Source organism: Triticum aestivum, chromosome 2D (assembly GCF_018294505.1).
Source record: "Triticum aestivum cultivar Chinese Spring chromosome 2D, IWGSC CS RefSeq v2.1, whole genome shotgun sequence".
Lineage (NCBI taxonomy): Eukaryota > Viridiplantae > Streptophyta > Magnoliopsida > Poales > Poaceae > Triticum > Triticum aestivum.
The window spans coordinates 572269780-572413958 of NC_057799.1; the positions used below are offsets into that span (position 1 = coordinate 572269780).

The 144179-nt window shown below is 43.8% G+C and overlaps 1 protein-coding gene, 1 long non-coding RNA gene and 1 pseudogene across 4 annotated transcripts; 1 reads left to right on the forward strand and 2 right to left on the reverse strand.

Moving 5' to 3' along the window:
• Positions 1–20779: 20779 nt before the first annotated feature.
• Positions 20780–22138, forward strand: LOC123054593 (uncharacterized). The gene is made up of 2 exons (XM_044478393.1): positions 20780–21056; positions 21449–22138. Exon 2 carries the CDS (start codon positions 21469–21471, stop codon positions 21865–21867), a length of 399 nt encoding a protein of 132 aa, XP_044334328.1. The 5' UTR covers positions 20780–21056; positions 21449–21468; the 3' UTR covers positions 21868–22138.
• Positions 22139–22516: 378 nt separating this feature from the next.
• LOC123055944 (very-long-chain aldehyde decarbonylase GL1-6-like) lies at positions 22517–86780 on the reverse strand (annotated as a pseudogene).
• Positions 86781–107135: 20355 nt separating this feature from the next.
• On the reverse strand, positions 107136–111074 carry LOC123054594 (uncharacterized). 3 transcript variants are annotated; one of them, XR_006426260.1, is made up of 4 exons: positions 110440–111074; positions 109695–110313; positions 109274–109585; positions 107136–108519 (listed from the first exon to the last, which is right to left on the reverse strand). It is a non-coding gene; the product is annotated as an uncharacterized lncRNA (long non-coding RNA). The 3 variants fall into 3 exon arrangements; XR_006426261.1 differs by having other exon boundaries at positions 107136–107422; positions 107765–108519; positions 109695–111074; XR_006426259.1 differs by having other exon boundaries at positions 109695–111074.
• Between the last annotated feature and the right edge of the window lie 33105 nt (positions 111075–144179).

A 144179-nucleotide genomic window follows, 5' to 3' on the forward strand; every position in this document is an offset into this window, starting at 1 on the left:
GAGCGATGAAGCTTTCTGTGGTCAACTCGACTTGTCTCACACAAAACATTTTTTTCCATTCCCGGCTCTTTAGAAGGCATGGTTGGCTTGTTATACTCATTAATCTTCTTATGAACGTCAAGACTTATGACTTAAATTCGCAGTTATTGTATAGCATAATGTCGAAGTGAGCATGATGAATAATGTTTAGGATATCGCTTATCGTTAGCGTTTTGATTGGCTGGGGATTAGAGATTAATTGGGAATCGGTCGATTGATTTTATTAGTCCACTATTAATCGGTCAGGTTTGGCTTGCATTTACCAGGTTTGAGACACTAATATTTAAAAAATGGAAACAACCATCAATGTGTTCTAAGCCTTTAAATAATGAGTCGATGACAAATAAACTAGGACAACACTGTTGGGGAACGCAGTAATTTCAAAAAAATTCCTACGTACACGCAAGATCCATCTAGGTGATTTATAGCAACGAGCGGGAGAGTGTGTCCACGTACCCTCGTAGACCGAAAGCGGAAGCATTTTATCAACGCAGTTGATGTAGTCGTACGTCTACATGATCCGACCAATCCTAGCACCGAACGTACGGCACCTCCGTGTTCAGCACACGTTCAGCTCGATGACGTCCCTCGTACTCTTGATCCAGTTGAGGCCGAGGGAGAGTTCCGTCAGCACGACGGCGTGGCGACGGTGATGATGAAGTTACCGGCGCAGGGCTTCGCCTAAGCGCTACGACGATATGACTGAGGTGTGTAACTGTGGAGGGGGGCACCGCACACGGCTAAGAGATTGTCTGTTGTCCTTTGGGGTGTCCCCTGCCCACGTATATAAAGGAGGGAGGGAGGAGGAGGCCGGCCCTAGAGGGGGCGCGCCAAGTGTGGGGAGTCCTACTAGGATTCCCAAGTCCTAGTAGGATTCCCCTTTTTCCTTTCCGGAGTAGGAGAGAAGAAAGAGGGAAAGAGAGAGGGAGTATGAAACGGCAAGGGGGGCGCCGCCCCCTTTCCCCTAGTCCAATTCGGACCCATGGGGAGGCGCGTGCCTCCTTCCCTTTGTCCTGCCTCCTCTATTCCCGTATGGCCCAATAAGGCCCAATACTTCTCTCGGCGAATTCCCGTAACTCTCCGGTACTGCGAATAATACCCGAATCACTCGGAACCTTTCCGATGTCCGAATATAGCCTTTCAATATATCGATCTTTACCTCTCGACCATTTCGAGACTCCTCGTCATGTCCCCGATCTCATCCGGGTCTCCGAACAAACTTCGGTCATCAAATCACATAACTCATAATACAAACTGTCATCGAACGTTAAGCATGCGGACCCTACGGGTTCGAGAACTATGTAGACATGACCGAGACACATCTCCGGTCAATAACCAACAGCGGAACCTGGATGCTCATATTGGCTCCTACATATTCTACGAAGATCTTTATCTGTCAAACCGCATAACAACATACGTTGTTCCCTTTGTCATCGGTATGTTACTTGCCCGAGATTCGATCGTCGGTATCCTCATACCTAGTTCAATCTCGTTACCGGCAAGTCTCTTTACTCGTTCCATAATGCATCATCCCGCAACTAACTCATTAGTCACAATGCTTGCAAGGCTTATAGTGATGTGCATTACCGAGAGGGCCCAGAGATACCTCTCCGATACACGGAGTGACAAATCCTAATCTCGATCTATGCCAACTCAACAAACGAGACACCTGTAGAGCATCTTTATAATCACCCAGTTACATTGTGACGTTTGATAGCACACAAAGTGTTCCTCCGGTATACGGGAGTTGCATAATCTCATAGTCCGAGGAACATGTATAAGTCATGAAGAAAGCAGTAGCAATGAAACCGTAACAATCATAATGCTAAGCTAACGAATGGGTCTTATCCATCACATCATTCTCCTAATGATGTGATCCCGTTCATCAAATGACAACACATGTCTATGGTTAGGAAACATAGCCATCTTTGATAAACGAGCTAGTCAAGTAGAGGCATACTAGGGACACTTTGTTTTGTCTATGTATTCACACATGTACTAAGTTTCAGGTTAATACAATTCTAGCATGAATAATAAACATTTATCATGAAATAAGGAAATAAATAATAACTTTATTATTGCCTCTAGGGCATATTTCCTTTCATTCTCCCACTTGCACTAGAGTCAATAATCTAGCTCACATCGCCATGTGATTTAACACCAATAGTTCACATCACCATGTGATTAACAACCATAGTTCACATCGCCATGTGACCAACACTCAAAGGGTTTACTAGAGCCAGTAATCTTAGTTCACATCGCCATGTGATTAACACCCAAAGAGTACTAAGGTGTGATCATGTTTTGCTTGTGAGAGAAGTTTAGTCAACGGGTCTGCCATATTCAGATCCGTATGTATTTTGCAAATTTCTATGTCAACAATGCTCTGCACGGAGCTACTCTAGCTAATTGCTCCCACTTTCAATATGTATCCATATTGAGACTTAGAGTCATCTGGATCAGTGTCAAAACTTGCATCGATGTAACCCTTTACGACGAACCTTTTGTCACCTCCATAATCAAGAAACATATCCTTATTTCACTAAGGATAATTTTGACCGTTGTCCAGTGATATACTCCTAGATCACTATTGTACTCCCTTGCCAAACTCAGTGTAGGGTATACAATAGATCTGGTACACAGCATGGCATACTTTATAGAACCTATGGCTGAGGCATAGGGAATGACTTTCATTCTCTTTCTATCTTCTGCCGTGGTCGGGCATCGAGTCTTACTCAATTTCACACCTTGCAATACAGGCAAGAACTCTTTCTTTGACTGTTCCATTTTGAACTACTTCAAAATTTTGTCAAGGTATGTACTCATTGAAAAAACTTATCAAGCGTTTTGATCTATCTCTATAGATCTTGATGCTCAATATGTAAGCAGCTCCATCGAGGTCTTTCTTTGAAAAACTCCTTTCAAACACTCCTTTATGCTTTCCAGAAAATTCTACATCATTTCCGATCAACAATATGTCATTCACATATACTTATCAGAAAGGTTGTAGTGCTCCCACTCACTTTCTTGTAAATACAGGCTTCATCGCAAGTCTGTATAAAACTATATGCTTTGATCAACTCATCAAAGCGTATATTCCAACTCTGAGATGCTTTGCACCACTCCATGGATGGATCACTGGAGCTTGCACATTTTGTTAGCACCTTTAGGATCGACAAAACCTTCTGGTTGCATCATATACAACTCTTCTTTAAGAATCCATTAAGGAATGTAGTTTTGACATCCATTTGCCAAATTTCATAAAATGTGGCAATTTGCTAACATGATTTGGACCGACTTTAAGCATCGATACGAGTGAGAAAATCTCATCGTAGTCAACACCTTGAACTTTGTCAAAAACCTTTTTCGACAAGTCTAGCTTTGTAGATAGTAGCACTACTATCAGCGTCCGTCTTCCTCTTGAAGATCCATTTATTTTCTATGGCTTGCCGATCATCGGGCAAGTCAACCAAAGTCCACACTTTGTTCTCATACATGGATCCCATCTCAGATTTCATGGCCTCAAGCCATTTCACGGAATCTGGGCACATCATCGCTTCCTCATAGTTCGTAGGTTCGTCATGGTTAAGTAACATGAACTCCAGAATAGGATTACCGTACCACTCTGGTGCAAAACGTACTCTGGTTGACCTACGAGGTTCGGTAGTAATTTGATCCGAAGCTTCATGATCATCATCATTAACTTCCTCGCTAATTGGTGTAAGCATCACTTGAACTGATTTCAGTGAAGAAATACTTTCCAATTCAGGAGAAGGTACAATAACCTCATCAAGTTCTACCTTCCTCCCACTCACTTCTTTCGAGAGAAACTCCTTCTCCAGAAAGGATCCATTCTTAGCAACAAAGATCTTGCCTTCGGATCTGTGATAGAAGGTGTACCCAATAGTCTCTTTTGGGTATCCTATGAAGACACATTTCTCCGATTTGGGTTCGAGCTTATCAGGTTGAAGCTTTTTCACATAAGCATCGCAGCCACAAACTTTAAGAAACGATAACTTGGGTTTCTTGCCAAACCACAGTTCATAAGGTGCCATCTCAACGGATTTAGATGGTGTCCTATTTAACGTGAATGCGGCTGTCTCTAATGGATAACCCTAAAACGATAGTGCTAAATCGGTAAGAGACATCATAGATTGCACTATATCCAATAAAGTACGGTTATGACGTTCGGACACACCATTATGTTGTGGTGTTCCAGGTGGCATGAGTTTGTGAAACTATTCCACATTGTTTTAATTGAAGGCCAAACTCGTAACTCAAATATTTGCCTCTACGATCAGATCGTAGGAACTTTATTTTCTTGTTACGATGATTCTCTACTTCACTCTAAAAATCTTTGAACTTTTCAAGTGTTTCAGACTTGTGTTTCATCAAGTAGATATACACATATCTGCTCAAACCATCTGTGAAGGTCGGAAAATAACGATACCCGCCGCGAGCCTCAACACTCATTGGATCGCATACATCGGTATGTATTATTTCCAATAAGTCAGTTGCTCGCTCCATTGTTCCAGAGAACGGAGTTTTAGTCATGTTGCCCATGAGGCATGGTTCACAAGCATCAAGTGATTCATAATCAAGTGATTCCAAAAACCCATCAGCATGGAGTTTCTTCATGCGCTTTACACCAATATGACCTAAACGCAGTGCCACAAATATGTTGCACTATCATTATCAACTTTGCATCTTTTGGCATCAATATTATGAATATGTGTATCATTACGATCGAGATTCAATAAACCATTTATATTAAGTGTATGACCATAGAAGGTTTTATTCATGTAAACAGAACAACAATTATTCTTTGACTTAAATGAATAACCGTATTGCAATAAACATGATCCAATCATATTCATGCTCAACGCAAACACCAAATAACATTTATTTTAGGTTCAACACTAATCTCGAAGGTAAAAGGAGTGTGCGATGGTGATCTTATCAACCTTGGAGTCATTTCCAACACACATCGTCACCTCGCCCTTAACTAGTCTCTGTTTATTTTGCAACTCCCGTTTCGAGTTACTACTCTTAGCAACTGAACTAGTATCAAATACCGAGGGGTTGCTATAAACACTAGTAAAGTACACATCAATAACATGTATATCAAATATACCTTTGTTCATTTTGCCATCCTTCTTATCCGCCAAGTATCTAGGGGCAGTTCCACTTCCAGTGACCATTTCCTTTGCAGTAGAAACACTCAGTTTCAGGCTTGAGTCTAGCTTTGGGTTTCTTCACGGGAGTGACAACTTGTTTGTCATTCTTCTTGAAGTTCCCTTTCTATTCCTTTGCCCTTTTTCTTGAAACTAGTGGTCTTGTAAACCATCAACACTTGATGCTCTTTCTTGATTTCTACCTTTGCCAATTTCAACGTTGCCAAGAGCTCGGGAATTACTTTCGTCATCCCTTGCATATTATAGTTCATCACGAAGTTCTAGTAACTTGGTGATAGTGACTAAAGAACTTTGTCAATTACTATCTTATCTGGAAGACTAACTCCCACTTGATTCAAGCAATTGTAGTACCCAGACAATCTGAGCCCATGCTCACTAGTTGAGCCATTCTCTTCCATTTTGTAGGCAAAGTACTGTCATAGGTCTCATACCTCTCGACACGGGCATGAGTATGAAATACCAATTTCAACTCTTGGAACATCTTATATGCTCCATGGCGTTCAAAACATTTTTTAAGTCCCGGTTCTAAGCCGTAAAGCATGGTGCACTAAACTATCAAGTAGTCATCATACCGAGCTTTGTCAAACGTTCATAACGTCTGTATCTGCTCCTGCAATAGGTCTGTCATCTAGCGGTGCATCAAGGACATAATTCTTCTGTGCAGCAATGAGGATAATCCTCAGATCACAGACCAACCGCATCATTTCTACTATCATCTTTCAACTTAGTTTTCTCTAGGAACATATCATAAATAAAATGGGGAAGCTATTTGCGAGCTATTGATCTACAACATAGATATGCAAATACTATCAGGACTAAGTTCATGATAAATTTAAGTTCAGTTAATCATATTACTTAAGAAATCCCACTTAGATAGACATCCCTCGAGTCATCTAAAAGATCACGTGATCCATATCCACTAAACCATGTCCGATCATCACGTGAGATGGAGTAGTTTTTAATGGTGAACATCACTATGTTGATCATATCTACTATATGATTCACGTTCGACCTTTCGGTGCATATGCTAGGCTCGTCAAGTTTAACCCAAGTATTCTGCATGTGCAAAACTGGCTTGCACCCGTTGTATGTGAACGTAGAGCTTATCACACCCGATCATCACGTCGTGTCTCAGCACGAAGAACTGTCGCAACGGTGCATACTCAGGGAGAACACTTATACCTTGAAATTTTAGTAAGGGATCATCTTATAAAGCTACCGCCGAACCAAGCAAAATAAGATGTATAAAAGATAAACATCACATGCAATCAAAATATGTGACATGATATGGCCATCATCATCTTGTGCCTTCGATCTCTGATAACCCACAAGTATAGGGGATCGCAACAGTTTTTGAGGGTAGAGTATTCAACCCAAATTTATTGATTTGACACAAGGGGAGCCAAAGAATATTCTCAAGTATTAGCAGTTGAGTTGTCAATTCAACCACACCTGGATAACTTTAATATCTGCAGCAAAGTATTTAGTAGCAAAGTAATATGGAAGTAACGGTAACGGTAGCAAAAGTAATATTTTTGGGTTTTGTAGTGATTGTAACAGTAGCAACGGAAAAGTAAATAAGCGAAGAACAATATGTGAAAAGCTCGTAGGCATTGGATCGGTGATGGAGAATTATGCCGGATGCGGTTCATCATATAACAATCATAACATAGGGTGACACAGAACTAGCTCCAATTCATCAATGTAATGTAGGCATGTATTCCGAATATAGTCATACGTGCTTATGGAAAAGAACTTGCATGACATCTTTTGTCCTACCCTCCCGTGGCAGCGGGGTCCTAGCAGAAACTAAGGGATATTAAGGCCTCCTTTTAATAGAGTACCGGACCAAAGCATTAACACTTAGTGAATACATGAACTCCTCAAACTACGGTCATCACCGGGAGTGGTCCCGATTATTGTCACTTCGGGGTTGCCGGATCATAACACATAGTAGGTGACTATAGACTTGCAAGATAGGATCAAGAACTCATATATATTCATGAAAACATAATAGGTTCAGATCTGAAATCATGGCACTCGGGCCCTAGTGACAAGCATTAAGCATAGCAAAGTCATAACAACATCAATCTCAGAACATAGTGGATACTAGGGATCAAACCCTAACAAAACTAACTCGATTACATGATAAATCTCATCCAACCCATCACCGTCCAGCAAGCCTACGATGGAATTACTCACGCACGGCGGTGAGCATCATGAAATTGGTGATGGAGGATGGTTGATGATGACGACGGCGACAGATTCCCCTCTCCGGAGCCCCGAACGGACTCAACATCAGCCCTCCCGAGAGGTTTCAGGGCTTGGCGGCGGCTCCGTATCGTAAAACGCGATGAAGCCTTCTCCTTGATTTTTTCTCCCCGAACACGAATATATGGAGTTGGAGTTGAGGTCGGTGGAGCAACAGGGGGCCCACGAGGCAGGGGGCGCGCCCCCACCCTCGTGGACAAGTGGAGGCCCCCCTGACGTGGATTCTTCTTCCAGTATTTTTAATATTTTCCAAAAATAAGTTCCGTGGAGTTTCAGGTCATTCCGAGAACTTTTGTTTCTGCACATAAATAACACCATGGCAATTCTGCTGAAAACAACGTCAGTCCAGGTTAGTTCCATTCAAATCATGCAAGTTAGAGTCCAAAACAAGGGCAAAAGTGTTTGGAAAAGTAGATACGACGGAGACGTATCAATCTCCATCTCCAAAGTACCGTCATGATTTCTATCGTCACCGGCATGACACCATGATCTCTATCATCTTGATCTCTATCAACATGTCGTCATATGGTCGTCTCGCCAACTATTGCTTTTGCAACTATTGCTATCGCATAGGGATAAAGTAAAGCAATTACATGGCACTTGCATCTTATGCAATAAAGAGACAACCATAAGGCTCCTACTAGTTGCCGATAATTTCAAAAACATGATCATCTCATACAACAATTTATATCTCATCACGTCTTGACCATATCATATCACAACATGCCCTGCAAAAACAAGTTAGACGTCCTCTACTTTGTTGTTGCAAGTTTTACGTGGCTGCTACGGGCTTAGCAAGAACCGTTCTTACCTACGCATCAAAACCACAACGATTTTTCATCAAGTGTGCTGTTTTAACCTTCAACAAGGACTGGGCGTAGTCACACTCGATTCAACTAAAGTTGGAGAAACAAATACCCACTAGCCACCTGTGTGGGATGCACGGCGGTAGATCCAGTCTCATGAACGCGGTCATGTAATGTCGGTCTGAGCCGCTTCATCCAACAATATCGTCGAATCAAATTATTACATGCTGGTAAGCAGTATGACTATTATCGCCCACAACTCTTTGTGTTCTACTCGTGCATACTAACAGTATTATCATAGAATAAACCATGGAACAATACCGCCCATACTAACAGTATTATCATACTAAAGTATGGTTCAGACTTTACCGTTTGGCAATAATACTGCCCATACTAACAGTATTATCATAGAATAAACCATGGAACAAAATCATAATATCAGAACACTAAGATTTCCACAGTTTCCGCGACCAACTAAGCAACGACTAGTAAATATGGCAAAGTAGCATAAAACAGGAAAATGTATGCTAGTGATTCTTGCATCGGAAACCTTCCTAGTTTCCCCCACAGTAGTAGTATCAATAAACCCGTCCACATCTTTATGATGTGGTTCCTCTAAACTACCCTCGAAAGGTATTTTGCAAACCCTGCAAAATTCATCTAGTGACATCTTCTTAACCACATCATATAAATGAAACTCTTCTGAAGGAGGTGATTCCTTAGGATAATAGTAGAAGTTTTGCACAAAAGTATTGGTGAGTTAGAGATACTGTTCGCGTTGGTCGCGGAGGAAGTCGGTGAGGCCTGCATTCTCAGCCAATTCATAAAAATCATCATAAATCCCGGCTGCTCTCAAGAAATCATTGGAAGGCCATTCACACGGCCGAACCTCCATGGTGCGAGGCAGATTATATTTGGGCCTCTCTGCTTCTTCACTTTGCTTTTCCTTTGAGCTTCGTCTTGATGAGCCCCTAAAAAATCTCTTCATTATTTTCTGAAAATTTCTGAAATTTTTAGTAACTTCAAATAAAAGTGAATCAAGCTCAACAAAATTGATAGCAACTACTCCTACAAGTGCCTAGAGACTATATCATGCATGAGAACTACTTGGAACCATATAAATTTGACATGCAAGCTCAAGAACATGGTCACCTAAGGAGCACAAATTTGCAATGAATAAAGCACTAGAACAAAAACTAGTTGGACCAATGGAGGAGTCACATACCAAGGAACAATCTCCCAAAGCAGTTTTATGAGAGGTGCTTTGAGCAAGGAGATCAAAAATCGCAGCAAAATGAGCTAGAACTCGTGCTTGAGCTGGATGGTGATTTTTTTGGGAGGAAGAAGAAGTGTGTGGGTGCAAGAATAAGTGGATGGGAGCCACCGTGGGCCCACGAGGCAGGGGGGCGCGCCCTGTAGGGGTGGGCACGCCCTGGACCCTCGTGGCCAGGTGCTTGCTACCCCTGCTGTGTTCTCAGTGCCAGATATTCTCAAATATTCGAGGAAAAAACATATTTTAATTTCAGGGCATTTGGAGAACTTTTATTTTCAGGGTATTTTTATATTGCACGAACAATTCAGAAAACGGACAGAAAAATACTATTTTTACTTTATTTCAACTAAATAACAAAAAGTAGAGAGAGGGTACAGAAGGTTGTGCTTTCTAGTTTCATCCATCTCATGCTCATCAAAAGGAATCCACTAACAAGGTTGATCAGGTCGTTAATAAACTCATTCCAATAACATGGAACCGGAGAAATTTCGAATAACACTATGTTACCTCAACGGGGATATGCACATCCCCTATAATCTTTGTTGGAAAAGGCAGTGCCTAGGAGGCGCTTAGGCACGCCTAGGCGCTAGGCGATGGCCAAACGCCTCGCCTAGGGCATAAATGGAAGTCTAGGCAGGGTAAGCAACAAATTGTTTACCCAAGCGAGAAATCATGCCATATTGCACTAAAATGCCAAACATGACACATTCAAATGGTAGTAGCTGGTAGTTAACTTATTTATGTACCCTAAATTAACATCAATTCACATATAATAAGCCCAATAACCCTGATAGTAGAAGCTATATTACCGCCTAGGCCGCGTCTAGGACGCTTAAGCACCGCCTAGGCACTAGGCAAAGGCCAGCCGCCTCGCTTACGCCTACCACTTTTTCCAACCTTGCCTATAATAGGAATATCATATTTCTTCTTGGCAGTAGGAAGAGGAAATTCAAAACCTCCAAAAATGATTGATGGAATTTTTCCAATATAGTTGATACTGTGAACTTGAGGTTGTTTCCTCGGAAAGTGTACCGTATGCTCATTACCATTAACGTGAAAAGTGACATTGCCTTTGTTGCAATCATTAACAGCCCCTGCAGTACTCAAAAAGGGTCTTCCAAGAATAATAGACATACTATCGTCCTCGGGAATATCAAGAATAACAAAGTCCGTTAAAATAGTAACGTTTGCAACCACAACAGGCACATCTTCACAAATACCGACAGGTATAGCAGTTGATTTATCAGCCATTTGCAAAGATATTTCAGTAGGTGTCAACTTATTCAAATCAAGTCTACGATATAAAGAGAGAGGAATAACACTAACACCGGCTCCAATATCACATAAAGCAGTTTTAACATAATTTCTTTTAATGGAGCATGGTATAGTTGGTACTCCTGGATCTCCTAGTTTCTTTGGTATTCCACCCTAAAAGTATAATTAGCAAGCATGGTGGAAATTTCAGCTTCTGGTATCTTTCTTTTATTAGAAACAATTTCTTTCATGTACTTAGCATAAGGATTCATTTTGAGCATATTAGTTAATCGCATACGCAAAAAGATAGGTCTAATCATTTCAGCAAAGCGCTCAAAATCCTCATCATCCTTTTTCTTGGATGGTTTGGGAGGAAAAGGCATGGGTTTCTGAACCCATGGCTCCCTTTCTTTACCGTGCTTCCTAGCAACAAAGTCTCTCTTATCATAACGTTGATTCTTTGATTGTGGGTTATCAAGATCAATAGCAGGTTCAATTTCTACATCATTGTCATTACTAGGTTGAGCATCAACATGAACATCATCATTAACATTATCACTAGGTTCATGTTCATTACTAGATTGTGTTTCAGCATCAGAGATAGAAATATCGTTTGGATTCTGAGGTGTGTCTACAATAGGTTCACTAGAAGCATGCAAAGTCCTATCATTTTTCTTTTTCTTCTTCTTAGAAGGACTAGGTGCATCAATATTATTTCTCTGAGAATCTTGCTCAATTCTCTTAGGGTGGCCTTCAGGATACAAAGGTTCCTGAGTCATTCTACCAGTTCTAGTAGCCACTCTAACAGCAAAATCATTATTCTTACTATTTAATTCACTGAGCAAATCATTTTGAGCCTTAAGTACTTGTTCTACTTAAGTGGTAACCATAGAAGCATGTTTACTAATGAGTTTAAGTTCACCTTTAACTCTAGACATATAATCACCCTAGTGTTCAATCATATAAGCATTTTGTTTTAATTGTCTACCAAAATAAGCATTAAAATCTTCTTGTCTAGCCATAAAGTTATCAAACTCATCCAAACATTGGCTAGCAAACTTAGTAGGAGGGATTTCAGCTTTATCATATCTATAGAGAGAATTTACCTTTACTACCTTTTTCTTTCACAGATTTCTTTGCCTCTTGCATATCTTCAGGACTGAGAAATAGAACACCCCTCTTCTTCGGAGTTGGTTTAGGAACAGGCTCAGGAATTGGCTCAGGAAGTGTCCAGTTATTTTCATTTGTCAACATATTATTCAATAGAATTTCAGCTTCATCCGGTGTTCTTTCCCTGAAAACAGAACCAGCACAACTATCCAGGTAATCTCTGGAAGCATCGGTTAGTCCATTATAAAAGATATCAAGTATTTCTTTTTTCTTAAGAGGATGATCAGGCAAAGCATTAAGTAATTGGAGAAGCCTCCCCCAAGCTTGTGGGAGACTCTCTTCTTCAGTTTGAACAAAGTTGTATATATCCCTTAAAGCAGCTTGTTTCTTATGAGCAGGGAAATATTTAGCAGAGAGGTAATAAATCATATCCTGGGGACTATGCACACAACCAGGATCAAGAGAATTAAACCATATCTTAGCATCACCCTTTAATGAGAACGAAAATATTTTAAGGATATATAAGTAGCGGGTTCTCTCATCATTAGTGAACAGGGTGGCTATATCATTTAATTTAGTAAGATGTGCCACAACAGTTTCAAATTCATAGCCATAAAAAGGATCAGATTCAACCAAAGTAATTATATCAGGATCAACAGAGAATTCATAATCCTTATCAGTAACACAGATAGGTGAAGTAGCAAAAGCAGGGTCAGGTTTCATTCTAGCATTAAGAGATTGCTGCTTCCATTTAGCTAATAACTTCTTAAGATCATATCTATCATTGCAAGCTAAAATAGCTCTAGCAGCTTCTTCATCCATAACATAACCCTCAGGAACAACAGGTAATTCATATTTATTAGGGGGAGAGCCTTCATCATCACTTTCATCAATATTATCAGTTTCAATAATTTCATTCTCTCTAGCCCTAGCAAGTTGTTCATCAAGAAATTCACCAAGTGGCACAATAGTATCAAGCATAGAAGTAGTTTCATCATAAGTATTATGCATAGCAGAAGAGACATCATCAATAACATGCGACATATCAGAATTAATAGCAGTAGCAGGTTTAGGTGTCGCAAGCTTACTCAAACAGAAGGAGAATCAAGTGCAGAGCTAGATGGCAGTTCCTTACCTCCCCTCGTAGTTGAGGGATAAATTTTAGTTTTCTCGTCTTTCAAGTTCTTCATAATGACCAGCAGATATAAATCCCAACTGACTCAAAGAATAGAGCTATGCTCCCCGGCAACGGCGCCAGAAAATGGTCTTGATAACCCACAAGTATAGGGGATCGCAACAGTTTTCGAGGGTAGAGTGTTCAACCCAAATTTATTGATTCGACACAAGGGGAGCCAAAGAATATTCTCAAGTATTAGCAGTTGAGTTGTCAATTCAACCACACCTGGATAACTTTAATATCTGCAGCAAAGTATTTAGTAGCAAAGTAATATGGAAGTAACGGTAACGGTAGCAAAAGTAATATTTTTGGGTTTTGTAGTGATTGTAACAGTAGCAACGGAAAAGTAAATAAGCGAAGAACAATATGTGAAAAGCTCGTAGGCATTGGATCGGTGATGGAGAATTATGCCGGATGCGGTTCATCATGTAACAATCATAACATAGGGTGACACAGAACTAGCTCCAATTCATCAATGTAATGTAGGCATGTATTCTGAATATAGTCATACGTACTTATGGAAAAGAACTTGCATGACATCTTTTGTCCTACCCTCCCGTGGCAGCGGGGTCCTAGCAGAAACTAAGGGATATTAAGGCCTCCTTTTAATAGAGTACCGGACCAAAGCATTAACACTTAGTGAATACATGAACTCCTCAAACTACGGTCATCACCGGGAGTGGTCCCGATTATTGTCACTTCGGGGTTGCCGGATCATAACACATAGTAGGTGACTATAGACTTGCAAGATAGGATCAAGAACTCATATATATTCATGAAAACATAATAGGTTCAGATCTGAAATCATGGCACTCGGGCCCTAGTGACAAGCATTAAGCATAGCAAAGTCATAGCAACATCAATCTCAGAACATAGTGGATACTAGGGATCAAACCCTAACAAAACTAACTCGATTACATGATAAATCTCATCCAACCCATCACCGTCCAGCAAGCCTACGATGGAATTACTCACGCACGGCGGTGAGCATCATGAAATTGGTGATGGAGGATGGTTGATGATGACGACGGCGACGGATTCCCCTCTCCGGAGCCCCGAACGGACTCAAGATCAGCCCTCCCGAGAGGTTTTAGGGCTTGGCAGCGGCTCCGTATCGTAAAACGCGATGAATCCTTCTCCTTGATTTTTTTCTCCCCGAACACGAATATATGGAGTTGAGGTCGGTGGAGCAACAGGGGGCCCACGAGGCAGGGGGCGCGCTCAGGGGCAGGCGCGCCCCCACCCTTGTGGACAGCTGGAGGCCCCCCTGACGTGGATTCTTCTTCTAGTATTTTTAATATTTTCCAAAAATAAGTTCCGTGGAGTTTCAGGTCATTCCGAGAACTTTTGTTTCTGCACATAAATAACACCATGGCAATTCTGCTGAAAACATCGTTAGTCCGGGTTAGTTCCATTCAAATCATGCAAGTTAGAGTCCAAAACAAGGGCAAAAGTGTTTGGAAAAGTAGATACGACGGAGATGTATCAATCTCCATCTCCAAAGTACCGTCATGATTTCTATCGTCACCGGCATGACACCATGATCTCTATCATCTTGATCTCTATCAACATGTCGTCATATGGTCGTCTCGCCAACTACTGCTTTTGCAACTATTGCTATCGCATAGGGATAAAGTAAAGCAATTACATGGCACTTGCATCTTATGCAATAAAGAGACAACCATAAGGCTCCTACTAGTTGCCGATAATTTCAAAAACATGATCATCTCATACAACAATTTATATCTCATCACGTCTTGACCATATCATATCACAACATGCCCTGCAAAAACAAGTTAGACGTCCTCTACTTTGTTGTTGCAAGTTTTACGTGGCTGCTACGGGCTTAGCAAGAACCGTTCTTACCTACGCATCAAAACCACAACGATTTTTCATCAAGTGTGCTGTTTTAACCTTCAACAAGGACTGGGCGTAGTCACACTCGATTCAACTAAAGTTGGAGAAACAAATACCCACTAGCCACCTGTGTGGGATGCACGGCGGTAGATCCAGTCTCATGAACGCGGTCATGTAATGTCGGTCTGAGCCGCTTCATCCAACAATATCGTCGAATCAAATTATTACATGCTGGTAAGCAGTATGACTATTATCGCCCACAACTCTTTGTGTTCTACTCGTGCATATAACATCTACGCATAAACCTGGCTCTGATGCCACTGTTGGGGAACGCGGTAATTTCAAAAAAAAATCCTACGCACATGCAAGATCCATCTAGGTGATGTATAGCAACGAGCGGGAGAGTGTGTCCACGTACCCTCGTAGACCGAAAGCGGAAGCGTTTTATCAACGCAGTTGATGTATTCGTACGTCTACATGATCTGACCAATCCTAGCATCGAACGTACGGCACCTCCATGTTCAGCACACGTTCAGCTCGATGACGTCCCTCGTACTCTGGATCCAGTTGAGGCCGAGGGAGAGTTCCGTCAGCACGACGGCGTGGCGACGGTGATGATGAAGTTACCGGCGCAGGGCTTCGCCTAAGCACTACCGAGCTAGTTCAATCTCATTACCGGCAAGTCCCTTTACTCGTTCCGTAATGCATCGTCCCGTAACTAACTCATTAGTCACAATGCTTGCAAGGCTTATAGTGATGTGCATTACCGAGAGGGCCCAGAGATACCTCTCCGATACACGGAGTGACAAATCCTAATCTCGATCTATGCCAACTCAACAAACACCATCGGAGACATCTGTAGAGCATCTTTATAATCACCCAGTTACATTGTGACATTTTATAGCACACAAGGTGTTCCTCCGGTATTCAGGAGTTGCATAATCTCATAGTCTGAGGAGCATGTATAAGTCATGAAGAAAGCAGTAGCAATGAAACTGTAACGATCATAATGCTAAGCTAACGAATGGGTCTTGTCCATCACATCATTCTCCTAATAATGTGATCCCGTTCATCAAATGACAACACATGTCTATGGTTAGGAAACATAACCATCTTTGATAAACGAGCTAGTCAAGTAGAGGCATACTAGGGACACTTTGATTTGTCTATGTATTCACACATGTACTAAGTTTCCGGTTAATACAATTCTAGCATGAATAATAAATATTAATCATGAAATAAGAAAATAAATAATAACTTTGTTATTGCCTCTAGGGCATATTTCCTTTCAAACACTACAACGCATGCCCTATTAAAACGGGGATGGAGTGTGATGTGCTCGAGGCTATTGAAGGGGAGGCCCAAAGGATGGATATCAAAGATAAGGTATAATCTTAGAAGCCACCCACCAATAAGCGATAAATCAGACGATAAATTGTCGAATCGACGATATTTTAAACATTGGCCCGATGATAAAGCATGTACTTCGTTTGTCCAATAATATAGTGTCAATTGGTTTTTGCAATAGTGATGCGTCATCAACTACATATAACCATGTTTATAGAGAAAATTATCTATATCAACACCATTGTATGATAATGTCTTTCATGGTGAATCCAATGATATTGAGGATGAGTTCGGATCAAAGCAGCCATAGTTGGGAATAAACTCAAATACACCATCTTCCTTAGATCTAGCGCCCCTTGAACTTATTTGGAGAGTTGTCATCGGATCCACCATCGTCGGCTGCTATCCTCCATGGACAATAAGCCTAGGAGGTGGAAGGCGGCCACTGGTTGCTACTCACTAGGGTCGGCATGGGGCTAAGATAAGGCATAAATCCAAATGCCACAAGGACAACAACTAACCTAAACCAAAGCCTACAACTACTATATGCAAGGGATCTTCGAGCACCTCCTCCATCTCATCTTAGGGCAGCGATGATCCGGGTTCAAGAAGGCCCATAAGCTTTCCATTAATTCTCAAAGGTGGCAGCAAGGGATGAGGCGAGAGAAAGCTTTCACATCTTTTAATTAGAGCAACTCTAGCAGAGTCGCCATATTAGGCCGATCGGCATAATAACCACCGATATGATGATTTTGGCCGCAAAGACCACTCTAGGAGAGTCGCCATACACACCTAGCCCTGCATAATATATGGAGTGCCCTCTAAATCGAGCCCACGAGCCCACCGTATTTGGAGGCTGGGGGCATTGATATGGAGCGTGCTCCATCCGCAACCGCTCGCACATAAGGAAAGTTTCAGCCCGACCTCTGCCTCCAACACGCAGCCCGGTCAATGGTGGCGTCGTTTGTACGGTGTCGCTCCTGCCCTTGCCAATGCCACAATCGATTTTCCACCGGGAACAACGTCAATTAATGTTCGCCGTCGCGTTTCGCACTCGTTTCCCACCCGCACGAGGCAAATCTGCCCGCATTTCTCGTTGTAGCGGGCCCATTCACAGGTATATAAACCCCCATCGTCCCCATGGCGCACTAAACCGTCCGCCACCCTCCCTCTCTCTTCCCCTTCCCCATCGCCACCACAATCAACCCCCATCAACCATGACAATGCGGTCGCCCCCTCTCCGTGGACCTTTCCTGATGAGACCTATGAGATTGTGCCGACAAAAAGTTCTGGGAGAGGGCATGACACTACTCCGAGTGGGTCAAGGACATGTCCTACCGAGACAGAATTTAGAACTTGCTATCCTCTTGCCTAATAGGCAAAGACGCGCGCAGCGGTTGGCCCTGCCTACCCCCCTCCACCCTTACCTACTTCGATCGTATCTCGATGGCAGCATGCATAGGATTCAAAGTCGCGCTCACGCCGGCCTTAGAAATGTGGTTGTATCCCGCATCCTAGACACACATGTGTTCGCCGACCGCGTGGAAGTCGCGACGCCCGTAGCCTTCCCCGCCCACGGGGTCACTTTGAAGAGGAGGTAGAGTCGATAGTTCTATTGATAGAGAATCGTAGTTTTAATGTTGTACAAATCCTAGTTGTAATCTGGAAATCAATTGTGTACATATTGAAATCCTTGTTCAAAAACTTTCATTGTTAATGTGGGGGAGGAAAATGTCTTTGAGCCAACGGGTCTCACATGAGAAAAACATTTATTGAGCACAATTTTATGACGATTCTGTCTTTGAGCCATTCATAAACGGGTCTCACATGAGAATTTTTTTTATGAAGCAAGCTTGTATGACAATTATTATTTGCACTTTGGTACTTTGGTTGGCAGCCTCTGTATCCATATGAAATACATGCTTTATATACGTTACATGAAGGCTGCCAGTGCTAGAGTTGCCTTTACCTGATCCAATTGGTTGAAGAGCTACTTTGCTCCTGCGGTACATGGTCGAGCCGAGCCTCCGAGCTGCTGCAGTAGACCCCATGCATAGTGAGTGGAGAAGTGACAACTGGAAAAGGAACAGAGAGCAGCAGTACTGCTACCAAGTAACGTAGATCAGTTTTGCTAAGTCTCAGTCAACTGAGACTTTGCTATGTCTCAATCGATACTATCTTCATTTAATTTTGCATGGAGATTCGTACAAAAAAATTATTTTCAGTTTTTTTCTTCTTCTTACATACTAGTACCATATCACTTGACTGGGACTTGGTTAAGTCTCAGTCGACTGAGACCTAACCACACCCAACCTAGATCTCAGCGGTACGTAAAAGGCAGGACATGAAGCACAAACGGTACAGGCTGGTCGATCTACAGCGTGTGTACATTCTCGGCAGCGCACATCGCGCACACTGACATACAACTCCATGCACAACACTCTCACGGACGGCCGGGCCGGGCCGGGACCAACCCACTCAGCGTCGCGCTTGCGCCTTTGCCTCGCTCACGTAGTACATGCCTTTTCTCTACTCAATCAAAAAGAAAGAAAAGCAAAAGAAGGTCACGTAGTACGTCCGGATCCCCGTACAGACAGGTGTTGTCTCATCGCCAAAAGAGCACATAGAAACTGGTCGGCAGTCCCGTCACGGGTAGATAGCCGGGCGGCCGTGAGTGGAGAAGAAGAAAACTTCATGGTTGGTTGGTTCACTTGTGGACGGAATAGAATAGACCGCGCGGATACTCTGACGGAACGGCCGACAATTTCAACGGCGCGTTTACATCACGAGACGCCGATGGATCGAGGTCGCTTCTTCTGAATCCACTGTGAAGAGTGTCAGCTCGGTCGATTCGCAGTGAATTTGGCCGCGTTGTCTTGCTAGACCTGTCCGACATTGTCCTACTCCAAGGGGCGATCTGAACATGGTGCTCTACAGGGTGAGTTTTCCCCTCACTGTTGAGCACCGCATCGCACTGGCTGAAAGATCTGACACTACCTCCACGCGCAAGAGGTAGCATGAACACTGAACGCCCGTCACGGACGGACCAGGCCGAGGCCGGGGACCTGCAACCCGTTTCTTGCGCTTGTACACCACCAACCCGATCGCGTCCAGATTCCCGTACAGACAGGTGTTGCCTCACCGCAGAAAGAGCGCCCATGCGCGGCCAAAGCCGAAGGTTTACACAGCGCACTTGCTCGGGACTGGTGTCAGGGGTAGATTAGATTGCGGGTTGATCCACAACGAAACTTGGTGGTCCGTTGGTCCTCCTCACTTGTGATGAGACAGAATAAGAACACAAGCGCCAAGGTTGCTCCCCCTGCATCTATCTACCACCCAATGCTAGTTTCTGAGTGTCGATCTTCAGTCCAAGAGCGTTTCAGAAGCCTGCACTGCAAATTTCCTCCATGTTTTTTTACAGACAGTGGAGCTGTTTCCTGAGATCATCGACACTGTCATGTACTCATGTGTACATGAACGACCTGATCCGTTCACTCAAATAATGAGATGGACACTAGTGCACTGTTTCACTTACCACGGCCGCTGTAGGTGTGCCCAATCGTGCGGGTTCACGCATCACGCATCAGGCATCATATGATGAGGCCCCTTTTGCTGGTGATGATGACCTTTATGGTTTTATTGGGTTAGGTGGGAGTAGTGTACAAGGGTTGCCAACTAACCGCTCTGCCCCAGCATGCCCATGCAGGGCGTGCCCGGCCAATGAACTCGGCGCCATATGTCCTGCCAGGTCGCTCGCTGGATCGATCGACTACGAATACTGTACGTGCTACCTCTAGCTAGCTACCACTCCACTGGACGCTGGACTGGACCAGGCCTACTTACTACAGTATTCATTCATCAGATTCCCCGCCTCGCCGTGCCGATCCAACGCTAATTACCACTCGCCTGATCGATCGAGAGTCACCGGCCAATGGCGATCAACCGTCCATGTGCGCTAGCACGTCGCAGTACATCTCTCAGGACTCGAGGACGGCCCTGCTCGTACTCGCCCAACAACCAGCAGGCGAACGGCTGATGAGTTGCGTGACTTGACCTCGAGGAGTAGTATGATGAAGCGGACGACGCATGAGCTAATTATGGTCACCGGGCACTGCGCTCGCTGCACGAGGGCCGATCGCTTGCCCGTGAAGCGCGGCTCGTGAACCGGGGGATAGAATAGACAGCCCCCTACGCGACCGAGGAAAAGTACAACGGAGTACAGTAACCGTAGCAAAGAATCTGGGCACGGGATGGATGGATTAGCGGTGGTACTGTACGAGACTGGCGCTCTGCTCTCCTAATAGTGGGTGGAAGCAAGCCGACAGAGAGGTTAGTGAACCAAGTAAAGGCTTCCTCACATGCCTACCTAATGGTGGGGGAGGCCGGCCACCTCTTTGTTTTCCCGCGGGCACGGGGCAGTGGTCAAAAATCATAATGGCTTCACACTCACTCCACCACCCAAATAACGACGAGCCCTACATCACATCTACGTGCATCATGCGATGCATGGTAGTGAGTGAGTGAGTGATCGGTTGATTAGATAGGGTTCTCACTCACTCACTCACGTCACGAGCCTCTCGCTCTCCACAGGCTCCCATACTCGTGCTAACCAAACCAAGGAGCTCTTATATATACCGGGAATCTTCAAGAGCTCTCACAAGCCACAAGTGCTATTTTTCTCTGCTTTCTCCGTCGCACACACACTATCCTTTCGTGAAGCTCCGGAGGTACGTTCGTGCTGTGCAAAGCTAGCGAGGAAATCTCCTCGCGTTGAGCTTTTCCTTTGTGGAATTCTGCACTTTGTTTGTTTAGCATGGTCTGCTGCTGCTGCAGAAAGAACATGGTCGTCTAGCTGCTCCTGCTTGTAGTTGATTGACACTGAGATCTGTCGGTGCATGCGACTTTTTCTTCTTCTTCTTTGGTTGCTTTTAGCTCTTTTTGTCCGGCCATTTGGTGAATCACCGAGCCACATCCACATGATCGTTCTGCATTTCTCCAAATATATATGTACCAGCACCGTGCAGTTCAATCAGTCTAGAGAGCAGTTCAAGATCGTAGCAACAGTTTGCTATTTAGGCTGTTTCTAGTAGCCACTAACTGTTGATTCTCGCAACGGCAGCTCGATTGGCGACCGAAGCAATGGCGTCCATCCGGCGAGATCTGCTCGTGGCGCTCTGCGTGGCGGCGCTCCTGGCCGTCGGGTCGGAGTCCCACGGGCTGGAGGACTTCGGCAGCGAGGGGAAGACGGAGGCGACGCCCGAGATGGCCTCCTTCTTCGGCGCCAAGCCCGAGGCCGCCGTGCTCCCGGAGGCGCTGGACAACAACAAGGCCGCCAAGCCGGAGGCCGCCTCGGCGATGCCCACCACCACCACCAGCACCAACCCACGCTCGTCCCCGCCGCGCAGATCCGTGGCCGTCGCGGCCGGCGTGGCCTGCGGCGTCGCGGCCCTGGCGGTGGTCGGCGTGGCGGTCGCCGTCGCCTTCGTGGTGCGCGCCAGGCGCGGCGAGAGGCGCGAGGCCGAGGTCCATCTCGGCTAAGCCAGCCCCAAGCCGGCTTGATTTGAGTAGGACGTGTTCGTCAATTCATTAGCGTCGTGGTTTGCGTTTAGTTAATCGTCTGCTTAGTTTGATGAATGATTTCTTCCGTTCTTCCGCTGTTCGTGGGTGTGTGTGATGGGGATTTGGAGAGCTACGTACGGAGCGGCACGCTGTAACATAAATAACGCTTCATTGGCATGCATGTTACTGTGATGTTTAGACCTTGAATGGAGTATTTCACTAGGAATTCATCACCACTTTGTTGTTCTTATGACTTGTGGTTTGGTTTATGAGTACCTACTCCGCTAATGATTAATGGCTAATTGTTGGAGAAACGTAAGCCAACTGACGGATGCTACGTTCCAAGCGATTATGTTGCAGTGAGAAACATTTGCAAGCTTGTGGTGTCGGCAGTGGGAACGTGACAAATGTGGGACGGCGTTTTCCGGCCCTGGAACATGGCAGGCAGCGCAGAGCCGCCATTAGCAGTACTGTTTCGCCGCCCGTGGGAGTGTGAAGACGACGAAAACGGAGATGGAGCTCGCAGTCGCAGACCTGTCTGTCACCTGGGCTGTGCCGTGCAGTCTCTGTGGTCACCTGAGGCGCGGTCCTCGAGAAGTAAACGCAGTGGGAACGAGCGAGCAGGCACTCACTGAAAGCCTGAACCAGACCCGACCGACCAAAGTGCATGTGGTACTGCTTGTGAATTCTCGCTGCCCTCCGGGTCCGGGCCCGGGCTGCGGCGTGGACGGACGCACGCCACGGGCGTGTAGAGCAGCGTTGCCAAACGAGATCTAGGAGGAAGCATGCGGGGGAAGGGCTGGACCGGCGGCTCCATGGTCCAGTCGACGCCGTGCCCGTCGGCCGTCGCACAGCTCACGGCCTCGGCTGGAATCGCAACCGTCGGAGCATGCTGGCGTTGCCTTCCAGAACCAGACCCAAGTGGAAGGTTTCCGTGATGTGGTGAATATTTGTGGGGTGAGAGATTTTTAGGCTATGTGGGCAAATTTTGAACACGTGAGAATAAGGTTGCTGACTTGCTGGAGGAAGATAGGGCAACTCCAACACCACTACCCATTTCGTTCGGATGTGTTTGTTTGGGTCCTCATGGGTAAAAACCATGGTCCAACGTATAGACGCATCTCGCAAAACTATTCATTTGATGTCTGTGTGGACACAAATCCACCATAAATATAGGTTGGTTTTGCGTCCACACGCACAGTAGACGGATGCGCCACACTTCCGGTCGGTGTCCGCCCTGGCCCCACATGTCAATGATCCAACCACCACGAGCCATCTCTTTTAAACACAAGCATGCTCGGGGCATCCCTTCCCTATCCACTCTTCTTCCTTTCTATGCCCCTGACGGCCGACAACCAAACTTAGTCGACGCCCACCGCTCACTACTGGCGCAAAAATGTCATGGAAGTGGGCCCCCATGAAGTCCAAGAAGCACTACCACGAGGCCTGTTTCTCCTCGGAGCGGCCCCACGCGGCCCACCTTCACAGTGACGCCGCCGGCACGCAACCGTGTTTACGTGCCCGTCGACCGGTGCGCGTACTACTGGCAGCATGCCATCCCCGTGCCCTGGCCTGACATGCACATACCGAACGACTGCCATTTGAACCTGGAAAGGGTTCCAGTGACGGCCATTCCGGCTCCGGTCATACGCGGTTGGAGGAGATCTGATGCCATCGTGCTTAGCTGTTCAACGACCTCCGCTACGACCTAGGCTAACGCGGAGGACCCCCCCCCCCCACTCGGACACCTAGTTTGTGGACGATACGACAAGCGCCGCTGGTCGTACTTTCGCCGCCCGTGCGCATGCTCGAGTGGCTAAGTTTAGTTATTGATGGATTTCAACGACTCAGACTGCTTTGTAAAGGAATGATATATCATGGAGGGAGTGGTGTTGCGTCATTAGACTGTTCATGAAGTGCAATCAAAGAAAAAGTCTCGTGTTTTGCTAAAGATATAATTTGAGAAGGCATATGACAAAGTGAAATGGCCTTTTAAATATCAGATGATGCAAGCTAAAGGTTTGGGTTATGTTTGGTGTGATTGGATCATGAAACTGGTGAGGAGGGGAAGGGTTGCTAACTTGGCATCACGGTGAATGATTATGTGGGCCCCTACTTCCCCTCTTTTAAAGGAGTAAGGCTAGGAGACCCTTTATCCCTACTTCTTTTTAATGTCATAGTTGATGGGTTAGCCTTGAAGAAGAAGAAGGCTCAATAGAATGGTCTGATCATTGAATTAGTACATAATCTTGTTGATGGAGGACTAGTTCTACTACAATACGCAAAGTATACTATCTTCCTTTTTAGGATAATTTGGAAAATGCTAGGAAACTTAAATTTGTCATGTGTATCTTTGAACAAGTTGATGGATCAACTTTCATAACAGTGAAGATTTCTGTTTGGAGATGTTGTCTGAAGGGAAGTTGATACTGTGAGATCTTTTACTTGTAAGGTTGAATAACTTCGTGTGAAATATCTTGGGATTCCTATTGATGCAAAAAGACTCAACAATGCTGAATCGGAGCCAGTGGATGAGAAAATCTGCAAAAAAATGTCTGACAAGAAAGGAAATCTTCTATCAATTGGTGACAGAGTGACCTTGGTTGGTTCCTGCTTAAGCAGCATACTTTTGTTCATGCTTTCCTTCTTGGAAACTCCTAAAGGTGTACTAAAAAGCATGGATTCCAGTAGAGCTAGAATGGTGTGCCAGGAGTCTAGTGATATTAGAAAGTACCATATGATGAATTGGCCTACAGTTTGCATACCTAAGAGCTATGGTGGCTTAGGGGTTCTTGATCTGGAGATCATAAATCAATGTCTGCTGATGAAATGCTCTGGAAATTGCAAAACACTAATGCATTGTGGCAAGATATGCTCACTAAAAAGTATTTGTTCTGACAACCCTTACTTGTTTGAAAACTAGAGATGGTGCTTCACATTTCTAGCAAACTTTGATAGATGTGAATCATGTATTTCAAGCTTTGGCTAAGAAGGTTGTTGGAAATGGTGCCAAGACAATCTTTGGAAAGATAAATGGCTAGGACATAAATTTCTGGCTGAAAGCTTCCCTAGATTATATAGTATATCTTTCAACAAGTTGGTTATTGTTCAATATGTGATGAGGAATGGATCGTATGTGCTTGATTTTAGAAGAACTCTCCCTGGGGAGACTGTTATTCAATGGGAGGATATGAGAAGATTGGTTTCTGGAAAGAATTGAGTGAGTGTCAGGATAGAGTGGACCATCCTTTGAATGACAAGAATAAGTTTGGTGTGAGAGATTCATATCTTTGGTTGGCAGCTGAGTGGTTGGTTGGATATAGAGCTATTTGGAAACTCAAAACCCCCAACAAAATTAAGGTTTTCTATGACTGATGCTTAAAAATAGCATTCCAACCAAAGATCACATGTTAACAAGAGGATAGACAGAGAATGTGGAATGCCACTTTTGTGGTGCTAAAGAAAGCATTGACCATTTGTTCTTTGATTGCGCTTTTGTCCAAATTGATCTGGCAAGTAGTCACATGTGCTTTTGGCATGCCAACAGTTCCTGTTAGTCTTAGTGACCTAATGGTAAATTGGATTAAATCCTTCCCAAGAGGTTATAGAAAGATTATCTTGTGTGCATGATGTTGGGAAACGTTGCATGGAAAACAAAAAATTCTACGCACACGCATTGATCTATCCATGGAGATGCATAGCAACGAGGGGGAGAGTGTGACGTACCCTCGTAGACCGTAAGTGGAAGCGTTTGACAACGCGGTTGATGTAGTCGAACTTCTTCTAGCTCCGACCGATCAAGTACCGAACGCACGGCACCTCCGAGTTCTGCACACGTTCAGCAAGACGTCGAGGTAGTAGATGAGTTCCGTCAGCACGACGGCGTGGTGATGGTGAAGTGATCCTCGCAGGGCTTCGCCTAAGCACCACAAAGATATGACCGAGTGTGTAAACTATGGAGGGGGGCGCCGCACATGGCTAGGCAATTGTCTGGTGTGTGCTAGAGGTACCCCCCACACATATATAGGTGGGAGGGAGAGGGGAGAGGCCAGGAGGCGCCCCAAGTAGGACCAAATCCTACTTGGGTTCCTCCTAGGCCGGCGCCCCCTTCCTTATTTACCGGAGGGGGAAGGACAGATGAGGGGGGAGAAAGGGAAGGGGGAGGCCGAATCCCCCCTTTCCTTTCTCTTCCCCTATTTCCTTCTCCCCTTGGTTCGGCCCATATGGGGGGAGCACCAGCCCCTGGTGGCTGGTGCGTTTCCCCTCTTGGCCCATAAGGCCCATATCTTTTGTCGGGGGTGCCCGGAACCCCTTCCGCTGACCTGATATGTACCCGGTACCCTCCGGAACACTTCCGGTGTCCGAATACTATCGTCCTATATATCAATCTTTACCTCTCGACCATTTCGAGACTCCTCGTCATGTCCGTGATCTCATCCGGGACTCCGAACAACATTCGGTCACCAAATTACATAACTCAGATAATACAATATCGTCATCGAACGTTAAGCGTGCGGACCCTACGGGTTCGAGAACTATGTAGACATGACCGAGACACCTCTCCGGTCAATAACCAATAGCGTAACCTGGATGCTCATGTTGGCTCCTACATATTCTATGAAGATCTTTATCGGTCGAACCGTTATGACAACATACGTTATTCCCTTTGTCCATCGGTATGTTACTTGCCCGAGATTCGATCGTCGGTATCTTCATACCTAGTTCAATCTCGTTACCGGCAAGTATCTTTACTAGTTCCGTAATACATCACCTCGTGGCCAACTCCTTAGTCGTTTGCTTGCAAGCTTATGATGTGTATTACCGAGAGGGCCCAGAGATACCTCTCCAATACTTGGAGTGACAAATCCTAATCTCGATCTATGCCAACTCAACAAACACCTTCGGAGATACCTGTAGAGCATCTTTATAATCACGCAGTTACGTTGTGACGTTTGATAGCACATAAGGCATTCCTCTAGTATCTGGGAGTTGCATAATCCCATAGTCGAAGGAATATGTATTTGACATGAAGAAAGCAATAGCAATAAAACTGAACGATCATAATGCTAAGCTAACGGATGGGCCTTGTCCATCACATCATTCTCCTAATGATCTGATCCCGTTATCAAATGACAACTCATATCCATGGTCAGGAAACCTTAACCATCTCTGATCAACGAGCTAGTCAAGCAGATGCTCACTAGGGACATAGTGTTTGTCTATGTATTCACACATGTATTTAGGTTTCCGATGAATACAATTCAAGCATGAATAATAAACATTTGTCATGAATAAGGAAATATAAAAGCACAACTTTATTATTGCCTCTAGGGCATATTTCCTTCAGTCTCCCACTTGCACTAGAGTCAATAATCTAGATTACATTGTAATGATTCTAACACCCATGGAGTCTTGGTGCTGATCATGTTTTGCTAGTGGAAGAGGCTTAGTCAATTGGTCTGCTACATTCAGATCCGTATGTATTTTGCAAATCTCAATGTCTCCCTCCTTGACTTGATCACGGATGGAGTTGAAGCGTCTCTTGATGTGTTTGGTTCTTTTGTGAAATCTGGATTCCTTTGCTAAGGCAATTGCTCCAGTATTGTCACAAAAGATTTTCATTGGACCCGCTACACTAGGTATTACACCTAGATCGGATATGAACTCCTTCATCCAGACTCCTTCATTTGCTGCTTCCGAAGCAGCTATGTACTCCGCTTCACACGTAGATCCCGCCACGACGCTCTGCTTGGAACTGCACCAATTGACAGCTCCACCATTCAATATAAATACGTATCCGGTTTGTGACTTAGAGTCATCCGGATCAGTGTCAAAACTAGCATCGACGTAACCATTTACGACGAGCTCTTTGTCACCTCCATAAACGAGAAACATATCCTTAGTCCTTTTCAGGTACTTCAGGATGTTCTTGACCGCTGTCCAGTGATCCACTCCTGGATTACTTTGGTACCTCCTGCCAAACTTATAGCAAGGGTACACATCATAGCATACATGATAGAACCTATGGCTGAGTGATACGTCCATTTTGCATCATGCTTTTATATCGATATTTATTGCATTATGGGCTGTTATTACACATTATGTCACAATACTTATGCCTATTCTCTCTTATTTTACAAGGTTTACATAAAGAGGGAGAATGCCGGCAGCTGGAATTCTGGGCTGGAAAAGGAGCAAATATTAGAGACCTATTCTACACAACTCCAAAAGTCCTGAAACTCCACGGAAGTTATTTTTGGAAATAATAAAAAATATTGAGCGAAGAAAATACCAGAGGGGGCCCACACCCTGGCCACGAGGGTGGGGGCACGCCCCCTGCCTCGTGGGCCCCCTGGTGGCCCTCCGGTGCCCATCTTCTGCTATATGAAGTCTTTCGTCCGAGGAAAAATCATAAGCAAGCTTTCGGGACCAGACTCCGCCGCCACGAGGCGGAACCTTGGCGGAACCAATCTAGGGCTCTGGCGGAGCTGTTCTGCCGGGGACACTTCCCTCCGGGAGGGGGAAATCATCGCCATCGTCATCACCAACGCTCCTCTCATCGGGAGGGGGCCAATCTCCATCAACATCTTCACCATCACCATCTCCTCTAAAACCCTAGTTCATCTCTTGTATCCAATCTTTGTCTCCAAGTCTGGGATTGGTACCTGTAGGTTGCTAGTAGTGTTGATTACTCCTTGTAGTTGATGCTAGTTGGTTTATTTGGTGGAAGATCATATGTTCGGATCCTATATGCATACTAATACTCCTCTGATTATGAACATGAATATGCTTTGTGAGTAGTTACGTTTGTTCCTGAGGACATGGGAGAAGTCTTGCTATTAGTAGCCATGTGAATTTGGTATTCGTTCGATATTTTGATGAGATGTATGTTGTCTCTCCTCTAGTGGTGTTATGTGAACGTCGACTACATGACACTCCACCGTTGTTTGGGCCTAGAGGAAGGCATTGGGAAGTAATAAGTAGATGATGGGTTGCTAGAGTGACAGAAGCTTAAACCCTAGTTTATGTGTTGCTTCGTAAGGGGCTGATTTGGATCCATATGTTTCATGCTATGGTTAGGTTTACCTTCATACTTCTTTTGTAGTTGCGGATGCTTGCAATAGGAGTTAATCATAAGTGGGATGTTTGTCCAAGTAAGGACAGAACCCAAGCACCGGTCCACCCACATATCAAATTATCAAAGTACCGAACGCGAATCATATGAACGTGATGAAAACTAGCTTGACGATAATTCCCATGTGTCCTCGGGAGCGTTTTCCTTCATATAGGAGTTTGTCCAGGCTTGTCCTTTGCTACAAAAAGGATTGGGCCATCTTGCTGCACTTTATTTACACTTGTTACTTGTTACTCGTTACCAATTACCTTATCACAAAACTATCTGTTACCGATAATTTCAGTGCTTGCAGAGAATACCTTGCTGAAACCGCTTATCATTTCCTTCTGCTCCTCGTTGGGTTCGACACTCCTACTTATCGAAAGGACTACGATAGATCCCCTATACTTGTGGGTCATCACTGAGGCATAGGGAATGACTTCCATTTTCTCTCTATCTTCTGCAGTGGCCAGTCATTGAGTCTGACTCAACTTCACACCTTGTAACACAGGCAAGAACCCTTTCTTTGACTGATCCATTTTGAACTTCTTCAAAACTTTATCAAGGTATGTGCTTTGTGAAAGTCCTATTAAGCGTCTTGATCTATCTCTATAGATCTTGATGCCCAATATATAAGCAGCTTCACCGAGGTCTTTCATTGAAAACTCTTATTCAAGTATCCTTTTATGCTATCGAGAAATTCTACATCATTTCAATCAACAATATGTCATCCACATATAATATTAGAAATGCTACAGAGCTGCCACTCACTTTCTTGTAAATACAGGCTTCTCCGAAAGTCTGTATAAAACCATATGCTTTGGTCACCTCATCAAAGCGTATATTCCAACTCCGAGATGCTTGCACCAGTCCATAGATGGATCGCTGGAGCTTGCATACTTTGTCAGCACCTTTAGGATCGACAAAACTTTCTGGTTGCATCATATACAACTCTTCTTTAAGAAATCCATTAAGGAATGCAGTTTTGATGTCCATTTGCCAGATTTCATAATCATAAAATGCGACAATTGCTAACATGATTTTTGAGGGGTTAAAAAAAGAGGTACGATCTATCCCTAAATAGTACTTAAATTATCCACGAATCTCAGTGACCAAGAAAAGAATTCCTAATTAGTCTTAAGCATCGCTACGGGTAAGAAAGTCTCATCGTAGTCAACTAATTGAACTTGTCGAAAACCTTTCGCGACAAGTCGAGCTTTGTAGACAGTAACATTACCATCAGTGTCAGTCTTCTTCTTGAAGATCCATTTATTCTCTATGGCTCGCCGATCATCGGGCAAGTCCACCAAAGTCCAGACTTTGTTCTCATACATGGATCCTATCTCAGATTTCATGGCCTCAAGCCATTTATCGGAATCTGGGCTCATCATAGCTTCTTCATAGTTTGTAGGTTCGCCATGGTCTAGTAACATGACTTTCAGAACAGGATTACTGTACCAATCTGGTGCGGATCGTGCTCTGGTTGACCTACGAGGTTCAGTAGTAACTTGATTTGAAGTTACATGATCATCATCATTGGCTTCCTCTCTATTAATTGGTGTAGGCATCACAGGAACGGTTTTCGGTGATGAGCTACTTTCCAATTCGACAGAAGGTACAATTATCTCATCAAGTTCTACTTTCCCCCCACTCACTTCTTTCGATAGAAACTCCTTCTCTAGAAAGGTTCCATTCTTGGCAACAAAGATCTTGCCTTCGGATCTGTGGTAGAAGGTGTACCCAATTGTTTCCTTAGGGTATCCTATGAAGACACACTTCTCCGATTTGGGTTCGAGCTTATCAGGCTGAAGCCTTTTGACATAAGTGTCGCAACCCCAAATTTTAAGAAACGACAGCTTAGGTTTCTTGCCAAACCACAGTTCATACGGTGTTGTCCCAACGGGTTTAGATGGTGCCCTATTTAATGTGAATGCAGCTGTCTCTAATGCATAGCCCCAAAACGACAGTGGTAAATCGGTAAGAGACATCATAGATCGCACCATATCTAATAAAGTACAGTTACGACGTTCGGACACACCATTACGTTGTGGTGTTCCAGGTGGTGTGAGTTGTGAAACTATTCCACATTGTTTTAAATTAAGGCCAAACTCGTAACTCAGATATTCGCCTCCACGATCAGATCGTTGAAACTTTATTTTCTTGTTATGATGATTCTCCACTTCACTCTGAAATTCTTTGAACTTTTCAAATGTTTCAGACTTGTGTTTCATTAAGTAGATATACCAATATCTGCTCAAATCATCTGTGAAGGTCAGAAAATAACGATACCTGCCGCGTGCCTCAACAGTCATCGGACCGCATACATCGATATATATATTATTTCCAATAAGTCATTGGCTCACTCCATTGTTCCGGAGAACGGAGTTTTAGTCATCTTGCCCATGAGGCATGGTTAGTAAGTATCAAATGATTCATAATCAAGTGATTCCAAAATTCCATCTGCATGGAGTTTCTTCATGCGCTTTACACCAATATGACCTAAACGGCAGTGCCACAAATATGTTGCACTATCATTATCAACTTGGCATCTTTTGGCATCAATATTATGAATACTAGATGATACGGCGCACGTTGTTGCGGGGATATTTTGCAACATGTTTCAATGTGATTTGTCGTATGAAACATGAATATTTGAAGTAATAATATAAAAGGCTAAAACTGAAAATACATATAATTTATTATGTTCAATTATTATATTGTTATAAAATGTTTATTAAATACAAATAACATAGAAGAATGAAAATTCTTATGTACTATGTTTGCATGTTGAGATGAGTCTTTTTTTCATGCACGTTTAATGATGAAGTGGCGTGCTTGCATGTTGAGAGACATATGATAGTGGGGGTGGGCGTTTTCTCATCCATGTTGTGGGATGATGTGGCATGCTTGCATGTTTAGAGAAATAGTTAGTGGGGGCTAGCTACTTAGATATAGAAGATGCGTATCACCACAATCTAGATTCAATAGAAATAGACCACTCTTCAAGGGTGCATGACCATAAAAGATATTACTCATATAAAAGAACAACCATTATTCTCTGATTTAAATGAATAACCGTCTCACACTAAACAAGATCCAGATATAATGTTCATGCTCAATGTTGACACCAAATAACAATTATTCAGATCTGAAACTAATCTCGAAGGTAGATGTAGAGGTAGCGTGCCAACGGCGATCACATCGACCTTGGAACCATTTCCGACGCACATCGTCACCTCGTCCTTAGCCAATCTTCGTTTAATCCGTAGCTCCTGTTTCAAGTTACAAATATGAGCAACCGAACCTGATAGAGGCGAAGGTGTCCCGATGTTTTGATGAGATGGTGGCTCTGTGGGAGTCGACCCTGACGATCCGACTACAAACGTGCGAGACGTCGCGCCTTAGTAACCGCTAAACCAACTTCCGAGGGTTATTGACTACGCCGGAGCACGATCAACCTGACCACTAGGGTCTATTTCCTGCAAGCAAACGAAGAACAAGAAAGAAACTAAGATTGCAATCAGGATATTGCGAATATAAGAGGAAAGCTTTATTGATCAAGGTGGGGTTTTGTGACTTCTTGGTCTGGTTGTTGAACACAAACGAAGTACGCGAAGTTGCAGCTATGGCGAACTTTTAATCTAAACAAAACCCAAAGTCTAAATGATGCCCTAAGGGCTGTATATATGGGGAAGAGGGGGGATTTCGTGGCCCTTGGAGGAGGGGTCCGAAACCTACCCTAACTCTTGTTTCCACACACATACGGACTCTAAAAACAGCCTATACTTGACTATTTCGAAATTACATGGGCCTGGCCCAAAAATAAGGTGACGCAGCACCTATAATAGCCTCTGGACGAAATTTATGAAGTGGCAACTTGTATATTTCGTCCAAGGCTTCATGCACTCATTATGGTGGCTTCAAAGTCTTGAAATCATCACTTGTAACTCTGTTCTTGTTCCCCTTGCGCATGCCATCAGCTCCATGCTTAATCTTGCTCCGATGTTCATCCCTCTTGTCCAAGCTAGGCCCTTCAATTGTAAGCAAGACAAATGTATCCAATTTAGGCAACATCATATTCTCATGAACATTAGAATCATTACCAAGAAACGAAAGTACCTGATAATTTAATTGGCGTGCGCGAGCTCTAGTAATTGGTCCAGTATGTATAGCAGCAGGGGTTGTGGGTGTAACAATGGTATTGATGTCCTCATCATCCTCCCCTTCTTGAAATGAAGTCATCCTCGACGGAAGCTCATCTTCCTCACCCAAATAAGGCTTCAAATCTGCAATGTTAAAAGTGGGACTAACCCCAAAATCTCCAGGCAGCTCAAGTTTATATGCATTATCATTTATTTTCTCTAACACCTTAGAAGGACCATCAACACGTGGCATTAGCTTTGATTTGGCAAATCAGGAAATCTATCCTTACGCAAATGTAACCAAACAAGATCTCCAGGTGCAAACACAACATGTTTTCTACCCTTATCTCCAGCAAGTTTATATTTAGCATTCATACGCTCAATGTTTTCCTTAGTTAACTCATGCATTTTTAAAATCAATTCAGCACATTGTTTAGCATCAAAATTAACCTTCTCCATAGATGGAAGAGGCAACAAATCAATAGGTGCACGAGGTAGGAAACCATACACAATTTCAAAAGGGCACATCTTAGTAGGAGAATGCAAGGAACGATTATAAGCAAATTCAATATGAGGCAAGCATTATTCCCACATTTTCTTATTATTCTTCAAAACAGCCCTAAGCATAGTAGACAATGTTCTATTTACTACTTTAGTTTGTCCATCAGTTTGGGGGTGACAAGTAGTACTAAAAAGCAGTTTAGTCCCCAACTTAACCCATAAACATCTCCAAAAGTGGCTAAGAAATTTAGTATCACGATCTGAAACAATGGTATTTGGCACACCATGCAAGCGAATAATTTCACGAAAGAACAAATCAGCAACATTAACAACATCATCGCTTTTATGACATGGTATAAAGTGTGCCATTTTCGAGAACCTATCCACGACAACAAATATGCTATCCCTCCCCTTCTTTGTTCGAGGTAAACCTAAAACAAAGTCCATAGATATATCCTCCCAAGGAACACTAGGTACAGGCAAAGGCATATATAAACCCTGAGGATTGAGTAGTGACTTAGCTTTTTGACATGTAGGGCAGCGAGCAACAAAACGCTCAACATCCCGTCTCATCTTTGGCCAAAAGAAATGTGTAGCAAGTATATCCCCTGTCTTCTTCACGCCAAAGTGTCCCATTAGTCCTCTTCCATGCGCCTCCTGCAACAACAAAAGACGAACGGAGCTAGCTGGAATGCATAGCTTGTTAGCACGAAACACAAATCCATCGTTAACGATGAACTTGTTCCATGTTCTACCTTCTTTACAATTCTGCAATACATCTTTAAATTCAGCATCATGCACATATTGATCTTTGATGGTCTCCAAACCAAATAATTTAAAGTCAAGTTGTGAAAGCATAGTATAGCGACGAGACAATGCATCATCAATAACATTTTCTTTACCCTTCTTGTGTTTAGTGACATAAGGGAAAGTCTCGATGAATTCAACCCATTTAGCATGTCTACGGTTCAGTTTTGCTTGACTTTTAATGTGTTTCAAAGATTCATGATCAGAATGTATAACAAATTCTTTGGGCCATAAATAATGTTGCCATGTTTCTAAGGTCCGAACAAGAGCATATAATTCTTTATCATAAGTAGAATAGTTCAGACTAGGCCCACTCAATTTTTCAGAAAAGTATGAAACAGGTTTGCCATCTTGTAATAACACACATCCTAATCCAATTCCACTAGCATCACATTCAAGCTCAAAAGTCTTATTAAAATTAGGAAGTTGGAGTAAAGGAGCATGTGTCAACTTATCTTTCAATACCGTGAAGGTTTCTTCCTGTGCGGTACCCCCAAAAAAGGCAGATCCTTCTTTGTAAGCTCATTGAGAGGTGCAACAATGGTGCTAAAATCTCTCACAAAACGCCTATAGAAACCAGCGAGTCCAAGAAAACTCCTCACTTGTGTGACCGTTTTGGGCTGCGGCCAACTCTCAATAGCTTCAATCTTGGCTTTATCAACTTCAATTCCCTGTGGAGTAACAACATAGCCAAGAAAAGATACTCGATCGGTGCAAAAGGTGCACTTCCCAAGGTTACCAGACAAACGTGCATCACGTAGAGCAATAAAAACAGCACGTAAATGTTCCAAATGTTCTTCCAAAGATTTGCTATTAATCAGTATATCATCAAAATAGACTACCACAAATCGCCCAATGAAAGCACGTAAAACTTCGTTCATTAGTCTCATGAAAGTACCAGGTGCATTAGTTAACCCAAAAGGCATGACTAACCACTCATATAAACCAAACTTAGTTTTAAATGCTATTTTCCATTCATCTCCCAATTTCATACGAATTTGATGGTATCCACTACGCAAATCAACTTTGGAGAATATTGTAGAGCCACTCAATTCATCAAGCATATCATCTAGCCTAGGAATAGGATGACGATAACGAATAGTAATATTATTAATGCCTCTACAATCAACACACATACGCGACGTACCATCCTTTTTAGGCACTAGTATAATAGGAACAACACAAGGACTAAGAGATTCGCGTATATAACCTTTGTCGAGCAGCTCCTGTACTTGACGCATAATCTCCTTCGCCTCCTCTGGATTGGTACGATATGGTGCACGGTTGGGTAGCGATGCACCGGGAATTAAGTCAATCTGATGCTCAATCCCTCGAATAGGTGGTAATCCCGGTGGCACGTCTTGTGGAAAGACGTCAGCTAACTCCTGCAAAATGTTAGTAACAGCAGGAGGCAAAGAGGAAGGCACGTCCTCGAATGAAAATAATGCCTCTTTGCACACAAAACCATAGCAAACAGATTTGCTAAAGTCTAGCTCATCAATATCAGATTTGCTGGCAAGTAAACATGCACTTTTCAATTTAATTTCAGAAGCAACATTAGATGGTTTATTATCAGGCTTCATTTGTTGCTCAAATTCTTTTGCCACAATCTGGTTTTCACTCTTTTTTTTCTCCTATTTTGCTTTATTAGCTCTATTAATATCATCTTTCAAAATGGAATCAGGAGACATAGGAAGCAAAGTAATATGTTTATCCTTATGAACAAGAGTATACTGATTGTTTCTACCATGGTGTACAGAATTTTTATCAAATTGCCATGGCCTACCAAGTAATAAGGAACATGCTTGCATGGGTACCACATCACAATCAACATAATCAGCATATGTAGAGATACAAAAATGCACACGAACAGTACGTGTTACCTTAATCTTGCCACTGTTATTGAACCATTGGATATTGTAAGGATGTGGATGTGGTTTTGTGGTGAGAGATAGATTCTCCACCATGTCCATGCTAGCCAAGTTGTTGCAGCTCCCTCCATCCATGATGACGCGAACAGAATGTTCCTTCACAACTCCCTTTGTATGGAACAAATTATGCCTCTGATTTTGCTCAGCTTGTGTGACCTGCACACTCAAAACACGTTGAGCAACTAAACATTCATACCTGTCAACGTCTTCAGGAGCCATGTATTGCGTCTCATGATCAGAATCATCTCCACCGTGTTCTTCACGTGTAATAAGAGCCAAAATCTCCTCATCATAGTCACTAGCGGACTCATACCCACCATCCTCAGTAGCAATCATCACACGCTGAGATTTGCATTCTCTCGCATAATGACCTCTTCCCTTACAACGATGACAAATAATATCACGTGTGTGTGCCGTTGATGTCATGGAAGAAGAAGAGCTCTGTGTAGGCCCAGCAGGTGTGCTCTTGGCAGATAGTGGTGGTTGTGCCTGCTTTCTTGTATCACGGCTGGAGGTGGCACCTGATGGAAGTGCTGGTGCAGTGGAAGTAGAGGATTCACGTGGTGTCCATGATGAAGGTCGACCTGCAGAAAAGTTAGTTCACGCCAATGCCTGTCGATCCTGCACTTCACGTTCAGCTTTACAAGCAAGATGGAATAAACGAGTGATATTGTTATACTCCTTATACTCTAGAATGGTCTGAATCTCTCTATTTAATCCACCATAAAACGTGCAAGCTAGCTTCATTCTCCTCAACAATACCACATCTAATCATGCCAGTTTGTAATTCCTGATAATATTCTTCTACATAAATTTTTCCTTGTCTTAAACGCTGCAATTTTTGAAGTAATTCACGTTGATAATATGGTGGAACCCAACGAGTACGCATAGCAGTTTTCAAAGTAGCCCAAGTAGCTGGAATAGGATATAATCTACAATGTTCAGACCACCAAACATATGCAAAGCTAGTGAAAGCACAAACATCAGCAGGAACACGTCTCTACTCAGGATATTGTAAACACGTAAATCGTTGTTCAGTTTCTAACTCCCAAGTAAGATATATATCAGGAACATATCTACCCTCAAATAGTGGAATATTCAATTTTAGTTTAGGAAGATGGTCATGATCTCGTACCTCAGGTGGTGGTGCAGCCTTACTGTTGCGATGATATGCATGAGGACGACCTGGTGGTGGTGGTGCTGGTGGTCGCACGTAGTTCTGATTTTGATCAACCTCATCCTCGTAATGGTCCTCCACCTCTGGAGTAGCAGTAGGAGCTACAGAAGCATCAACAGTAGGTACACCGGCACCAGAAGTTTGACCAGGCTCAAGGGGAACGCGCTGTGCTCGTCCCACTTGATTTGGAAGGCTATGTTGTTGTTGTTGTTGTGGCTGTAGAGGTGCGACAGGTGCAGCAGTCGGTGGTTGTGGAAGACGAGCGGGCAATTTATTAAACTTGTTATCGAGCTTTGTTTCGAACGCCTTCTCAATGCCATCTATCTTCTCCATGGCCTCTTCAAATCTGTTTAGCACATCGTCCACCTGTCCACTCATCATTTGCTGAAACTTATCATGTAACTCTTTGTTCGTCATGTTCTCCCAGTCAGTCTCATCGGCTTGAGATCATGCCATGGTTAGCAGTAATAGAAACACACAAGAATATGATCTACAGACTACTAGGAAGTGGTGGTGGTGGTTGTGTGGTGGACAGTCACAAACCGTCAAGCGAATCTCAAATTCTTACCAGTTCTTACCAAGCAGCAAGTGGTGATCGGCAACCGTTGTAGTCAAAACTCTCAAAGCTTGGATAGAGCGATTACCAGGGAGAGTCAAACGCATGACGTAGATGTATGTGGAGCTGGGAAGGCTTAATAGCAAAAAGGGTCAGCAACAATCAATTCAGAGATGCAAAGTTAATAAATGCTCAACGACGGTACTGTGCTGGTCCTAGGCTAGACCGTGCTAGAGACGCGAGCCTAGAACACTATCAAAATCACGGCGCTGCACGTAATCAAGGGAAAAACACACTCTGGAATTTTTTTTCGCTCTGTTTTTTTTGGCGCTCTTCTTTTTTGCGCTCCTGTTTTTTTTGCGAAAAATCACTATAATGGCGAGTGTCTCAAAACTCTTCCCAGGTCAAAATGACAGGATGGGCACAAAATTGTTTTGACTAATTTTTCGGAAATCAGGGCAGCGACGACGAAAAAGTGCGAGAAAAAATCATTATGATGGCACGTGGCTCAAAAGACTCAGAAAAGCCTAAAACTAGGATAGGGAAAAAATATTTTCTGTCGCCGAAGTTTTGGCCTAAAATCTGCCCGGGGGTCTCCAGACTCTTTTTTTTGAAACCTACTCAGGCAAGGAAACACGAATCGGAAATTAGATGGATCTCGAAAACAAACCTAATATGAAAGGAACTCGGATTGGTGGTGGATATATGGTGGTAGGATATGGCAGCGGTGGTGGTATATGGTGGTATATGGATACGGATTGGTCGTGGTATATGGATACGGATTCAGAGCGGTGGCGGATAAGTGGTGGTGGTAGATGGCAGGGGCGATGATGATGGTGCAATGGCGGCGTGACAACTTATGACCAGAAGTCGAAACTCTAAAAGACTAGACGCTAAGACCAGCAACTTGACACGACGATGCAACCACAAATTCAACAAAGCAAAATACTGAAAAGACTATGCAAAGGCTCAGACTGGTTCGGATAGGATGAACTAACCCTAATTTTTTTTGGCTTTTTCGTGGACTATAGGTATGAAGAACAGACTCGATCTAAACTACGAAAAACTGTAAAATCTCATCAAGCAACCTGGAAATCTGATACCACTTGATAGAGGCGAAGGTGTCCCAATGTTTCGATGAGATGGTGGCTCTCGTTTTCTGTGGGAGTCGACCTTGACGATCCGACTACGAACGTGCCAGGGTTATTGACTACGCCGGAGCACGGTCAACCTGACCACGAGGGTCTATTTCCTGCAAGCAAATGAAGAACAAGCAAGAAACTAAGATTGCAATCAGGATATTGCGAATATAAGAGGAAAGCTTTATTGATCAAGGTGGGGTTCTGTTACGTCTTGGTCTGGTCGTTGAACACAAACGAAGTACGCGAAGCTGCAGCTATGGTGAACTTTTAATCTAAACAAAACCCAAAGTCTAAACGATGCCCTATGGGCTGTATATATGGAGGAAGAGGGGGGAATTTCGTGGCCCATGGAGGAGGGGTCCGAAACCAACTCTAACTCTTGTTTCCCCACACATACGGACTCTAAAAACAGCCTACACTTGACTATTTCAAAATTACATGGGCCTGGCCCAAAAATAAGGTGACACAGCACCTATAATAGCCTCTAGACGAAATTTATGAAGTGGCAACTTGTATATTTCGTCCAAGGCTTCATGCACTCATTATGGTGGCTTCGAAATCCTGAAATCATCACTCGTAACTCCGTTCTTGTTCCCCTTGCGCTTGCCATCATCTCCATGCTTAATCTTGCTCCAATGTTCATCCCTCTTGTCCAAGCTAGGCCCTTCATTTGTAAGCAAAACAAATGTATTCAATTTAGGCAACATCATATTCTCATGAACATTAGAATCATTACCAAGAAACGGAAGTACCTGATAATTTAATTGGCGTGCGCGAGCTCTAGTAATTGGTCCAGTATGTATAACAGCAGGGGCTGTGGGTGTAACAATGGTATTGATGTCCTCATCAGAACCAGTATCAAATACCCAGGCGCTACTACGAGCATTAGTAAGGTACACATCAATAACATGTATATCAAATGTACCTTTGTTCACTTTGCCATCCTTCTTATCCACCAAATACTTGGGGCAGTTGCGCTTCCAGTGACCAATCCATTTGCAGTAGAAGCACTCAGTTTCAGGCTTGGGTCCAGCTTTGGGCTTCCTCCCGGGAGTGGCAACTTGCTTGCCATTCTTCTTGAAGTTCCCCTTCTTTCCCTTGCCATTTTTCTTGAAACTAGTGGTTTTTTAACCATCAACACTTGATGCTCCTTCTAGATTTCTACCTCCGCAGCTTTGAGCATTGCGAAAAGCTCGGGTATTGTCTTCTCCATCCCTTGCATATTATAGTTCATCACGAAGCCTTTGTAGCTTGGTGGCAGTGACAGAAGAACTCTGTCAATAACACTATCATCTGGAAGATTAACTCCCAGCTGAGTCAAGTGATTATTATACCCAGACATTTTGAGTATGTGTTCACTGACAGAACTGTTCTCCTCCATCTTGCAACTATAGAACTTGCTGGAGACTTCATATCTCTCAACTCGGGCATTTGCTTGAAATATTAACTTCAATTCCTGGAACATCTCATATGCTCCATGACATTCAAAACATCTATGAAGTCCTGATTCTAAGCCGTAAAGCATGGCACAATGAACTATCGAGTAGTCATCAATACGCGACTGCCAAGCGTTCACAACGTCCGCCGTTGCTGGAGGGGGTGGCACACCTAGCGGTGCATTAAGGACATAATTCTTCTGTGCAGCAATGAGGATAATCCTCAAGTTACGGACCCAGTCCGTGTAGTTGCTACCATCATCTTTCAACTTAGCTTTCTCTAGGAACGCATTAAAATTCAAGGGAACGGTAGCACGGGCCATTGATGTACAACATAGATATGCAAATACTATCAGGACTAAGTTCATGATAAATTAAGTTCAATTAATCAAATTACTTAAGAACTCCCACTTAGATAGACATCCCTCAAGTCATCTAAATGATATGTGATCCAAATCAACTCATCCATGTCCGATCATCACGTGAGATGGAGTAGTGAACATCTCTATGTTGATCATATCTACTATATGATTCACGTTCGACCTTTCAGTCTCCAGTGTTTCGGGGCCATGTCTTTACATGCTAGGCTCGTCAAGTTTAACTCAAGTATTCCGCATGTGCAAAACTATCTTGCACCCGTTGTATGTGAATCTAGAGTCTATCACACCTGATCATCACGTGATGTCTCAACACGACGAACTGTAGCAACGGTGCATACTTAGGGAGAACACTTTTGCCTTGAAATTTAGTTAAGGGATCATCTTATAATGCTGCCGCCGTACTAAGCAAAATAAGATGCATAAAAGATAAACATCACATGCAATCAAAATATGTGACATGATATGGCCATCACCATCTTGTGCTTTTGATCTCCATCTCCAAAGCATCGTCATGATCTCCATCGTCATCGGCTCGACACCTTGATCTCCATCGGTGACGTCCCTCGCCTTCTTGATCCAGCAAGACGTCGAGGTAGTAGATGAGTTCCGTCAGCATGATGGCGTGGTGACAGTGATTGTGAAGTGATCGTCGCAGGGCTTTGCCTAAGCACCACAAAGATATGACACAGGGTGTAAACTGTGGAGGGGGCGCCACACACGGCTAGGCAATTGTCTGGTGTGCGCTAGATGCGCCCCCACATATATATAGGTGGGAGGGAGAGAGGAGAGGCCAGGAGGCGCCCCAAGTAGGACCGAATCCTAATTGGGTTCCTCCTAGGTCAGCGACTGATGACCCTCAAGTATAGGGGATCAATTGTAGCTCTTTTCGATAAGTAAGAGTGTCGAACCCAACGAGGAGCGAAAGGAAATGACAAGTGGTTTTGAGCAAGGTAATGTCTGCAAGTGCTGAAATTGTAAGTAGAAGAGTAGTTTGATAGCAAGATAATTTGTAACGAGCAAGTAACGATAGTAGTAACAAAAGTGCAGCAAGGTAGCCCAATCCTTTTGAGGCAAAGGACAGGCCAAAACGGTCTCTTATGATAAGCAAAGTGTTCTTGAGGGTACACGGGAATTTCAACTAGTCAGTTTCACCATGTTGGTTCGATTTGTGTTCGCTACTTTGATAATTTGATATGTGGGTGGACCGGTACTTAGGTGTTGTTCTTACTTGAACAAACATCCTACTTATGATTAACCCTCCTGCAAGCATCCGCAACTACGAGAAAAGTATTAAGAATAAATTCTAACCATAGCATTAAACTTTTGGATCCAATCGGTCCCTTACGGAATAGCGCATAAACTAGGGTTTAAGCTTCTGTCACTCTCGCAACCCATCATCTAATTGCTACTCCACAATGCATTCCCTTAGGCCCAAATATGGTGAAGTGTCATGTAGTCGACGTTCACATGACACCACTAAGGGAATCACAACATACATACTATCAAAATATCGAACACATATCAAGTTCACATGATTACTTGCAACATGATTTCTCCCGTGACCTCAAGAACAAAAGTAACTACTCACAAATGATAATCATGCTCAAGATCAGAGGGGTATTAAATAGCATACTGGATCTGAACATATAATCTTTCGCTAAATAAACCATATAGTAATCAACACTACTAGTCACCCACAAGCACCATCTCATCTCAAACCCTAGTTCATCTCTTGTGTTCAATCTTGTTACCGGAACTATAGCAATCTATAGTTCCGGTAACAAGATTGAACACAAGAGATGAACGAGGGTTTGAGATGAGATGGTGTTGTTGAAGATGTTGATGAAGATAAGCCTCCCCAAGATGGGAGAGTTGTTGGTGATGATGATGACGATGATTTCCCCGGCGGAATCGCTCTGCCAGAGGGCAAAAGTGCTCCTGCCCAAGTTCCGTCTCGAGACGGCGGCGCTCTGTCCCGAAAGTCCTCTCCTTATTTTTTCTAGGTCAAAATGACCTATATACCAGAAGATGGGCACCGGAGCTGGGCCTGGGTGAGCACAACCCACCAGGGCGCGCCTGGGCTCCCTGGTGGGTTGTGCCCACCTGGTGGGCCCTCCCTGGTAGTTATTTGCTCCAATATTCATCATATATTTGATAAAAAATCTCTATGAAGTTTCAGTTGGTTTGGAGTTGTGCAGAATAGGTGGCCTGACGTAGCTTTTCCAGGTCCAGATTTCCAGCTGCCGGAATTCTCCCTCTTTGTGTATAGCTTGCATATTATGAGAGAAAAGGCATTAGAATTACTCCAAAAAGCATTATTATGGATAAAAACATCATAAATAACAGTAGGAAAACATGATGCAAAATGGACGTATTAGCTCCCCCTTCCTTATTTACCGGAGGGGGAAGGAAAGAGGAGGGGGGAGAAAGAGAAGGGGGAGGTCGAATCCCCCCTTTCCTTTCTCTTCCCCTCTTTCCTTCTCCCCTTGGTTCGGCCCATATGGGGGGCGCACCAGCCCCTGGTGGCTGGTGCGTTTCCCCTCTTGGCCCATAAGGCCCATATCTTTTGTCGGGGGTGCCCGGAACCCCTTCCGATGACCTGATATGTACCCGGTACCCTCCAGAACACTTCCGGTGTCCGAATACTATCGTCCTATATATCAATCTTTACCTCTCGACCATTTTGAGACTCCTCGTCATGTCTGTGATCTCATCCGGGACTCCGAACAACATTCGGTCACCAAATCACATAACTCATATAATACAATATCGTCATCGAACGTTAAGCGTGCGGACCCTACGGGTTCAAGAACTATATAGACATGACTGAGACACCTCTCCGGTCAATAACCAATAGCGTAACCTGGATGCTCATGTTGGCTCCTACATATTCTATGAAGATCTTTATCGGTCGAACCGTTATGACAACATACGTTATTCCCTTTGTCCATCGGTATGTTACTTGCCCGAGATTCTCGTCGGTATCTTCATACCTAGTTCAATCTCGTTACCGGCAAGTCTCTTTACTAGTTCCGTAATACATCACCTCGTGACCAACTCCTTAGTCGTTTGCTTGCAAGCTTATGATGTGTATTACCGAGAGGTTCCAAAGATACCTCTCCGATACTCGGAGTGACAAATCCTAATCTCGGTCTATGCCAACTCAACAAACACCTTCGGAGATACCTGTAGAGCATCTTTATAATCACCCAGTTACGTTGTGACGTTTGATAGCACACAAGGCATTCCTCCGGTATCCGGGAGTGGCATAATCTCACAGTCGAAAGAATATGTATTTGACATGAAGAAAGCAATAGCAATAAAACTGAACGATCATAGTGCTAAGCTAACGGATGGGCCTGGTCCATCATATCATTCTCCTAATGATGTGATCCCGTTATCAAATGACAACTCATGTCCATGGTTAGGAAATCTTAACCATCTATGATCAACGAGCTAGTCAAGTAGAGGCTCACTAGGGACATAGTGTTTGTCTATGTATTCACAGGTGTATTTAGGTTTCCAATCAATACAATTCTAGCATTAATAATAAACATTTATCATGAATAAGGAAATATAAAATAACAACTTTTTTATTGCCTCTAGGGCATATTTCCTTCACATGAGTCACTACTTGTTGGACAAATCGGAGAGCTAGGAATAGAGCTTGTTTTGATAAAATATTTCCTAATGATCCTGCCTCATTGGTTTATCGGCTATGCTATTATCTTAACTAGATGATGCCCCCGCACGTTGTTGTGGTGACTTTGTCTAAAAAATTGCATAAATAGTTGGTAAAAAATAACTAAATCCAATGAAAAATATACAAGCTTGAAAATCAATAAAAATGGTCTAGAAATAGTTTTTTTAACTATAGCTAAAATGTCATTTCGAACAAACATGTGAAGGATGAGTGGATGACTAACATGTACGTATTATGTGGTACCCCGCAAAAAAATGACGTGGTAGTGTTACATGTATTGACTAATGCCAAAAATAGTTGTAACTTATTAGTTAAGTGCATGGCTTGCTTATGTGGCAGCTTAAATGCATGCTTAGTGGGAGAGAAGATTTAAATTCATGGCTTAATGGGGACGTTGAGATGGACACTTTGCATGTTAAAAAAATGTTGATGAACTATTTAAGAATATAGGATACCTGGAGTATCTTGCAGAAAAACAAAAACAGAGGAAGAATTGACCAAGTAGTGGCACTCAAACAAGCAGTTAAAGAATTATATGCTAGAACTGGATGAAACACTGAGAAGAAGAATTGGTGTATGTTTATCTTAGTAGAAATGAAAAGTTTGCAGCATGCGGCTGCTTGGTTTGTATTTTGTGCTTTGGCTCTTGTGTTTTGAGCCAGTCCGTTCTGGAAACAATGTGTTGTGCCCTCCTGCTCTTTGGGGCATAATTTTGCTGCTGAGTAGTTATTGAGCCTGTGTAAGCTCAATAGGTGGATGCGGTTAATTTGAGCTCGAGCTCATGTGAGCTAGAGTAAAAAGTAAAATAGAAAAAAATGATTTCTTCTGGAGCAAACATTCATTGAATATCATTTTTTGAGCATCAATTTTGTTTTTTCACCACATCTTCATTATTCCAGGAATGTCATTTTGATGAAATTTTGCAAGCTAGCAAAACATTGTCAATGTTTGCTATAAAATGAAGTTCAGAATCTTTTTATTTTGTTTTCATGTTTTCTTTGAGCTCGAGCTGAAAAGGGCACTTTCGTCAATAGGTTAGCTTTTCTGCATGCTCCTTTTCTTTTTATGTTGTTGAGCCTTAAACTTTTTGTAAAACTTGGTGATGGTTTCTCTAATGCAAATCAAGTAGGAGGCTCGTTCTTTCAAAAAAGAAAAAAGAACGAACGCTGTTTTTTAATGGTACTATATATATAAAAGAGATAGAGATATGGGAATTCATATATTACATAAAAGTTCTACACTCAGAAAAAGAGGACTATACGCACTATACACCACGTATACAGCATCATGTAACGACTATATATACAACATATATGGACGTGAAAAAGGCAGGAATCGATATTGGCTCAATATTAATCAATTCAAAGTGTTGGTTGCCGACGTTTTGCCTAATGCGTGGAACTGTATGTAGTACTACACTGGTAGAAAAAAGCCCTTTAGTCCCGGTTCGCAACAGCCTTTAGTCCCGGCTGTGCAACCGGGACTAAATATGCGCGACTAAAGACCCCTCCCTTTAGTCGCGCCACTTACGAACCGCGACTAAAGGCTTTAGTCCCGGTTCTCGTGGCTGACCGGGACTAAAGGCCCGTCCACGTGGCCGCCAGGGGTCCGTCATGGCGGAGGACCTTTAGTCCCGGTTCTTGTGGCTAACCGGGACTAAAGGCCTCGTCCGCAGGTTTAGGGTTTTAGCCCCCCTAAACCTGGTTTCTTTTTAATTTGTAGTGTTTTATTTCTTTTATATTTTATTTTGTGTTTTCTTTTAATTTTGATGAAGTTTCAATACCCATATTCTACGATACTATATATATACATGCATATGAAATTTCAAACAAGAAGAATTCAAGAGGAATATATAATATATATTCAATCTCGGGTGACCATATACAACTTCGAACAAGTTTCCATACACAATTAGGATGGAGGACCATATACAACTTCGAACAAGTTTCAATCTCGGGTATGCATATAAATGTCTGCATCCTCGGTATAGTGTTGTCCTTTAGGATTGATGACATCCCTCAAGAAAAATCCTGCTAATTCATCTTGAATTGGTCGAAAGCGAGCTTCTGGACTAAGCCTCCTCCGCAAGTTATCCGTCGCGTTCCGCACGCTATCCGATGCCTTCCGCTCAGAGGTTAGTCTCCGGATGTTCTCACAAACATAGTATCCACATAGATTGGTCCCCGGTGGCTGCTTATCCACATTAACTAACCTTCTGAAATCTAGCTCATGTTTGAATTCACCGACAATTTCTTCTGAGAACCGTCTCCAAACCCTACAGGGCAAAGAAAATTAAATGAACAAGGGAGTTATTAGTTACTTGATATTAGGAAATGAACGAAAGAGACCGATCGATATAGAGCTCAAATGATTGAAAATAATTACTTTTGCAGCATTTTTCTCATGTCGGCCCAACGCTTTGGATCCGAATCCATAGAGTCCATGATTAGAACTCTGGAGGTGTGAAGTTCAATATTTAGCAGAATCCAGTGGAACCTGCGGACACGTTACATGCACAGTCATGCATAACTCATCGATTAGAAATACCATGCATGGAGTAAACAAAAGAGAATGGGCACAAGAGAGAAACACTCACCCAAAATGGTAAGGAAATAGAATATGACTTTTGAGTTGATGCTTTCTAAGAAACTTGTACAAGTCTTTCTCCACGTCTTCGGGGTGATATTGTAACACATGTCCATTAATGATATGTGGGTCAATGAACCCAACATCATGGATGTTTCTTATTTTGCATTCCCAAATCTTTAATCTGCATAATAGCGCACGCAACAATATAGTTAGGACAATATATATATATATAGTGCAGGCAATGAAGAACGATATGAGGTAGAAATAAATCACTTACAGAACGTAGCAACTCAGCATAGATTTGTCGAGGTCGCGCAGATTGAACAGCTGGAACAATTCACTCATATGAACTTGTACAGAGTACCGTTTGGTGTGATGCTCCTCTGTAACATCCGCATAAATATATTCTTTTTCGGCCCATGTTATGAATTGCTTGTACCAACGTAGCAGATTTCGCATTTGTGGCGGTAGACTCTTCTCCCGCGCAGGCTCGACGAGAGGCCCATTCCGCACATATTGTATTGCTATCTCACATACTGGCGCATCCTCAAGGCCTAAGAAGGCACGAAGAGTCAAACCCATCTCGGACGCTTGTTTCATGGCACTCGCTACAGTCAATCCAAGTGCTGCCGCAGCTGCTATGATCTCGGGGTCCTCTTCCGGACCGGCTTTCACTATGAGCGGGGGGATCGATTGTTTCTTCTGCATCCTGAGCTGGTCAACTTGTTTCCCGCTTTTTTTACTTTTTTCTTTCTCCTCCTTCAATATATTTGCTTGCCTACGAAGTTCATGTCCATAGTCGTCAGGCATATTCAGCTCGGCTTGGGACGGTGTCGTCAAAAAATCCTTAGCCCACTTCTTTTGCTTCTCAGTGAATACTTGCTTGGGCTCAGGCTCTTTTATCGCCTTCATATCCGCCTTCCATTTCTCATAATCAGCAGACGCGGCCAATTTGGTTTCAGCTTCACTAAGTTCCCCAGGCCTTGGGAGGAGAGGCTTCAGTGATGGCTCCGGTACCCTTGTGGTCTTAGGTACATAAGGGTCCGGGTTAATAGTCCAGGAGCGGGTTTCCTTGCTGTCCGCCTGCTTCTGCTTCTTCGCCGGAGGTGGATTGGGGGGCGTCGTACCCGCCGGAGGAGGATTGGGGGGCGTCGTACCCGCCGGAGGTTGTGGATCGGGGGACGGCGTCGAATGGCGTGAAGGAGGTGTAGGTGAACCACCACCACCGCCACCACCGCCACCACCGCCACCACCACCACCACCATCGGAGGGGGGTGGACTTGCTAGCCTTGGCGCCTCGCCTGGAAACACTATGTACTTCTTTTTCCATAGAATGAACTGGCGCTTGACATCTCCAAGTCTGCTCTCCCCTTCGGGTGTAGGTTTGTCAATCTCCAGGTCCTCAAACCCTTGGACTATGTCTTCCACCGTGACACGAGCATAGCCATATGCAATGGGGTTGTTGTGGTGGAGTGCTCCAGGTGTACAGGGTAAAGCACTGCCGCTAGCTACCTTCGTGGAAACGTTCCCCAAGGGATAATGCAGATCACATTCTTTCATCTCCTTTACATCATCCACGGGGTAGTGAGGCTCCGGTGCACGAATCTCGATCATCGGTGCACTAGCACCAGGCGGGGCATCCGTGGAAGCCACGCTGCTTCTCCGCTGCTGGCTTCCGCGATCCGCTTCATGATCTTCATGCGGCCCTGCAGCCGATTTTTCTTTTACTAGTTCATGCACGGTCTGCTTCAACTCATGGAGTTCCGATGCAAACTTCGTCATAAGATCTGCATCCCGGTCCGTCTTTCTCTTACGGCTTCTGTAACAGTACGGGTCATTGTCCTGGGAAAACCCTACTTTCCACGGAACTTTGCCTTTGCCTCGTACACGTCCTCCGTGTTCATCATTCCCGAGGGCTATTGTCAGTGCGTCTTTCTCTCTGTTGAACTTGATCAAGCCCTCTTGAGCTTGGGTCATTGCGTCAATAAGGGCTTGGGTGGGAGCAAACTGTCTCTGCCGGTGAACACACACCCATGTCTCCGGGTCTAGCGATCCCCCATGCCCGTACCACCAGCTTTTGGCCCTTGGGTCCCATCCCTCTGTACCTAGAGGGATTCCTCGCACCCTCAGGTCCTCCTCCATCTTCTGCCACCTAGGCTCCGAAAGGCGGTATCCTCCTGGCCCCATAATATGATGGAACTTTTTCTTACTCGCATTATCCTTATTTTTTTTTTGATATTTCCTTGAAATGCTCCGATTGCTTTTGCCTCACAAATTCTGGCCAATCATCTTTCAGTTTCTCATGTTGTCCATTGAAATCCGGAGTCTTGCCCTTGTTGACATAGTCACGGGTTAAATTTTTCTTGAAGTTCCGGAATGCTTCGCCCATCTTCTGAAGAGCGAACTCTTTAACTAGCCTCCTCCTCTGACGTCCACCCGGAACCTCGTTACCGAATTCATCGACTTTGTTGTATTCCGGAGGTAGAATGAAATGTTCCATAAGCTTTCTCGAGCAATCCTTTTTCGTTCTCTTGTCGACAAAACTGAAACCAATACGTGCCTTCTTTGGCTCCTTCCATTCCTGGACGGTGATCGGGACGTTGTCTCTAACAACGACTCCGCATTGGTTGATAAACTTTGAGGTGTGCTGTAGGGGCTTGCCGGTTTAACTGACAAACTCAATGGCATATGTTTCTCCTGTTTTCATCGCCTTGGATTTGCCACGCTTTGTCGTACTCGATCCGGAGGGCTAAAAAAAGAAAGAGAGTCGCCCGCGTTAATACATATGTATTCACATTTCAGTAAGTTTGTATCACGAGAGGCTCAATGTATATATATACCTCGCCGGAGGTGGTTGCTACTTGCAATTCGAGATCGTCGTTTGTTGACGGTTGACCTCCGTCGACAATGTCCGTTCCTTCACCTTCTTGATCATCGACAATCTCTGTTCCACCTTCAAGGTTCAGAAAAGAAGAGACTACATCCTCTTCTTGCTCATATTCTGAGCCCGGCACATAAGGAATCTCGTTGTTGATGATGCCCATTAGATAACGTTCACCCTCCGGATCCCTAAGCGGCTCGGCTCTATTGTCCGCCATATTTCACTCCTGCATGTAGTAAAAATTCTTTAAGTATAAAGGAATTAAAAAATAAGATTAAGGGGACATACAGGAGGAGGAATTAAAAAATAAGATTAAGGGGACATACAGGAGGAGGAATTAAAAAATAAGATTCTTTAAGTAAAAATTCTTTTTTTCTTCTTCTTCCTTTCTTCTTCCTCTTTCTTCTTTCTTTCTTCTTCTTCCTTTTTATTTTTTCTTTCTTTCTTCTTCTTCCTTTCTTCTTTCTTTCTTCTTCTTCCTTTTTCTTTCTTCTTTCTTTTGGTTTTCATTTGGTTTTCATTTGGTTTTCATTTTTTTCTTCTTCCTTTTTCTTCTTCTTTTTTTCTTCTTCTTCTTTCTTCTTCTTTCTTTTTTCTTCTTCCTTTCTTTTTTCTTTCTTCCTTTTTTCTTTCTTTTCTTTTGTTTTTCTTCTTTCTTTTTTCTTCTTCCTTTGTTTTTCTTCTTCCTTTTTTTTTTCTTCCTCCTTTGTTTTTTTCTTCTTTCTTTTTTTCTTTCTTCCTTTTTTTTTCTTCTTTCTTTTTTTCTTCTTCCTTTGTTTTTCTTCTTCCTTTGTTTTTCTTCTTCCTTTGTTTTTCTTCTTCCTTTGTTTTTCTTCTTCCTTTTTTATCTCCTCCTTGTTTTTTCTTCTTTCTTTTTTTCTTCTTCCTTTTTTTTCTTCTTTCTTTTTTCTTCTTCCTTTTTTTTCTTTCTTTCTTTTTTTTCTTCGTCCTTTGTTTTTCTTCTTTTTTTTTCTTCCTTTTTTTCCTTTTTTCCTTTTTTCTTCTGTTTTTTTCTTCTGTTTGTTTTTCTTGTGTTTTCTTTGTTTTTTTTTCTTTCTTTTTTTCTTTTTCTTTTTTCTTGTGTTTTCCTTTATTTTTGTTTTTTTCTTCTGTTTGTTTTTTGTTTTTCCCCTTTTTCTTCTTTCTTTTTTTCTTTCTTCTTTTGTTTTTTTCTTCCGTTTTCCTTTTTTTCTTCTTTCTTCTTCTTCCTTCTTCCTTTTTCTTTTCTTCTTCTTCTTCCTTTTTCTTCTTCCTTCTTCTTCTTCTGCCGGCGCGCGGAGGACGGCAGGCAGGGCCAGCGGGCGGCGGGCGGCAGGGCGTCGGGCGGCGGGCGGCAGGGCGTCGGGCGGCGGGGCTGCGGGCGGCGGGCAAGGGCAGGGCACGGGCGGCGGCGGCGCTCACTGGGGACAGGGGCGGCGGCGCGCAGGGCTTCGGCGTCGGCGTCGGCGTCGATCGGCTTCGGGGCAGGGCTTCGGCGTCGAGAGAGAGGAGAATGGGAAGTGGCGAAACTGCTAAGTGCAGTATTTATAGACACACCTTTAGTCGCGGTTGGGGAGGCGGACCGCGACTAAAGGTACCCTTTAGTCGCGGTTGGCCACACCAACCGCGACTAAAGGTCACCTTTAATCGCGGTCCGCCTCCCCAACCGGGACTAAAGGGTCTTGGCGCCGCTTTCGTTCCCGCGCAGAAAGACCCTTTAGTCGCGGTTGGGGACAACAACCGCGACTAAAGGGTACCCTTTAGTCGCGGTCCGCCTCCCCAACCGGGACTAAAGGCGTTGTGCTGGAACTGGCGCGGTGCGGTGGGATGTTTAGTCCCACCTCGCTAGCCGAGAGGCTTCGACAGTGGTTTATAAGCGCGGCTGCGCTCACCACTTCGAGCTCCTCTCAAATGCAGGCTTACGGGCCTATTCTGTCACTATGTGCTTGTGGGCCTACTGGGCCTTCTGCGGGCCTGAATCCTGGCCCATTGATGGGTTTCTAGTCGTATTCAGGCCGTGCTGGCCCAGTAGGAGGCATATTTTTTATTTTGTTTGTACTTATATATTTTATTAAAGTTTATATATCAAAAAAATCAGAAAATAAAACTAATTCATTTTAAATTCTTGTTTTTCTTCTGTTTTTTCTTCCTTTTTTCTTCTGTTTTTTTCTTCTGTTTGTTTCTTCCTTTTTCTTGTTTTTCTTCTTTTTTTTCTTCCTTTTTTCCTTTTTCCTTTTTTCTTCTGTTTTTTTCTTCTGTTTTTTTCTTATTTTTTTCTTCTGTTTGTTTTTTTCTTCTGTTTTTCCTTTTTTCTTCTGTTTTTTTCTTCTGTTTTTTTCTTCCTTTTTCCTTCTTTCTTCTTCTTCCTTTTTCCTTTTAAAATTAGAAAAATAAAACTAATTCATTTTAAAATCTTAAAAATACAATTATATATCAAAAAAATCAGAAAAATAAAACTAATTCATTTTAAAATCCCTTGAAGGTTTGACAAAAGGTTTGATACATCATTCAGTTCATCGACCAAATACAAAGTTTGGTACAATAAATTATTACACATCAATTCTTCCCTTGTGTCCCTGCTTGCTTACGATTGTGCCGTATCCATGGAGCATCCTCATCATTTAACTTAATGCTTGGGTCAGTGTTCACTTTGAAGGGCGGAATTTCACCAAACATATTATAATCTTCTGACATGTCTGTCTTGTCCTCCACTCCCACGATGTTTCTTTTCCCTGAAAGAACAATGTGGCGCTTTGGATCATCGCATGATGTACTGAACGTTTTCTTATCTTTCCGTTTCCTCGGTTTGCTACTCATGTCCTTCAAATAAAAAACCTGAGCGACATCTTTGGCAAGGACGAATGGTTCGTCAAGGTAACCAAGATTGTTGAAATCCACCATTGTCATTCCGTATTGCTCGTCCACCTTTACCCCACCTCCTGTTAGCTTGAACCATTTGCACCGGAACAAAGGGACCTTAAAGGAGGGTCCATAGTCAAGTTCCCATATCTCCTCTATGTAACCATAATATGTGACCTTTCGCCCATTCTCGGTTGCTGCATCAAAGCGGACACCACTGTTTTGGTTGGTGCTCTTTTTATCTTGGGCGATGGTGTAAAATGTATTCCCATTTATCTCGTACCCTTGGAAAATCGTTATAGTCGAAGATGGTTTCTTGGCCAACATGTACAGCTGATCTCCAACATCATTGTCATTCATTAAATGATTTCGCAACCAACTGCCGAAAGTCTCCATGTGGGCCTTTCTAATCCAGGATTCAGGCTTCCCCGGGTTGTCCGAGTGTAAAATATTCTTGTGTTGCTCGAAGTACGGAGCCACAAAGCTGGGATTTTGCAGAACTGTGTGGTGTGCTTCAGTCATAGAATGACCGTCCATACATATCGTGGATTTCCTTCCGATCTTGCCTTTTCCACTTAGTCTCCCCTCGTGCCGCGATTGAGGAATACCAATCGGCTTAAGGTCAGGAACATAGTCAATACAGAACTCAATTACCTCCTCATTTCCATAGCCCTTGACGATGCTTCCTTCTGGCCTAGCACGGTTACGAACATATTTCTTTAATACTCCCATGAACCTCTCAAAGGGGAACATATTGTGTAGAAATACAGGACCGAGAATGGAAATCTCTTCGACTAGGTGGAGCAGGAGGTGCGTCATAATATCGAAGAAGGATGGTGGGAACACGAACTCGAAACTGACAAGGCATTGGACCACATCGTTCTGTAACCGTGGTAGATCTTCTGGATTGATTACCTTCTGAGAGATTGCATTGAGGAATGCACATAGCTTCACAATGGCTACTCGAACATTTTCCGGTAGGAGCCCCCTCAAAGGAATCGGAAGCAATTGCGTCATAATCACGTGGCAGTCGTGAGACTTCAGGTTTTGGAACTTTTTCTCCGCCATGTTTATTATTCCCTTTATATTCGACGAGAAGCCAGACGGAACCTTCATACTGCTCAGGCATTCAAAAAAAATGACCTTCTCTTCTTTGGTAAGAGCGTAGCTGGCACGACCTTGAAACCATTCCGGATGCCGGTCATCTGGGTCTTTCAAAAGTTGCTGGTCCTGCCGTGCTTCCTTTGTATCATTTGTCTTCCCATACACGCCCAAGAAGCTTAGCAGGTTCACGCAAATATTCTTCGTAACATGCATCACGTCGATTGCAGAGCGGACATCTAGGACTTTCCAATATTCTAGCTCCCAAAATATAGATTTCTTCTTCCACATGGGTGCGTGCCCGTCAACTCCCCGCGGAACTGATTGTCCGCCAGGACCCTTTCCAAAGATGACTTTCAAATCCTTGACCATATCAAATATCTCAGCACCAGTACGTTCCGTAGGCTTCGGCCGGTGATCTGCCTTGCCGTTGAAATGCTTGCCTTTCTTTCTTACGTTATGATTTCGGGGAAGAAATCGACGATGACCCAGGTACACGTTCTTCTTACAATTAACCAAACGTACACTTTCAGTCTCATGTAAGCAGTGCGTGCATGCATTGTATCCCTTATTTGTCTGTCCCGAAAGGTTACTGAGAGCAGGCCAATCGTTGATGGTTACAAAAAGCAACGCTCGTAGGTCAAATTCCTCTCCTTTGTGCTCATCCCAGACACGTACACCAGGTATGGCCCACAACTGTAAAAGTTCATCAACTAATGGCCTTAGGTACACATCGATGTCGTTCCCGGGTTGCTTTGGACCTTGGATGAGCACTGGCATCATAATGAACTTCCGCTTCATGCACAACCAAGGAGGAAGGTTGTAGATGCATAGAGTCACGGGCCAGGTGCTATGGCTGGAGCTCTGCTCGCCAAAAGGATTCATGCCATCAGTACTTAGACCAAATCTTATGTTCCTTGCGTCAGCTGCAAAATCTTTGAACACTCTGTCGATCTTTCTCCATTGCGTTCCATCAGCGGGGTGTCTCAACTCCCCGTCGGACTTACGGTCCTCTTTGTGCCATCGCAACGACTTGGCATGCTTTTTGTTCATGAACAGACGTTTCAACCGTGGTATTATAGGAGCATACCACATCACCTTGGCGGGAACCCTCTTCCTGGGTTTCTCGCCCTCAACATCGTCACCAGGGTCATCGCCTCTGATCTTATAACGCAATGCAGTGCATACAGGGCATTCATTCAAATTCTCGTATTCACCGCGGTAGAGGATACAGTCGTTAATGCATGCATGTATCTTTAGAACCTCTAAACCTAGAGGGCAGACAACCTTCTTTGCTTCGTACGTACTGGCGGGCAACTCGTTATTCTTCGGAAACATATTCTTCAACATTTTCAGCAAATTTTCAAATGATGAGTCACCTACACCTTCCTGTGCCTTCCATTTTAGCAAATCCAGTGTGCAGCCTAGCTTTTTCAGACTATTATCGCATCCTGGATACAACGACTTTTTGTGATCCTCTAACATGCGATCCAAATTCTCCCTATCTTTGTCAGTTTCGCAGCGTCTCCGTGCATCAGCAATGGTCCGACCAAGATCATCAGCAGGCTCATCATGTGCCTCTTCTTCACCTTCACCTAACCCTTCCCCACCTTCAGCATCATCCTCCATGAAAGTATCACCGAAATGATCATGATAGTTGTCATCGATATCATCCCCTTCTTCATCTTCTTCCATTCTAACCCCTCTTTCTCCATGCTTGGTCCAACAATTATAGCTTCGCATGAAACCGCGCCGAAGCAGGTGCATGTGAACCTCTCTTGAGGAGGAGTAACCCTTCTGATTCTTACAGACAGCACATGGACAGATAATAAAACCTCGCTGCTTGTTCGCATTTGCCACTACGAGGAAATCTTTCAAACCCGTAATGAACTCGCCGGAGAGTCGGGGACCGTACATCCATTGCCGATTCATCTGCATTATTATTATATAAAGTATATAATTAACCATCATGCATTTGTTAAACTAACTAGCTAGAAATAATACAAATTAAACAATGAACTACACACATGCATATTTTATCAATGACACATGAAAGGTTCAAGTTGCTAACCGCAATCGCGGAGGAAAAATAAATGAGAAAGCTCAAGTGTGGCTCGGACACTTCATATCATGTTTGTTTCAGGCTCTCGGGAATTTCATCGAACACCTTGTGTGCATAGGAGGAACCAAAAGCAAACCCACCACCCCCTTCTGAAAATTGTGAAGTGAGCTGAGTGAAGTGAAGTGAGCTGAGTCCTATATATAGGGATGGGCCTTTAGTCCCGGTTGGCCTGGCCAACCGCGACTAAAGGCCTTCGGGGACCTTTAGTCCCGGTTGGCCAGGCCAACCGGGACTAAAGCCCCTCCCGTCCGCCAGCTGGATGGGCCTTTAGCCCCGGTTGGCCTGGCCAACCGCGACTGAAGGCCTTCGGGGACCTTTAGTCCCGGTTGGCCAGGCCAACCGGGACTAAAGCCTCTCCCGTCCGCCAGCTGTCGACCGAGCGCGCTGGGCCCAGATAGTTGGTCGCGGGTCTCCTCCCGAACCGCGACTAAAGGCCCCTTTTGTCGCGGTTCGATTGTTTTGGGGACTAATGGGGGCGTATGGAAGCCTCTTTTTCTACTAGTGCTACTACCATATCAGATTCAGAGAGGCGCCGATGGATCTGTGCACTTGATTTACTTGGCATCTACGAGTTGCCTGCAGCTTCGCGTCGGCGGCAGCAGCTTGCGTCCTGCGTAGTGGACGTCGTAGGGCCGGAAGCCGTGCGCCAGGGCGGCGCGCCGCGCGTTGTCTACGTCGGTGACCGCGTCGCCGCGCTCGTGCCCGCCCCGCTTCTCCAGCGCATGCACGATCCCCGCCGCCCGCCACGCGTTCATCACCCTCCTCGGCAGCCAGTTCTGCACGGCAAAACATGGATCGTTTTGACCGTCGACGCGTACAGCTGCTACAGCAGAGTTCCTGGATTGCCATTGCGTTAGTTATTAGAGCATCTCCAGCAGTTGGCCCCTCGGAGGCTCGAAAAATCGCCGTCTAATGGCAACCCGGCGAATCAGCTTGGAGCCGATCTTGTTCCCAGCCGCCGGCCCAGGGTCGTCCCAGAAGGTTTTTTAAATTTTTTTAAAAAGACATTGGGCTAAATTTCGGTAAACAGACATAAACTTCGGTGACTTAAAGAGTTTTTTACATAGCAAACTTAAAAAATAAAGGCCTAGTCTACAGGAAGAACGCGTTGAGCACGGTGAAGTCGCCGCCATCGCCGTTGTCCTCGTCGTCGTCCTTCTCCTCCTTGACGCGGCCGCCCGTGCTGGACCCCTGCCCGGGGTCGCCCTGCCGGACCGGTGGCGGTGCATCGTCGTCGCTGTCGTCGTCGAGAACGACGACGCCTCCCTCGTCGCGGCCACGGCGACGAGCGGCAGACTGCTCTAGGGCGCGGCACTGGCGCTCTAGCTCCGTCCGCTCCCAGTCTTCGCGCGCCCACTACAAGGCCGCCTCGTCGGAGAGCCCCGGCTCCGTCTTCACCACGGCGAGTCCTGGCTCCGTCTTAACGGCGGCGAGCCCGGGCTCCGTCTTCACGGCGGCGAGCCCCGGCTCCGTCTTCGGCCTGACGAAGCGGGAAGGAGCCGAGGAGGAGGTGCGCCCGCCATCGTTGATGACGATGCCGGCGTTGCGTGTGCGCCGGGCGAGCGGCGTCTCGGCGGGCTCGGCCTTTACGCGGAGCAGCGCCGGCGACCCGGAGGAGGAGGAGCGGGAGGAGGAGGAAGAAGAGGACGCCGTCCTCCTCGGCATCCACTGGCCGCCGCTCCGGGGCGGGGCGGCTGGTTACGTCAAGGGCGGGTCGTTGCCGCCCTCGAGGTACTCGAGAACGGCGTGAAGCGAGCGGCCGGGGGCGCCCCACCACAGGCGGCGCCCCTCACTGTTCTTGGAGCCCCGCACCACCGGTGCCGCATTGGTGGAGGCGAGCCGCCGCGCCTGCCGGTGCTTGAAGTACGCCGCCCACGCCTCGTGGCTGTCAGCGGCGTACTGCGGGAGGGCCCGCTGCTCGTCCGTCAGCGACGCCCGCGCGCGGTCGACCTTGGCGGCGAAGTAGTCGGGGCGCACGTCGACGTCGGGCACCGGGGGAATGGGGACGCCACCGTCGCTAAGCCTCACCCCCCCTCCCCCGGCCCTACGCGCATGTCGGTAGGCACCGTGATGTTGTCCTCGAAGAGCAGGTATGCTTCCCAGTCGTGCAGCGAGCGGCGGCCGAAGCCGTTGGCCGCCGCCCCATCGCCGGGGAATCGCTTGCCCATCGTCACGGCGGGGAAGAGGGAGCAGGCTTGGGGAGAGAGGGGAGGAACGTCGGCGGCCGCTGCGCACGGGGAGAGAGGCAGAGCTCGGCGGCGGCTGTGGGCGAGTGTGGCCAGAGGCGAGGGGGAGGCGTCGCTTTTATAGCCGGGCGCCGTGTGTACGTGTGGCAGGAGGGGGGCGTCGCCGCGCCGCCCGGAAAAAATCAGTGGAAGGCTGACCGGCGGCAGCCTTGGCATTGATTCCACGCAGGAAACCGAGGCGTTGTGAAGACGAGGCGAGTGTCGCTGACTCGGTGGACATGCAGTTCGCGCACGCCAAAATCACTCGCCCCGGCGTCCCCGGGCGCCCCCAGCACGCCGGGTTCGGCTTGTGTCCACCGGCGTCAATTTCGGCTCAAACCAACGAAAAATGGGTTTCTGGGGGCGCTACTGGGCCAATTTCTAGGCGCCGGGTGCGAAAAAAACGTTGGGGGAGACTGTTGGGGGCGCGGCTGGAGATGCTTTTATAGTTACCCCGCAGGCGTGGAGGTTCTCGTAGGATTCCGGCACCATGAGCGCCGGCGTGCTGTGGTAGACGCAGTCGGCGCGGGCGTCGCCGCTGGGAGGGAACTGGGAGTATGGCACGAAGTGGGCGCCCGGCTCGGCCCTCTCCTGCTCCTGGCCCGTTAGCGCGTCGCCGACGAGCCACACCTGCAACACGTACATGAGCACGTCTGAACGTGTGAGTTCCTGCGGCTATGCGGCTGTCAAACCAAATCTGGAGTGTGCAGTAGTGTACCTTGCTACTGTAGCTGCAGGACAGAGCTAGGTGACTCCGCGTCTGCGGGCGCAGCAGCAGCTGCTGCTTCATAGCCTCGTGCAGGCCTTCGTCCACCACACGAACCTGCAGTTTGATACTATGATTCACACGTACTAGATTTTGAATGAAGGAAGGAGACCGAAGGGCCTCGCCAGAGAGAAGGAAGGGGCTCGCCGTCATCACCCCATTATCTATCTTAGGATTCAAAGTGAGGGCGCCAGCAAGATCGGCAATGGGGGCGGTTCAGGGGAGGGCGGGACGGCCAGGTGGTCGCGGGAGCGCCGCCGGCCATGGGGACGAGGGCCAGCGGTTAGGCCGGTGGTAGCTAGTGGCTCGGGGTCAGATTTGAGGTTGAAGAGAAACAGTGCATGCTCAGAGGTTGAAGATGAAGTTGTGGACGTTGGACGTTGGATCTTGATTCAACGGTTGAAATAGAAAGTTGAAAATCGACTGGCCCTTTAAATTTTGGACCTTAATAAATGCCACACGTGTGGCACGAGCACATGGCAACTCCGAACATTTTTTAAGATAAGTTTAGTGACCCGAAGATGACAACATTAATTGTCAAGCATGACAACTATCTTTTGGATTGCAAGCTTCAGTTTTTTTAGGTTTCTTTTTTGTATGGAAACTTTAGTTGTCAAAAACGCTAGGGCGGGTTTGCTTCGTGCCACATGTATGACACTTATCATTTGGATAAATTTTTCAGTCGACTGTCTTGTAGCCACTCCCTCGATCTTTAGTTGAAGATGTTTACAATATTTTGAGTGTATATCATCATTTGCAAGTACTGGTATGGTGGTATGCAGTGCATTGAAGAAGGTTCATGTGCTTGCCTGGTTGAGGAGGCCGAGCGTCAGCACTACGGCGCCACTTGCCTGTCGATCAGCCGCCTGACCGCGTAGCCATCCTTCTTCGACGTGTACTGCATAAATAAATTCTCGGACATCAAATTCATTCAGCTATATGATTAGAGAACACGAATGGCCATTGTCAGTATATTTTTGTGTGTGAATGAAAGTATACTACCTGGGAGGTGTATCCTGGTATGACCAGTGGCGGAGTCAGGAATTAAAGATCAGAGGGGTCAAATGACTCAATCTTTTGATAAGAGGGGCCAAACAATACTAATGCATGTATTTTTGTCTAAATTTTACACTATTCATGTACAAACTAGCAGCAAATCAGGGGTCATAGGGGGGCCAGGGCCCCTGCTGGTCCCCCTGTCTCCGCCACTGGGTATGACCCATGTCTTCGATGTTGAGCTCGTCCATCCTGTTGGACTCGGACCTGAATGCTCCCCTCCCGAGCAGCGAAGCCAGCGCCGCGAGCGGCCGCGCCACCAACGCCGACGCCGACAACTTGAGGAAGAGCGGCACGGAGGCAACGGAGGCGAAGGTGGAGGGAATCCGGCGTGGTGAGGTGGGTGAGGTGGACGACGTCGGGGGTCTCCTCCCTGCCGTGCACCGTGCGCTGGTACAGCTCGTCGCTCGACCTGTCCATTGTCCCGTACACGTAGTCGTAGACGAATTAGCTACTTTTCAGTTAGCTGATTTTTTCATTTTGGGTCAGTCGAATTTCTGGCCGTTGTTTTGTGCTTTGAGATTCGTAATTCAGTATTTTCCTGTTGCTGCGTTTGGTGCTGTTGAAAATCGATTGAAGCTGTTTCTGGGTCAGTCGATTTGCCTGACTGGGCTCGTTTTTGCGTTGCGGGCGCCCGTTATGCGTGGTGCGCGCCCGTTAAGAGGCATTGGAGCCCAGGCCTTGGAGCCCAGCGCGCAGCCCGCTTGAGGAATCCCGAGCGTCGACGGCTTCTGTTCTTATCCCCTCGCCTCTCTGTTTGTGTCAGTCAGTCCCCCCCCCCCCCCCCCGCCCCCCGAGCGCTCCGCTTCAGTCTCTGCTCTGTCTTTCCCCCTTCCTCACTAGAGCTAGGGTCCGTGGTGTTCTTGCTCGATCTGCTCCATATGTGGATTGTTCTTTATCTGATTTACGTTTTCTTGCTTCATTTACTCCTTCCCTCATCTGTATCTGATTGCGTGGGTGTTTTTTTGTTGTTCTGTATTTGTATTTTGCAGGTGAGGGCTTCGTTGCTTACGGGATTGTGGTGTTGCATCTAGTCTTTTCGAGGTATTTGTGCTTCTTGGTTCTTATTTTGTGTTGTTTTCCCGTCTTACTTAGGGTTTCTTTTGCTCATACTTCTGATTCAAATCCTGTGTGTTTATCTGTCTTTTAGTGGTCAGATCTTGGGTTTTTAGGTTTCTTTTGGCTGTTTTAGTAGTAGTACATAGGGTTGTTCTCTCTTTAATTACATGTGTTTATTAGGTTTTGTTCCAATCTCGGGTTTGGTTTAGGGTTTTCTTCTTTTTATTTCGATATTAGTGTTTTAAGTTATGAATGGGAGGAGCAGAGCATGGAATCTGAGTAGGTTTTAAGGTTTTTGATGTACAGTATGTGAGTAGATCTATATTATGATATCTTGTGTGTCTTGTATGTCTCGAAAGATGCAATCTTTTTTGTTTCTATATTTGTTAATACGATGCAGATTATAGGTCAAATACATAGAGATTTAATCTATAAGTTTTGTTTTTTGAGGGCTTGTGATTTGAAAGAATGTCCACTTTTCTGTACAAGTTTACATGCCTAGTAACAACTCAATATGAGCATGCATGTCGACTAGATATAGTACGGGTTGAGTGATGTTGTATAGTTTGCTGTTGTGCAACTTACTTAGTATCTATTGGAGATTCTTTGTGTCCTATCTGTAGTTTTTGTAGGTTTTTGATGTGCGAGTTCCTTTAGAATCCCTTGTAGTTATGCATGAACTAAGTGCTTTTAGTTGTTTTTTTCTTAAAAGTTGAGCTTTTATGAACTTATCAAGTATTCCCTACTTTATGTGAGTAGTACTTTTCTGATTGTCAGTTTGATCAGTTTTTATAGTGTTCTAATTGTTTCTTGTGTCAAAGCATATCTAGATCTTTGAACCATGCAATTATGCAAGTTTTAGCATCTCTAATGTATCTGATGTGCACGGTTAGATGTCTTAAGATGCTAATATAGTTTCTATAAGTTTGTTTTTGAGGGATTCTGATTTGGAAGCATGTCCACTTTTCTGTAGATCTTTACAGGCCGAGTAACATCTCAATATGAGTATGCATGCTGACTAGATTTGTACGGGAGGGAGTGATGTTGTATAGTTGTCTGTGTCAAGTATGCAGTTGTTGTAGGTTTTTGATGTGCTAGTTCCTCAGAATCAACTGAACTTATGCATGACTAATTGCTTGTAGTTGAATTTTTTTCCTGATAGTTGAGCTTTTATGAACTAATCAAGATCTCCCCACTTTATGTGAGTATATATAATTGTCAGTTTTTGTTCATTTTTTTATTTTTTTATTGATTGTTTGTGATTTGAAAGCATATCTAGATCTCTGAACATGCAATTTGTGCAAGTTTCCTGATTGTTTCCTGATCATATTTCTAGTTGCTCTAGAATGATAACTGCAAGTTTAACTTTCTAGGTAGGTGCTGTGGTTATCTGGTAGATAATTCTGACATTCAGTGGGTGTTCTGCTTTACCTCTAGTTTATATGGTAGATTGTTCTGACTTGCAGTGGGTGTTCTGCTTTACTTCTAGTTTAAATTGTGTGATGTAAATGTAGCTCTGTGAAGATGCAAATTTAGTTATAAATCATGGTTTTTCTTTAATTTGTTTGAAAAGGTGATGTTCTGCCTTACTTCTAGTTTAGGCGGGGTGTTGTGTGTCGTAGCACATTTACATTCTTCTCAATTACTGATTTTATATGAATCTTGCTGTTGCATACTGAGTGCAAGTTTTAGTATCATGAATGCGCACGTTTTTATAAATTTCAGTATTTGAAATTTAGGAATTAGCTTTTTAGATGCTAGGGTTATACTCTTTGATATCACTAATTTTTATATGAATCTTTTTTCCTTTTTGGGAAATGTGTGCAACTTTAGTACTATGAGTATAAATCTTTTTATATTATAATTTTTTGCTGTTCTATAATGCATGCAAGTTTTTAGTATGATGAATGTGCAACTTTTTTTTTAATTTAGTATTTCAATTCTAGGAATTAGCTTTTTAGATTCTAGATTAATGCTTGTAACTCTAAGATTGATTTGAATGTTTTGCTGTTGTGAAATGTAGAAATGTATATCTACATGCTCATACTATTGTATTTTCTAGTTGCTGTAGAGCGATAACTGCAAGTTTAAGTTTCTAGGTAGGTGTTGTGGTTATCTGGTAGGTAATTTTGACATTCAGTGGGTGTTCTGCTTCACTTCTAGTTTATATGGTAGATTGTTCTGATTTACAGTGGATGTTCTGCTTTTACTTCTAGTTTAAATTGTGTGATGTAAATGTAGCTCTGTGAAGATGCAAATTTAGTTGTAATCATGATTTTCTTAATTTCTTTGGAAAGGTGATGTTCTGCCTTACTTCTAGTTTAAGTTTTTTGTTCATGTCAGTGTGTCTAGTTTAGGTGGGTGTTGTGTGTTGTAGCTCATTTAGAATCTTCTCAATTATTGATTTTATATGATTTTTTTGCTGTTGCATAATGAGTGCAAGTTTTAATATCATGAATACGCAACTTTTTAAATTTTAGTATTTGAATTTTAGGAATTAGCCTTTTAGATGCTAGGGTTATACTCTTGATATCACTAAGATTTGATACGAGTCTTTTTTGGTTTTTATGAAATGTGTGGAACTTTAGTATTATGAGTATAAAACTTTTTTATAATTTATATGTGTGAATTGTGTTACATATTTTGTAGTTCATAAAAGTTGAAATATTAATGTATATGATCAATACATGTATTTTTTTTGCTGTTCTATAATGCATGCAAGTTTTAGTATGATGAATGTGCAACTTTTTTTAATTTCAGTATTTCAATTCTACAAATTAGCTTTTTAGATTCTAGGGTTACGCTTGATAGCTCTGAGATTGATTTGAATCTTTTGCTGTTGGGAAATGTAGAATATTCTTTTATGACTTGTAATTATTTTTTCATCTAAATTGAGAATATTATCTTTTTTAAAGTTATTAATGTAGAATAACCCTTTCTCTTTTTTTATAGTATGGTTTGGCCAGTTTGTCGTTGTCCTGGTGCCCCATGCTTTCCATATGTGCCAGCCGATGAAGTACCAGAAGTTTTCGATGTCATCCTTGATGAGTATTGCTTTAGGAGGATGGTGAGTTGTATTCATCGTACCTTTAACATTTTTTTTTATTCTTGTTGATAAGCTTTGTATGATCTTGCAATTTCTCTAATTTTTTTAGTACATAACTGAAATTAGTGCGTACTTCATGCAATTCATGCACGTTGATTTTGATGTTCACGCAAAGTGTGTGCAATACTAGTTCGAATCCTAATTTTTGTTTTTCATAGAATGAGTTCTTCTTTTGTGTAGTTAAAGTTGTGTTTTTAGTTTCTTATTGTATGTAGTTTAAATGTGTTATAGTTAAACCATCATATCTTGATCACTGTAATTTAAATTTAGAAAACAACAATGTTGAGATCAATAGTTGACGTTGTCAAATGTGCGCATTATTTAAGTGCAATGAATGTGGGTTTTTTTATCTCTTTGTGCTTTGCTCTACTTATAGTTTGTCAATACAGTTTGATTTTTCTCTATGTAGCTAGTTGCAGTAATTGATGCAGTTTGATGTTTCATGCTTTTCTTTTTTTCAGTACATTCCATGCAATGTGAGGGGTTTCTTGGCAAATTATATCGAGGAGCACATGAATGTCGCAACAACTTTCAAGCACAAGAGGACTGAGCCTGCTATTCTCACTTACGAGAGTAGGTCTTATGCTTCAGATTTTAAGCATCGAAGCAACTACTCGAAGTTTTGTGGGGATGCTTGGTTTGAGTTCAGCAATGACTATGCCCTTCGTGCTGGCGACCGTGTTGTTTTTATTCTAGACAACTCATGCTTCGACCTTAAAGTAGAGACTTTCCGTGATGGTGAAACGATTCTTCCCTTACCTTCTGTTGGTAAGTTTCTGACTTTTTGTATGTGTTATTTTTATTATTGTTTCTTTTTTATCTTTTTTAACACCACTGTTCTAATAGTTGTCTACTCATTTTGTATTATATGTGTTTGTTTTTGTAGCTTTTGAAAACCTGAGTAATTCAAGGTACGAGCTTGTTTGCTCAGCTCTGATGCCCCGTGACTTGGAGTTCGACTATCACACCAATCGCTTGTTTGTACGGTCACTTTTCCGCACTTCAAGCTTTGTGCGCTGCGTCCCGTTCGTTCATGTTATGACTGCCACTAATACTGTGAAGTTCCTCATGGTAAGTCCTGAAGAAGGTTTCTGTACATTACTGCTTCATTTTTTATGTTTGTCCTTAATGATTTGTTCATGCCAGTTTAGTCTTGATGAAGGTTCTTATGGGTTATCAATTTTTGATCCATACCTTTTCATTTTCATTTTGATCCATACCCAAAGGTTGTTGTCTGTAGCTTGAGGAGGTTTGTGGATATGCCAGTTACTGCTAGAATCTCTCTGGAAGCTTACATGGGTGATACACATGTTATCATGCCATCATCTTTCAATCTCTGCAAACAAGACGGGAGGATCGTGATCGAGAAGACCAGTTTCAGCGAGTTCATCTCAGCCACTTCGTATGAGAAAGACAATGTTGTGCTCATCACGTTCAATGAGTCAACTTATGATCGTTCAGTTTCAATTTTCTTCCAGCGGCTCCTGTAGATGAAAGCAATCACATAAGTTTAATTTGGGAAGAAGTTGCTGTAGTGGGTTCTTTAGTTTGAATCCTATAACTTTTGCGGCAATTTATGTGCTGGATTGTCTCTACCCCTCTTTTTAGATGTATGAACTTAAGACTTTTGAGCTATCAGTAGTTTAGTTGAAGATTGAAGAAAAACTTGGGTTGTTAATGGTGGACTGAAGTTGAGTATGGTTGTTGCTTATGATGTCTAAACTTGGGTTGTTAATGGTGCACTGAAGTTGGTATGGTTATTCAACGTTTATCAGACTTCTCTGAATGTGTTGTATGCTTTTTAATGCTTGTGTGTGTTTTTTGCTGTAATCTTTTCCTGTTTCAGATATTATGTAGTTGATTTGTTAGTTTGATTTTTCACTTTTCCCCCTGGGTGATCAAAATTTTTTTTGATTGATCTTTCTATTATATAGATCATATCAAATGTTGGTTCTAAGTCACCCGATATTTTTGTTTGATTTTTTTTCTTTTTTATATTTGAAATGAATTTTTCCCCGGTGCAACTCCTTTAAATATGGTTGATATTTTTTGTTACAGATAACGTAGTTTTTATTTTTCTCTTGGTGTCATATTGATTTATATTCATCAGTACCACTAATTTCTTTTTTGTACATTTTTTGTTGCCTTATTTATTATTATTTTTAAATTTTAAATATGTGTTGACTATTTTTTTTCCTCTGAAAATGGTTTTTAAAAGTGTTTTAAATGGACTTGCATAATTTGTGTTGAACATTATATCCTCTCAGACGTTTTTTAATCTGTTTTGAAATGGTTTTGCATAATGAAACTTATTGCTCCATAATTTCTTAATTTTCATCTTTTTTAACTTTATTTTATTATGTAAATGTTTTTGTGAAGCATCTATTGTTTTTCTATATTTTTTCGAAAATCATCAGTGTGTGACATTTGTGCATTTTTTATGTGAAAATCATTAGCCAAACAGTCCCGTTGCATCAGTTTTGAAACTAGGTCGTTCATTTCAGTGCTTTGAGGTTCATGCATTTTTTTCTTTTAAGTTTTGTTGTTCTTTTTCCGAGCGTGAGTGATGAGCTGGGCCTTCCGTCACTGATGAGTTGCGCGATGGGATGACTTGCTTGACTGGTGACGTCATCGCTATTTCAAAATCAGAAGCCCATTCCCCTCCTGCAGGGGTGCTCCTCTCCACGGGCGCGTTCTCCTCTCCTCTGCTTCCTCTCCAGCGACTCGACTACCGCTGCTGCGCCACTCCTCCGGCAAATTGGTGCTCTGCTCGCACCATCTAAGAGCGCGCCTCCTTCTGCATCTACCCCAGGTTCGTTCTCCCCGTCTGCCTTTTCCCCTCTCGTGCAATTTGCGGATCCCGTCGCCAACCCTAGGACCCCATGATTGATTTCGTGATCTGCTAGATTCAGATGTTCTGTGTGGTTCTCGCAGGTGCTATTGAATCGCGCTACTGTTTTCATGCGCAATTGTGTGTGAATTTCAATTTTGTTTGAATTCGTGGCCTGACTGCAGCCCGCTATGAAATCTCATGCGTGGAAATCCATAGTTTCCTCCGGTAGTTTTCGAAATTTTTGTTGGTGTGGATTGCCCCTGTGCTTTTGATGAAATTCAGAGGTGATGCTGTTTCTATTAGGCAGGAACAATGTTTTTGTCGCTGTAGTGTCGTTTTTTTCATGTGTCTTGTCAGATTGTTTAGCTCCTCTGATTTTTGGTTTGCACAGGGGTGCTAACATCATAGTCATGCATATGTGATGTGAGATGCATTGATATGAATGGTAATTGTGCTTCTGTTTAGGTCTAATGCCTGCTATTTTGTAGCTGCAATTACTCATTAATGTGACCTCAAATATCATAGGTAAAGTGAAGTTCACGTGGGTGTTTTTTTTTCAGATGCAACCTCTGTGTGTTTGTCATCATGAGTTTCATTTTTTGTCTGCTGATCATTTTGGTCCTCTAAATTACTGTATTCATAATATAACTACCTGTTTTTTCCTTGTATGCTTGTTGTTTGAGATCATTTAGTTGTTACAATATTTTATAAGCCAATGGTTTATTTTTTGTGTAGGCAGAAAATGGCTAGTGACACTAATGATTTGGAAGACAGTGAAGGGATGTACCGCGACGATGATCTAGATGAAACCTTTGCTTCGCAAAGCCAGTTTGAAGAAGGACAAACTCAGTTTCTTGATGTATGATCTCATTTTTCTAAATGTTTATGTTTTTGACTAGATCATTTAGTTTATGTTTTCAAAGTGGCATAACCAAATAACTATTCTATTGGTTTCCAGGTAGGTGGTGGAGACCCACAGTTTGATGTCAAAAAATTTCTGAACAACTTGCGGAATTTGGTAATTTCCTTCTTATCAATTTGAGTTTCTTTTTTTATGTGTATATAGATTTTGGCAACTTTGAATATGCAGAAATTTCATATTTCTGAGATAAACTCAGTATTTTTTAGTACTTTTTGATTTTTCTTTTGTGTTTCCATAACTTACTAGTACTTTTTGCTTTTGTGATTTGTAATAGTTTTACTCATCAAATTACAATGCCAATTCTTGTAAAGGTCCCTACGTAAGTATTTCCCATAGCAATTGATTCCTCCATTTTTATATGAATATATATACTGATTTATTCATATTTACTGTCATTCTTTACCTCTTCATTATGCCATTTTTAGTACTTTATGTATGAGTATTTCGATCCGGATTCTAAACTTTAGGTTTGTGAACTGAAGATTGACATGAGCATGTTTGCAGTTGAATTTTTCATTCTCACAGTTTAAGTTTGTGAACTGCCAGTTTTAGTATCTCTTTTTGCCATTGCATATTAAGTGCAACTTTACTATCATGAATGCGCAATTTTTACATTTTTCAGTATTTGAATTTTAGGAATTAGCTTTTTAAACTTTTTAGGGTTACACTTTTGTTCAATATATGTAAGTTTGATATGAATGTTTTTTCCCCTTTATGAATTGTGTGCAACTTTAGTATTATTAGTATAAACCATTTTTATAGTTTTCTGTGTGTGAATTGAGTTAGATAGTTTGCAATTCATTACTTATAGTTTAACTTATTTTTGTCATGTGATTTTGTGTATTCACAACTTTTTTTTTCTTGTTATTTGTTTCTCATGTGCAATTGTTTTATTTGTGTGATGTAAATTTAGGTTCATGGAGATCGAATTTGTATAGTGTAGGTGGTGTTTGCCTTTATGCAAATAATCTAAATTTATTGATCTATATTCCTTATAAATGTTAATATTTGGTGTTTGCATAATAGGTGCAAGTTTTAGTTACATGAATGCAAAATTTTGATAATTTCAGTATTTGAATTTTAGTAATTAACTGTTTAGATATCTACAAGCTTGATCAAGAGACCTGACACTAAATGTATTTTGAAAGTGTTGCAAATGTTTGTGAATTTTTTTCATTAGAGTCGAATTAAGTTCATCAGTGTCCCAATTATGCCGTTTTAATGTATGATTTTTAGTTTCATATTCATGCTATGTTTTTAGTTGTTGTTTTTGAGTTTTTTTTCTTTTTTTATTGGTCAGCGTGCCCCGCTTCCTCCAAAGAAGGCAACGAGCAGGTGTAATCATGGATATTTCAGTGATCTGCTCAAGAAAATTCCACCATCAAGATTAGATGTCATTAAAACTTATGGTTGCTCTTTTATTCTTGATTTTGAGTGCAATTCTGTACCAAGAGGTTTTGCCCAATGGATAGCAGGGAAAGTAAATCCACCTACTGGTGACATAGTTCTTGACAACAAAGTGATTCCAATGAGCCCTGGATCATTTCATCTACTCCTTGGTCTTCCATTAGGTGGCACCTCAGTTTTATTTGACAGTGAGGTGACTAAAGCAGCTTTCCTCGATATTATTGGTGAACCTACATTGCCTTCTATCAAGTGGTTTGGGATGAGAATGCTCAAGCATGACATTTCTGATATTGATTTTCTGAGATGTTTTCTCCTAGTTGCCTTTGCAACTGTTTTGTGCCCCAACTCAAATATCTACCCCAGCACAAAATATCTAGGGATTCTTATTGATCCAACTCAAGTTACAAACTATGATTTATCAAAGTTTGTTTTGATTGGCTTATATCATACATAAGGAAATATCAAAAAGAGCCAAAGAAATCTGCAAAAGAGGATGGTTTAACAACTCTTGGTGGCTGCATTTATGGGCTTTGTGTAAGTTATTTTTTATGTTGTTGTTCCTTTTTATTAGGAGGTGTTTTTCGTGTTTTGAGAGTTTGAAGTTTTATTTCTTAATGTCCTGCTTCTTTCTATGTAGTGCTACTACTTAGATTTTCTGGATTTTGGGTTACACCGAGTGCCTCCTGGAATTCCAAGAGTAAAGGCATGGAAAAATTCGCTAGTGAAAGAGTTTGCAAACCTGGATTGCAAAGGACCAATGGAATATGGCTTACGTCCTGTAAGTTTTCCATTTCTTTTTATTTAATTTTTTATCTGTTATTAAGTTTGTTTCTAATGTTTTTTCTGAGGAGCACTGATTTTTTAAATTATGTATTTGTTAACGGGTGAAGTTGATATCTCAAACAGTCTATTCCATGGGATGCATTGGTTGTTGTCATTTCCATCAAGATTCTACACATGAATCTGTGAAGTTTAGATCTGCACTTGACAAAATTGTTGGTGGTTTACTACCTTCCTCGGTACATATCCTTGCTCTTCTCACAAATTTTCAAGTTTTTTATCATTTCTTTTTTGCTTTTCTCTTGTTTTATGCAAGTGAATTCAATGTTTTCATAGTGTTTTGTTCATTTTATGATCAGGTGAAAGACCAGTTATCTTTGCTAGCTAGGCGTTTTCGTCAAACTGCTGATGAAAAGTCCATTGAAGGAGCTCAAAATATGCTGCTAGATTCGTTGAATTGCATTGTATTAGCTAGTGCTTCAGATGACGAGCCAAATCAGTCTGACATGAATTCAAGAAGAAATATAAGCAGTAGCATGGCAGGCAGTGATAAATCTGTGCTCAGAAGCCACGGTAATGTTCTACGTAGCGAGTACTTGAATTTTTAAGCTTTTCAGATTCATTTAATGAAAATGTATTTTTTTACTCTATTTTTTCCTAATTTGATACTTCTTTTTTTTGTATTCAGGATGCAATGATCGTTCTTCCAATTCTAATGTATCTCCTCTTGTTCAACGTTCTCCAAATGTTTCCAATGCAAATGTGGATATCCATGATACTGCAGGTGTGGTTTTGTTTTCTGTAGAATTTCACCATCTTCATTTCGACCAATTTTTGCTTGAATCAGAAATATTTACTTACTGGTTTTTCCTTCTCTTTTTTTTATTTGTAATTAGGTTCAGGTTCAGGTAGCAAAAGGAAAGCTATTTCTCTAGTCAATGGACAAGATACTTTCTGTGTCAATCCATGACCTCATAAGATGCAATGGCCTGATCGTGTAGATAAAATTCTAATTGTGAGTTATTTATTGAATTTTAGTTAGAGATATAAATTGAATTTGAGGACTACAAGCTTAGTTATCTGAGTAGGCCAATGTAGATATTATGTGGAATACTCAAATTCTGCAGTTAGGGAGGTGTTTTGCACTTGCTTGTAGTTTAACAACTAGCAGTACAACTAGTGCAGGTATATATTTGTACATTTTAACTTTGTCGTGCAAGTTTTGCTTCTAGTGGTTGTACTTTAGCTTTTTGCCTTTAAATTATGAAAAACACCAAGTTTTTATGAATTTTTGATGTAATAAAATGTGTGCAAGTTTAGTTTGATGGTTGTGCAATTTTAGTATTTTCAGCATTCAGGTTTAGTTTTAAATTCTCTTTATCAAACTTTACTAGGTTGATTTGGTATCTTTGAGCTTTCATGCTTGTTTGCTGTTGTTCAAGTAAACATTGTGTGTTAATTTTTGACACATTTTGCTTCCTGCATGCATCTTCCCCTAGTGTCACACTTAAAGTAAAAACTAAATTAAGAAAAACAGCAAGTTTATATGAGTTTTGATGTAACAAAATGTGTGCAAGTTTTAGTTTGATGTATGTGCAATTTTAGTATTTTCAGCATTCAGGTTTAGTTATGAATTCTCTTTATTGAACTTTAATAGGTTGATTTTATGCAAGCTGATTTTGACAAGTTATTTTACTGCATCTAGGAGGAAGGAAGGAAGCTTGATTTTGGTCAAGTTGAGAAGCAACTCGAGTCTGTTTCTGAACTTATGAAAAAGCTTATTCCACCAAAGTCCACCCCGATCAGCGAATCTTTTGACAAGGGAAAAAGCATGAGCTTCAAGTATCTTGTGAATACAGATCCTCCAGTTTGAACTAATTCAAAAGCAACTTCTACATAGACCACTCTGAACAAGGTCATGACTGTGAAGAAGAAATCTTTTTTCCCTGACAAGCTGAGGTTGAAATCTCCAATGAATGGTATTTGCTTTTGGGGCTGTGTTTCTGTTTTTTGAATTTTTATGAAGATATATTTCTGCAATGATTTGTAATGTGATGAATTTTTTTGGCAGGTGAATGCTTTCACAACTCATCTCAAAAAACATTTAACGATCAAATCATGGCATCTAATCAAGGACATTTTGAACTGGGTCATGAAGTATCTTTGTCTTTTATATTCTGTTTTTCTTGATTTTTCGTTCATCTATGCACTGCCGCACACATCGCTCCTGCACACAGACTTTCATGATGCAAGTCTTTTTTTCATATCTCCTTTGTGTAATGTTTCCAATTTGATATATTATTTAATATTTGTTGTATTCAATGTAATCTTTTTTCTTTTTCATGTGTTGAAACAGGGTTCCCAATATCAAACTCCTATTCACATACAAATAATCCCTTTTACTCCCGCGTCCAGTCCTGTGACAAATAGTTCATTCACTTAGGTATTTCTGCGATTCGTGTACTCACCTTTTAGCAAATTAAATTTTTGCACATCACTTTGTTTATTTTCTTTAGTTATTTTGATTTATTTGTTTTTAATTAATATCTTTTTTGTAGAAGTCTGATGGCACACCAAGGCAGTGGGCCCGTCAGAATTTTGCAATTTGCACTGAGTTTTTAGGTGAAACTTCTCGGCCTGTTGTTCCTGTCACTAAGGTTTGTTATTTTTAATCTCACTTCTTTTTTATTTTTAGCAACCCTTTGTATGTTTGTTCAATTTTATGTACATACTATCTGTAGTGATTTCTTGTTATTGTTTCCTCTCTTTTTCTTTTACGTCAGATTGACTTAGATTCTGGGGGACAGTCTAGCCCTGCGAAGTCTCCTGAGGTTGAGATCTTATATGAAGTTATGAAAGATGACAGATTGAACAACTTCATACCTTCTTCTGATATGATTTATAATGAGAAAATCAATAGTCAGTCTGCTAGTAAATCTGGAAGACAGGTCAGTAGATATGGACCAAAGAGGATTCTTAACCCTAGCAAATACAATGCTTCTCCTTATGTCAATCAAAAATCATTGAGATACCCTGTTACCACGAGAATGATTCAATTACATGATGCTATTGTTACTCTCTCGCTTGATGAAAATTACAAATAGTAAGTGCTCCTTCATTAATGCACGTTCTTTTTCATTGTGTCTTTAGTATACTTTCAAGTTAATGTTTTTCATGTAGTTTCAATCTATTCTTGTCTTTTTTGTTTTGTAGCAAAACGTGCATTGACTATGGCAAAGTTACAGTGACATACTTTTCTTTTGGGACTTCTTTTGCAACAAAGGGACTTGTTGACACGTATACTATTAATGCTTGGTGCCGCAAGTTGTCACCAGATACCAAGCAGAAGGACTCGAAAGTTCACCATTTTTTCACCTTATTTCTGTGAGTTCAACTACATTTTTTCCATCTCTTTATTTTAACATTCATTTTCTATTTTTTTTAGCTTGTGAAAATTTTCTAAGTCTTTTGTCTACAACAGGAACATCTACTTTTGATGGACTCATATGAAACTCAGGAATTGTATGATCAGAAGTCCAGCATGGTTCAGAGATGCTTCCAGCTAGCAAACGGTGCTAGACTAATCCATTCATGTGATGAGATAAATACAGTAAAAATGTGTGCATTTTTAATTCTAACTCTTTTTTTATTTTTGGGATAGTTTTTTAGGGAACCAAACATTTTTTAAATAGTTTTGATGATTCTTTTGCTGTTCATAAACTGTGCAACTTTTTTAGTCACATGAGAATGAAAGTGTTTTATCTTCTGTGTATTTTATTTTTTACCAAAATTGTGCAAGTAGTCCCTTTTTGTTACAGTCATTCATCTTTAATTTTGTATTTTTTCCTAGAGTAGTGACCATCTGCTAAATGACTAACTGAATGCTGAATTTTCTACTATTTTCAGCATGTTAGGTTAGTTGGTTTGCACATTCTTCTATAGTGCATTTTTTTATCCATCTTTGATGAGTGTTATGTATTTTTGGCTTTTTTGTAGGTTCACTTTCCAACGCAAGCATTGGTTCAAATTTGTTGTCTTGTTCAAACATGAAATGTTTGTAATTCTAGACTCAGCATTTGATGGAGACAGTGATTTTCACCAGCATGTGTTGAATATTCTGGTAAATTTAGCTGTATTCCCTATGTTTTTTTGTTCATATAACTTGATGTTGTTGTCATTTTTTTACCCACACTCAATTTTTGTGTTAGTTGTATGACTTGTCTCTGCTCTCTGTGTACTTCCTCCAGATACCAAATTTCAAAAGAGTTTGGGACATGTATGCGAGCTCAAGAAATCTCAACTGGAGAAATTGGACCACACACTTTATTGATGTTCCTAAACAAAGCAATGAGTAAGTTGTTTTTTCTTTTGTTCTTTTGCATATGAATTCTGGTCATGGCGCTTAACTTTTTTCACATGCTGCTCATAGCAAATTTATGCATTTGTTGTCTAATTTTCTTTTGTTCCAATTGGTTTTTATTTTTTGTAGGCTTGACTGTGGCATATATACGGCACTCTTTCTGAAGCATTGGAAGCCTAGGGTGCTGATGCATGATGTTATGAAGGACGAAGATATTGCGAACATCCGAATCAGAATGGCGAATGAAATGATGTTCACTGACCACAATATCCTGAATGACCATAAGAAGTTGGTTCTTGAGTTCTAGAACCTTTGTGTGTAAGTTTTTTCTTATCTTTTTTATAATGATTATGTTGTTCAATCCTAGTTTAGTTATTCTGCATTTCTATTGATTTTTTGATTGTTCATTGGATTTTTTTCTCAATCATTCAGGTTTGTAATGCAGAAGAAGCTTTAATGAAGGTTGCAGGTGTGGTGGAGTTTGCTTAGAGTCAGGCGTTCCTACAGCAAACAAAATGGTGTTGCAAGATCCATAGGCATTTTGCTACTTTGTAGTTGCAATCATGTAATAAATATGATGAAGTTGAATATGATTTTTCTTAGGACTTATTCGAAATGTAATCTGTAATGTACAAGTTGATTTTTGTGGTGTGCTTTCTAAAGCACAGGATGTTGTTTCATATGTGTGCATGTCATTTGTCCAGATGTTTTTTTTCTAAGATGCTTGGATGTAAAATTCATTTTTGAAGATTTCTTATTGATTTTCTTTTTTCTTAGCGTAATAAATTCTTGTTGTTCAACCCTATTCTTTTTTCGTCTTTCAATGGTTACGTTGTTTGATTATCATATTGAACAAACAACAGTAACTGTCTTGGGATCCTACATACAGTTTTCTTTTTTTATATAATTTTTTTGCTTTTATCACTAGTTATTCTTTTTTAGAAAATTTGTAAGTACAAACAAGCGTTTTTTTATTTTAGTATGAGTTCTATCTTTCTTTGCGTCAAGGAATTGTTATGTTTGTTTGCCTCTTTTTGATTGCCATGTGTGTTTAATGCTAGTTGACACGTTGACACCTCATATCTCCGTCACAACTCACCACTCCAGTGTGAAAGTGCACTGTGTGTACTAGGATGCAACTTAACAACGCAACACCGTGCTAGTTTGTTCTAGATTTTCTTTCCTTGTCAGACAAATCATTTTTGTGTTCTTTTTTTTCTGAAATGCCATGTGTGTTGCATGCAACCTACTCATCTAGCAACCCACTTAACCCACTTCTTCCATGTTCACCAAGGAACCGACTAGCAACTGCACCCACTACCCCACTCCCCCATTACCACTATTCCTCTACGGCCTTCTTGTCCTCAGTCTGTACTCTCATATTGCCATCCCCTATATAAACGCCATCTTATATGCTCTTGTGCTTTGTGTCGCTGCGAAATTGCTTTCCCTTCCTCTCAGGATCCGTTATTTTGAAGGTAGGGCTTTTTGTATATGCTGTGTTCCGTCAGTTCGTGTACTTCATCTTTCTTTTTTGCTTTATTCTCATCTATCTTTTTCATTTTCTTTAGAATCATTGCTGCAAGGCCTTGAAGTCGGTTGAAGTTGCAGGAGAAAAAGGTATGCTTGCAGTACTGTTTGCACATACATGTTTTTACAGAAGTTTTTAGTTTGATAGGAATGCATGTTTTCTTTGATGTTGAAAGCTTCAATACTTATCTCTTTTGGTGTTAGGTTGCAATTAATTTTTTATCAATTGTTACCTTCTACCTCTTTCGGTTCATTTTTCAATTTCATTGTTCAAAGATAGCACCACAATTATGCATCTCTTTGATTTTTTTTTTTGCAATTTATCTGATAGTGCAATTTTAGGGTTTCATTTATCTTCAAACAAGATAACATACTTGTAAGAAATAGTGCAACTTGAGATTTTTTTTAGTGGGAATTAGTGTGCAAGTTTGACTTGTAGTGCGTCCAGTTAAACTTTTTATTGAATTTCTGTTTATCCGAGTTGTTAAATTCTCCTCATATAATTTTTCATTCATTTTAGATGGGTCGAGAGGATGCTTCCAAGAAGGGTAGGAATGTTGCTGATGCCAGTAAGGAAAAGGTCATATTATATCTTGCTCCTCAACAGCAACTGCATTTTTAGTTTTGTCAAGATGCAAAATTCCTTTGCTTGTATATCTGTTTTAATTCTATGCAATCGGGGTGGTTTTCTCTTCTATCTTGTATTCTAATAACATTTTTTGCACTACAAACAAGTTAAGATGCTCCATGTTTTTGAAACTTTAGTTCAAATTAAAGTTGCAAGTTATATTTTCTCACTTGGTGTTAGGTTTACAAGGAAAGAATCTCTTGTATTATATTTTTGCTCATCATCAGCAACTGCAATTTCAGTTTTGTGAAGATGCAAATATAGTTAACGTATGCCTGTTTTAATTTTCTGCATTCAGCCGGGTTTTCTATTCTATCTTGTAGTATAATAAGTTTTTTGCACTATTGAAAAAGTCAAGATAACCTAGTAATAAGGTGCATTGCAACTTTCTTTTTTTCTGAAGATAAAATTAACAATGAAAATCTTTGTTGTAGTGTATGCATTTTTAGTTGTCATTAAAATTTTGCTTTTTTATGAGTTGTTGATTTGTCCTCTTACATATTTTGGTTCCATTCATTAGGTGGCTCATGAACATATCTCCAAGAAGGGTGTCAGTGCCTCTAAGAATGTTGCTGGTGGATCCAAGAAAGAGGTACATAATCATAATATTTTTCTTGCTCCAAAAAATGTTTTAACTCATTTTCAATGTTTTTTAGTGAGGTTGATATTGTTTTATGTCTAATGTTTCGCTTCTTTTATTGATTTTTGCTCCTCAATAAGTAGTGCAACTACATTTTCTATCTACCCATAAATTCAGTAATAACGTTGCTATTTGAACAACAAATGCATTTTTAGATACTTGAATGTGCAAATTTAGATCGCAAGCGGGTTTTCGCAAATTAAATGAATTTCTTCTGGGTGAGTTCTGAGTTATATTGTACCTACCAAAATTTGTACTATGTGTCGCTCCTATACAACTACTGCAATTTTTTAGTGTTCTGTCAATGAAATTTTAGCCTCTCTATGACTTTTATATACTTTTTAGTTTTCTGAATTTGGGTATACAAGTTTTACGTTTTGGCAACTTCTTAGGATTTCCAAGACTGCATCTGTGTTTTCATGCTTTGTAGGATAGGTCTTTTTATGTTTGCTGTACAAACTACATCTGCAAAAGCCAAACATCTATCTGAAAATTGGTTTGCAAATTTAGTTTCCAGAAAATGCAAAATGTAGTATGGTTGTTTTTGTGTTGCTACTGAACTGCATGTGCAAGCTAAGTTTTATGAGTATGCATATTTTAGATCCTATGCGAAAAATTTAATTTGTCTCTGTTCTAGGGGTGGTGTTTTGCATTTACTTGTAGTTTAACTGCTTTCTTTTTAGGTCCCGGTGCCAGGTGGATCACGTGTTTCCAAGCGCAAATTTGAAGCTAAGGATTCTTCTGCTTCAATAAAGATGGTTGTCTCAAAGGTATTTTTCTACAAGTACACTTATTCGTCTTGATGATAATCCAACTTTTAATGTCCACTCTGTTTGTACGATGCTTTTCTCATAGCAGCCTGTAATCATGAAACTTGCTGGTCCTGCTTCATTTTTAAATTTCAGTACTATATTTTTCTACAGTAAAGTGTTGTCTTTTTTGTTGCCTGACTTTTGTGTTTCATATCAATCTGTGATTTAATTCAGTAGTTGTTCATTTTTCCATTGCAATGCAATGTTTATTTCACGTCCCTTATATTTTGAATGCAATTTCAAATTTAAAGGATCTCACTCGCAATACAATGAAGATTTCTGCTGTCACAAGGGCTCAGCTCAATATTCCGTTTGGAGACACTGACAGAGTAGTGTACTGCGTAGTAACCAGCAACACTCACTCTGCTGGTTTCTGCGTTGGTCATGCTCTTTTTGATATGGTGGGTCATAGGAATTTCACTGTTGCTGACCACTACGTGAAAGACACAGTGCTAGTTGCTTTCAAGGATCCTTTTGATGTGCTGCTTGCAGCTGGTAATGACATTCGGTGTGGTCCTGAAGCTCTGATGAGTGTTCGTCGAGTTTCTAGGATTGAGCAGTGCGTTCCTGATTGGGATGGCTACTTTCAGAGGAACATCATCATTGCACCTGAAGCAGGTCAATATGAAGATGTTGATGAAGTAGAAGATGAATTTGATCTTTCCAAGCCTGATTATGGTTGCTCTGGTGCTGGTTTTTCTGGTGGATCAGGAGGGGATGGTGCTGCTGGAGGTGGTGCTGGTGCAAGTGTCGCTGCTGCTTGAATGCACATTTAGTTTTAGTGGATGCATGCATTAGTGTTAGTTCTAGTGGAAGTTTGCATGCACGCTTCTCCAAATTTAGTTGACTCTAGTTTTTAGGTTGCTTTTGTCTTCCATATATGTGACTTGTTTTCAGTTAGTCAACTTTAGCATCTAGGTCTGGAAAGGTGCTATCATCGTTTTTCGGAGTTTGCTTTGTGATGTCCGTACTATATTGTCAATATTATTAAATACTAGTTTATGTTATTGTTGTTCATCGGTATCAACTTTTTGTTTTGTGCATTTCTGAATTCATAAATCTATGTTTGTAGGTTTTTATGCTCTTTTCTTTTTTGCACTTCTGAATTCATATCATCTTTCTTGTTTTCTACATTCTGTTTTCATATGTCATCTCATATCCATTTATAATTATTCCTTTTGTATTCCAGAATTTAGTAAGCTATAATTCAGTAAACAAATAAAAATAGTATAAATCACTTGGCAGTACTTAAATTACAGAACCATCATTTCTTACAAGAATGATGCAAATTTTTGGGCACAATAACAGTTGCTTCTGTTGTTTGTGTTCTTTTCCCTATTCTTTCCCTTTTTGCTTTGCAATCATGCTTCTTCACGCTATGAGCTTCCCTTTCCTTCTTTTCCTTTCCTCATCGCATGAATATGTAGTTGCCCTTGCATTTATTCAATGAACAAAAAAAGAGTATACAATCAGTAATAATGAAAAGACATTTCTTTTTTCGGAAGAAGTTTCTGAAATGATGTTTGTTTCATTTTCTTCTAACCTTTTTCATCTATTTTTGTTTTGCTGTCTTCTCTCTACTTTGCTTTGCATTCTTTCTGCTGGCTGAAGATTCAAAACTTCAGAATTAAAATGAACACTAAATTGGTCATATAAATTGCAATAACTAATTGAATCAATGTTCATTTTTTACCTGGTTTTTTAGGTTTTTCTGGCGATTCTTGTGCTATTTCCTTGCACCCTGTAATGTTGTGTCCTTGTTTGTTGCACCCCGAACAAGTCACTTTAGACCTTGATATGATTTCTTCTACTATAGTTTTCTGCCTCGCTGTTTTCTTCATTCTCCCTTTTGGTTTGGTGTATATTGGATCATTTAGAGTGTTCTCACACCTGTTGTCTGAACTCAAGACCCCCCCTGTGACACCACTCAAATCTGAAGGTGAACATTTTGATTGCTCCAAATCTGGCATGCAAGATATGTCTAAAATTAACTTCTCCAAATCCCATATCTGCTCATTTAACACTTTCCTCCTTGCAGGATTTTTTGATGCCTCGGAAGCTAGCTGAACTAGTCTTCTTGAAAATGAGAAGAATGCCATTTGCTCATCCAAATCTTCAAGGTTTGCATCTTCTTCATTAGCTTGAAATGCTCTTTTTTCCTTAGGTCTCCATCTATCAATGAAGTACTTTTCTGGTAACTCATCAATGTTCAATGCTTGTATGACTTTGAGTGCATGACAACACAGAATACCGTCCTTCTCAAATTTCCCACATACACATGAAATAGTTTCAGAATGTGTGTCAACAACCACTATGAATGTTCTTGGGTTATAGTCAAACAGTTCTTGAGTCGGTGACTTGTACACCTCATACTTTTGGTTCTTTTCTATATCCATCATATGAAACTTTGTTGAATTCATCAACTCTTGCTGAAATTTGTAGAATATGCCCCTGTTGTATAGTTTCGATGCTTGCTTTTCCAATGCCCTGTCACTCCACATTGTTGGAGAAGTTCTCCTTGTTATTGAATCATTTTCTTTTCTTTTTTTCTTCAATGCTCTGTGATATCCTGTCAAACTCTGTCATGAAAGCAATCACACTATGACTTGACCCTACATTTGCTTTGAATACAGCATTTGTACCTTCACTTCTTGCTGTTGACTGGATGAACGGGAAAAAGTCATTCTTGAAGTACGCAGGTACAAATCTCTTTCTGTTTTTCCACATAATCCCAAAGTACTTGATATGTTGAACATTGTGTTGCTGTATCATCTGGGGCCAGAGGTGCTCGAACTCCTCAACTGTTTGTGAGTTTAGGATTATGTCGTGAAACTGAGCATTGAAATGCTCATTCCTTGCAAATGTTCTCCTAGCTTTGTTCTGCGCTTTTGTTAGAATGTGAAACAAACAGTTCCTGTGCGTGCAACTAGGAAAACACTTAGGAACTGCCTTTTTCATAGCTGCATCTTGATCTGTTATCACAGATTTTGGAGCTTTTCCTCCCATGCACTTCAGAAAAGTTTTGTACAACCACTCAAAAGTTTCTTTCTTCTCATCTTGTATAAAACCACATGCAAAGAGGCAGTTGTCTCCGTGTCCATTTACACCCACAAATGGAGCAAACTTCAGGTTATACTTATTTGTTTTGTAAGTTGTGTCAAAACTTAGGAGATCACCATATTGTTGATAGTTCCTTATACCAGTGCCGTCTGCCCAAAATATATGCATGACGTTCTTAGCTGGATCTGTTTTGAATGAGTAGAAGAATAGAGGATCTTCTGACTTTTTCTGTTCAAAAAATGAGACCACTTGCATCATGTCATTCATTCCGTTATCTCTTCTCATTTTCGTGCCCATGTTGCTAATCTTCTTTGCTGTATATGGCAGTGAAGAAAGACCTCTTCCTCGAAAGAACGCCATTATCGCCATAACCTTCCTGTTGGTATGTTCACTCGTTTGCATGTTCTGATCAAGTCCTTCTCTTGATCAATGATATATTTATGTGACCTGTGGAACCTGACTTCCCCTGGTGGATGCAGGTCATGATTGTGTTCAATGATAAGCCTTGTGACCACCCACTGTGTTGTATCGAATTTCCAGGTAACAACCATCTGAGCTTGACAACCTGTTTTGATTGTGTAGTTTCTTCTGTATGTTGTTTCTCTAGCTCTGTTGGTGCATTTTTATCACTCTTATACTTTCTCCTTTTTGCTCATGCAGCTGTTGGTTTTGTCCTTATCCTAGGTTTACCAGATCTGTTACACTTCATAGTGAACCTCGTCATTTTGTTGTTGTGTGCATCTTTCTTCTGGCAGTGATAGTTTGCAGCTTTCTGAATTGAAAACCCAGCAATAGCTGAATATTCATTATAGAATCGGTGTGCATGAGCATCACTTTCAAATGTCATTCCAAGGGCTGGCATGTGCCTTTTTTCATCTTCTTGGCTCAATTTTATTGCCTGTTCTATGCTGTCATTCTCAAGGACATATTCTATGTCTTCCTGAGATAATTTGTCTTCAACTATGTTCTGCTCCTTATTACTTCCTGCCATTTTTTCCATGCCTGATGCACTAGTACTTCCATTCTGACCATGTTCATTTGACTATGCATAACCACCACTGCCATCCAGATCATAATTTTCTATTTCTTGTTCATCATTTTCTTGCTGTTCTTTTTCAAACTCTGAATCATCGCTTCCACTAGAGCCATCTGTATCAGTGGTTTCTGCATAATCAGGGCCTTGCAAAGGTGGTTCAGAGCTCGCTGTTCTTACTTGTTGATCAGTTGTCATCATTTGTCCCTCAAGCACCGAATAGTCATGATTCCAACTTTGTTCCAACTGCTGCAGTTCTGAATGCTGCTGTTCATCAAGCAATTAATCAGGCGATAATGTATTTTGATCCAGGTATTGTTCCTCTGCATCAGTTTCATTTTGATCACTATTGCACTCTGCGTAATCTTCATTTGCATAACTTCCATTCTCATCGTTGTTGCAGTCAAATTCATGCTCACCATCAGATTCAGACTCACTGCGATTTACTTCACCTTGATTGTAACCTTCATCATCATCTTCATGCTCACCATCAGATTCAGTTTCACTGACATTTGCTTCTTCATTATTGTTACCTTCATCGTCATCTTCATGCTCTTTGTCTAAAGGTAACCAATCATTAAGTTGTTGCCCATTGTTGCTTGCACTTGGTCCTGCTGCTTGATGCTAAAACTTAAGTTTTTTTTTTGTGTCAGATGCTTGACTACTGTATGTAAGTTAATTTTAAGAATTTTTAAATTTTTGATTGCAGTAATACAACATACCTCAGAACTTATGCCAGCAGTCAAGAATGATGTGAAACTTGTTATAGGTATTGCCATGTTGTCAGTTTGTAGATGACTCAATACTGTCATTTGTTGCATTAGCTCCGTGTAAGACTGTCCTGCTCCTGGTGGTTCTAGCATGATATTGCTTGTATACATTTTTTGTTTTTCTAGAATGAACAAATCTGATTCTTGCAAGAAACAAAAGAATCTTGTCAAATGGTACTGATGTTTTTTGTATGAAAGTTGCTTTTCTTGTAGTTTTGTCAAAAGAATCTAAATGTATCTGTAAACTTTTGAATGAAATGCTTTTGGATTTATATGCTTCGTGGTACTGTCAAAGCGCACCTGTTGAAATAAATCTTTCGTTCTGGGAATGTGGTGTAGTTCATGTTGTTGAGCAAAGTTTCGACCCAAAACTGTATCCTGTCAGAAACTAACCACATGTTAGTTCGTTCTCTTATAAAACAGAGAATTATATCATCACAAACTAACCTCAGAAATCTCATTGAATGATTGTATATTTTCCCGCATTTGTATGTTGCCCTGTTTCAAATTTTTGAGCACCTGCATTTTTGGTATCCAATTTGTTTAACAACATTCTTGAATAAAAGTGTGATAAATACTCTTGCTGTTCAGAATGATGTGCAATTTTAGATTCCTGAAAATGCAAGTTAACTCAAAGTTTGAGAACTGACGAAATTATCTGCATTTTGTAATTTCAAAGCATGAGTAACTTTGAAGTGTGATGATGCTTTTTGAAATGCAACTGCAAATTCAGTTCTGTCACTATGCAAATATAAATCATGTATGAAATTTTTGTTCACCTGCAATTTTTGTATGCAAATTGTTTGACAAACATTCATTAATAGCAGTGTTATAAATTTTTTGTGCCTTTTACCTTGTTGTCATGACTTCTATCTGCAATCTCCATGTATTCTTGCTGTTCAGAATGATTTGCAATTTTAGATTCCTGAAAATGCAAGTGAACTCAATGTTTGAGAACTGACGAAATTATCTGCATTTTGTAATTTCAAAGCATGAGTAACTTTGAAGTGTGATGATGCTTTTTGAAATGCAACTGCAAATTAAGTTCTGTCACTATGCAAATATAAATCATATATGAAATTTTTGTTCTCCTGCAATTTTTGTATGCAAATTGTTTGACAAAAATTCATTAATAGCAGTGTTATAAATTTTTTGTGCCTTTTACCTTGTTGTCATGACTTCTATCTGCAATCTCCATGTATTCTTGCTGCTGAGAATAATGTGCAATTTTAGGTACCTGAAATTGCAAATTTACTTTCAGTACTGCTGTAAATCATCTCCCCTTTTTTAGCTTCATGATGCATCTGATTTTTGTTTTTGTTACACGTGATCATCTCTGACTTCTTATGATCTCTGTATTTGTTTGCAGGTCATTGCAGAAAAATTCAACACAATAAATCAATTACTGCATACGAAATGGAGGTGGTCACATACCTTTGCCTGACCAGAAGCACTTTTATCACCAGGTTTTTTTCTGCTTCGTTTTGTTCTTCCTGCTGACAGATCTGAGATCTGTCTTTCAATTTGAGGATCATCCATTTTTGCTTCAGATCTGACAAAGAAACCCTGGGGATTGGGGGAGAAGTATGTTTAGAGGAAGAATTGTCTGGACAACTTCAACAAAAGTAACAGAAGACAACACAAGATCTGAGGTATGGTTCCCCTCCCATGGCGGCTGTGTGGGAGTCGAGGAAGAAAGGTGAGTCGCAAGGAGGAAGACCTAGCGAGGCGTCACTTATTTAGCTTACCGGGTTCAGGCCCGTTTTCTTTTTCTGGGCTAAGAACAGAGGACAGAAACAGAAAGGATCTTTAGCTTACCGGGTTCAGACCGTTTTCTTTTTCAAGGCTAAACACAAAAGACGGAAACAGAAAGGCCTCAGCCTGTTGTTTTCGGTTGGGCTAAACTCAAACAGCAACAGAAACTAAAATCGACTGACCAGAAAGTTGGGTCAGTCAATTTTCTTCTGCGTTGCAGCATTGCTCAGAGTTGTACCAATCGACTGACCTCTTTCTTCTGTCAGTCGATTGATCTATAGCCACTCCCAGTCGTAGAAGGGCACGAACAACGAGTAGTTTGTCCTGAACTGCGTGTGGTGCAGCGAGTGGAACCTGGCATGACCACACACTCAAAAATCCATTGGCCGAATCCTCCAACGAAAACCGCAACATGCATCGGGATCCGTTCACTTATGATGGGGTGTGACTTACGATGCAACAGTACAACTCTGAAGAAAGATTGGTGGCAGGTGGCTGCCGCAGCCTCATACCCGGCAGGCGTCATGGTTGAGGAGTGCGCTGGACTGGTAGGTGCCCCATACCCGGCAGGCGTCCTGGTTGGGACCTTAGGTCTTAGATGTTTAGGTTTGGCTGCAATGTCTGTTTGGTATTAGGCCCAGGCTATCAGCGCCCCTTCATCAACTAGATAGGAGTAGCGATAGTTGTTGCTTAGACGGTTACTTTAGTCTTACTGTTGTATCACTTTGTAAGGTCTTGTGAGAATAATTAATAAAGTGGCCGCATGCATCGTCCAGATGCAGAGGCCGGGGGTCCTCCTCCTTTTCTAAAAAAAAAACTTACGATGGGTTTACACGAGGAACTTGAGAGGGGGAAATAGGTGGAAGAGGCGCTCGGGCACGAGCTCGAAGTTGCAGTGTCCCAGGCAGTTCATGAAGTCGATGTAGAGGAGGTAGGCGTTCTCCATGGCGAGTAGAGATAGTGACGGAGGTGACGGGCTCGCTGACGACGGAGGCGTGGTGGTGGGAGTGGTACCGGGAGTAGAGATAGTGGTGGTGCAGCGCGGGGTGGAAGTGGAACCAGTAGTAGAGGAACTTAACGGGGCCGAGGTGGAGGAGCACGCTGAGGACGAGGCCTCCGGAGTTCCACCACGGGAGGCCCTGCCTCATCGGCAGCACCGAGTTGAGCACGTAGAACAGCAGCGCCGTCAGGATGATCTGGTCGTCCCTGCATGCATGCATGCAAGAGCCATACGTCCCTACGTCTACGTGAGGAAATTGACTGCAGCAAGTTTGTTCCTATAATATAAATCAATAAAAGATGAAAAGATGTCTGACCAGTTCCTCTCCCTGTCGACCTGATCGAAGTCGATGCTCTTGCCGACGATCCTATGCTTGCTGCTGGCGGTCTGGTGGCGGGAGACGGAGATCCAGAGCTGGGTGTGGAGCAGCCGGAGGAGCATCGTCGGCACCGCACGAAGAGGCTGAGCAGGTCCCCTTCCTCGCCTCTCGCCTTGGCCGCCACGAACCTGTACGCACTGTACGCCGCCCACGGAGCAACCAGCCCATACTTGACGCATGCATGTGTAGCCACCAAAAAGGCAAAAACAGAGCTGATTAAGTTCTTGCATACGGTACATAATTGCATATGGCTGATGATAGTCAGGTTAGTGCACATATATGCATGCATACCTTGTAGTTTCCGAGGCCGTGCCATGGCCACCGGGTGAGAGGGCCTGGCTTGGAGGCCATCTCGTTCGTTCGATACCCTGTTAGCTAGACTTCGCACATGCAGCCAGTTACAAAGTTGCAATGGCACATCTTTGGATTTATACTAGTGGAGTACCACGAGTCCACGAGCCGCTAGGAAGATGGACAAAATATGCGAAAAGAGGATTTTATGTTGAAAAAGAAGGATCCGAGGAGGAAAGTTTGAAAACACAAGCTGCACGTATCTCAAGGAAGGCTACATCAGTTGCATTGAAGTGTACTCGGTCAAAACAACTTCTTGATGATTTCAAGAAAGCTATAGATAAGTTAGACTTGGAAGCAGATAACACTCTTAGCAAGAAGGAGGAAAAATCCAGCGAGGTTCCGCTAGTTTCGGCTGAGTGTGCTACAAACACAATAAATGGTACAATATCATCCAGAGTTCCTCAGGTGGTGAAAGGCGCAAAGCGTAAACGGGCAACCATGTCCCTCGAAAAAAAGAAAGGGAAGAAAAATAAAAGTGCTAAAAAGAAAGGTACCGATCCTACCCATTCTAGCAAGCCTTTTTCCATTCTATACTTCTATAGTTAATCCTTTTAGTTTTCTTTCAATTCATATGTCTGACTCTAGGAGAAGATCGAAAAAATGTAGTACAAAATAGGGATGGCGGCATTGATCCGAAGGAAATGATGGTAGGCCATTTGACTCAGAGTCAGTATCCCCTTTTCATATTTGACTTGCATGTTTTATGAACAATTTCATATTGTATGATACAGGATGTGAATGCTGGTAGTATTGACATTACTAATACCATGCCAAAATTTTCAAATGATGTCTATGGGCGATCTTCGATCATGGCTGCACCGTTGATCCAAGGCGGATACGCTAATGCCACAATGCTAACCTTTGCAAATGATGTGTATGGGCAACCTTCAACCATGTCTGCTCCTTCTATCCAAGGCGGATTTACAAGTCTTTTACTTGGGGTTGAGCAGGATGCCACATTGTCCTTGCTGCTAGAAAGTTACCTTTTGATGATTAGTATTACGGGCACCCTATAAGGAGTACAATTTTTTTTTATGCCATTTGGTGTATCTATGAATTATAATTGATGCACTGTAGTAGACTGAATTCTGTCTTCATTTAGAATGTTTTGGTATAATTTTGTACTACACTGAGTACGGTTTTTCATCATTTCTGAATTTCTGCGAGATTGCATTGATTATGTGACAGAATGTGTTAAGTGTTAAATGTTCGAGGCCGAGCACGTGCGAAAGTTTCAGATTTTCAGACCTCTGATTTAAATCTTCGAGGCCGAGCACCTCATTCATATATATCATAGATGAAAAAAGATACAGTGTACAACTGTACATTATAGTTGGAAATTGTTAGGGAGAGCAATCAGCTATATACTAGTACACGATTTACACGAAGTCTACTCCAGATTTGTAATATCTCATGTTGGAGTTGTGTCAAATATTCTATACAAGGTAGGTTACAGTTGGACTATGAGTTGTATTGTGTTTACATAGGATGTGGAGTCGTGTCCTGGTAGGACACTTATATCCTAGGCCTCTCATATATAGCGGGGGTAGACACACGATGTAACCTATGCCAACATAATAGCACAGGCGTGCAAGGGGGAGCCGGCGGCGTTTGCCGGCGCCCGGGTGGCCGGAGGAGCGCCCGTAGTCAGGCCCCGGGATGTAGCCATATCGGTGAATCTCGTTAAAAAATCTCGGTGTCGTGCCTCGTGTGATTGCTTGATTCTCGAATGATCGACGGTATGTCTCGGATTTATTCTAACATCTCAAAATCCTACTTTTAAGTCTACTCATCAGGAATTATTGATGTTGTTTCCATGGCGTCAGTTGTCTTGTTCCAGCGGTGTACTTCAGGGTCTTCGTCCAGTAGAATGATGGCGAAGCATGACTGCTGCATGAGTAGGTGACCTCCTGTTTGCTCTTTGTTCCCTTTTCTATCATCTTACTCCCTCTGTAAACTAATATAAGAGCGTTTAGATCACTATTTTAATATTCTAAACGCTCTTATATTAGTTTGCGGAGTGAGTAGCTAGTTGGACGGGGGGAATCCTTGCCAATTTGAAAACTTCTCTTTCACGACTGCAAAGACATGCACAAATCGCATTGAATTATTAGCATGTGAGTTTGGTCAGATAGTTGTCAGACGTATAGCAAAATAATGTACAGTTCGTCCTCCTGTAAGATAAACACCCTTCAGTCTGAAACTACACTTTCTTTACTCTGAAACTAGTGATGCAATTGATTTTGTAGCTCGACTGAGCGAATCAAACGATCCGATCAAGTACGAGCTTGCTAGGTTGCACTTCGTTCGTCCCAGTTCAATCAAAATATGTGATTAACATGTGGTCGTGTACAATAAGCAAATCAAACCTCTTACCTGAAGGAGCTAATTGCATGCTAACAGCCTAAAGGAAACACAAACTTTCAGACTTGCAAGGGAGGGGGTCACCAGTTCTGAACTGGGCGAGATGGAGGTGCGCGTGGGGGAGTGAGAGGCCGGCGCCGGAGACGGGATCACCTTAGATTGGGCACACCGTGCCCTCCGTCATGGCGGACTAGGGGGAGGTGGAGGCGATTGCGGCAGGTTTGGGGGATTCGGCCAAGGAAGCAGTTGCGAAGTAGACGAGGAGACCAGCGCCGTACGACGGGGGATTCGCCGCCACCGTCGGCGGCGGCGGCGGCGGACGAAAGACGCGGAGGCTTGGAACGGGGCGACTGCGAGACAAAAGGGCCGACTATGTGGGCCTCCGTCTCAGCCGGCCTTGCCTCGTGAGGGAGCCGGGATCGCACGTGTTTGGAGCCGAGCGAGCGCTCCCAAGCCGACGGAAGGAGCGAACGGATCGGAACGAACGGCGGCGGTCGGATGTAAGTTGGGGACACGTGGACGAATCTGGGCAGGGGTACTCACAGGATGAGCTTTGCAGCCGGCGTCCACGAATTTTTCTTCCATCGGTACGAATCGGCGCATTTCCCTGGCTCCAGTCCCCGACAAACATGTTGTAGTACGTGCCTATCAGGTAGTACAACGTTGTGTGCCACCCGTTCCAGCCATTTCCTGTACGGGCCATTCATTACGCGTTGCGTTCATAATCAATGGTTACCGGTGCAAAAACGACACGCCCTCCGCTCCTCTACACCAGAATAAACGCGCGCCTTAACGCGCCGTTTTGTCATTTGTGGTGTGATTTAAAGGACGCGCCTAGCAAGCAGCCCTGCGCTCTTCGCCGGCCGGCCGTATTAGAAAAAGGATTGCGATATTTGGCACATGTGTGCCACATAGCTAAAATTACCATACACCTCCTTTCTCCCTAATTACATGCATAATTGCATTAGTATGAATCACTTTTCACGTGCATTTCTTCCTCTAATTACATGCATGTGTTAGAAGACAAAAAGTTGATGTCATCATAGATTCTTTTTATTTCGGAAATTCAAAATGTTTTGTAGTTCAAACCGTCGGTCCGATGCAAAAATCGTTTTCACATAAAAATTCTTCATGACGAAATCTTTGAAACTAGATCCCATGTTGGTATGTTTCGACGACTTTTTTTCCGGATCAAAAGTTACCACGTCTTGGCTATATAACTTACCACATCTGTGGTATGCAACTTATCGTGCTATTTCCACATAAGTTAGCAGGACATAAACATGGTTCTCCCACCTTCTCCACATGCGCATGTATGCACTAGAGGACAAAAAAGGTGATGTCGTCATAGATTCCGAAAATTCAAAATGTTTTGTGGCTCAAACCGTCGGTCCGATGCAAAAACCGTTTTCACATAAAAGATTCGTCATGACGAAATCTTCGAAACTAGATCCCATATTGGTATATTCCGATGACTTTTTTCCGGGTCAAAACTTACTACATCTCAGCTACATAAGTTATCACGCCTGTGGTATGCAAGTTATCGTGCTATTTCAACATAAGTTATCGGGGTTATATTTTTCAGCAACTTTCCCCCCTGATCAAAAGTTACCATGGTGTTTGGACTTAAGTTATCAGATATGTGATTCATACATTACCGTGCTATTCTCACATAAGTTACCGGGGGATGTTTTTCAACAACTTTTCCTCTTTGCTCAAAAGTTATCACTGTTTGTACATAAGTTGTCTATGGGGTATGTAGTTTGTATATTACCGTCACATAAGTTATCGGGGGTATATTTTCCAACAATTTTTTTCTCTCATTGGTAAAAGTTAACGTGCTGCTTGTATGTAAGTTATCGAGTATGTGGTTCATATATTACCGAGCTATTTTCACATGAGTTATCGAAGGCGAGGGAGGGAGAAGATGTTTTTAGCAACTTTTTTACCTCGTTGGCCAAAGTTATCATTTGTATGTAAGTTATCGAGTGTGTGGTTCGTTTATTACCGTGCTATGTTCACATAAGTGACTGGGGGTATGTTTTCAACAACTTTTTCCCCTCCTTGGCCAAAGTTACCTTGGTGATTGTACGTAAGTTATCGGGTCTATGGTGCTTAAAAATATCATGCTATTTACACAAAAGTTACCGGGGTATGTTGCACCAACCTTTTTTTCATAGGTTGACAAGTTACCATGGTGTTTTGGACATAAATTATCAGGTATGTGGTGTGTATATTACCATGCTATGTACACATCAGTTACCGATGGTGTGTTTTAGAATTTTTTTTGCTCGTGTCTAAATTACCAGTGTTTTCACCTAAGTTATCAGGTCTGCGATGCGTATATTATCGTACTATTTACGCAGAAGTTATCAAGGATACCTTTTCAACAATTTTTTTAACATGGTCAAAGTTACCGTGGTGTTTGTATCCAAGTTATCAGGTCTCCGGTGTGTATGTTACCACGCTATTTACATAGAAATCAATGGGGGTTCTTTTCAATAATTTTCTTCCCCGTTGTCAAAGTTACCATGGTGTTTTCACTTAAATTATCAGGTCTGTGGTGCATGTTGGAAATATGCCCAAGAGGCAATAATAAAATGGTTATTATTATATTTCCTTGTTCATGATAATTGTCTATTGTTCATGCTATAATTGTGTTATCCGGAAATTGTAATACATGTGTGAATACATAGACCACAACATGTCCCTAGTGAGCCTCTAGTTGACTAGCTCATTGATCAACAGATAGTCATGGTTTCCTGACTATGGACATTGGATGTCATTGATAACGGGATCACATCATTAGGAGAATGATGTGATGGACAAGACCCAATCCTAAGCATAGCACAAGATCGTGTAGTTCGTTTGCTAGAGCTTTTCCAAATGTCAAGTATCATTTCCTTAGACCATGAGATTGTGCAACTCCCGGATACCATAGGAGTGCTTTGGGTGTGCCAAACGTCACAACGTAACTGGGTGGCTATAAAGGTGCACTACGGGTATCTCCGAAAGTGTCTGTTGGGTTGGCACGAATCGAGACTGGGATTTGTCACTCCGTATGACGAAGAGGTATCTCTGGGCCCACTCGGTAATGCATCATCATAATGAGCTCAATGTGACCAAGTGTTTGGTCACGGGATCATGCATTACGGTACGAGTAAAGTGACTTGCCGGTAACGAGATTGAACAAGGTATTGGGATACCGACGATCGAATCTCGGGCAAGTAACGTACCGATTGACAAAGGGAATTGAATACGTGATTGATTGAATCCTCGACATCGTGGTTCATCCGATGAGATCATCGTGGAACATGTGGGAGCCAACATGGGTATCCAGATCCCGCTGTTGGTTATTGACCGGAGAGTCGTCTCGGTCATGTCTGCATGTCTCCCGAACCCGTAGGGTCTACACACTTAAAGTTCGGTGACGCTAGAGTTGTAGAGATATTAGTATGCGGTTAACCAAAAGTTGTTCGGAGTCCCGGATGAGATCCCGGACGTCACGAGGAGTTCCGGAATGGTCCGAAGGTAAAGATTTATATACGGGAAGTCCTATTTTGGCCACCGAAAAATGTTCGGGATTTTTCGGTATTGTACCGGGAAGGTTCTAGAAGGTTCCGAAGTGGGGCCCACCTGCATGGGGGGACCCACATGAACGTGGGTAGTGGGGGAAAGGCCCCACACCCCTGGTCAAGGCGCACCAAGATCCCACCTTAGAAGGAATAAGATCATATCCCGAAGGGATAAGATCAAGATCCCTAAAAAAGGGGGATAACAATCGGTGGGGAAGGGAAATGATGGGATTTCTTTCCCCCACCTTTGCCAACGCCCCAATGGACTTGGAGGGCAAGAAACCAGCCCCCTCCACCCCTATATATAGTGGGGAGGCGCATGGGAGCAGCACCCCAAGCCCTGGCGCCTCCCTCCCTCCCGTGACACCTCTTCCTCCCCGCTTGCGCTTGGCAAAGCCCTGCCGGGATCCCGCTACTTCCACCACCACGCCGTCGTGCTGCTGGATCTCCATCAACTTCTCCTCCCCCCTTGCTGGATCAAGAAGGAGGAGACGTCCCCTCTCCGTACATGTGTTGAACGCGGAGGTGCCGTCTGTTCGGCGCTAGGATCATTGGTGATTTGGATCACGACGAGTACGACTCCATCAACCCCGTTCTCTTGAACGCTTCCACGCGCGATCTACAAGGGTATGTAGATGCACTCCCCTCTCTCTCGTTGCTAGATGACTCCATATATTGATCTTGGTGATACATAGAAAATTTTAAATTTCTGCTACGATCCCCAACAGTGGCATCATGAGCTAGGTCTATGCGTAGTTTCTATGCACGAGTAGAACACAAACTTGTTGTGGGCGTAGATGTTGTCAATTTTCTTGCCACTACTAGTCTTATCTTGTTTCAGCGGCATCGTGGGATGAAGCGGCCCGGACCGACCTTACACGTACGCTTACGTGAGACAGGTTCCACCGACTGACATGCACTAGTTGCATAAGGTGGTTAGCAGGTGTCTGTCTCTCCCACTTTAGTCGAATCGGATTTGATGAAAAGGGTCCTTATGAAGGGTAAATAGAAGTTGGCATATCACATTGTGGTTTTACGTAGGTAAGAAACGTTCTTGCTAGAAACCTATAGAAGCGACGTAAAAACATGCAACAACTATTAGAGGACGTCTAACTTGTTTTTGCAGCATATGCCTTGTGATGTGATATGGCCAAAAGGATGTGATGAATGAAATATATGTGATGTATGAGATTGATCATGTTCTTGTAATAGGAATCACGACTTGCATGTCGATGAGTATGACAACCGGCAGGAGCCATAGGAGTTGTCTTTATTTTTTGTATGACCTGCGTGTCATTGAATAACGCCATGTAAATTACTTTACTTTATTGCTAAACACGTTAGCCATAGAAGTAGAAGTAATCATTGGCGTGACAACTTCATGAAGACACGATGATGGAGATCATGATGATGGAGATCATGGTGTCATGCCGGTGACGAAGATGATCATGGCGCCCCGAAGATGGAGATCAAAGGAGCAATATGATACTGGCCATATCATGTCACTATTTGATTGCATGTGATGTTTATCATGTTTTACATCTTATTTGCTTAGAACGACGGTAGCTTAAATAAGATGATCCCTCGCAATAATTTCAAGAAAGTGTTCCCCCTAACTGTGCACCGTTGCGAAGGTTCGTTGTTTCGAAGCACCACGTGATGATCGGGTGTGATAGATTCTAACGTTCGAATACAACGGGTGTAAGCCAGATTTACACACGCAATACACTTAGGTTGACTTGACGAGCCTAGCATGTACAGACATGGCCTCGGAACACGAAAGACCGAAAGGTCGAGCATGAGTCGTATAGAAGATACGATCAACATGAAGATGTTCACCGATGTTGACTAGTCCGTCTCACGTGATGATCGGACACGGCCTAGTTGACTCGGATCATGTTTCACTTAGATGACTAGAGGGATGTCTATCTGAGTGGGAGTTCATTGAATAATTTGATTAGATGAACTTAATTATCATGAACTTAGTCTAAAATCTTTACAATATGTCTTGTAGATCAAATGGCCCACGCTAATGTTGCCCTCAACTTCAACGTGTTCCTAGAGAAAACCAAGCTGAAAGATGATGGCAGCAACTATACGGACTGGGTCCGGAACCTGAGGATCATCCTCATAGCTGCCAAGAAAGATTATGTCCTAGAAGCACCGCTAGGTGACGCACCCATCCCAGAGAACCAAGACGTTATGAACGCTTGGCAGCAGCGTGCTGATGATTACTCCCTCGTTCAGTGCGGCATGCTTTACAGCTTAGAATCGGGGCTCCAAAAGCGTTTTGAGCAACACGGAGCATATGAGATGTTCGAAGAGCTGAAAATGGTTTTCGAAGCTCATGCCCGGGTCGAGAGATATGAAGTCTCCGACAAGTTCTTCAGTTGTAGGATGGAGGAAAATAGTTCTGTCAGTGAGCACATACTCAAAATGTCTGGGTTACACAACCGCTTGACTCAGCTGGGAGTTAATCTCCCGGATGACGCGGTCATTGACAGAATCCTTCAGTCGCTTCCACCGAGCTACAAGAGCTTTGTGATGAACTTCAATATGCAGGGGATGGAAAAGACCATTCCTGAGGTATATTCAATGCTGAAATCAGCGGAGGTGGAGATCAAAAAGGAACATCAAGTGTTGATGGTGAATAAAACCACTAAGTTCAAGAAAGGCAAGGGTAAGAAGAACTTCAAGAAGGACGGCAAGGGAGTTGTCGCGCCCGGTAAGCCAGTTGCCGGGAAGAAGCCAAAGAATGGACCCAAGCCTGAGACTGGGTGCTTTTATTGCAAGGGAAGTGGTCACTGGAAGCGGAACTGCCCCAAGTACTTAGCGGACAAGAAGGCCGGCAACACCAAAGGTATATGTGATATACATGTTATTGATGTGTACCTTACCAGCACTCGTAGTAGCTCCTGGGTATTTGATACCGGTGCGGTTGCTCATATTTGTAACTCAAAGCAGGAGCTGTGGAATAAATGGAGACTGGCAAAGGACGAGGTGACGATGCGCGTCAGGAATGGTTCCAAGGTCGATGTGATCGCCATCGGCACGCTACCTCTACATTTACCTACGGGATTAGTTTTAAACCTCAATAATTGTTATTTAGTGCTAGCTTTGAGCATGAACATTGTATCAGGATCTCGTTTAATTCGAGATGGCTACTCATTTAAATTCGAGAATAATGGTTGTTCTATTTATATGAGAGATATGTTTCATGGTCATGCCCCGCTGGTTAATGGTTTATTCTCAATGAATCTCGAACGTAGTGTTACACATATTCATAGTGTGAATACCGAAAGATGTAAGGTTGATAATGATAGTCCCACATACTTGTGGTACTGCCGTCTTGGTCACATTGGTGTCAAACGCATGAAGAAGCTCCATGCAGATGGACTTTTGGAGTCTCTTGATTACGAATCATTTGACACGTGCGAACCATGCCTCATGGGTAAGATGACCTCCGTTCTCCGGAACAATGGAGCGAGCAACCAACTTATTGGAAACCATACATACTGATGTGTGCGGTCCAATGAGTGTTGAGGCTCGCGGTGGCTATCATTATGTTCTCACTCTCACTGATGACTTGAGTAGATATGGGTATGTCTACCTAATGAAACACAAGTCTGAGACCTTTGAAAAGTTCAAGGAATTTCAGAGTGAGGTTGAGAATCAACGTGACAGGAAAATAAAGTTCTTACGATCAGATCGTGGAGGGGAATATTTGAGTCACGAATTTGGCACACACTTAAGGAAATGTGGAATAGTTTCACAACTCACGCCGCCTGGAACACCTCAGCGAAATGGTGTGTCCGAACGTCGTAATCGCACTCTATTGGATATGGTGCGATCTATGATGTCTCTTACCGATCTACCGCTCTCATTTTGGGGCTATGCTTTAGAGACTGCCGCATTCACTTTAAATAGGGCTCCGTCGAAATCCGTTGAGATGACACCGTATGAATTATGGTTTGGGAAGAAACCTAAGCTGTCGTTTCTAAAAGTTTGGGGATGCGATGCTTATGTCAAGAAACTTCAACCTGAAAAGCTCGAACCCAAGTCGGAAAAATGCGTCTTCATAGGATACCCTAAGGAAACCATTGGGTATACCTTCTACCTCAGATCCGAAGGCAAGATCTTTGTTGCCAAGAACGGGTCCTTTCTGGAGAAAGAGTTTCTCTCGAAAGAAGTAAGTGGGAGGAAAGTGGAACTTGATGAAGTACTACCTCTTGAACCGGAAAGTAGCGCAGCTCAGGAAGATGTTCCTGTGGTGCCTGCACTGACTAGAGAGGAAGCTAATGATGATGATCAAGGTACTTCGGATCAAGTTACTACTGAACTTCGTAGGTCCACGAGGACACGTTCCACACCAGAGTGGTATGGCAACCCTGTCCTGGAAATCATGTTGTTAGACAACGGTGAACCTTCGAACTATGAAGAAGCAATGGCGGGCCCAGATTCCAACAAATGGCTTGAAGCCATGCAATCCAAGATAGGATCCATGTATGAAAACAAAGTGTGGACTTTGACAGACTTGCCCGATGATCGGCGAGCGATAGAAAACAAATGGATCTTTAAGAAGAAGACGGACGCGGATGGTAATGTTACCATCTATAAAGCTCGACTTGTCGCTAAGGGTTATCGACAAGTTCAAGGGGTTGACTACGATGAGACTTTCTCACCCGTAGCGAAGCTGAAGTCCGTCCGAATCATGTTAGCAATTGCCGCATACTATGATTATGAGATATGGCAAATGGACGTCAAAACGGCATTCCTTAACGGCTTTCTTAAGGAAGAATTGTATATGATGCAGCCGGAAGGTTTTGTCGATCCTAAGAATACTAACAAGGTATGCAAGCTCCAGCGCTCCATCTATGGGCTGGTGCAAGCATCTCGGAGTTGGAACATTCGATTTGATGAGATGATCAAAGCGTTTGGGTTTACACAGACTTATGGAGAAGCCTGTGTTTACAAGAAAGTGAGTGGGAGCTCTGTAGCATTTCTCATATTATATGTGGATGACATACTATTGATGGGAAATGATATAGAATTCTTGGGAAGCATAAAGGCCTACTTGAACAAGTGTTTTTCAATGAAGGACCTTGGAGAAGCTGCTTATATATTAGGCATCAAGATCTATAGAGATAGATCAAGACGCCTCATTGGTCTTTCACAAAGTACGTACCTTGACAAGATATTGAAGAAGTTCAATATGGATCAGTCCAAGAAGGGGTTCTTGCCTGTATTGCAAGGTGTGCAATTGAGCACGGCTCAATGCCCGACCACGGCAGAAGATAGAGAAAAGATGAGTGTCGTCCCCTATGCCTCGGCCATAGGGTCTATTATGTATGCCATGCTGTGTACCAGACCTGATGTAAACCTTGCCGTAAGTTTGGTAGGAAGGTACCAAAGTAATCCCGGCATGGAACACTGGACAGCGGTCAAGAATATCCTGAAGTACCTGAAGAGGACTAAGGATATGTTTCTCGTTTATGGAGGTGACGAAGAGCTCGTCGTAAAGGGTTACGTCGATGCTAGCTTCGACACAGATCTGGATGACTCTAAGTCACAAACCGGATATGTGTATATTTTGAATGGTGGGGCAGTAAGCTGGTGCAGTTGCAAGCAAAGCGTTGTGGCGGGATCTACATGTGAAGCGGAATACATGGCGGCCTCAGAGGCAGCACAAGAAGCAATCTGGGTGAAGGAGTTCATTACCGACCTAGGAGTTATTCCCAATGCGTCGGGCCCGATGACTCTCTTCTGTGACAACACTGGAGCTATTGCCCTTGCCAAGGAGCCCAGGTTTCACAGGAAGACCAGGCATATCAAGCGTCGCTTCAACTCCATTCGTGAAAATGTTCAAAATGGAGACATAGATATTTGTAAAGTACATACGGACCTGAATGTAGCAGATCCGTTGAGTAAACCTCTCCCTAGAGCAAAACATGATCAACACCAGAACTCTATGGGTGTTCGATTCATCACAATGTAACTAGATTATTGACTCTAGTGCAAGTGGGAGACTGTTGGAAATATGCCCTAGAGGCAATAATAAAATGGTTATTATTATATTTCCTTGTTCATGATAATTGTCTATTGTTCATGCTATAATTGTGTTATCCGGAAATCGTAATACATGTGTGAATACATAGACCACAACATGTCCCTAGTGAGCCTCTAGTTGACTAGCTCGTTGATCAACAGATAGTCATGGTTTCCTGACTATGGACATTGGATGTCATTGATAACGGGATCACATCATTAGGAGAATGATGTGATGGACAAGACCTAATCCTAAGCATAGCACAAGATCGTGTAGTTCGTTTGCTAGCGCTTTTCCAATGTCAAGTATCATTTCCTTAGACCATGAGATTGTGCAACTCCCGGATACCATAGGAGTGCTTTGGGTGTGCCAAACGTCACAACGTAACTGGGTGTCTATAAAGGTGCACTACGGGTATCTCCGAAAGTGTCTGTTGGGTTGGCACGAATCGAGACTGGGATTTTGTCACTCCGTATGACGGAGAGGTATCTCTGGGCCCACTCGGTAATGCATCATCATAATGAGCTCAATGTGACCAAGTGTTTGGTCACGGGATCATGCATTACGGTACGAGTAAAGTGACTTGCCGGTAACGAAATTGAACAAGGTATTGGGATACCGACGATCGAATCTCGGGCAAGTAACGTCCCGATTGACAAAGGGAATTGTATACGGGATTGATTGAATCCTCGACATCGTGGTTCATCCGATGAGATCATCGTGGAACATGTGGGAGCCAACATGGGTATCCAGATCCCGCTGTTGGTTATTGACCGGACAGTCGTCTCGGTCATGTCTGCATGTCTCCCGAACCCGTAGGGTCTACACATTTAAGGTTCGGTGACGCTAGAGTTGTAGAGATATTAGTATGCGGTTAACCGAAAGTTTTTCGGAGTCCCGGATGAGATCCCGGACGTCACGAGGAGTTCCGGAATGGCCCGGAGGTAAAGATTTATATATGGGAAGTCCTATTTTGGCCACCGGAAAATGTTCGGGATTTTTCGGTATTGTACTGGGAAGGTTCTAGAAGGTTCCGAAGTGGGGCCCACCTGCATGGGGGGACCCACATGAACATGGGTAGTGGGGGCAAGGCCCCACACCCCTGGTCAAGGCGCACCAAGATCCCACCTTAGAAGGAATAAGATCATATCCCGAAGGGATAAGATCAAGATCCCTAAAAAAGGGGGATAACAATCGGTGGGGAAGGGAAATGATGGGATTTCTTTCACCCACCTTTGCCAACGCCCCAATGGACTTGGAGGGCAAGAAACCAGCCCCCTCCACCCCAATATATAGTGGGGAGGCGCATGGGAGCAGCACCCCAAGCCCTGGCGCCTCCCTCCCTCCCGTGACACCTCTTCCTCCCCGCTTGCGCTTGGCAAAGCCCTGCCGGGATCCCGCTACTTCCACCACCACGCCGTCGTGCTGCTGGATCTCCATCAACTTCTCCTCCCCCCTTACTGGATCAAGAAGGAGGAGACGTCCCTGCTCCATACGTGTGTTGAACGCGGAGGTGCCGTCCGTTCGGCGCTAGGATCATCGGTGATTTGGATCACAACGAGTACGACTCCATCAACCCCGTTCTCTTGAACGCTTCCACACGCGATCTACAAGGGTATGTAGATGCACTCCCCTCTCTCTCGTTGCTAGATGACTCCATAGATTGATCTTGGTGATACGTAGAAAATTTTAAATTTCTGCTACGATCCCCAACAGTGCATATATTACCATGCTACTTACATAAAATTTATCGTGGGTGTGCTTTTAGCAACCTTTTCCTCGGGTCCAAAATACCACGGTGTTTGCACCTAAGTTATCATGTCCGTGGGGCATATATTATGGTGCTATTTTCACAGAAGTCACAGGAGGTATGTTTTCAACATTTTTTCCCTCCGACTCAAAGTTACCGTGATTCTTGTATGTAAATTATGTAGTTCGTGGTGCTTATATTACCAATGCTATGTACACAAAAAAGTTACCGTAATTATGTTTTTCAACAACCGTTTTTTCATTGGGTCAAAATCATCGCGGTGATAATTCCTAAGTCACTTGAGAGATGGCCAGTAGCTCTACGCAGGAGATTATGACTTATGTCACTAGCACTACAAATGTTGCAGCAGATCAGTGATCTCATATTGCTAAAACACAAGTTAATAAAAAGATCAACAAGAAATGATATACAAGACCTGAAAGCAGTGTATTGTGCATAAACTAATTTTCATCTAGTACTGAATTTTCTCTCTTAATTTCAAATGCTAAATCATATAAAAATCAGCATCTTCTCTGTGAATCTGAATTGATATGACTGATCCTGAGTTTCCTCTCTGAATTTCAACCAACTACACTTGAGGCAACCTTGTAGCAGTCGCAAACGGACTAATTAATCCATCTGGCACAGTGCAACAACTACTTTTACTTACTTATATCTACTAGTAGTACAGGAATTCAAACAACTGTCACCTAAGTAGATTAGCAGCAGTTTCAGTGTGCCGTTTTTCTATGCAATTAGACAGTAGAAATTCTGGATCAAGAAACATGGGTGGCACAGCCGGGTGTGTCCTTTTCTGCTTGTTTCACCGCCGGGCGGAGCGGGAGTGACGCTTGCGCATAGGGCTCATCCATCGATCACTTGCGCAGCAGCTACTGTATTTTGCTGCGGCAAGTCCACATGGTGATTGGCTAGAAAAGCAGCACCAGTGCGACGGGCAGCGTCAGGGGCTACTTGGAGATGGCCGTCGCCGGCGTGGCGGATGAGCCATGCCGCTGCCACATTTGTGGCGTGCCGTCCCACCGAGGAGACAACGAGCCTCCATGCGGCCGGTGACCACCGGCCACCGAAGCAGGTCAGAAACCCAGCCGTGCCCCTTCTCCCTTCTATTCCCAGCCATTCCTCTCTGTTTCTTTCTTCTCTCCCTTGTCTCTTCCTCGCATAGACCGCCCTGGTCGACCTCAGCCCCGAGACAGAGCCCTTGTGCCGCCCTCTGCCACCGCCGATTACCTCCGCCCGTCCTCGACCAAATTCGGCCGGCCCCACGATGCTGGCCACCGGATCTGCTGTCCAGACCCAAGCCTTCCCCACTAGAAGTCGCCAGCGCCGTCGCCTACATCCTCGTCCAGAGGAGATGCGTGGCCGCACCGCCGCGTTGACCAGTATTCCACCGCTCGTGTCGACAGATCCGGTGGGGGCGGGTGCGCGCGATCGGATCGTTAGGTGGATTCAAATCGACGGCATCCAGGTGGTGTGGCGTTTTTCAATCTGTCACAGGGTTACCAAATACATTTTTCGTTAGAAAAATTAGTGTCTCATGTCCTGATTAAGGCATAGTGGACAGTAACTTAGACTAGTAACATACATATGTTACTAGTCCATGTTACTACTTTCATAGTGGGAAGTGTTATAGGTATAGTAACATACATATCTTCATTTATTGCTTTGTAGATTCATTTTGTATTGGGGACCGCTATGTGATGGTACTATATTATGGTACTCTATTTGTCTCTTTCCTTCTTAATTACATGACACATCATCTTTTTTGCTTATGTGGCATCTATGTTACTCCCGCTATGACTAGCCTAAGAAAGTCTGCATTCTGTGTCTCTTCACCTGGTCCCCACATGAGACAAAAAACAACCAAAAGCATCATCCAGCGCACGCATCTTTTTTGTCTCCTTCACACTGGCCTCACTTTTTTCCCATGTGCTCTGCATTAGTAAAGCCAAAAGGCAATTAAATGCATTCCCAAAAACTCAAAATGATATAACTTTTGAATCACAATAAGATCCGTTTTCACCGTTGGAACCCTCGCGATGAGATCTTTAAAACTAGACCCCATTTATATATGTTTTGATAAACTTTTTTCACTGCCAACTGGTTGTACTGCATGGTGCAATTTTTATATCATGGGATGCAACTTTTTTAAAAACAACTTTGGTGCTACCACAACGAACTATAATATTGCATGGGTGCAGTTTTAGTGCTACATGAACCAACTTCACCAGATGAGCAGCTTCATCTGTTGTCCCATCCACCTGCCCAGCCGACGATGTGCAACTTCGTGTGCTACTCGACCAACTGCCTAGTAGTTGATGTGCAACTTTTCCCCTACCTTGTGGATGTCCATTTTTCACCTCCCAAATTATCCATGTCAGTGAGATGTGCAACTTCATCTGTTGTCCGCGCCAACTGATTAACAAACGATGTGCAACTTCAACTGCTCCTCCACCAACCTAGTAGCTGATGTGCAACTCCGTCTTTTGCCCCCCAAATGCCATGTAGTCAATGTGCAACTACCACCTTACCGCGTGGATGTGCATTTTTCATCACTCCTAATTATCCTTGCCAGTGAGATGTGCAACTTCATATGTTGTCCGTGCCAACTGACTAACCAACGATGTGCAACTTCATCTATTGTCCGTGCCAACCGACTAACAAACGATGTGCAACTCTCGTAGCCCGTGTGTGATCAACTATGCCGACGAGAGTGTGCAACTCCACGGTCGTGCATGTGCAACTCTGCTGACGAGAGTGTGCAACTTCGTGGTCGTGCGTGTGCTCCTCCACAGCCGTGTGTGGGAAACTATGCCGACAAGAGTGTGCAACTTTACGCCCGTGCGTGTGCGACTATGTGGACGAGAGTGTGCAACTCCGCAATCAGGCGTGTGCAACTCAGGCACCCTTGTTCTAGAGCAACTAGGTCGATGAGAGCCTACAACTCCGTGGCCATGCGTGCAACTATGCCAACGAGGGTATGCAATTCCTGCCGCCATGCCATAGTAACTACGACCTCGCGCGGGTGCAAGTTCCGTAGTCATGCATGAGCTACTATCCAACGAGAGTGTGCAACCCCGCAGTCCATGCGTAACCAAGTATACCAACTAGAGGTGTGCAACTCCACAGTCCTCGTGAGCAGCTACTCTGCCACGCGTGTGCAACAGTTGTAGCCTCCTGCGTGGGCAACTATGCCGACCGAAGTGTGCAATCCTATGGCCGTGCTTGTATGACTATGCCGACGCGTGTGTGCAACTACGACAGCTGCCCAGGCCAACTGCCTACTAGTCATTGTGCAACTTTGACTGCTGCCTCGACCGTGTGCGTAGATATGGGTGTGCACTATTGCTTGTTCGTGTTAGCCATAATCTTGATGTAAGTTTGTTAGTTGCATGCCTAGTTAGCAGGAGAGGATTGAGTCACACGCATGCATGGATAAGTTGTTAGTGGCCGAGTCAAGGATGCATGCATGTAGTGGGTTAGCTAGTGCGTGCATGACTTGCGGTGTGGCTGGGCTATGCGTGCGTGTGTGGCTGTTGGGATGTGTGTGCGCGCACCGCGTATAAAACCCTCTTCTGTACTACTCGTGTTGCCGGCGCTGGTGTGTTGCCGAGCCACGGTGACGGTATGAGCCGAGCCGGGGGTATGTGCCCAGTAAAGTAAGGCCGTTCATGTGGCCGAGGCGTCGTTCATGCGGCGGGGCGTTTGTGCGCCGAAAAAATCCAGTGTGCTCCTTCTTCCACCTTCGTCCGAGCGAGTGAGAGAAGATGAGCAGTGAGCTGGTCCGGGGTTTGTCCCAACATTTGGTATCATGAGCTTGGTGGTCTTGGGCGTGGTTCGCCATGTCAGAGGCGTGGCGGGGATGGGGGCGTTCGTCGGTGGATGCGCGAAGCTCCAGGCCGTGTGTCGGCCTATGGAGGTGCGCGGCGCTGTGGCTGTCATTGTGGACGCGGAGGCGGCGCGTGGTGAGTCCGCGACGAGCATGACGGGCATGGAGGTTGCGGCGGCGCGGTTGCGGTGCGCGGCGAGAGCATGGCGGCGACGACGCACAGCGAGTCCGGATGCGATGGTGGCACACGACTTCGACATCGAGCGATGCGGCAACCATGGCGTGGGCACAACGAGCACATGGCACGTCGCAGCGGGCGCGGAGGCGCGTGATGACATGGAGCGAAGGCGTTCAAGACGACGGTCGACGATAAGGCGTGTCAAGATTAGGGGGGAAATTGTTCGCCATAATGTTGATGTAAGTTTGTTAGTTGCATGCCTAGTTAGCAGGAGAGGATTGAGTCACACGCATGCATGGATAAGTTGTTAGTGGCCGAGTCAAGGATGCATGCATGTAGTGGGTTAGCTAGTGCGTGCGTGACTTGCGGTGTGGCTGGGCTATGCGTGCGTGTGTGGCTGTTGGGGTGTGTGTGCGCGCACCGCGTATAAAACCCTCTCCTGTACTGCTCGTGTTGCCGGCGCTGGTGTATTGCCGAGCCATGGTGACAGTATGAGCCGAGCCGGGGGTATGTGCCCAGTAAAGTAAGGTCGTTCGTCCGGCCGAGGCGTCCTTCATGCGGCGGGGCGTTTGTGCACCAAAAAAATCCAGTGTGCTCCTTCTTCCACCTTCGTCCGAGCGAGTGAGAGAAGATGAGCGGTGAGCTGGTCCGGGGTTTGTCCCAACAGTTCACCCTTGAACCATAGATTGTTGCTTGATATCAACTGCCTAGAACTTGTGTGCTGTTACGTTATTCTACTCGTATCTGACCAGAAGCTAGCAATCATTTAACAAGCTATGGGCTATTTTTGTGTGCAACTTAATCCCCATTTTATGCAACTGTCTAAGAGCCAATGTGCGACTACATGACACTCGATGTGCAACTTTCTCCCTATTTCTGAAAGTGCAGATTTCATTGATGCCAACATGTGTGAACACATTTAATTCGGGTTTTTGTTTTTCTGAAAATCATAACTTCTGAACCAAATGTCGAAATTAAGATACACTTCCACCGTAGGAATCCTCGCGACGTGCTCTTCAAAGTTAGATTCCGCATGGGCATGCTTTGATAAACTTTTTGTGTGCAGCCTATTCTTTGTTTAGCTTGAGCTATTACACCAGTGAGAGTGTGCAACTCAGTGTTCACGCGTGTGCGACTATACCATCACGCATGTGCAACTTTCGCTGTAGTACGTGAGCTACTATACGGACGAGAGTGTTCACCTCTGCGGTTGTGCGTGTGCGACCAAGCCAAGGAAAGTGTGCAACTCTGTGACCGTGCGTGTGCGACTATAAAAACGAGAGTGTGCAACTTTACGGCCGTGCATGAGCTACTATACTGACAAGATTATGCAGCTCCATGGTCCTGTGTGTGCAACTATGTCGCTGCATGAGTGCAACTCCTGTAGTTGTGCGTGTGATACTATGCCAACAAAAGAGTGCAACTCCGTTGTAGTGCATGTGCGACTATAAGGACAAGAGTGTGCAACTATGTGGCACGTGTTTGCGACTATGACAACGAGAGTGTGCGACTCTCTAGCCGTGCATGAGCTACTATACCGATGAAAATGTGCAGCTTTGTGGTCTGTGTGTGCGACTAAGACGCCACGACGTATGCAACTCTTGCACTCCTTTGTGAACTACTAGGGCTTGGGGCCGCCATTGCGGGCCGCTAGAGAGAAAACTATGCGCACCTCACCATCATGTCAAAAAATTTAAAAAATATTCTCGCGTCACGTGGACATCACAACCATCTTAAAAGGAAAAAGAAAAACCCTAGGGAAACTTCTCTAAAAAAAGTCTCCCTACCATCAAAAAAACTCTAAAAAAATACTTTTTCACCGTGACCTACCAGCATGCGCCACATGGCGTAGCTGGTTGGCCACCATTCTAGCGCCTAATGGGTTTAATTATTTTGATGATGTGTAGTACGTCCGCTAGTGTGCAACTCCATGATTGTGTGTGTAACTATATGCACCCAACTTAACTATGGGTAGTAATTAACGTAAACTAGTAGAATGACCGTGCGTTGCTACGGGCTACAAGACATATAAATAAACCAAATAAATGATTAAGGTCGTCCCGAAGGTCGAAGCTTATTTATCCCACGTATGTTCGGGCGTGTTCAGACATCAAATGGACGCCCAACGGGCTCCCCAAAATTCATCCATCTGGATAGTCCGCGCTCCCCAAATACTGGGAACATAGAGAATTCATCCATCTAGATACCGATTGACAAGCTTTGGCTAGAGAATTCAGGAAACATAGGGAGATTCGGAGATGAAACACTTAGAAACAAGGGAGGCTCAGCTTGTCACACAGATTTACTACTCTTAGATGAATGCTACTCGCTAGAACTTACAAGATTATAAGGAAGTTCGGGATGTTTGGTTTACGCCCAGGTCAGCCCCGCCAAATCAAGGGCACACCAAAATTTTGGCATAGGATTTGCCCGCCCATGTTTTGCCAGTGCCTGGGTATAGCAGCTCGAAGGAATTGGTAGCTACGACCAAATTATTGGCGAGGCTCCAAAACTTGGGCTTCAATCCAAACGAAACGCTAGACCATGACTGCAGTCAACGCCAAAAATTGCCATGGTCACTGTTGGCCACAATCCAAACATCCTCTTTATGCTAGCCAGAACATGGAGCGTCTAGGCTTCAACCCAAATACAAGAGATAATATATTCCTGCCCTTTGGTTTACACAGCTCATATATCCCAGAAACAGAACAACAAAGCAAGAAGATATGAGGACCCTAGGATCAGAAATGGATGGTTACACAGTCGGTTACACAGTCAATGGCCGCAGCGAAGAGGTATGGAGCTGTGGATGAACGTACAAGTGTCCAAATCTTCAGTAATCTTCAGATAGAGCTTCAGTGATGGCTCCTGGCAGTTTTCTGAGTAGATGGAAAGCATTCACGTGAACAAGCAAGCCATTCACTGAGTAGATGCACATGATTCTATTCAACCAAGTAGATGGAAAGTGAACAACACAAGTGCATAAATTAAGTTTTCTTTAATTATAGAACTAAAAATTTGAAGTACTATTATTTAAACCTAAGGGAAAAACCAAATAATTTATTCTCATAATATTTGTCCAAAACAATGTCTTTTACCATGCTCAATATCTTCCTAACTCCTTGTTAAGAAAATATATAACGTTGGCAGACCTTGCTGTGTTAGAAGGATTTGACAATAGCAAACGCCGAGTACTCATCCTTGCTAAGTGTGCCTCATACCTTTCTGTGGTAGAAGGATTTGACAGTATCAAACGCTGAGTGGTCATCCTGCTCGTGGTCACCTACACATATTAATAAACAAATAAACCTCCTTCCAAGGTCTTTACGGTTGTACTTAGCACTAAAATATGAGAAAAAACATGACACCAAAGTCAGTTTTACTACAAATAGATCAGGAGAGATACACTTACACCGATATAAAAACCACATGTATAAATTTCTTTCTGACAAACAATCATAAACTTATGTCAATTTGGCATCCTTATGATGTTGAACTGTCACTATTTTCAAAATTGGGTTTTCTTCACACTAATCATTTCTTCATGAAAAGATGACAATGTAACTCATGTCTGCTAAAATAGTAATGATATTGTACATATCAATGGTCTGCTCTTCTATGTAGCTATGGTGATCAAACATGGGTCTCAATGGATTATAAAACAACCACAAAAGTTATACCAAACTGGCAAAAGAGATGTTGACTGCAGACTGCAGTATTTTCATATGTACTTCCCTTGTAGTTTTTTTCTTTTCTAAAGATTCTGTAGGGAAGGACCTGACAGTCAATCTGTTGATCGATACAATAAACATGAGAAATACTACTTATGCACACTGCTTTCACCAGCTAGCCGTTGCACGGAGCAGCACGACGATCAAAGAATTGGCCAGTAAGCTGGTAGCGGACGGACTATCAGGCTCTTCCACGTTGTGCTCGCCGCTGCACCCGCCAGGCAGCTGGCCGCTCTCCCTCAACTCTGCCGGCAGATTAGCACATGGATGCATCAGTTGGCAATACAATTGCCCATCAAAGAACAAAAGATAATGAGCACAAAATTGGGATTAAGAAAAAAATGAAACTTGACATAAACGCATGATCTAAAGCTGCAATTGGAAAGCAAATGATGTTAGCTCAGATATAGGGTATAGCAAATGCAGTTTCTGTGCAGATTTATACACCAATAATATAACCACAATTGTAGTATAGAAAAAGGGAACACTTGATTTGATTTACTCCCTACTTCCCTATAGCTTTCATCCCTACCTTGCTTTCCGTTGGTTCGATTATGAAATCCCCTAGCTCAAAGGAATGTTGGAATGTTCCAGGTCTGTAATCTATGTTCATTTTCATTAGTATTTGGTCATCAAGTCCATAAACATAACTTAATTTCTTTTCTTAAGCTCAGTATTTAATTTTGTATTGCTTTAAATACTTCAAAGAGTAGATATTTTTCATAAGTACATTAATTCAGGTACAAACCTTTTTAGGGGAGTACAAAATTACTTTGATCACATCACTTAATAGCAAAATGGTTTCACTCTATTTCGAGCAGAAGAGAAATACTATGTGCAAAATGTGATCAAAGCATTGATAGTGGTCATCACTATAGGACACCATTTTGAATCTCCAAAAAAATTAATCTCTACTCCCCATTCGTAATAATTTGGATGAAATTTGTTGCATCTCTGAAAAAATGAAGATAAATTGGGCAGGGGTGCTTAAACACTCACCGCAATATTGTAGAACATAGTGGGTGCGCCTGGGCACGGCGGCGGTGAGAGTAGAGGGATAAGGAGGGGCGGCTCTCAGTCGGGGGCGCATGTCGTAGCTGTCCTGGAGACAATGGGCAAGTTCGCAGAGCATGTCGACTTATTAGAGCACATGCACAGAACCACCCCGACATAGAGGTTGTGTTCCCATTCCGTGTTGCTGCTCCCGTTTAATGGTTCTAGCAAGTACAACGGCTCCAGGTGCTCGCCAACCACCACCACCACAAGTAATGCCACGATGCCGCTCCAACTACCAAGGCAATAGGATCAGACCTGCGAAACACACAACACTCATCAGCACTTTATCTTCATCATGGATAAAGCCTCTGACTGAATTATATATAAACTGAAATCACATAATGATGACAACGGTCAGCATGACCTTGAGCGCCATAGGTCGCACGTAGAAAGATGCAAAAGCCTCAAGATATCTGAAAATATTTGGAGAAGAAAAAAAAACATGACCTGCTCAATAACCTAAAAGATACATCATTGTTGTCTATCATGGACCTTCAACTTTTGTATTCCTTAGTTGATATTCTCATCCATTTGTGTTTGGTGAGGTATATATAAATATGCGGAAGGTCGTCCATGACACAAAGAATATCAATAACAGAATTAAGAAAGACAAATGAATAAACCAAGCTTGGGCTACACCACTCACAACATCGTCTAAGATCCTGAACTTGATTCACACATCAATACCGTAAACTAATAGGAGACAAAAATGCAGGTAAAGGAAACATATACAACTTAATAAACAGACCACATCAATCTTTACTGATGCTTGGGAAGGATTAGGATCTGTCACCACCAGCGTCGAGGGGGCCGTGATTACTGATTACCTTGGCGAGGTATGGGCCGATGGCCTTATGCGAATCACTTGAAATATATTATGAGAGGAATCCCAACATGAAGAGGTGGTGGACACTGTCCCTGCATCCTGCTCCACACATAATATGTACAATAATTCACCCAGCTAGCCTCCTCGAGCAAATTGACTATTACCAAATATTATGGTAGCGGTGTTGAGGCGAGCGTGGATGGAGGAGAAACAATTATCAATATGCCATGCAGTACACCGTACAATTACAAAAAAATATATAAAAGACAAGGTGGTCGGCTACCTAGCACGGCAGCAGCGATGATGTCTTTCCTGGTGGACAATCGCGGCGATCCCGTGCAAGGGAGGCCGGCGATCTTCGAGGATGAACGGTGACCTTCGTAGGAGACGACGCCATGGAGGGTAGCGGGATTGGGGGAGCAAAGAACTGACGGACGGTGAAGACGACGGGCAGCGGTGGATCTCGGCCAAGACCAGTGCCATGCCCCATCGAGCTCCGGCTGCAGTCAAAGAGGCCTGCCAAGTCCAGATCGGGGCCACCCCAGCTATGATACGCACGAGTGAATGTCGCCGCCCCCACCTCGCTGCCGCAACATTGCATCTGCCCACCGCACGGCCGCGTCATAGTGGTCGACCGCACGGCTGGGTGAGGACCCTATCTGTGCCGCCCCGCCTTCCTCACTGGAACATGGTGTAGGATGCGATTCTGGACAAGGTGGGGGCTTGGTCTTCGGCGGCGGCAGGCGGCCACCTCGAGCCCCTTCCGTCGTGGCCGCACAAGTGCAGATCCACGAGATGCTTCCTTGACGAGCACGCGCGCGTCGTGGAACCTTGATGATCTGCAGCAGATTCGGCGATGGAGATTAGGGTGGGGGTGGTGGAGGTGGCTGAGCGGGGGACAGAGGAGGGGAGGAGAGGGCCGGGAGTGCATCGTGTGAAGAGGGGGGAGAGAGCGGTCGGGAGGGGTAGATCGAGAGAGGAGGTGCAGAGACGAAAAAATCGTACAATGGTGGGACGGTGGGAGGAGCGACGAAAAAAAACAGACGAAGGTGCAAGGTTGAGACGAAAAATATCGGATAAAATGGAGACTGCCAAGTCGTATATTAGGAGTAAAGATTTTTTTAAATCGGTTATTTGTTTCCTAATTAATGTGATTGAACAATTTTTCTTAAATCGATTATTTATTTCTTAATTAATATGATTGAGTGATTTAAGGTAAGATTAATTAATTTAGATTTAATCTTTAAAGATTGATCGTGATTGATTCTTTCACATCAAGACATTACTAATTAATTTACGCCAGCGTGGAAAGTTCAGATCCGTTCAGTTTTTTTTCGTTGTGTGGGAGGGTGGCGCGAAAATAAGCCAATAGGGTGAGGGAGGGGACGAAAAAAAATCAGTAAAAATAAACCGTGAAGACTATTTATCAAGTCAGACATTAGTAGTAGAGATTAACTAGTAGTGGGACTAGTGATTGGCATATTTTTCTTCCTGAAGAAAGGAAAGCACGCAAGAACAGGGGAAGGGGACGAAGCTCAGATCTCTTCCCTACAGCTACAGTCCATCCAACCCCAGCAATCCATCTACCTCGTCAAGGATTCTCATCGGCTTCTGCTTAGACAGAGCATACAGGTCTTCTCGTCCTCTGGTTCTTCCTTACCCCCAACCAAAACACATAAGACTCGAGATTTGCGTCAGCGGCGGCCGGCGGTATTCGCCCATGACGCGCTGATTCCCGTGACACCTTCCCTACCAGCGTAGCTGGGATGAGAATCTTGCCCCCTTTCCCGTGCGGTACCCTGGTTCATGGCCGAAGGGGCGGATTGGTCCGGAGAGGAGCATGGTGAACTCCAGCTAGTCGGTGCTCCCGCTGACCTCCACCGCCATCGAGCACCTGAAGCTGGATATGAATGGGGCAGAAAGGCGACAGAGGATCGACCGTCGATCTTGTTGCCTGTCATGGGAAGGAGAGAGGGGGCTAGGAGCGGCGCCATGGGAAGAACGGGAGAGCAGGGGCAGGGCCCGCGCGATGGACAGGATAAGGCTACGGAAACCGTCCCGACAAGGTAGCACGTGACCCACACGCGGGACGATAGGAGCGAGATCGCGTGGCCAGCAACCGGCCGCTCGACTCGTCTAAACAGTGCACGTGCACTTTTTAGATTTTAGGTTTAAAGTTTTCTCTCTCTTTTTTATACTAATCATATTTTGCTCTAACAAAATCAACAAGCCAAAAACATGAAAAATACAATCCACTGGTAACTTTGTTATCTAAGAAATGACATTATTTTGCAGTTACATACCAAAAATCATTTCACACCAAACAGAACATGTATAACTTGGAGAAAATTGGTCGCTCTCCTCTGGCGACACGGGGAACCCTAGCCGCCACCGGCAACTACCTCCGCCGTCGCCCTCCCCCGCATCACCACCGCCGGAGGGACGGCCGACGAAGCCGCGCCAGACCCCAGGAAGGCGGCGGCGGGGCGGATCCGCGTCACATGCGCCCTCAGCCCACCCCTCACCCTCCCGCGGTGGCGACCACCCCCTGGTCCAGCGGCGACGGATCCGGCCCCTCCGGCGGCCTGGTCGCGCATCCCCCGCCATCCTCGGCCGCCGTGGACTCCACCCTCTTCGCGCGCCTCCACGCCCTGTTCCCACGACCCCGGCGATTCTCGGGTCCCCCACCACCAGCTGCTGCCCCAACCTGCCGGACGGCGGCGGATCCGGCGCTCTTGGTCGTTGCCACGGGCGCCGACCACCTTGCAGCTTCCAAATTCGGCGTTCCAGTTTGCTGGTGCTTCGGCCGGCCTGGATTGCGCCTTGGGGACTGTGGCCGGTTGCGGGGGCGTCTGCGGCCTGCCTCTCGTGTAGGCAGCCCCCCTCGTCTTCGGCGGCCCTGCGTCCCCACCCCTGAGCCATGGTGACGGCTCTCGCGTGAGGCGGTGATGCATCTGTGGTAGTGGCGAGCACACGGCTTCTCGCGGCGGGTCCTTGCCGGCGCTGTTCCGATCCCGGCAGCCTTGGGTCCGCGTCTCTCTGGTGTCCCTTGCTATTGGCGTCTTCCGGGCAGCTTCGGCCTCTGCGACCAGGTAGCTGTGTCCCCTCTAGCTTACCTGGCTCGCAGACGTCCCGGCGGCTAAGGCCACGACAGCTTGGATCTGCGCCCCTCCAGTCCTAGCCTGCCAGCTTTGCTGGACGCCGTCGTCCCCAAACCCCCCGCTTAGTTCGCCTCATTGCCCGCCCTACCCTAGACGCCTCAAAGCATCTCCCTTTGCCAGATCCAATGCTCGTGAGTTCGGAGGCGGTGCCATCCTTCATCGCCAGGTGCAGCCTCGCCAACCCCGTTCAGTCTTGGTGGTTTCGACAAACGTTGCCTTTTCATCTACGATTCCAGATTCGACGGCTGTGGGATCGCTCAGCTTCAGGCCAGGGAGAGATCCCTGCTCGGCTTGCCGGTGCTGGCAGTGACGGTGCCTGTGGGTGTCGTTTCCTTCTTGGAGGCTGAGGGAGTCCTGGATTAGGGGGGGTCCTCGGACAGCCGGACTATATCATTTGGCCGGACTGTTGGACTATGAAGATACAAGATTGAAGACTTCGTCCCGTGTCCGGATGGGACTCTCCTAGGCGTGGAAGGCAAGCTTGGCAATACGGATATGTATATCTCCTCCCTTATAACCGACTCTGTGTAACCCTAGCCCCCTCCGGTGTCTATATAAACCGGAGGGTTTAGTCCATAGGACAACAACAATCATACCATAGGCTAGCTTCTAGGGTTTAGCCTCTACGATCTCGTGGTAGATCAACTCTTGTAATACTCATATCACCAAGATCAATCAAGCAGGAAGTAGGGTATTACCTCCATCGAGAGGGCCCGAACCTGGGTAAACATTGTGTCCCCCGCCTCCTGTTACCATCCGCCTTAGACGCACAGTTCGGGACCCCCTACCCGAGATCCGCCGGTTTTGACACCGACATTGGTGCTTTCATTGAGAGTTCCACTGTGCCATCACCATAAGGCTTGATGGCTCCTTCGATCATCGGCAACGATGTGATCCAGGGTGAGGTTTTCCTCCCCCGACAGATCTTCGTATTCGGCGGCTTCGTACTGCGGGCCAACTCGCTTGGCCATCTGGAGCAGATCGAAAGCTACGCCCCTGGCCATCAGGTCAGGTTCGGAAACTTGAGCTATACTGCCGACATCCGCGGAGACTTGATCTTCGACGGATTCGAGCCCATGTCAGGTGCGCCGCACAATCACGACGGGCATGACTTAGCTCTGCCATCGGACAGTGTTCTGGAGACCACACCTGCAACTACTCCGGCCCTCCATCCGGAACAAACTGCGCCGTCCGAGGACGGGCGGATGGACCCCGCCACGGAGGCCGCACTCTTGGTGGCGATAGAGCCGAATACCGACTTCACCTCCTACGAGACCCGTGCTGCCGAACCATTGGATTCGTCCCCGGCCATGGGCTCCGAGCCGCCCGCGTCCGCGCCTATCGAATCTGATTAGGCGCCGATCATGGAGTTTACCTCCGCGGATATCTTTCAGCACTCGCCTTTTGGCGATGTGCTAGATTCATTAAGGTCTCTCTCCTTGTCAGGAGAACCTTGGCCGAACTATATCCGGCTAGAATGGGATGTGGACGACGAAGAAATTCGCTCCCCACCCACCACCCATGTAGTAGCCATTGTCGACGATTTAAATGACATGCTCGATTTCGACTCCGAAGACATCGACGGCATGGACGATGATGTAGGAGAGGAACAGGAACCATCGCCCACAGGGCGCTGGACAGCCACTTCATCACATGACATATACATGGTGGATACACCCAAAGAAAACAATGACGAGGAATGGAATGATGCAGCGAAGGATAGCTCCCTCGAGAAGCAACCAAAGCGACGGCGTAGGCGCCGCTCCAAATCCCGCCTCGGCAAAAACAGCGATAACAGCGCAAGAGAAAATAACACCCAGTCGACTCCAGAGGAAACGACGACCACATTGACCCAGCGATAGAGCAGGATGAACCAGCAAACGACGAACATAGTACGGATCCGCTGTCCGAACACGGCGACGCCGAGGATAAAGCTCATCAACCTCCCTCCGGAGAGGAAAACAGTCCGGACGAGGATGCACACATCATCCCGGAAAGGCACTTGGAACAAGAGAACCTCCGCAGAAGGCTTATTGCCACCGCGAGGAGTCTGAAGAAGCAGAAGCAAAGGCTTAAGGCCACGCAGAATACGCTCAACAGTAACAAAGTGCTCGACACTGAAGAAAAGTATGGTGGTAGTTACCACACAAAGAGCTATCCAAAGCGCAAGCTGTTGCCTGAATTTGATGATGAGGCCTTAGAGCCCACACAGCCGAAAAACAAAACGGCCGACCGGTCGGATCGACCACCTCGTGGCCGCGATAGAGCGGCTAACAAGGCCGCACATAAGTCAGCACATGATTCACGTGAGGACTTGCGTCAGAAGGCCGGCGTGACCAGATCCATCTACGTATCTAGGAAACGCGCTCCAGCGCACAACCAAAACCGAACACTACAATCGTCAGAACGCCATGACACATCCAAATACAGGGGTGCCACACACCCCCTATGATTCACTGATGAGGTGCTGGACCACGAATTTCCAGAAGGATTCAAACCCGTGAACATAGAGGCGTACGACGGAACGACAGACCCTGGGGTCTGGATTGAGGACTTTATCCTCCATATCCATATGGCTCGCGGAGATGATCTCCACGCCATCAAGTACTTGCCCCTCAAGCTGAAAGGACCAGCTCGGCACTGACTGAAGAGCCTCCCCGAAAACTCAATTGGAAGTTGGGAGGAGCTTGAGGATGCTTTTAGGGCTAATTTTCAAGGGACCTATGTCCGACCTCCGGATGCAGACGATTTAAGTCATATAATTCAACAGCCCGGAGAGTCAGCCCGAAAGCTTTGGAACAGATTTCTCATTAAGAAGAACCAAATCGTCGACTGCCCGGACGCCGAAGCCTTAGCAGCTTTCAAACACAGCGTCCGAGACGAATGGCTCGCCAGACACCTTGGCCAAGAAAAACCGAGAACAATGGCAGCCCTGACAAGCCTCATGACCCGCTTTTGCGCGGGCGAAGATAGCTGGCTAGCCCGTAGTAGCACCAGCGACCCAGGCACATCCGAAGTCAGGGATGGCAATGGAAAACCACGACGTAGTAAAAGCAAACATCGAAATAACGAAGACAACCCAGACAACACGGCGGTAAACGCCGGATTCAGGGGCTCTCGACCGGGTCAGCGGAAAAAGCCTCTCAAAGGAAGCAGAGATGGACCGTCAAGCCTAAACAAGATTCTAGACAAATTATGTCAGATTCATGGCACCCCCGATAAACCTGCAAATCACACCCACAGAGAATGCTGGGTCTTCAAGCAGGCCGGTAAGCTAAACGTCGAACACAAGGGGAGGGAGACACCAAGTGAAGACGAGGACGAGCCTCGCCAGCAAAGCACTGGGGGACAGAAAAAATTCCCACCAGAGGTCAAAACAGTGAACATGATTCACGTGACGAAGAGGAGAAGCAAACATGCACTCCGAGACACACGCGCCGTAGAGCCCGTCACCCCTAAGTTCGACCCCTGGTCGGCCTGCCCAATCACTTTTGATCGCAGGGATCACCTGACAAGTATCCGGCACGGAGGATTGGCTGTCTTGACGTTAGACCCAATAATCAACGGATACCATCTCACACGAGTCCTTATGGACGGCGGCAGTAGTCTTAATCTGATATATCAGGACACAGTCCGCAAAATGGGGATAGACCCGACAAAAATCAGCCACAGTAATACTACCTTTAAGGGAGTAATACCAGGCCCAGAGGCCCGTTGCACCGGCTCTCTAGTACTAGAGGTTGTATTCGGTTCTCCCGACAACTTCTGAAGCGAAAAGTTAACCTTCGACATCGCTCCATTTCGAAGTGGCTATCAAGCACTACTCGGAAGAGCAGCTTTTGCTCGTTTTAATGCAGTACCGCATTACGCTTCTCTCAAGCTTAAGATGCCCGGTCCATGTGGCATCATCACAATTAGCGGAAATATCGAGCGTTCCTTATGCGCGGAAGAACGTGTGGCGGCTTTAGCAGCCGAACACTAAACGGCCTCTCCAACCAGAATAAATGATCGGTTGTCAAGACCGCGGACACAGCTAGACGAGTCCGGTGCATCACTAGCTGTAACAGCTTAGATATACCTAAGATTGGTTCGATGGATTTACCCTCATAGGCGGTACCGGGGGCTTCCCGCACGTAAAAGGACTACAGTTCGGCTCGACCTTACTTATCTTGATTTCTAATGGTTTATTGCGAATAACCAATTTTTTCGCACGACAACTTTCACCTAAGTTATTCTCTTTTACAGATGGTAATCATGCTACACCCTTCCAGGATACGGCACAACGGAGACACAGGCGCAGACGTGCAACAGGGCCCCGCTCAAAGGTTTCTTTTTAGATTAAGACCCTGCGTAAACCTTTTTTACTGTCTCTTGTTGCTTCACATCCTCCGGGTACTCAGCATAACTGAGAGCGATGCTGACGTTATTGGCATTTCGCCATGTCAGAACGATGTACGTACCCGGACACTCAGGGATCATTATCAAGGGCGTTATTCAGCTCGGTATATGTTGTAAAGACCGAATACCTTAGGGAGTGTTCGGCGTCGCAAGTTTGGCCTTATATGCATCAGCTCCGAATCATGTCTTTGGTCAAATGTTGGGTTTGCCCGGCTCCCGCATTTTGCTACCTTACGTTCCGCTCTATCGGCTAAGGTGGCACCGGGAGAACTACTGCGATTGTGCCCTGGTTCATCCGGACGAGCACCTCAGTTGAGAAAGCTGAAAACTGACCGTCATGATAAAGCACGAGACTGGTCAACCACTCGATGACTTAGCGGAATCTTCGGGATTCCTCCGCATTAACGAAGGGCCGTTTCCCGGTCATGTATGTACGCGCCCCGTATTCGGATGAGCGAGGAGGTACCAGGGGCTATATAGTAGTCCCACCGTCAAACTCCTATGGCTAAGTGAAAGTGTTAAAGCAATATAGTCCGATTGCCTCGTTCGCTGCGCTATCACCTCCTTAATGGACCAAGACATTGGATCAAGTGTGAATACGCGTTTTTGCGAACACCCCCGCATTATATGCGTGGGGGCTGAAGCCGACGACTGCAAACTTTCAGGTTATATACATATATACATAAACGGCCGCACAGGAGGCATCATAATACTTTCAGGCAAAAGTATAAACACAGCCTTTATAATTTAATAAGCATTGTTCTTACAATTGAGATACATGTCACTAGAACATGATACGCTTCGAGCACTGAGCCTCTATTACACGAGCGCATTCTAAGACTTCTTCAAAATAGTGCTCGGCCGATACCCGGCCTACCGCCGAACTCTGGGATGCAATAGTGGTGGCCTCCATCTCTGCCCAATATGTCTTGACACGGGCAAGAGCCATCCGCACACCCTCTATGCACGCCGACCTCTTCACAACGTCGATATGTGGCACAACACCAAGGAATTGTTGCACTAGACCAAAATAACTATTCGGCCTCGGTCCCTCCAGCCAAAGGTGATCCACGACGGACCTCATAGCAAGTCCGGACAACCTATGGAGCTCGGCCCACTCGGCCATTTGTTCATTTAACAGCAGCGAACGCGTTGGAGTGCGGAACTGTGACCAGAACAACCTTTCCACTACATGATCCTTCTGATCTTTGAAAAACTTGGTCGCATCAGCGGCACTCGCTGCTAAATCCAAGTACGCGTCTGCAGAACTCCATAATTTATCCAGAGGGGCATACTTTGGGTCTCCAAACCTCGTCTGCAACAAAAAGGGCTTCCCAGCCGCAATATCTCCGGCTTGACGGAGTTCCTCCTTCACCACTCTGATTTGCGAGCGGGTTTCCTTGGCCGCTTCCATGGCCTCCTTCAGTCCCGCCGCCTTCGCTTGGCTTTCCTTTTCAAGAAGCTCATACCGGCCGGCGGCATCTTTCAGCTCAACAGCCATCTTGGCTATTTTCTCTTTGCCCTGGCAATGGGCAGCCTGTTCGGCTCTTAGCTCTTCGACCGCCTTTAGGGCGGCCGCATCACTCTTCCTGGCTTGTTCCTTGGCTCGGGGAAGTTCTGCCCGAAGGGTCTCCACAGCGACTCCTCTTAATATGTATTGATCCTAGGAGAATACATACCATGTGCCTCGTCAAGCCTCTTGTTTACAAGCACGATGTCGGCATCTGCCGCATCAAGTTGCCGCTTCAGTTCGGCAAACTCAGCAGTCCGGCTAGCCACCGGACCCGCAGCCACCTGCACATGAAAGCAGCACAGTTATTACCTGGGACTATGATCCTCTATTTGCCGTCTTTTTCGACAGCAACCAAAGTCTCAAGGGCTACTATCTGCATAGGCCACACCTAGCGTGTGCGGTATCGTCCAAAAAATATATATTACTTTGCGTACCTCAAAGCCTTTCAGCAGGCTCATAAAAGCTTCATGCAACCCGCTTTCGGCAGATGAAATCCTCTCAACCACCGTGCCCATTAGTGCACGATGCGTTTCTGAGATAGCCGCTTGCTCCAGAAGATTCATCAGTGTGTCTGATCGCACACCGGACGGTTCCGGACTCTTTCTGTTGCTCTCCTTAGGAGCCGAATACCCCGGACGTCGGTTGGCCGAAGGTTTACCTTCTGGCCTTGGCGGATCAGGAGAAATCCTCCGTGACGACACCTCAGGGTCGCCCGCTTCACGAGGCGGGGAGGCACGGGGAGGTGTTTCGCTCTCCATCATCTCCGGAAGAAGATCCCCCGAAGACGAACTCTGTCGAGAAGGGCTAGGATCCGAACTACAAGACACACGCCTCGGTTATCATTCTCGGCAATGAAGCAGGATATATTTACTATAAAGTACTTTCGTTTACTTACAGCTCGGTAGAGGGCTAGTCCCCTTGCGGGTACTGTGCGGTAAGGATGCCCTCCGGGGTAGGACCCTCCGACAAAGGATTCTTCCCTCGCTTGGAGACCATTACTTCCAAGTCTTCAGAGGCGGTCCTCTTCCTTCCCTGGGGAGAGGGAATTTTAGATTCTCCCCCCGGTTATCCTCCTTCGCGGAGGCACTAATTCCCCCGGTTTGGATGAATAGTGAGTGAGGCTCGCTCTCGGCTTCTTTATTCCTCCCTTTATCTTCCCCTGATGGCGCTTGATAAGGCGCAAGCTCAAGCATCCTGGCTAGTACAGGATCCGGTGAGCCCTCGGGAAGGGGGTCCGGACACCTGATCATCTTTGCCTTTTTTATCCAGTCCTGGTCAAAAGGCGACTTTTCAGAATGATGTTGTGATAAATTAAAAGACAACATGTTCGGCCGCGGAATTACTTACTTGAGTGTCTGGACGATTGCAGTTCAGACCCGCATCCTCGGAGGTGTCCGGACACTCTATTTGTGATCCGAGGAACGATCTGTACATCTCTTCGAGCGTCACGCCGAAGAAGTGCTCAATAGTTCGCGGTCCTTCCGGGTTGAACTCCCACATACGAAGAGGTCGACGTTTGCAAGGCAGGGCTCGACGAACTAGCATGACTTGCATTACCTTAACAAGGCTGACATCTCTCTCGAGGAGATCTCGGATGCGACTCTGCAATGTCGGCACATCATTTACTGGCCCCCAGTCCAGCCCCTTGTTGACCCATGACGCTGGGGAGCTGTGATATAAAACCACTCCCGTTGCCATAAACTGGACACCTTCGGGAAGGAACCCTTTGGCCATGGAACATCGGCGCCTTTGCTTATTACGGCACCTCCGCACTTTGCGTGTCGCCCCTCAATCATCTTCGGCTTCACATCGAAGGTCTTGAGCCATAAGCCGAAGTGTGGGGTAATGCGGAGGAAGGCTTCACACACGACGGTGAACGACGAGATGTGAAGGATGGAATCTGGAGCCAGATCATGGAAATCAAGCCCGTAGTAGAACATGAGCCCTCTGACAAAGGGATCTAGACTGAAACCTAGCCCTCGGAGGAAGTGGGAGATGAATACGACACTCTCGCCAGGTTCGGGAGCGGGAATGACCTGCCCTCGAGCAGGCAGCCTGTGCGAGATTTCGCAGGTCAAATACCTAGCTTCTCTTAGCTTCTTGATGTCCTCCTCTGTGACAGAGGAGGGCATCCACCGACCTTGAAGGTTGGATCCGGACATGATTGTAGGTCCGAAGCACCTAGCCCGAGCCTTGGGTGTTGGAACTCGAGGTGGGGGAAGGATTCGATTAAGCGCAAGAAGAAGGGGACAGGCCTAGGCCCCTTTATAAAGAGGACGAATATCAAGCGTCCTCCGCTTGGCCGTTTGGGACTTGCCTAAAATCGAGGAGTCATACCAACAGGCACGATTGGGTTACCCATACCCGTATTGATGAGAATCCCGTGAAAAAAGGGAACCGATCTCTGCTTCGACAGGATGTGCCAATAAAAACCGCCTCACAACACGTGCAGTGGCAGGCTCGGAAAAATGGTTCGTCATGACCAGACCACGACAGTACGTCACATTATGAAAAGCTGTCGGCAGATTAGATTTGTGGAAATATTATTCTCTCTATGGTGGTACGTGGAATTTGTTTTGCAGAGCCGGACACTATCCTTGTGTTCAAAATCTTCTATGGAGTATTCGGAGGAGGAACCCGCCTTGCAATGCCGAAGACAATCTGCGCGCCGGACTCATCGTCATTGAAGCCTGGTTCAGGGGCTACTGAGGGAGTCCTGGATTAGGGGGGTCCTCGGAAAGCCGGACTATATCCTTTGGCCGAACTGTTGGACTATGAAGATACAAGATTGAAGACTTCGTCCCATGTCCAGATGGGACTCTCCTAGGCGTGGAAGGCAAGCTTGGCAATACGGATATGCAGATCTCCTCCCTTATAACCGACTCTGTGTAACCCTAGCCCCCTCCGGTGTCTACATAAACCAGAGGGTTTAGTCCGTAGGACAACAACAACCATACTATAGGCTAGCTTCTTGGGTTTAGCCTCTACGATGTCGTGGTAGATCAACTCTTGTAAAACTCATATCATCAAGATCAATCAAGCAGGAAGTAGGGTATTACCTCCATCGAGAGGGCCCGAACCTGGGTAAACATTGTGTCCCCCGCCTCCTGTTACCATCCGCCTTAGACGCACAGTTCGGGACCCCCTACCCGAGATCCGTCGGTTTTGACACCGACAGAGGCGCCGCCAATGCCTTTAGCTGCGCCCCTCTTCGAGCTTAGGGGAAACCCGAGGTCCGGGTCCCTCGGACCAGATAGTGGCGGCGTCTCGGCGTCATCTTCCTTCCTAAAGGCACTATCTTCTCGCTCGTGGTGACCCCGATTTTGGCTTAGGCGATGTTGGAGCTCTCGTTGGTTTGGCATCACCGCTTTTGGTTCGTGTTTGGTAGGTTTAGCTATGATATATCCTTTGTTCGGGCCGAGCATCCCTGTCTCTCTGCTCCGAGCACCATGTTCACGCCTGCTTGCGTTTGTGTCATGTGTTGTACCCCATGTACTCATCCTACTCCTTCTATAAATGAAAAGATATGCAACTTTGCGTATTCGCGAAAAAATAACTTGGAGAAAATCAATAATGATTAAGCATTGATATTTGTCATCCGACAAAAGATTAAACCAAAGCTATCCTGACGCACATAGTATGTTCGGCATAGTGCCAACAATTGCACTATAAATAATGGGCTTTGCTACACCTACGTAATTATTCTAGGTAAAGCTACGTAAAAACTGGTTTGGGGTGATTCGCTTCGACGAAAAAAATAGCCCGGGTCCCACCTCATGAAAATTAGGGGGGAGGGGGGGGGGCGAGAAGTAGATTAGGTAGTTTAAGTATGTTTACCTAGATGGGTATGTAGGTGCAGGATTATTGATAAATAATATATCAAAGCTATCCTGATGCATATAGTATGTTCTGCATATGTGCCAACAATTGCACTATAAGGGTCTCGTGACCGTTAGTCCTACCTTGCAACTTAAGAAAAGCTCCTTTGCCTCCTGTTGGCGCTGCTGCCAGTTTGCCCCGTCTCCGGTGGCCAAAAGGACATGGGGCGCGGTGGATCCCAGGCCTTGCCGGTGGGAGGGCTCTATTTTTAGATGTTTTTTCGAGTTTTGTTAGGGTTTGTGTCCTGTTCAGGAAGACGAGACGGCGGCGGCTCCCTGAAGATGGAATATGTTCTCCCCGCCAAGTCCGTGTCCGGTGGTGTGTCTAGTATCGTCAGTGGGCGTGGGGAGATGTGTCTCCGACATATCTGTCCTTGGTGGATTTGCTCGGGTCTAGTCATAGTTTGTCTACGTTGGTGTGTCTTCAGGTTGGATCCTTCCGATCTGGTTGATGTTCCGTTTGAAGGAAATATGCCCTAGAGGCAATGATAAATTTGTTATTTATATTTCCTTATATCATGATAAATGTTTATTATTCATGCTAGAATTGTATTAACCGGAAACTTAGTACATGTGTGAATAAATAGACAAAACTGAGTGTCCCTAGTATGCCTCTACTTGACTAGCTCGTTAGTCAAAGATGCTTAAGTTTCCTGGCCATAGACATGTGTTGTCATTTGATGAACGTGATCACATCATTAGAGAATGATGTGATGGACAAGACCCATCCGTTAGCTTAGCATTATGATCGTTTAGTTTTATTGCTATTGCTTTCTTCATGACATATACATATTACTCTCACTATTATGCGACTCCCGAATACTGGAGGAACACCTTGTGTGCTATCAAACATCACAAACGTAACTGGGTGATTATAAAGATTCTCTACAGGTGTCTCCGAAGGTGTTTCTTGGGTTGGCATAGATCGAGATTAGGATTTGTCACTCCGAGTATCGGAGAGGTATCTCTGGGCCCTCTTGGTAATGCACATCACTATAAGCCTTGCAAGCAATGTGACTAATGAGTTAGTTGTAGGATGATGCATTACGGAACGAGTAAAGAGACTTACCGGTAACAAGATTGAACTACTTATGATGATACCGGCGATCGAATCTCGGGCAAGTAACATACCAATGACAAAGGGAATGACGTATGTTGTTATGCGGTTTGACCAATAAAGATCTTCGTAGAATAGGTAGGAACCAATATGAGAATCCAGGTTCTGCTATTAGTTATTGACCGGAGATGTGTCTCGGTCATGTCTACATAGTTCTCGAACCCGTAGGGTCCGCACGCTTAACATTCGATGACGATTTGTATTATGAGTAGTGCGTTTTGGTGACCGAAGTTTGTTTGGAGTCCCGGATGAGATCACAGACATGACGAGGAGTCTCGGAATGGTCGAGAGGTAAAGATTCATATATTGGAAGGTTGTATTCGGACATCAGAATGGTTCCAAGTGATTCGGGTATTTTACCGGAGTACCAAGGGGTTACCGGAACCCCCCGGGGGAAATATTGGGCCTTAGTGGAGAGAGAGGAGGGCCGCAAGGGGTGGCCGCGCCCCCCCCCATGGCAGTTCGAATTGGACTAGGGGGAGGGGGCGGCGCCCCCTTTCCCTCTCCCTCTCCCTCTCCTTTCTTTCCCCCCGGTGGAGAAAGGAAAAGGGGGGGGGGACTCCCCCCATGGCGCGCCCCACCTAGCTATTGGCCTCCTCCCCTCCTTTATATACGGGGGCGGGGGGCACCCCAAAGGCAGATCAATTGTTTTCTTAGCCGTGTCCGCTGCCCCCCTCCATAGTTTACTCCTCTAGTCATAGCGTCGTAGTGCTTAGGCGAAGCCCTGCGCGGGTCACATCACCATCATCGTCACCACGCCGTCGTGCTGACGAAACTCTCCCTCGACCCTCTACTGGATCAAGAGTTCGAGGGACGTCATCGAGCTGAACGTGTGCTGAACATGGAGGTTCCGTACGTTCGGTACTTGGATCAGTTGGATCGTGAAGACGTTCGACTACATCAACCGCATTAATCTAATGCTTCCGCTTTCAGTCTACGAGGGTACGTGGACACACTCTGCCCTCTCGTTGCTATGCATCTCCTAGATAGATCTTGCGTGATCGTAGGATTTTTTTTTGAAATTGCATGCTACGTTCCTCAACACTGTTGTGCTGGTCCAATGGGGCCTTAGCACGACGACTTCCTGACTGTCTACTACAACAAGTTTTGCTTGACTCCGGCGAGGGAGGGGCGATGATGGTGGCGCGCCTCCGGCTCGCTTCAGTGCTTATAGTCATCGCTAGGTGGTCTATGGATCTTGATGCAATTTTATTATTCTAGTGTTTGTTGTACTACAATGATATAAAATGAATAGATCATAAGTTTTCTCACAAAAAATGCACTATAAATAAATAAATAAATAATATTTGAATTCCTTGTAGTTATTAAAAATTCTACACAACAACATTCACTCTACCAAGGTTTTATTTTAATTTCAAAGCCATCTCTCTTCATGCTAACTCTTAGAGGCTTCCAGATAATCAAACATGATATGGAAATACTTTCACTCATCTAAGAAATGTAGATAAACTGGTATCTGCTCCATTGCTCATATGATTGTTAACTCACAAGCTTAGAGCATCTACAACCAGACCTGGCAAATCCGACCCCTCAAACATCTGCGGACATTACCGGGCGTGTCCACAGACAGTGACCATTCACGCCTCATATTTAGTGCTATGCATTCGAGAATCATATTTCATCCCCTAGATCTATACAAATCATGCAAAAGAAATCCTACTTACTACACACACGCTAGCTAACTACGCTTTGTCGTCGGAGATCTCCATGACGTCGATGCTAGGCGCCAGGTAGATGGGTGCATAGGAGGGCTACGGCTCCTCCTCATCATCATCCATATATGCGAGCATCTCGTCTACTTCTCCGGCGTGCCCTACCTCCACCTCCTGCCGACGACGGTGTTTGGCCTCCACCTCTGATTCCCATCAGAGGGAATCGAGGATCGCCTGCACATCCGCGTCCCCAGCGTCCCCCACATCCTCCTCCTCCCCCTCTTCCTCCTCCACCTCCAAGTCCTCCTCCGGATTCACCGCGTCCCAAGGTGTGCCTTGCCTGGATCTGCAGCAGGCGCTCTAGCGTTAGATATGGGTAGTTCCTTGGGGGCATGGCTACTAGTAGTGGCTGGTGTCGACTGGAAAGTGGCAGCGGCGGACGTGGGGGGGGTGGGTACTAGGAAATTTTCCCTATTTTGCAACGTTTCACTTGTGTCACGTATAACCCTTTTTCGTCACGGAAAATACCTCACTGACGTTTTTGGCCGTAACCCCGCCGTCACCTAAGCACCGTCATAGAAGATAAAATCTTGACGGTACCACTTCCTCCGTCCTGCAATATCGTATCTTAGCTGACGAACCAAAAATTGTCGCTGGTGGCCGTTTTTGGTGATGGCCCAGAATGCCACCTATGATAGCCCAATCTATCACCATAGATCTTTTTGGCGATGATAATCTCCTCACTAGTGATCGGTCCGCGAGTTTGACCGGTCAAAGATTCTGACAGGTGGGCCAGCAGTTGCTGACGTAGCTGCTTTCATTATGGTCCGCCGAGGGTTTTATCACCGACGGTCCTATCAGTAATAAGTCGGCATTAGTTTTGACCGGTCAACGCTATTGACATATGGGCCTAGAAGATGCTGACGTGGCTACTTACATGTTGGGAAGACGATGCTAACGTGGCTGCTTACATGTTGGAGCAGACGATGCTGATGTGGCTGCTTATGTGTGGGTCGAGATGGTGCTAATATGGCTGCTTACAAGTGGGGACACGACTAGGGTGACAGTTTCAATTTTCATCACCAGTACTGTCACATGTTTTATTATAGCTTCAAAATGTGCACGGTTGATTCTGAAGGCCAATTTGAATTTGAATTAGAGAATATTTGAAATTTAACATTGCCATCACAACTTTTAGTATAATAACAATGGGACTTGACTTTCTCACAGCCGTGATCCACATATTAAAATGAGCATCCAAATGACATATTATCAAGCACTAGAAATAAGACACTGGAGAAGGCATCATGACGAACAGTAGTGCACCATGAGTGTTTGATGGGGTGTGACATATTCTCCGGCGAAGACTGTGATGACTTCCTTAGGAGATGACTAAGAATTCCCTCCATTTCGTGTTGCTTTTTTTAAAGGCTCTGATTTTTCTCTCATGATCCATCTTGATAACTTGTATTGCTAGTTCATGTTTCCTTTTGAGCTCTTCAATTTCCTGCATCTGTGCACTAAGTAGGACATTCATATATTTTCTGCAAATGTGGCATTTCCTGTTTTGTATCTGTCGCTTGTGCTGTAATATTAGCTTCTAGCTCACAGATGCATTGTTCAGAGGATGAATTATGTGATGAGACACCAAAGCTTGAAAGTAACATGGCGAAGGAGCTCTTTTCCTCAATAATATGCACCTTAGGTGCTTGCAGTAGAACTTCTTGTAGACATGCCCTCTTTGTCGTCGGCATCAGGATTGAAAGCGTTTTTCATGCACTGTTAGTACATTACACTATGATGGCTCGCACAATAATTTTGAAGCCAAAACATTATAAATTACTTACGGGTGCTTCTTCTGCAATCTGTCTCATACTAGAATCTCGATGTTGTGGGAGTTTCCAGAAAACTCCGAACTGGATGCTCTCTTCTTGTTGTTTTTGGCTTTATGGAATAAGAACACTCACATCAGTACTGCGTATCATGTAATAATCAATAATACACAAGATTTCAGTAACTTATTTAAATTTTTACCATAGACCTATGAGGGGTATCATATTTTGAACTACCAGCTTTACCGCTTACCACCATAGCATGTATGTTTGCTTTTCCCTTGTCAAAAAATTCCTATGACATGAGGCAAAAACTTAGTATGACAGTGATTGCATAAGTCTGAAATCTCAAGAGGAAGCCGAAGTATTATGTACGTTTTCTGACCTTGTTAGAACATCTGGTCATGAAGTTATATTTATGGTGTTGAGCACTATTTTTTGCAAAGTGCTAGTGCACAATTCTTCGCGGGAATGCATCCCTCAATTCAATTCTGAGTTGTCCCTAAAGAAACCATGTACCCATGAAAGTTACAACATATGCAGTGCACAGTTTAATGAATGTGTTATAGCATAATTGCATAATACAGATGTGATACGTCTCCAACGTATCTATAATTTTTGATTGTTCCATGCTGTTATATTATCATTCTTGGATGTTTTATAATCATTTTGTAGTCATTTTATATCATTTTTTGGTATTAACCTATTGACATAGTGCCAAGTGCCAGTTTTAGTTTTTTGCATGTTTTTTACATCGCAGGAAATCAATAACAAATGGAGTCCAAACGTAGCGAAACTTTTTGTGGATTTTTTTGGACCAGAAGACATCCAGTGGGCCGGAGAAGCGCCTGGGGGTGCCCCGAGGGGAGCACAACCCACAAGGGCGCGCCTGGAGGCCCAGGCGCACCCTGGTGGGTTGTGCCCACCACGGGTGCCCCCCGGACCACCTTTTTGCTCTATAAATACCCCAATATTCCAGAAACCGTAGGGGAGTCGACGAAAATCAATTCTAGCTACCGCAGAGTCCAGAACCACCAGATCCAATCTAGACACCATCACAGAGGGGTTCATGATACGTCTCCAATGTATCTATAATTTTTGCTTGTTCCATGCTGTTATATTATCAATCTTGGATGTTTTATAATCATTTTATAGTCATTTTTACATCATTTTTTGGTACTAAACTATTGACATAGTGCCAAGTGCCAGTTGCTATTTTCTGCATGTTTTTTACATCTCGGGAGATCAATATCAGACGGAGTCCAAACGCAATGAAATTTTACAGATATTTTTTTGGACCAGAAGGAACGTAATGGGCCCTCGCTACGCCTGGGGGTGCCTCGAGGAGGGCACTACCCACCTGGGTGCGCCAGGAGGCCCAAGCGCGCCCTGGTGGGTTGTGCCCTCCTCAGGTGCCCCCCGGACCGCCTCTTTGCTCTATAAATACCCCAATATTCCAGAAACCCTAAAGGCATCGACAAAATATTCATCCAGCTGCCACAGAGTCGAGAACCACCAGATCCAATCTAGACACCATCTCGGATGGGGTTCACCACCTCCATTGGTGCCTCTCCGATGATGCGTGAGTAGTTCTTTGTAGACCTTCGGGCCGTAGTTAGTAGCTAGATGGCTTCATCTCTCTCTCTCTCTCTCTCTCTCTCTCTCTCTCTCTCTCTCTGAATTCTCAATACAATGGTCTCTTGGAGATCCATATGATGTAACTCTTTTGCGGTGTGTTTGCTGGGATCGATGAACTTTGATTTTATGATCAGATCTATCTTTTTATATCCATGAAAGTATTTGAGTTTCTTTGATCTCTTTTATGCATGATCTCTTATAGCCTCGTATTTCTTCTCCGATATTTGGGTTTTGTTTGGCCAACTTGATCTATTTATCTTGCAATGGGAAGAGGTGCTTTGTAGTGGGTTCAATCTTACGGTGCTTGATCCCAGTGACAGAAAGGGAACCGACAGGTATGTATCGTTGCTACTAAGGATAAAACGATGGGGTCTATCTCTACATAGATAGATCTTGTCTACATCATGTCATCGTTCTTATTGCCTTACCCCATTTTTCCTTGAACTTAATACACTAGATGCATGCTGGATAGCGGTCGATGTGTGGAGTTATAGTAGTAGATGCAGGCAGGAGTCGGTCTACTAATCTTGGACGTGATGCCTATATAATGATCATTGTCTGGATATCGTCATGAGTATTTGAAGTTCTATCAATTGCCTAACAGTAATTCGTTCACCCACCGTTTGTTATTTTTCTCGAGAGAAGCCACTAGTGAAACCTACGGCCCACAGGTCTCTTTCTCATATATTTGCCTTTGCGATCTACTTTTTCTTTGCTTTTATTTTCAAATCTATTAAACCAAAAATACAAAAATACCTTGCTGCAATTTATTCTTATTTATTTTAATTGGCGTTTGATCTATCAACTTACTACAAATTTATCTCACGTCCGTTTGCCTATCTTGAGGCGCCGTACCCCGGAAGGGATTAACAACCCCTTTAACACATCGGGTTGCGAGGATTTGTTATCTCTGTGCAGGGGCTGTTCACGTTGTGTTCCTTGGTTCTCCTACTGGTTTGATAACCTTGGTTTCGTATCTGAGGGAAATACCTACTGCCGCTGTGCTGCATCATCCCTTCCTCTTTGGGGAAATACGGACGTAGCTTCAAGCGACATCAGTTCACCACTTCCATTGGTGCCACTCCGATGATGCGTGAGTAGTTCTTTATAGACCTACGGGTCCATTGTTAGTAGCTAGATGGCTTCCTCTCTCTCATTTGATTCTCAATACAATGGTCTCTTGAAGATCCATATGATGTACCTCGTTTGCGGTGTGTTTGTTGGGATCGGATGAACTTTGAGTTTATGATCATATCTATCTCTTTATCCATGAAAGTTATTTGAGTCTTCTTTGATCTCTTATATGCAAGATTGCTTATATCCTCATATTTCTTCTCCGATATTTGGGTTTTGTTTGGCCAACTTGATCTATTTATCTTGCAATGGGAAGAGGTGCTTTGTAGTGGGTTCGATCTTACAGTGCTTGATCCCAGTGAAAGAAGGGGACCGACACGTATGTATTATTGCTACTAAGGATAAAACGATGGGGTCTATTTCTACATAAATAGATCTTGTTTACATCATGTCATCGTTCTTATTGCATCACTCCATTTCTCCATGTACTTAACACACTAGATGCATGCTGGATAGCGGTCGATGTGTGGGGTAATAGTAGTAGATGCAGGCAGGAGTCGGTCTACTAATATTGGAGGTGATGCCTAAATAATGATCATTAAATTGATATCGTCATGATTATTTGAAGTTCTATCAATTGCCCAACAGTAATTTGTTCACCCACCATTTGCTATTTTTCTCGAGAGAAGACACTAGTGAAACCTACGGCCCCCGGGTCTCCTCTTTAATATATTTGCCTTTGCGATCTACTTTTCCTTTGCTTTTATTTTCAGATCTAGTAAACCAAAAATACAAAAATACCTTGCAGCAATTTGGCGTTCGATCTATCAATATTTACTACTCTCTCACGTTCGTTTGCCAATTTCTGGCACCGTTGCCCGAAAGGGATTGACAACCCCTTTTACACGTCGGGTTGCAAGTATTTGTTATTTGTGTGTAGGTGCTATTTACGTAGTGTTGCTTGGTTCTCCTACTGGTTCGATAACCTTGGTTTCATCACCAAGGGAAATACCTACCGCCGTTGTGCTGCAGTAAGGGAACGTAGCATGCAATTTCGTAAATTTTCCTACGATCACGCAAGATCTATCTAGGAGATGCATAGCAACGAGAGGGGAGAGTGTGTCCATGTACCCTTGTAGACCGAAAGCGGAAGCGTTAGATTAACGCGGTTGATGTAGTCGAACGTCTTCACGATCCAACCGATCCAAGTACCGAACATACGGCACCTCCGTGTTCGGCACACATTCAGCTCGATGACGTCCCTCGAACTCTTGATCCAGTAGAGGGTCGAGGGAGAGTTCCGTTAGCACGACGGTGTGGTGACGGTGATGGTGATGTGATCCGCGCAGGGCTTCGCCTAAGCACTATGATGCTATGATCGGAGGAGTAAACTGTGGAGGGGGCCACCGCACACGGCTAAGAGAACAATTGTTGTGCCTTTGGGGTGCCCCCGTATATAAAGGAGAGGAGGAGGAGGTCGTTGGCCAGGAGGGGCGCGCCATGGGGGGGTCCTACTAGGACTCCTAGTCCTAGTAGGATTCACCCCCCTTTTCTATTCTCCACCGGGGGGAAAAGGAAGGAGATTGAGAGGGAGAGGGAAAGGGGGGCGGCGCCCCCTCCCCCTAGTCCAATTCGGACTGCCAAGGGGGGGGGGGTGCGCGGCCACCCCTTGCGGCCCTCCTCTCTCTGCACTAAGGCCCACTAAGGCCCAATATTTCCCCGGGGGGTTTCGGTAACCCCTCGGTACTCCGGTAAAATACCCGAATCACTGGGAACCATTCCGATGTCCAAATACAACCTTCCAATATATGAATCTTTACCTCTCGACCATTTTGAGACTCCTCATCATGTCCGTGATCTCATCGGGGACTTTGAACAAACTTCGGTCACCAAAACACATAACTCATAATACAAATCGTCATCGAACCTTAAGCGTGCAGACCCTACGGTTTCGAGAACTATGTAGACATGACCGAGACACATCTCCGGTCAATAACCAATAGCGGAACCTTGATGCTCATATTGGTTCCTACATATTCTATGAAGATCTTTCTCGGTCAAACCGCATAACAACATACATCATTACCTTTGTCATCAGTATGTTACTTCCCTGAGATTCGATCGTCGGTATCATCATACCTAGTTCAATCTCGTTACCGGCAAGTCTCTTTACTCGTTCCGTAATGCATAATCTCTCAACTAACTCATTAGTCACATTGCTTGCAAGTCTTATAGTAATGTGCATTACCGAGAGGGCCCAGAGATACCTCTCCGATACTCGGAGTGACAAATCCTAATCTTGATCTATGCCAACCCAACAAACACCTTTGGAGACACTTGTAGAGCATCTTTATAATCACCCACTTACGTTGTGACGTTTCATAGCACACAAGGTGTTCCTCCGGTATTCGGGAGTTGCATAATCTCATAGTCAGAGGAATTTGTATAAGTCATGAAGAAAGCAATAGCAATAAAACAAAACGATCATAATGCTAAGATAATGGATGGGTCTTGTCCATCACATCATTCTCTAATGATGTGATCCCATTCATCAAATGACAACACATGTCTATGGTCAGGAAACTTAACAATCTTTGATTAACGAGCTAGTCAAGTAGAGGCATACTAGGGACACTCAGTTTTGTCTATGTATTCACACATGTATTAAGTTTCCGGTTAATACAATTCTTGCATGAATAATAAATTTATCATGATATAAGGAAATATAAATAACAACTTTATTATTGCCTCTAGGGCATATTTCCTTCAGCTGCATCATCCCATCCTCTTTGGAGAAATACCGACGTAGCTTCAAGCCGCATCAAAAGGAATTTCTGGCGCCATTGCCAGGGAGGATCTTCAACATGTACCAGGTTCCCAATCACAAATCTCATCCCCTCGCAATTTACATTATTTGCCATTTGCCTCTCATTTTCCTCTCCCCCACTTCACAAAAATTTGCTGTTTTATTCGCCCTCTTTTTCGTTCATCGTTTTCTTGCCGGAGCTGTTTTTGTGTGCAATCTTGTTTGCCATTATTGTTGTCATGGATAGTTCTTCCTTATTGTGTGCACTCCCGAGAACGAGGTTCTCAGCTTTAAACAAAGGGGAGGAGAAAATTTAAAAGATGCTTGGTATAGAATTTGCAACGCTCATAATAGATCTATCCGAAAGCAATCTACCGTTGTTCTTCTTCGATGTTTTTATGTTGGCATCACCGCTTGGTATAGATTCGTCCTTGATACGATTACCGGTGGAAATTTCTTGATGTGTCCCTCTCTTGATGCTTTCAATGCTATGGGAAATTTAGTGGGCTCACCACCTCTTATGATTAATGAAACAACTTTGACTCTTGAGCATGTCATGGAAAAATTAGATGCTATTGAAAAGAAAATGCTTACTGAAGATCATATTGAAAATATGGATAAAAAGATGCATAATTTTGCCACCAATATTGGGTCAAAAGCAGGAGAAGTTTTTAAGTTGTTAAAAGAAAAGGGAACCGTAATCCATGAAAGAATAGAAGAAAGCCCGTCTTGGATTGATAAACTAGAAGAAATCTTTAGTAATCTAAGCACGACTTTTGCTCCTGCTAAAACTATCAAAAAAACTCCTGTAAAGATTGGCAAGATTACTCAAGTTACCAAGAACAAGGGTGCAACTTCTACTAATAGCAATAAAGAAGATCTTAAGATGATTAGTATTCACCCGGATTTTGTTGAAGCGATAAGAGATCCTTTTGGCAAGAATGCATTTTTAAATTTGTTCCTTGGAGTATTTTCATTGAAAATCTTTATGATAAATCTTTGAAGAATTCTAAGTGTTTGATTGAAGAGTTGGACAAGGATGACAAAACTTAGATCCTTGCTTTATGCCTAGCTAGGGGCGTAAAACAATAGCGCTTGTTGGGAGGCAACCCAATGAATAAAATTTATTTTTGCTTTTTGCTTTCTGTTCTTGAGTATTTGCACAATTATGCTACTGTTATGATTGTGTTTTTGTGTTTTAGTTAGTGTTTGTGCCAAGCAAAGCCTTTAGGATCTTCTTGGGTGATAGTTGTTTGATCTTGCTGAAAAACAGAAACTTTCGCGCTCACAAAAATAATTCTCGTTTTTAATAGAAGCGTGATAAAATACCAATTATTTTTGCAGAATATTAATACACAAATTTCTCAGGTCGTCCTAATTTTTTAGAAATTTTGAAGTTCCATAAGTATTCAAAATATCCAGATTGCTACAGACTGTTCTGTTTTTGACAGATTCTGTTTTCTTTGCGTTGTGTGCTTGTTTTGATGATTCTATGGTTTTCTTTGATGAGTTTTTGCCATAGAAAAGTTGGAATACAGTAGATATAATGCAAGAATAAAATATGAATTGGTTTGATACAACACTTATAGTAGTGATTTGCTTGCTTATAGTAACGGATCTCACGAAGGTTTTGTTGAGTTTTGTGTTATTGAAGTTTTCAAGTTTTGGGTGATGTTACAATGGATGAAGGAATAAGGAGTAAGAAGAGCCTAAGCTTGGGGATGCCCATGGCTTGGGGATGCCCATGACATCCCAAACTATTATCCAAAGAGAAGCAAGCAACTAAGCTTGGGGATGCCCCGAGTGGCATCCCCTCTTTCTTCTAACGACCATCGGTATTTTACTCGAAGCTATATTTTTATTCGTTACATACTATGAGTTTTGCTTGGAGCGTCTTGTATGATATTAGTCTTTGCTTGTTTTGTTTTGCTTTTTACGTCTTGAATCTTTGCTGGACACACCTATTTGAGAGAGCCAAAATTATGCTATGACTTGTTAGAATTGCTTTCTATGCTTCACTTTAACTTTTTATGAGCAATGGATTTGCTCTAGTGCTGCACTTATATCTTTTTGAGCATGGTGTGCTTAGTTATTTTTGAAGAAATGCTTTATTGCTTCACTTAGATTTATTTGAGAGTTAGTAAAACTTTTAAGAAATTCTCTCTTGCTTCACTTAAATTAATTTCAGAGAAAGAAATATTATTCTCATGATCTTCACTTATATTTGTTTGAGCTTATCAAAAGCAACATATGAAAATTAGTCCCAAAGTGATAGATATCCAAGAAGGATATAATAAAAACTTTCATGAAGATCATTGGAAAAAATTAACTTGATTCCTTGTAATAGTTTTGAGATATGATGATGTGATAGGTGAGTCATGTTGATGAGTAATTGTGCTTTAGTAAGAATATTGGTGTTAAAGGTTTGTGATTCCCTATGCAAGCACGGAAGTCAATATATAGTCATGCAATGAAATTACATCCTACTTATGGTGCATTATTCGGTGTTAATTATGCTTAATGCTCGCTTATGAGATTATTCGATTCTTGGTTGGTCGCTTCTCAATATTTTGCTAGCCTTCATTTTGCACTAAGTACGATTACTACTTGTGCATCCAAAACTCTTTAAACCAGTTTTGCCACACGAGTCCACTATATCTACCTATATGCAGTATTCTTTTGCCATTCTAAGCAAATTTGTATGTGCCATCTGTAATTTTCAAAATAAACTTCTCTTTTGTGTGTTCGTACCGCTCGTGAGGCGGTGAGGGGTGGCTCATATTTTCCATGCTAGATGTGTTATTCTCACGATGAGTGTTTATTCACTTGTCATTGCACGAGAGTAAGGCAAAGGTATTAGGGATGCCCAATCCCGAAATGAAAAATGAATTTACTTTATGTTGTCAAATAATAAATTCCTTGGAAAGTGTTGGTATGGAGGGCACCCGTGGATACGGTTAGCCATGGAAAGTGAAAGTATGGTGGAAAAAGGATAAACTTTATTTTCTGTTTGGGAACCGCCTATGATATATCTAGCATGGAAAGTTTTGGGAACTTTAAGTTGTTTTTGTTGGTGGGAAAGGCACACCTCCCAAAATGTTTTTATCTCTAAGTTTTTCGCTTTCAGCTCTAGCACCTCTACAAATCCCTACTTCCCTCTGCGAAGGGACTTTCTTTTACTTTATGCAATTTTTATTTTCAATTTGAGTCTCCATCTTCTCTTATAAAAGCACCAACTAGGAGGCACTATGATCGTACTTGAGTATTAGGTGTAGTTAATATGCGAGTGTGTTTCATGAATGGATCAATGGTTGAGCATGATGGGCTAGGGATAGCTTATTTTAGCGTTGATATTTTGAAAGACATGGTTGCTTGTTGATGTGCTTGAGAATTTAAATCATCATGTCAAAACTAGACTATTGCTTTGAAACATATAAAAGTCCAAATGTCCATGCTATAAAGAAAAGAATATGAGATGACATGTTAGGCAGCATTCCACATCAAAAATTATGTTTTTATCATTTACCTACTCGAGGACGAGCAAGAATTAAGCTTGGGGATGCTGATACGTCTCCAACGTATCTATAATGTTTTATTGTTCCAAGCTGTTATATTATCATTCTTGGATGTTTTATAATCATTTTATAGTCATTTCATATCATTTTTTGGTACTAACCTATTGACATAGTTACTAACCTATTGACATAGTGCCAAGTGCCAGTTGCTGTTTTACATCGCAGGAAATCAATACCAAACGGAGTCCAAACGCAGCGAAACTTTTTGTGGCTTTTTTTGGACCAGAAGATATCCAGTGGGCTGGAGAAGCACCTGGGGGTGCTCCGAGGGGAGCACAACCCACCAGGGCGCGCCTGGAGGCCCAGGCGCGCCCTGGTGGGTTGTGCCCACCTCGGGTGCCCCCGGACTGCCTCTTTGCTCTATAAATACCCCAATATTCCGGAAACCCTAGGGGAGTCGACGAAAATCAATTCCAGCCGCCACAGAGTCCAGAACCATCAGATCCAATCTAGACACCATCACAGAGGGGTTCACTACTTCCATTGGTGCCTCTCCGATGATGCGTGAGTAGTTCTTTGTAGACCTACGGGTCTGTAGTTAGCAGCTACATGGCTTCCTCTCTCTCGTTTGATTCTCAATACAATGGTCTCTTGGAGATCCATATGATGTAACTCTTTTTGCGGTGTGTTTGTTGGGATCGGATGAACTTTGAGTTTATGATCAGATCTATCTTTTTATCCATGAAAGTTATTTGTGTCTTCTTTGATATCTTATATGCATGATTGCTTATAGCCTCGTATTTCTTCTCTGATATTTGGTTTTTGTTCGGCCAACTTGATCTATTTATCTTGCAATGGGAAGAGGTGTTTTGTAGTGGGTTCGATCTTATGGTGCTTGATCCCAGTGACAGAAGGGGAACCGACACGCATGTATTGTTGCTACTAAGGATAAAACGATGGGTTCTATTTCTACATAAATAGATCTTGTCTACATCATGTCATTGTTCTTATTGCATTACTCTGTTTCTCCATGAACTTAATACATTAGACGCATGCTTGATAGTGGTTGATGTGTGGAGTAATAGTAGTAGATGCAGGCAGGAGTCGGTCTACTAATCTTGGACGTGATGCCTATATAATGATCATTGCCTGGATATCGTCATGATTATTTGAAGTTCTATCAATTGCCCAACAACAATTTGTTCACCCACCGTTTGCTATTTTTCTCGAGAGAAGCCACTAGTGAAACCTACGGCCCCCGGGTCTCTTCTTTAATATATTTGCCTTTGCGATCTACTTTTCCTTTGCTTTTATTTCCAGATCTATTAAACCAAAAATACAAAAATACCTTGTTGCAATTTATTTTTATTTGGCGTTCGATCTATTAATATTTACTACTCTCTCACGTCCGTTTGCCAATTTCTGGCGCCGTTGGCTGAAAGGGATTGACAACCCCTTTTACACGTCGGGTTGCGAGTATTTGTTATTTGTGTGCAGGTGTTCTTTACGTAGTGTTGCTTGGTTCTCCTACTGGTATTGTCACAAAAGATTTTCATTGGACTGACACCTAGATCGGATATGAACTCCTTCATCCAGACTCCTTCATTTGCTGCTTCTGAAGATATGTACTCCGCTTCACACGTAGATCCCGCCACGACGCTTTGCTTAGAACTGCACCAACTTACAGCTCCGCCGTTCAATATAAATACGTATCCGGTTTGTGACTTAGAGTCATCCGGATCAGTGTCAAAGCTTGCATCAACATAACCATTTACGACGAGCTCTTTGTCACCTCCATAAACGAGAAACATATCCTTAGTCCTTTTCAGGTATTTCAGGATGTTCTTGACCGCTGTCCAGTGATCCACTCCTGGATTACTTTGGTATCTCCCTGCTAAACTAATAGCAAGGCACACATTAGGTCTGGTACACAGCATTGCATACATGATAGAACCTATGGCTGAAGCATAGGGAATGACTTTCATTTTCTCTCTATCTTCTGTAGTGGTTGGGCATCGAGTCTGACTCAACTTCACACCTTGTAACACATGCAAGAACCCTTTCTTTGCTTGATCCATTTTGAACTTCTTCAAAAATTTATCAAGGTATGTGCTTTGTGAAAGTCCAATTAAGCTTCTTGATCTATCTCTATTGATCTTGATGCCCAATAGATAAGCAGCTTCACCGAGGTCTTTCATTGAGAAACTCTTATTCAAGTATCCTTTTATGCTATCCAGAAATTCTATATCATTTCCAATCAACAATATGTCATCCACATATAATATTAGAAATGCTACAGAGCTCCCACTCACTTTCTTGTAAATACAGGCTTCGCCAAAAGTCTGTATAAAACCATATGCTTTGATCACACTATCAAAACATTTATTCCAACTCCGAGATGCTTGCACCAGTCTATAAATGGATCTCTGGAGCTTGCACACTTTGTTAGCATCCTTTGGATTGATAAAACCTTCGGGTTGCATCATATACAACTCTTCTTCTAGAAATCCATTCAGGAATGCAGTCTGTACATCCATTTGCCAAATTTCATAATCATAAAATGCAGCAATTGCTAACATGATTCGGACGGACTTAAGCATCGCTACGGGTGAGAATGTCTCATCGTAGTCAACTCCTTGAACTTGTCAAAAACATTTCGCAACAAGTCGAGCTTTGTACACAGTAACATTACTGTCAGCGTCGGTCTTCTTGAAAATCCATTTATTCTCGATGGCTTGCCGATCATCGGGCAAATCAACCAAAGTCCACACTTTGTTCTCATACATGGATCCCATCCCAGATTTCATGGCCTCAAGCCATTTCGTGGAATCTGGGCTCATCATCACTTCCTCATAGTTCGTAGGTTCGTCATGGTCAAGTAATATGACCTCCAGAACTAGATTGCCGTACCACTCTGGTGCAGAACTTACGCTGGTTGACCTACGAGGTATAGTAGTAACTTGATCTGAAGTTATATGATCATCATCATTAGCTTCCTCACTGATTGGTGTAGTAGTCACATGAACTGATTTCTATGATGAACTACTTTCCAATAAGGGAGCAGGTACAGTTACCTCATCAAGTTCTACTTTCCTCATAGTTCACTTCTTTCAAGAGAAACTCCTTCTCTAGAAAGGATCCATTCTTAGCAACGAATGTTTTGCTTTCGGATCTGTGATAGAAGGTGTACCCAACAGTCTCCTTTGGGTATCCTATGAAGACACATTTCTCCGATTTGGATTCGAGCTTATCAGGTTGAAGCTTTTTTACATAAGCATCACAGTCCCAAACTTTATGAAACGACAACTTGGGTTTCTTGCCAAACCACAAATCGTAAGGTGTCGTCTCAAGGGATTTAGATGGTGCCCTATTTAACGTGAATGTAGCTCTCTCTAAAGCATAACCCCAAAATGATAGCGGTAAATCAGTAAGAGACATCATAGATCGCACCATATCTATGAAAGTATGATTACGACGTTCGGACACACCATTAAGCTGTGGTGTTCCGGGTGGCCTGAGTTGCGAAACTATTCCGCATTGTTTCAAATGAAGACCAAACTCATAACTCAAATATTCTCCTCCACAATCAGATCGCAGAAACTTTATTTTCTTGTTACGATGATTTTCCACTTCACTCTGAAATTCTTTGAACTTTTCAAATGTTTCAGACTTATGTTTCATCAAGTAGATATACCCATATCTGCTCAAATCATCTGCGAAGGTCAGAACATAATGATACCTGCCGTGAGCCTCAATGTTCATTGGACCACATACATCGATATGTATGATTTCCAATAAATCTGTTGCTAGCTCCATTGTTCCGGAGAACGGAGTTTTAGTCATCTTGCCCATGAGGCATGGTTCACTACCAAGTAATTCATAATCAAGTGATTCCAGAAGTCCATCAGAATGGAGTTTCTTGATGCGCTTTACACCAATATGACCCAAACGGCAGTGCCACAAATAAGTTGCACTATCGTTATCAACTTTGCATCTTTTGGCTTTAATATTGTGAATATGTGTGTCACTACTATCGAGATTCAACAAAAATAGACCACTCTTCAAGGGTGCATGACCATAAAAGATATTACTCATATAAATAGAACAACCATTATTCTCGGATTTAAATGAATAACCGTCTCGCATCAAACAAGATCCAGGTATAATGTTCATGCTTAACGCTGGCACCAAATAACAATTATTCAGGTCTAAAACTAATCCCGAAGGTAGATGTAGACGTAGCGTGCCGACCGCGATCACTGATACATCTCCGTCGTATCTACTTTTCCAAACACTTTTGCCCTTGTTTTGGACTCTAACTTGCATGATTTGATTGGAACTAACCCGGACTGACGATGTTTTCAGCAGAATTGCCATGGTGTTATTTTTGTGCAGAAATAAAAGTTCTCGGAATGACCTGAAACTTCACGGAGAATATTTTTGGAATATATAAAAAATACTGGCGAAAGAATCAACACCAGGGGGCCCACACCCTGTCCACGAGGGTGGGGGGCGCGCCCACCTGCCTCGTGGGCCCCCTGAAGCTCCACCGACCTCAACTCCAAGTCTATATATTCACGTTCGAGGAGAAAAAAAATCAGAGAAAAGGATTCATTGCATTTTACGATACGGAGCCGCTGCCAAGCCCAAATCTCTCTCAAGAGGGCTGTTCTGGAGTCCGTTCGGGGCTCCGGAGAGGGGAATCCTTCGCTGTCGTCATCATCAACCATCCTCCATCACCAATTTCATGATGCTCACCGCCGTGCGTGAGTAATTCCATCGTAGGCTTGCTAGACGGTGATGGGTTGGATGAGATTTATCATGTAATCGAGTTAGTTTTGTTAGGGTTTGATCCCTAGTATCCACTATGTTCTGAGATTGATGTTGCTATGACTTTGCTATGCTTAATGCTTGTCACTAGGGCCCGAGTGCCATGATTTCAGATCTGAACCTATTATTTTTTTATGAATATATGTGAGTTCTTGATCCTATCTTGCAAGTCAATAGTCACCTATTATGTGTTATGATCCGGTAACCCTGAAGTGACAATAATCGAGACCACTCCCGGTGATGACCGTAGTTTGAGGAGTTCATGTATTCACTAAGTGTTAATGCTTTGGTTCGGTACTCTATTAAAAGCAGGCCTTAATATCCCTTAGTTTCCAATAGGACCCCGCTGCCACAGGAGGGTAGGACAAAAGATGTTATGCAAGTTCTTTTCCATAAGCACGTATGACTATATTCAGAATACATGCCTAGATTACATTGATGAACTAGAGCTAGTTCTATGTCACCCTATGTTATAACTATTGCATGAGGAATCACATCCGACATAATTATCCATCACTGATCCATTGCCTACGAGCTTTTCACATATTGATATTTTCTTAGTTACTTTACCGTTGCCACTGTTACAATTACTACAAAACTGCTACTATTACTTTTGCCACCATTACCGTTACTTCCATCCTACTTTGCTACTAAATAGTTTGCTGCAGATATTAAGTTTTCCAGGTGTGGTTGAATTGACAACTCAACTGCTAATACTTGAGAATATTCTTTGGCTCCCCTTGTGTAGAATCAATAAATTTGGGTTGAATACTCTACCCTCGAAAACTGTTGCGATCCCCTATACTTGTGGGTTATCAAGACTATTTTCTAGCGCCGTTGCCGGGGAGCATGGCTCTATTCTTTGAGTCACTTGGGATTTATATCTGTTGATCACTATGAGGAACTTGAAAGACGAAAAAACCAAGATTTATCCCTCAACCATGAGGGGAGGTAAGGAACTGCCATCTAGCCCTGCACTTGATTCACCTTCTATTATGAGTAAATTTGCGACACCTACACCTGCTTTTGATTCTGATAGGTCGCATGTTATTGATAATGCCACTACTGCTTTGCATGATACTTATGATGAAACTACTTCTATGCTTGATAATACTGTGCCATTAGGTGAATTTCTTGATGAACAACTTGCTAGGTGTCGGCGTTCTGGGAACGGGGGTCCCCAGACTTGCCTGCCTGCGGCCCACGGCGTGGCTCTGCGAGCGGGCCCGTACGACCCATCTTCACCAACAAGCATTCAAGACCCTCGCGAGGCGGACGACATAAGACCTCCTCGGGAGCGGCCTCACTAGGCTGGCTCGCGAGGGGCGGAGAGATCAAGGCAAGGCAGACCTCACGAGGTTCTCATGATGTGAGCCATGACAATCGAGACCAGGCGGGCGCCAGCACGCACAATGTCCTTGTTTCCACTTTGGTGCTAAGGAGGCAAGCTCGGGCGAGGAGTGCCGAGGCGTCAAGCAAAAGTTTCCATATCGGTGCAATGAGACCAAGACCAGCAGGATGGCAAGATGGAGGTCACCATGGATCCCAAGGCGGCGTCACCACCAGAGCCTTTGGCAGGCGAAGACTGCTTTTGTCAAGATAGCTTGTACTAGATGTCCCCTTTCAAAATGGCCGTTGTTGGCTCCCTTCCCGCTCAATATTTGGGGAGAGGACCAGGGCCTCTATAAATAGGATTAGCCACCACATTAGGAGGCAACAGAGCCTCACCCATCTCATCTTGGCTAGATCCAACCCATCCACACACCCACCAGGCACAAGAACACCTCACCCACTACGAAAAAATACACTTCCGTGATGATACGTGTTTGTCACAGTAGGTCACGTTTTCTGTCATGCATGTACATCCATGACAAATTTATGACAGAATCAAGATAGTCATACCTGTGCTATCGTAGAAGTGTTCCATGACATTACCAAAATTATCATCATGGAAGTGTCTACTTCCATGACGATAAATCGCGCGTCACAGAAGTGCTTTCGTCAAGGGTGACGGACACGTGGCATCCACCGTAATGGAACGCCGTTAAGCTATCGAGTCCGGTTTTGGATCCGATAACCCGTTAACAGCCCCGACCAATGGGAATTTTCCACGTGTAAAATCATCATTGGCTGGAGGAAACACATGTCGGCTCACTGTTGGGACAGATGTCATCCACTCATTGGACCAAAAGCGCCTATGATACGTCGACACGTGGCACGGCCCAACAGAGGCCCATTCCTGTGAAAAGGCCGGCCCGTTTGAGTTGGTCAAAAGGTGGTGGGCCGGCCCACGGAAAGCCTGTTAACTGCCTGTTCGCATATAGCCCATTTATAGCCCGCTAACCCAGGGCCCGTTTACGGCCTATCCGAATTAGGCCCAGTAGCGTCATCTGGGCCGTCCAATATAATTCCAGCCCATTTTAAGTTTCGGCCCATTTATGGCCCATGACGTCTTTCGGCCCATATGAGGCCCTTTGTAACTCTTGGCCCATTAATGGCCCGTGGTGAAACTGGCCCATAATAAACAGTGTATCACTTTATACCCATTAACGGCCCATTATTCCATTGGGCCGTTTCCAGCCCACATC

Coding starts and splice junctions, on each gene's coding strand:
- LOC123054593 (XM_044478393.1), top strand. CDS start 21,469: ATGGCGTCCATCCGGCGAGATCTGCTCGTGGCGCTCTGCGTGGCGGCG.